The 144,179-nt window shown below is 39.6% G+C and overlaps 2 pseudogenes; one reads left to right on the top strand and one right to left on the bottom strand.

Moving 5' to 3' along the window:
* Positions 1-31,263: 31,263 nt before the first annotated feature.
* On the bottom strand, positions 31,264-39,151 carry LOC148028501 (protein ENHANCER OF LHP1 1-like; annotated as a pseudogene).
* A 204-nt stretch (positions 39,152-39,355) lies between these two features.
* Positions 39,356-124,820, top strand: LOC148028500 (uncharacterized; annotated as a pseudogene).
* Positions 124,821-144,179: the final 19,359 nt, after the last annotated feature.

Genomic DNA, 144,179 nt, shown 5'->3' with positions numbered 1-144,179 from the left:
CAATTCCTGAGGCCAATTGATAGGATGGGGATCCCCCCATAGTGGCACAGGCTCTTTAGGGAATTGTCTTGGCAGTGATCGTGCTCTGCGTTGGGCTTCCTCTGCTAGTTCTTGTCTTCTTCTTCTGGCTGCCACAATGCGCTCGGGCATATGGGCATCTTCGGGCTCTTCAGGCGGGAGGTCTGGTAGAGGCGGATTGGGCATTCTTTGTTGCTCTTCTTCAGCATCCTGCTCAAAGTCCAGACCCTCTTCGACATTTTTCTCGATAACTGATGGAACCGCTTGTGGTGGTGGTGGTGGGTGCTCATGCTCTTCAAATCCAAGTTCCTTAAGCTCAACAGTGGAGAGGCCAGCATGGCGTAGGTAGTGAAATTGCTGCTCTTTTGTGATTCATGTGCATGTTGGAAGCTCCCATTCTTGAAGGCCATACTTTAGTGCTCGGGTGGTTAGTTCTAGCTTCCTTCTTAGCTTCTCCATTGAATCATTGCCCTCCACCTAGGGGACATGTAGTATTGTGCTGAGGAAGGCTTGCCTTTGTGTGTTGGCACATACATCAACAGCTTCTACCTTGGACTCCGCAAGCACTCTCTTGCACTCAGCCACCATCAAGCATTATGTTAAATCCCTCTCTTTCAAAATTGTTTCTTTCCCACTCACCGGCTCTCTCATCCATCTTCTTTCTTCCCTCTTCCATCTCACTTGCCAAGGTTGTCACAACCTACTGCTGCTCATTCGTTAACAACCAAAGTTGGTTTCTTTCCCTAGATTTTCGAGCCAGCTGTTTTTCAGCAATTTCTTTTACCTGATTTGCAATGCTTAGTCTTTTTTTGCCCTAGAAAATAGCTCTGACTTTTCTTGCACAAGCTGCTCGTGACTTTGGATCTCTACGAAGTGCAATCTTCTTTGGGTGAAGGCCATGGCTATAAGGGCCTCCATGTCTCCCTTGGTAATCTCCAATGCATCTTGCAGTTGTTGTGCCTCTTTTTGTAGCCTTTGTACTTCTACTGTAGGAACCCCCGGCCTTTCTTGTTCTAGGAACTCTATTTTCCTCTCCAATCTATCTTGTTCTTCAAGTTCACACCATAGCCTCAAAGCTATGGCATCTTCTTGTTGCTCACTTGGCTCGCCCTCCTGAGCTTCTATTTGTCTATACCTTTCTAGTTCGGTAGTTCTCTATTGCAAGTTAGCATACTGCTGTACTAGTAGCTTCAAGCTTCGCTGTTCTGCCACCAGGTTTTGCTCTTCATCTTCCAGCCTTTGTCTTGGTAGCTCTCATTGTCCTGGGCTTCCTTGGTCTTTGCTTCCAACTGATCTTGTAGAGTTTTCACTTCCCTTCTTCGATCGACTCCTTGCTTTGAAACTTCTAGCCTTAAGGCTGCCGAAGTTTCCTTTTCTTTCTCTAACTCCACCAGGGCTATCTTCTTTTGCCTTGTCCAATTGTGCTATAATCTCAGCTATATAAGCGTCATAGTCAACACCAAATGGCATGGGAGTAGGGACTGTAGTGGTTGATGCCTCTAGCTTATGTCATTTTGGATCTTGCCTAGATGGCATCTGTGACAGCAGGCCTTTTTGCTCTGGCTTTTGGTACAATTTCAGCCACTTTACTGACAAGTAGCTACATCATGTTCATCAATTGGGCCGTGTCTAGAGAGGGCATGGGTTGCAGGGCGGTTGTGGTTGTGGTGTCGGTTGTGTGCCCGTCATCTTTTTTGGCTCCCATCATGGTATATGCATCTCTTCTTGGGCACCTCTCCTTCTTGGACACAAGCCCCAGGGCTTTCTCGACGATAGCTACATTAAGGGGCACTTGCACCCTTCTTTCCTGGTCACCAGTCCTTACTGTGACCGTGCCACAGCTCCTACCTTCATCAAAGCTCTTTAAAAAGTCAGTGCACATGGTATAATCTACAGCTTGTCTGACCTTTTCCACATACTTTCGGAGGTTGCATTTATCCACCAACTCTTTCACTGTTGGCTCTTCTAGGATGCATTGTCTAAATTCAGGTTATGTTTGAACATGAACTGACTAAATCCACGTGTCTCAACACTGATCCCATACTTTGTCAGCTCCTCTTCAGTGAATGGAAGTTTACCCCCCTTTTCTTGTCCTACCATGGTAGGTGTCTGTCATTACACCATGCCAATATTAGCGTTATGAATGGACTCATCATTAACAAAAACCCAAGAAAGAATGCGTGTGATAATTTGCCGTGCTGCTTCAGAGGTATGAAACTTGGAAATAATTCAAAAGCAATATCTATTTCCTCCTTTCATTCTTTCCTATTTAAATTGAGTTGATCATTTTCATCCATCACTACACCTTGCTACATCACTTGGCTCTCACTTTGCGCCCCCCCCCCCCCTTCCTTAAGTTTTAAAGAAATCCTTCCTAGGATTAGCAAAGGAAGAAGGAGGAGTCAGATGAACTTTGTGGGGCGAGTTACTTGGCCAACAACCAAGTATAGAGGTTAGGGTTATATTCAAGCTGGGCATGACGATCAAGTTCATATGGTCGTATGGAAGCTTGGGTGATATAGGTAAAGACATCATGAAAGATGTCCCCGGAGTTGAGGTGTCTAGCAATGTGTAGTTCCTCTTTCGTAAGGAATTGGTCAATGCAAGGGTGGGCTAACACATGGTCATCTAAGTGTATGTTGCGTGCAATGGCCAAAACCCTAAATGAAAGAGGTGCCACATAAGTAGGGTCGTATTCAATTGTTTTGATTGCCCTTCTTTGTTGGGCATTGGTCATGATGCGACAACCTCTTTTCTTCCATTGGAGTCGCAAGGCATACCGCAATTGTAAGAATGAAGAATCTGAGCTGGCAAGCTGCATGAGCTCCTCTAGTTCTTGTTCAGGTGCAGAGTAAGCAGGCTTGCGGTACGAGGTAATTAGTCTTTTGAGAATGGCTTGCTCCTTTGAGATTTCTCCATTAGCGATTAATTCGGTGGAAAATTTGGAAAATTTGATGGTCATAAATTCGTAGTCTTCCCAACTGCATGGCAACACACAAACATCAGAAGCAGGGGTTCATTGAGAAGTCATAGGTCAAGCCTCTCATAACTCCTAGTGAATGTGGTGAAGGTGTTATCTAACACCTTGATGCATGTCACTACGTCATCTCCCAAGGTCTCAGCAAGATCCTTAGCCACTGAAAGGAAAGATCGTCTTTCGTACGAAGGCCTAATACCTATTGGTGGTGATGGTGCAATTGTGCTGGACAATGATGACTTCATTGCTAGCGTCATAGATGGGACTTTGCACTCTGGAGCACTTTGAGATGCTACAGAGGGCTTTAGGGGCATAGGAGGTGTGTTGCATTCTATCTGAGTCGGCCATGGGGGTGCTCAACTCCTGTGACTTGGATAATTTTGGGGTTCTAGCTTTGGACGATAAATGTGTTGGGATTCAATAATCACAACCAGTGCTGGTCTAGCTTGCTTTACAGCTTGGGCTTTGTATGTGCAAGCCTCTCTAGCTGGAGTGAGGTTGCTTAGAGTTGAGCCTCTTGAATGTCCACTCTTAGGCACCCATATCCAAGGGTTTCCCTCATAGTATCCTTGTGCTCACAAGAGATCTTTGGGGATCCATCGCCGCATGGTCGTACGCCTATGTCGATAGCGTCTGAGCTTCCTCTTAGGCTATGATTGATAGTTTGTGCGTTTAGAAGCACATTTCTGCGGTCTACAAGGAGGTGGCCCTTGTTGTTTTGGCACCCATATGAGCGTGGACTCCTTGGCCTTGTGAATGGCCTTAGTGGGCTTGGTTCTAGCAGTTTGAGCATGGGGTGAGATATGACAGCCCTTCTCCCCAGGCTTGGTCATAGGCATGGTCGTAGGGGTCTCTATCGGTGGCTTTGCAATTGTAGAAAGATCAAGATACCCCTTGCTGAAAGTAGTCACTATGCACACATTGCCTATAGCAAGATGGATGCGATCTAGGTTATAGTCCACATTGCAGTTCGTTTACTTTTTTAAAAGTGCGACCTAGTAGTGACTTATTACCGGCCCCCAAATGGACTGAGTTTAGCGTTTTTGGGTTGTAATTTAGGTTGACCAATCCGTGTCCAATGGTCATGCGTTAAGATATTATAGTCGGCACCTTTGTCGATCAAGGCATCAAAAGAATACATCTATTCTATAGTGACCATGATTCGTAGGTAGGCGGGTGCCACAGCTTCTTCATCTTGATCTGTCAGTTTGGTAATAGTGGCCATGCAGACATTGACAGGGGCTTCAAGCATAGGTGGCTCGTGCAACGGATGGGAAGGAGGATTGTACTTTTTCATGCAACTGCCATTAAAAAAGCCTATTCCTTCACCTTCAAGCGTCTCCTATTCAACATTTCCCATTCTACTAATTGTACGTACTCGGAAAGGTCCTAGCCCTCGAAATTTCATTTTCTTTTTGTGACCCTTCACAGAGTATAGTAGAATAAGGTCCCCCTGATCAAAGTTGTGCTGTTTGACATGCTTGTCAAACCACATCTTTATTCGTGCCTTCTCACAAATTAGAGCGTGGGTGGCTAAGAGTCGAGTCTCCGTGAAATGATCTAACTCTAAAAAGTAATTGGTCCAAGCCTCTCCTCCCTCCCAACGCTCTTGGGCTGCTATCCTTAAGCTAGGGACAAAGAACTCTAAGGGTAGAATGGCCTCCGTTCCATAAGTCAGCCTAAAGGGCATCTGTCCTACAGCCGTCTTATAAGCTGTATGACAACAGGCCCACAAGGCTGCCATTAATTTGTTATCCCAATCTCCCATCTTCTCTTACACTCTCCTATCTCGAATCTATTCCACCTTCTTAATCTCTTGAGTCTACTTATGGATGATGGCCCCCAAGCGAAGAATGTCACGTGCAGATGGCAATCCCATAACCAACAACAAAGCTTTAGACGAAGGCATCACTGTCAATCCAATTGCGGTTCCGGTCGTAAGTAATGTATTTCCAAATTGATAGATACTTGTTTTGATTCTTGTATGAGATACGTTAGGCCCATACTATGATGCACGAGTATAGATGATTTCATCTCACATATTCATAAGATGGAGCTTGCAAAGTGCATATATTAAGGAAAGTTAATTGCACCTAGTTGCATATGGCTTATTCGTTGATAAAGCAATTACAAGGAAGAATTAGTCAAGGGTTATGAAGGATATAGTCATTAAAAGAACGATATTAAAAGATTGTGCATACAAGTGCTAGGTGAAAGCATAGTCAAGGGTTATAAATAGCATAACTGCTAAAAGAATATGACATTAAGAATCATGAATAGAAAGTATTAGTTTAGATACTTCAAAAATAATTAGCCTAAGAGCCCAAATATTAAGAAGAACTAGATTCTAGCTCAAGGCAAGGCCTGTTGGAGTCTAATTACTTGAGATAATCTCGCACTTATCTTATCAAGTATTTACACGTTATGCCTATAACATATTTTGATATATGAGGATAATTTCCTATTTGCTTCATGACTTAACTAAGAGCTAGTACAAGAAATTAGTCATAAGGGTTAAAACTAAGATGTCTTGAGATCCGTCGGATAACGGTGACTTTTGCCAATCCAATTTCAGGATTGGGTTATCAATCAAGGTAAGTGACCTATAGAACTTACATCATGAAAAGTGTTTGAACCCTTAACATATGCCCTAGCCAAAGGAAGGAAGTGTTAAGAAACATTTTTGCATAATATTGCTCTTAGATTCGAAGGGGGAGAGCAAATATACGATGGAAATGTTATATCATCTATTCTCGCATTGTTTGGAAAGAATGTAGTTGGTTTTGTTGGTTGATTGAACAAAATCCTAAATGCTTTTACATTCAACTGGTTGTTAGTTGTTATTTAGTAGATTATTCCAAGTGCTTGTGATTTAAGGTAAATGCATAGCAAGGGTCTGTGATGAGAAGCCGCCATGGAAATAAAGGAATATTTTCTTGGAAAATGATATTAGGGATGAATGCCTTTTTTGTGCTTGATTCTTAAAGGATTTAATTAAGGAAGGATCTTTTGCACAGGTGGATCACCTCCATGATCGCACTGCGGATTTAGATTTGTATTGCATTGACCTTTTGCAAGTGTACTATTATTTCACAAATTGACAAATAATGATAGTAAAAGATTATTATAAACTTGATCATAGCTAACCAAAGCGAGGTATGTTTGTATTTTCTCAATAAAATAAAATTCATTTACTCTAAGAATTAGCAGAGTTCATACTTTGGTGGTCACATAATGGGCAATGTTGGAAAAGTTCTTCTCTTTCCAAATAATAGATGTAAGTTCTCTTCTGTAAGCATGGGTTGGTGTATAAACAAGCCTACATTTCCATCCATTATGAATACTCACTAGAATTTTTTCTTTATACATGGCTCTAGTAGCCTCATTAAACATTGGTTTTTTAAAAAAATCATTATTAAAGCGTACAAAATTTGTGAATTATTTGTTGTGGTGGCAAGAACGGATATTGATTGGTGAAAAAAAGTATAAATTCCATGTTCAATCAGTATGGTTGACGAGAGAGAGAGAGAGAGAGAGAGAGAGAGAGAGAGAGAGAGAGAGAGAGAGAGAGAGAGAGAGAGAGAGAGAGAGAGAGAGAGAGCGAGAGAGAGAGAGCATGATCTCGATCTCTCATTGTGCATGTCTTTGCTAACTTGACATCGTGTTGTTGTAATAGTAATATTCATAGGCTATACTTTGAACTAATCATATGTGTGTACATGTGTGTATGAGCATATTAAGACTTCCAATATACACACATAAATACATGCACACATACATATGTATATCTATTAATGAGAGAGAGGCATAGAGATATATATTTTTAGTGACAATAATTTTTTGAATAAGAGAGAGGGAGGGTTATGATTATGTAGAAGTTTTGATTCATGATTTTGCTATGTTTTTGCTATGTAGATTGATGCTCAAGAGAGAGATGCATTGTCAAATGTAATGCTAGAGGAAACTATTACAAATGTTATGGTTGACAATTCTAACATTATTAATGGGGATGTGATGATGGATCATATTGATGCTAATGTGCAAGAGATGGATGATGCTATCAGAGTTGAAGGTATGAAATAAATATATCCTTTGGATGAATACACCAATGCATAGATGGATGCTCCAACCATGCATAGACTCGAAGATATAGGATATTGCACTAATATTTTGGTTTACCCTTTGATCTTAGAGGATCTAATGAGTTCATGGGTATTAGTCATGGAAGGCTATATGAATGAGGGATGTCATGCACTATCTATGCCTTATGATCTAGGTGGAATCAGAGATTGGAATTGTTATGCATTCTAGAATATACCGATGACTTGGCTATTTGATCCTAGTGGTTGGTTGCTTATTCAAAAAAATAAGCCCATGATCATATTAGTGTTTGATCTAGGTGGCTACATAATGTGGCACATCAGAGGGATATGTAGGTTCAAAGAGGGTGGATGTCGTGATGTTGTGCATCCACTTATGAAAACCCTAGGAAAAAGGACATGAGTTTAATGTTTTGAGTAGTTGAACTTAGTAAAACTATCCATATATTTTGGTTTGGCTAGTGAGATTGATTGTATAGATGATCTAAGTTAGATGAATAAGGGCTCATGCATGAAGGGCCCAAATTTTTTGATCGTGAAACGGGTGGCATTGTACGACTAATGAGTACATGCTTCTAGCATTGTTTTTGAGTACCTTTATATCTTTGGAAGGATAGAAGGAATGGTTAATGATCAGTATATACAAGAAAGGTGGCTCATGGCTTTCTTGAGAACACCTCCATACATGATCTAGTGGATGTAAGTTGTGTGGCCATAAGCATGGTGAATGATAACATGGACAAGGATGGGAAAAAGCTCTCAATCTTCATTCAAATATGCTTGATTGGTGAATGATAGTTGACTTGGAGAAAAAGAAAGAGAAGGAGAAAAGTAAGTATTTAATATATATTATCATGCATTGTAGGAAAAAAAGGGATTTTCCTTGTATGCTTTTAGGAATGCAAAGAAGGGTGGGGGTGCAACATGCATTCTAGTAAAGGAGGATGTTCATGTAGGGGGATGGGGGAATACTATTATGCATAAGAGCAGCCAGTGTGTCTTCCCTCCTATTTTTCTTTTTGTGTATTCCCTAGACTACATTGGAACACACCTTTCTAAGGAGGCCAACGCTATATAAAGAAAGGAGAGGAGCATCAGTTCAATGGACTCTTGGCTTTCTACAAGAAGAGTCTGAAGTTTAATGGCCTTCCTAAGTTTTACTAGGGTTTCAATAGTTCTTGTGTTGAAATAATTGTGTATACCATGACCAATACTTTGGACTATATGACTCTCTAAAGATAGATGTGCTTGTTGAAAATCTTCATATTTTTGAGTCTCGTATAACTCTGAATCTATTGATGGATATCGACCACCTACATGAAGAGGATGGTGTTCTCTTGTGTGGATCTATTGGGACCACCAATGTGTTGACAATTCAAGGGGTACAAGGCCTTCATGACAATTCAAGAGATGACTATAATAAGGTAAAACCATGAAGTGTAGTCTAATATCTAGTGTGAATTGAAGTACTGATGATGCAATGATTGATGCAATGCTTGATGTTGTTGATTTGGTTTTATGTACTTTGGATGGCCTTAATAGCCAGAAGGCTTAGAAATAATTTTCTATTTTTGTATATATATGAAAGACATTTTGAGATTTTGATGAGTTGGTCTCTCTCATGATTACCAAAGGGATCAATATGTGGGGTGAATTATCTAAGAGAAGTGGTAAACACGTTCAAGCATTTTACTCAAGTTTAGAAAGGGAATGTGGTAGATCCTTTTCGAGAGATTGTGGTATAGTAGTATTGGTGATAACCAAAAAAACAAGTTAAATGAGCAATTTGGTGAAATGAAGATTTCAAGAGGCCATAAAAACTTTAGAGACACGAGGATCTCTAGAGGAAGAGGTGGATGATAAAATAGAGGTTTTGGCAATTTTGGTATTGTTTGCCATTATTATGGTAAAACATGTCATTTTGTAGCCCATTGTTATACTAAGAAGGATGATAACTATAGGAGTGGTAAATTACAACAAGAAAACTATGCATTGTTCTTTCATGACAAAATGATGACCAACATGAGCATTTGTTTATTTTGTAGCATATGATGAATACAGTTCCAAGAAATGGGACACGTGATGATATATGATTTGTCAGTTTAGGTGACTTTAATCATATGAGGAGTCATGCTCAATGGTTTGGAAAGAAAAATGATTTACAAAATCTAGGTTATGTGTGGACGGTGACATCCAATTTTACAAATTTAAAACAATCATTGATCCTTGCATGATGGCCAAAAAAAGATTCTTTCAAATTTATTAAATGTGCCATCAATCACAAAGAATTTAGTGGTTAGACAAATGATAAAGGAAGACTTGCAAGTTTGATGTAATGTAAAAGGTTGTTTTGTAGAAGACATTAATGATAAGTGCAAGTTGATCACAAAAGGAACTAGAGTTCATCAATGTTCACTTTGGAATCTAGAATTCCTAGTATGAATGTTGCTATGTATACTAAAAGCAAAGAAGTGGTTGCATACATTAAAATATAACACAAATATATTGGACATACAAATGTGTCAAGGTTGAAATTAATGTAGTTTAAAGGGCTGATTGCAGGATTGCTTGTTTTTAGAGTTATAAAATTTCCTAAAGTGTATAAAGCATATCAGTTTGGTAAGCATGCAAGACAACCTTTTTCTCATGACAAAGATATAAGTAGAAATATACTTGATGTTGTAAATACACATATTTCATGGCCTACACAAAATATATCTCTTGGTGACAGCAAATACTTTATCATGTTTATTGATTATTGTTCAAGAAAGCTATGGATATATTTCATGAAGAAAAAAGAGTGATGTATTTGAGAACTCCAAAACATTCAAGGCTACTATTGAAATAGAAATATACTTGAAAGTTAAGTACTTGAGGTCAAATGGAAGAGAAGATTACCTCTCTAATGAGTTTACTGGCTTCTTGAGGTCTCACAGGATAAAGAGACCGTTTACTCACAAATATATCCCACAACAAAATGGGATTGTAGAAAGAAAAAATGAACAAATTGTAAAATTTGCACGAGCATTGATGGTTGAAAAGAATATGCCAAAACATTTTTGATATGAGGCTATTCATATTGATGTCTATATTATGAATAGCTTTCACAAGTATAATTCATGGGATAAGCCCTAAAGAATGCTTTATAAGCAAAATGACCAATGTGTCACACCTGAAAGTGTTTGGTTGTGTTGCATATGTTCATGTACCAAATGAGCTACATAAGAAAATTGATCAAAAGGCTAAAAAATGTATTTTAATTAGATACTCTTTAGAGCAGAAAGGGTATTGACATTATAACCTAGTCATCATAGGTGAGTTTAGAGTGAGGAGGGATACTTTTTTAATGAGATAAGCTGTTGATATGAATCTAGTGGTGATACATCAGATGATTATGATAATCATGATAGTTATATGCAAAAGAAGAAGCAAAAATCACAGTCTTAGTAGACCAGAAACATCATCTAGTACTACATCTACAATTAGCCCTTCGTTTGGGAGACTAAGGAGTAGCCCCAGATCTTTAGGTGCATCTACACGTATTACAAGTAAAGACAAAGGGAATAAAAATGTGTCGGATGGTAATGATACATCTACCAGTCATTTGGGATCTGATCGGGATTCCAATATGGTTCAAAGAACTTGGATGATGAGCTTGGTATTCCTTCACTCAAGACACTAGGTGTACAAAGAGCACATGGTAAGGTAAAGGCTCTACCGAGTTATCCTATGGTACATAGGTCTAGCATGGTAAGATACCCTATTAAATGATTTAGTTTTGAAGGTTATGAAAATCACCATTATGCTTATATAATAAAGTTGGTTGAGAATGTTGAACCCACTTGCTTTAAGGATTCTATTGGTCATGCTTATTAGGATGTAGCAATGAATGAGATAGTTGCATTAGAAGCCAATAAGACTTGGAAATTGGTACCATTGCTTGAGGGAAAGAAAGTTATTTGCTATATGTAGATTTACAAAATCAAGCATAACATAGAAAGTTATGTTAGCAGGTGTAATGTTAGATTGATTGCAAAAGGTTATGCTCAAACATATATCATATATTATGAAGAGACATTCACTCCAGTTGCTAGCATGTCAACATGTGTGATTGCCTTGATAGCACCCAAAGATTGGATTTTGTAGCAACTGGATGTCAAGAATGTATACTTGCATAGTGACTTGTAGGAAGAGATGTATATGGAGCAGCTGACATGTTGTGAAGATTTAGAGCATCCCATATGTGAGGGCTCTATAGCATCAGAGGGAGGTGACATGCAGAACAAGTTGAAGGCCCATCCAAGTATTATCATTATGATAAAAACGGGCATTTTGCACAAGGATTGCAAAGAGGTAGAGGCTTCAAGGAAGGCAGAGATGAAGATGAAGCAAGATCCTAACTCCTCTACTCAATCATCATCTTTCTTAGACACTCCGACTTAGATCCTAGAAAAGGCCAAGGCCAAGAAATAGACATGATCATCTTCTTTAGACCACAGAAAGGACTTGGTGTCTCCTCTTTCTTTCCAATACCAGTGATACAATCATCCCTTATGACTCTCCAATGCAAGAGAGGATGAGTAAGTGGGTGGTGAGATGGGGTAGGTATGCCTCATCTATACAGATATATAGGTACACAAGTTCTAGAAGGGAGCATCCTGAACACACCAATTGAAGTCTGAAAACTTTTGAAATCTTAGAGTTAAGATTGACATCTAAGTCCATGATAGGCTATTATTTGACACAGCGGTATTAGCTCCTAGTTTGAGCTCATATGAGGCGACACTTTGGCGATCTTGACCAAAGGAAAGGAATCTATGGTCACATATGTTTAGAAGCATTTTTTATGGGATAATCTTGTACTAGATGCTCAACATTGACACTTAGATTCTCTTTGAAACACATTAGTGGTGGATTCATCATCCACTACTTGGATATCCATGGTCCTATTTTGGTGGTCTTTGTTGTATAGACTATGATGAGTCATTATCATTATATCATTCTATTATATCAAATCACCCATGATCTAAGATAGGATGTTAGCAATTTGATTAGCTTGTGTGAGTTTAATTCATACTTGACATTTCTAGGTATTTTAGACATTTTATTGTGAGCATTATGATGTTTATTTGAGCATTTTATGTAGATCGATATGTTGGCATTTATGGTATATATTTTTCCTTTATATTCAAGCTCCTTCTCAGCCAATCATTATCACACACAAGTTCTATTGGAGCGAGGAATTTTTCATCTTAGATATAAATCAAATTCCATGGCTAAAATATTCCAACATCATGCCTTAATTTGATTTATATAAAAAGAGCCATTAGATTACACTCTTTGAATTTTAAATTTATAGAAAAGATATAACTATTGCCTCTAAAATTCACAAAAGGGGTATATAAAATGATACAAAATTCAAAAAGAATAAAATTAAACTATCCTATAAGGTGATCCCCCCAAGGCAATCTCTATATAATTTCCTAGTTGAAAATTTGGCATATAATTTTCTACTTAAAAATTCACATAAGTTAGAGAAATTAGGGATTCCCTAGTTTTTGTAACTAGGAAATGTTTCATCTTCCCTATGAATTACTTTCCCTACCTATGTGTATCCTTTAGCAGAGAATTGATAGGGAATTTCTTGTTTTTTTTCCCCTATGTAGGAAATGATTAAAAATTCTTTGTGATAGTCATTCAATTGGTGAAAATAATTAGGATTGGCATGTTATCATGTAATCATGTAATCATCCTTCTGTTGGCACTCCAAAATCTCTTCAAAGCCCTCTTCACTTTCCTCCCATGATTGTCACCATAATAGATCATTCTTCATGCAGGCATGATTACACAATTGACAACTAATAGTTCCACCCCTTTCTATACTTGCTTCAACATGTTATATGGCCCTTATTATGTTGTAGTCCCAAAGCACAACTTCTTCCATGGAGACCCAGAACAATGCACCGTGATTGTGATATCCCTACAGTCTTCTAATCAGCCTTGTGCTAGTTGGTACATTACTATTGCCTTAGCGTCGTGTCAAACGTTAGTGGTGACTTAGCCTTGTGTCAAATGCTCATGTCATGTTTCAACTATCTCTTTTTGCATTATTGTAGCTTTCTCTTCCTCATCAACGTGAGGTGGGGTGAAATTCCATCACTGGCATGAGCAGACGTCATCTTCCCATCTTCTAATTCCATTCTAGGTTCTGGTGCCTCTAGAATGGCACTCGATTTCTTCCACTTTAAACAATATTGAGTCACTCTCAAGTGATTATGTCCAAGATAAGTATCATGACCTGCATCCAATTTCCAAATGCTTTCTTTATGAGCAACAGTGAGTCCAAAAGCTAGCATTGGTCCCTCTCAACCTTCTGACTTTCTTCAATCCTACATGGCTCCAATCGAGCATGGTATATTAGGCACCCTCCTATTTGCATGGCTCTTCCACAATCATGTCAAACATCATGTTGCAGTCCATGTTGCACCATTACATTATCATGAATTTCTTGAATATGCTATCAATAAGCTTTGATTATGCTTGCTAAATTAGAGTTGATAAAAGAAAAAGAACTTCAAGAATCCAATAATACTTCTAAAGTCAAACCATTACTTTTCACACTAATTGTGCTTACAATTCACTTTTGAGAACTTCATGTTGAGGCTTGAATGGTTTGCTTCTTGCATCCATTAACCTAGGAGTTGTTTGATAATGAAAGATGTTCAAGTTGAACATCTTGTATGTACTTTCTTTATTACATTTCATGGTCTTTGTGGCTTCCAACAATTCTTGGATATGTGACCACACACATTACAATTGAAACACTTTGGCTATCCTTGGGTATCTTTAGTAAGTAATCGTCTTTGAACATTTTGGAAATTAATGACTATCAAGGTTGGCTCTATCTTTTTTTCTTCTTGTTGAAAATATCTTATTTGTCATTGAGAAGGTTTCCTTCAATTCCTTTAGCAATCTAAATATCATATGCAAAAGTCTCAAGGCCTTGAACTTAGCCTTGTACGAAGATCGTGTCTTAGTCTAGGCCATTAAAACAATAACTTCATGTGCTCTATCATTTTTATATCAAATCTCATCACAATTTTCTTCAAATGCACAATAAATTGAGAAATTGTTTCATGCTCCTTTTGTTCACACTCATTAAATCTTTTGGATATCACTTTTTGCTACATTGTCATGAGCAAAATTTGGTATTGTAGCTATCTTGAAAGAATTCCAATTATGTTTTAACTCATCAAGTTGTTGAATATACCATGTGGATACAATTCCTTCCAAAACCATTTGTCCCTCATTGAACGTTTCTCCTTGCCACCATTGATGATCATCTGCAACATTTTTTAAGGGATCTAACCAAGATAATATGTCTACATCTTGTAGAATAGAAAAAGATTTTGGGTGAACCTTCTTATATTGGGTTGAAGAAGAAGAAGAAGAAGAAGAAGAAGAAATCTAGGCTAGAAGGTTGAACAATAGACGATTCATAAGAAATCATAATTTCATCTATTGGATTACCAAATGTGATGAGTGATGCTTTCTCTCTCCACCAATAACTATGTATAAAATTCCTATCCAACAAGATCTACAACACACATTATATTGGCTAGAAAGGGAAAAGATCAATTACTAGAAACATAAAGATAAATCAAATAGAGCTTCAACTATCATGTTTTCCTTCCTTCATTCTCTAGACAATCTATGATTAAATGCATGAGTTAGTTACTAACAACAAAGAAATGGTTAGTTTGTTGGGGTGCTTAGTTTGTTGAATCACTAAACCAACCCTCATAACAGACTTTTAAACTTTCCTATGGTATGCTAAAGTTAGGGCCTGCCACAAAGCCCTTTCCATGAATTTTAATAAAAAGAGAAAAATAAGGCTCCTTTTGATATTTCAACATATGAAGGACTACATAAAGTGTGGACTCTGTTTTGTAATTCTCACAAATCATAATTATAAGCACCTTGTAACTTTATATATATAGGCCTTGGCTAAAATTGTCTCATCTAAAAGTGCAAGTCTACTAAACCATTTACATCTCTGAGACACACATGTCCCTTGCAAGTAATGTGGTAACCGAGCTATTGCAAAAGATGGTCATGCATAATGTTGTCTACATCATGAGTTAAATGGGGGGGGGGGGGTAATCCAAACACGTGATATGTATAGAGGGGATTGTAGATGGGCCATAGATATTAGGAACAATTATGTTCTATTCTATACTTTTCATGCACGAATCAAGGGAGAATCTCTCTATAACAAGTGTAGATAGGAACTCACTTTTCACCTACTCCATTTAACTAGGAAAAACTACTTAAGTGTGATTGGAGATACTAAAAGCACCTTCCAAAACCACTAGTTGTAATGCCTTTATAAAGGTACCTCATCTTCATAAATAGAGTGCTCAATACTATTTTGTAATTGGACTCTTGCTACTCTTGTGTTGTCACTTATCTCCATCCCTCTTTCAATATTTTAAGACATAACTCATTCATATAAAATAGTAGCATAATGGGAAAAGGGTACCAATACCACACTTACAACCATTAACTTTGCCTAATCACCCACCCAACCAATCAAGATGCAAGAATGGCATTACGCTTGAATACGAGTAGCAAGGGATGAGATATCACGAGATTCAATGTCTAAAACGGCTCAGACCAGGCAAGACAAAGGAACACAATCAATCTTTCTTATATTTAAGGGTATCATTTTCATCATTCTTCAAGGGTTATTGTGTAGGACACAAGCATATGATATATATCCTTACTAGAATGATAAGATAACTCCTGGTATACAATAGGTGCATCTTAAATAGGGGAGACACCCTTAGGGATTAGAAAGCTCCAAAAGATAATACACAGATCACAAGAAATATGGCGAGCTTCATCAGAACTTCTTACAATAGCTAATCACAATTATCCATGACCCCATAGGCCAATTGTCTTACCTCCATAAGTAAGAGTTTTGACCTCACCAAAAGCCATTCACATTTATATCATTGAACTAAACACAAAAGTTGATTATAAAACTAAATAATAAGCACACAAGCCAACAAAATGACTTCTATTGAGTTGAGATAGAAAACTTGAAATTGAGCTCCACAAGACCACCCAAAGAAACATGAAATAATAAAAATTTCTTTTAGGCCAAGAGCCCACAAGCCCTCACAAAAGCCCTAGCAAGACTTTAAAGATACCAAAAAAGCGGTAACCCCTACAGGGCCATACATAAGATAAGTAGTGTTGAGATGGCAAGTGTTTACTGTAGCACAGAGGATTGGAAAATGGAGCAGAGGAGAGGAAAAAATGGAAGAAGGAGATAATGAAAAGGGCATAGGACAAAAAGGCACCCTGGATGGAGGTTAGACCCTGAAAATCCGAATGACGACCTCTCCACAAGGCCTTAGTGTCACTTCGAGAAAAGAAAAGAGTAAAAATGTGCCATTAAATGTGAAGGTGCACCCGAATCCTTGTACAAGAGTGCTGGGCTCACTCCTATGCAAATTGTATGCATTAGTTGGGAATGTGATAAGTTAGAACGGTGGGAAATAGGAAAAGAGGGCCTAGGCTAATGGCCAGGCATGTAAAAAGTGGGGATGACCGCCCAAAAAGTAGGGCATGTATATAAAGTTCAAAAGTGAATGAGAAGCTCATTCTTGTGTGTGGCCAAAGCTTCTTCTTCTTCTTCTCTTGTTTATTTCCTTCTTTCTTGTGCTTGAGTGAGGGATTTAGGGAGTGTGAGGGAGTGAGGGAGTGAGTGTGTGAGAGTGAGGGATCGTGGAGATGAAGCTCCCCATCTTCTCTCTTCATCTTCTCTTCTCTTCTCTTCTCTTCTCTTGCGCAGCTATGGAGGATGGAGCTTGATGAAGGGGGCTTGAGGTTTCTTGAGCTTGCCACAAGGATCGTGGAGCTACCCAAGTGCAAGAGAGAGGAGGGAACTCAATCGAGCATCAAGGTAAGCTCACTACACCCGTAAGGTAGGCATTGCACATTGGCTATGTGAGAGGTAACCATGGTCGCTCCGCTTGAAACACTTGATCAATAAGCAGTTCGTAGGTCTCGAGGTAGAGCTCCATAGCTCCCCTCCATTTTGGTTCCATTTCCGGGACCAAGGGAATCGAGCCTTGAGCGCCACATGCATCAAATCGAGCATAGAAGTAGGGTTTGCAGCCCAAAGCGATGCTTGAGATAGTTAGGAGATTTAGGAGGTTTTGATCTTGGAGCAAGTAAGTATTTTTATTTGTTTTTGAGTATTAGAGTAGGACTATCCATCCCCATCTCTGGTTTTGATTTTTGTTGCATTAGGTTAAGATTAGAATAGGAAAACAAAGGAAAATATAAGGGTTCTACTGCTGTTGGAAACAATAAAATAGGGGCACAGATTCAGATTTCTGGCTAGAAGAGAGTGAGGGATTAACTTTTGAGGTTGCAGCAGACTGGGATGGGGCAATAAAAGGTCCAAGGAATTAGGAAAGACCACATTTGACATTCTGCCTTGTGGGAAGAGAGTGAGCTAGAGAGCGAGGGAGAGAGAGAGAGAGAGAGAGAGCTACAGGGAGATCATTGAAGCACTGATCAATTCGAGCACCACATTGTTTCGAGGTGGGCCTGGCAGTTCCTTGCATTGTTTTGCACCTATGTGGAAGGCACGAGATGATTCTAGGGAGTAGGCGTTGACCTTGAAGCCTCGCACGCAACCCGCGGACCGTCGTCTATGCCGTCCGACCAACATGTCACCCCAGAATAGGACCACCCGATTTCTAGAGTCAGACCGCCGTCTGACTCCGAAAATCGGACCACTTTTCTGATCCGACTCCCAGAATCGGATCACTCCGAAAATCGGACCACTTCAAAAATCAGACCACCCCCGTTTGACTACTATAATCGGACCTAGTGCCAAAATCGGACCACGTGTCCTAGTCCCGGATTTGGACCACTCGACCCATCGCAGTAGTTGGACCTCCCCTGTCCGACTAGGAAAATCAGACCAAAGTAAAATTTGACCACCCTGTCCAAGTCTCAAATCGGACCACTATTCCTAGCGTGAAACTCGAACCAGCCCTGTTCGATTCCCAGAAGACCAACCCATCCGACTCCCAGAATTGGACCACTTCACCAGAACTTTAAATAGAGGGTTTTTAAACCTGCCCTACAGTCGTGGCCACCCTGTTCACATCTCTGACAGGATTCACCCCGAACAGCTAGACACTGAGCAGACCAAATTCAGAATTTGACTTGACTTTTAATGACCAACTAGTGCACAGATCGGATGCTGTATGCTTGCGTAGTGAGCATCGGAAGGTCCCCAAGAATAAAAGAACTCTACTTTTTGCACAAAAATCAAGGTAGAAAGCATGCATGACATGAACAAGAGACCAATTGGGTGCAATCTTCCCCCATGCCTTGTGTGAGCGCTCCACAAAGCATGTATTTTATGTATTAATCATCTTCAAGCTCAAATAATAGCCCAAATTACAAAATAGCATGCTTTTGGCTTTTGAGCTTGCTTTAGTGCCAAATAGAAATAAAGCTAATGGACGGGTGCCCAAAGAGTCAGGCATACCCAATACAATGTCCAAATACAAATATCATAATCGTGTGCCCATGCACATACAAAATAATAAATAAATATCCAACGCCTTAATAAATAGGCGCGACAAAATATAGGTGCCATGCCTAAGGTATGTGCCCATTAAAATATAAGTGATAACTTGAATACATGCTATCCTCCAATGCTTTCCTCCGCCACTACTGCTATCTCTGCACATCAACTGAAGCATTCAAAATCGTTAGTAAAATAATACAATTAAACCGACAAAAGTGAATACCTAGCAGTCTTCAGCTACATAAATAAATCAATTGGTTAGAAATCAATCCTAACCTTAATTTATCACGAGTGCGCACTCTAAACTCATAAACGTTTATTAATTTAATATGTATTTTACGAAATCACCCGCTATGGAATCACCCATGTACGCACTAAATTAACGAAATGCCCGAAAAGGATAGGCGTTCCCATTGACTTTTCGCACAAAGAATCCACTTTGTGTATGAGCCTCGGTCAACAAAGTTTATGGGTTCCACCGTAAAACCTCACGGAATCCACCGTGGCACGGAATCCACCGTGAAATATGCCTCATGGCATCATACCCTCAGGGTGGGATAGCAATTGTCCTCAATTGTTATTAGCTCAACGTGGTGCTAACAGAGTGGGGAAAGCATTTAAGTCTCTAGCATACATCCATTGGGTCTCTTCAACAGGATGGTTTTTAAACTTGACCAAATATCTAGAATATCTACGGCCAGTTCTAGTGGTCATAAAGTCAGTATCTATGATAGCTTCAGGCTCAAGGATTTCAGTCTCTTCATCTAACAAAGGTGGATTTTCATAAACAGGGTGTACAGGTAATTGGCCTCTAAGGGCTCGTAATAAACTAATGTGAAAGGTGTTGTGAATTTTCCAATGTGGTGGTAGTTCTAACTTAAATGCATTGTCATTGATTTTGTGAATGATTTTAAATGGTCCATAGAATCTAGGTGCTAATTTCACAATTGGGTGTTTATCTACACTTTGTAATCTATTGTGGGAGCTCTTCAAGCTCTACCCCGAGACCTACGGACCACTTATTGCTCAAGTATTTCGAACCGAGCAGCCATGGCTACCTCTCACATAGCCGACACGCAATGCCTACCTTACAGGTGTAGTGAGCTTACCTTGATGCTCGATCGAGTACCCTCCTCTCTCTTGCACACCGGCAGCTCCACGATCCTTGAGGCAAGCTCAAGCAACCTCAATCCCTCTCCCATGAGCTTCATCCTCCATAGCCATGCACGAGACAAGAGAAGAGAAGAGAGGAGGAGAAGATGAAGAGAAAAGATGGAGAGCTCCTTCTCCAAGATCCCTCACCCTCACACAATCACTCCCTCACTCCCTCTCACACTCTCTCAATCCCTTTCTCAAGCATAAGCAGGAAGGCAAGAAACAAGAGGAGAAGAAGAAGAAGCTTTCTGCCACACACGAGAATCAGCTTCTCATTCACTTTTTAACTTTATATACATGCCCTAATTTCCATGGGCGGTCATCCCCCTTTTTTTACATGGCCGACCATTAGCCTAGGCCCCTTTTCTCATTGTCCGTCTATCCTCCTACCTTCCTTTCCACTGCTTGTCTACATTTACAAATTGCACCGGCGCTCTTTTACAAGATTTCAGGGTGCGCCTTTTCTATTTTAAAATGCACCTTTCCCCTTCGGCATTTGCCTTGGACTTTTAAGGTTGCCCTTGCACTTTTGGTCTTTTTTCCTCTTCTTTCTTTAGTTGGGCTACCTTTTTTCTGCCTTTGCCCTGTGTCTTTTCTGCTTTCTTTTGCTTTCTTCATGTTGGGGTTAACATTACCCCCCTCCTAGAGGAGTGCCAGTCCCATGGCACTGTGGTGGGAAGTAGTGGGATAGATGATGCTATTGCTAGGTGTAACTGGTGGGTAGAGGACATTGAGGCTTGTGAATGAGAGGTGATGGGGTTTGATGACAATGACCAGGAGAGATTCCAGCGTGCTTTAGTCTTCCTGACAATTCTCGGCATCTTTCTCATTGTTCTGGCACCCCTGTGGAGCCGGTCATCGTTTGAGTATCCGAAACGCTTGAAACAAGAAGTAGTCCCTTAGGAGGATGGTATTGGAGGGATTTATTCTGGAGAAACCCCCCGAACGTTGTTTGCCTTGAGAAGCCATGGCCTAGACTGAAAACCCTTGTCTGGGAGTAGAGGACCTTCAGTTTTGAGTTGAAAGTCTTTAGGCTTGTGATGCTAATAAGCGATCTGTAGATCTTGAGGTAGTGGACATGGATCATCGGACGGTGAGGTTCCAAGATCTATGCCAATGGCAACCCATCAATAGGCGGATAGTTGTCAACATGAAATCTGTTGAGCCATTGAAGCCTTCGCAGCAAAGCTCCTAAAGTTGCAGTAATGGGGTCATGTCCGACTTTTGGAAAAATTCATTGTCATTGGAGGATGTAGTAGATGATCGCCTTCAGCCAAGCAGCCCGTTCTTGAAACATGAACATAACCTGCAAGAAAAGTGGTGTATTTCCTAGGGGGTGTGTGTCAAGATTGTGGGAGAGAAGGAAGGAGTCTCACTTGTAGCTTTCTTGCTTGCACAATGGGGGAATACACACAAGGGTGGAGGCTGAAAACAGTTTTCCTCTTCTTAGTTGTGGAAGCCAAAAGAACTCACATACAAAAGAAATAGAAGAACCCTATATATGGGTCTTAAACCAAACTCAACTAACTAAGGTGGCATACTAACTGAGCCACGAACTAGAGTAGATAAGGATAGCTGTCATGTAGCTATTATTCATGGGCAGTGTACCAACCGCGTCTGCAACTGACAAGTCAGTGACATAAATACACAACGGTCACCATGGCGTATCATGAGTGGAGCTCGATATCTCAACACTCCCCCTCGAGCTCAATCCCAATTCCTACACACCAAGGAGGTCTCTGAACTTGCGCAGCTTCTCTGCGCCCAATGCCTTCGTGAATATATCAGCTACCTGATCCTCTGTGCTGACATAAACTAGATCAATAAGACCTAGTAAAACCCTCTCTCGCATATAGTGATAATGCACCTCAATGTGCTTTGTTCTAGCATGATAGACTGGGTTATTTGCCAAGTGTATACTACTCATGTTGTCACAATAAATGACAACTGGCCCATTTGTAGACTAATGCATATCATAAAGTAGCTTATGCAACCAAGCTACCTCACATGCAGCCATTGCTGCACCCCTGTACTCAGTCTCTGTGCTCGACAAGGCAACTGTAGGCTGTTTCTTGCTGCTCCAAGTGACTGCAGCACTCCCAAAAGAGATTACATATCCACTGGTAGATCGTCTATCAGAAATACTACTAGCCCAATCAGCATTAGTGTATCCATGCAATTGTATCTGAACCCCAGTCTCATAAAATAGTCCATACTGCAATGTGGACTTCACATACCTGAGTATGCGTCTAGTCGCATCCAAATGCGGTTTCCTTGGAGCCTGCATAAACTGACTTACCAGTCCAACAACATAGCTCAAATCTGGCCTGGTAATAGTCATATAAATCAAGCTTCCTACTATGCGTCTGTACATAGTAGGGTCTTCTAGAAGCTCACCTGTATCTGTGCTCAGCTTCACATTCTGCTCCAAAGGAACTAAAATAGGCTTACAGCCTGTCATCCCATATTTGGACAGCATGTCCAATCCATACTGCCTCTGCAAGAGCTGTATCCCACTTGGTGATCTAATCACCTCAATGCCCAAGGAATAATGCAGCCCTCCCAAATCCTTCATCTCAAACTTCTGCTTCAATAGCATTTTCACATGAAGGATATCCTCATCACTGTCACCTGTCATAATCAAGTCATCAACATAAATGACAAGTAGCATAATACCTTTCTCTGTTTTTCTCACATAAAGTGAGAAATCTGCCTTGGAAATCTGAAAGCCAATAGTGACAAGATACTGTCCTATCTTATCAGACCATGCTCTAGGTACTTGCTTCAAGCCATACAAGGCTTTCTTCAACCTGCAAACAAACTCAGGATGAACAGCATGCACATAACCTGGTGGCTGCTCCATATAGACCTCTTCTTGCAAATCACCATGCAAGAAGGCATTCTTTACATCCATCTGATGTAAAGACCATCCCTTTGATGCAGCCATAGCAATGACTGCTCTTACGGTTTCCATCCTTGCAACCGGACTGAATGTTTCTTCATAGTCAATGCCATATGTTTGTGCATACCCCTTGACTACTAATCTTGCCTTGTATCTATTCACAGAACCATCTGCATTGTGCTTCACCTTATAAACCCACTTACAGCCGATTGCATTTTTACCTTTAGGCAAAGGTACCAATTCCCATGTAGCATTTGCTTCCAAGGCATCCATCTCTTCATCCATGGCTTTCTCCCATTTTTCTTTTCCCATGGCTTGCTCAAAAGAAGTGGGTTCTGGTTCCTGTATCACTTTGACCATATATGCATAGTGAATGGCTGTAAATCCATCATATTTTAGCCTATCCACAGGATACCTAGCTCTCGTAGACCTGCGCAAAGTAGGTTCACTCCCGGGTGCTCTCAAAACATCCCTGGTCTTCCTTACTCTAGGTGTAACAATAGAAGGAATACCCAACTCATCATCAATGCTCTGTTCTGAGCCACTGGATTCACCATCCACATAAGAGTGACCTGCATTCACATCAAACATGGGCTGATCAACCTTCTCTTTTCCTTTTTGTGATACCTGCATACCACTATCTGCATTACTTTGAGAAGATTCTCCTGATCTCAATCTGCCTGTCCATGGCAAAGAATGTGAACCACTACTAAAGGACGCTCCAGGTCCACTAATATTTTGTGACTGTTGCTGTGAATTCTGTGCATCATTACCATTTTGTGCATCTACATCATCAATCACATTTACTGGTTTATACAGCTACTCATCTCATCAAAAACAACATCTCTGCTCACTGTAAACTTACGAGTAGAAGGGTTATAGCATCTATACCCTTTTTGCTGCAGAGAGTAACCAATAAAGATGTATTTCTCAGCTTTTGGATCCAACTTGGATCTCAACTCATCTGGCACATGTACATAGGCAATGCAACCAAAAATTTTCAAATGAGAAATATCTGGTTTCCTACCAGTATACCTCTCCTCTGGAGTCATTCCATGTATTGTTGCAGTGGGAGTCCTGTTCATTATGTAGACTACTGTAGCAACTGCTTCAGCCCAATAAAAATCTGGCAAGTCTTTTTCATTGAGCATGGCACGAGATACCTCTCCAATATGCCCGTTTTTCCTTTCTGCAATTTCATTTTGTTGTGGGGTATGACTGCATGAATATTGCTGCTTTATGCCATGCTCCTACAGGAACCTTGCAAACTCATTTGAGAGGTACTCTCCCCCTCCATCTGACCTTAGGCATTTTATCTGCAGGCCTGTTTCTTTTTCAACCATAGCTTTAAGGGTTTTGAAATGCCCAAAAACTTCACTTTTCTTTTTAATAAAATACACCCAAACTTTTCTGCTATAGTCATCAATAAAAGTGACAAAATAATGACAGCCTCCAAGAGATGCAGCTTTAGTAGTCCACACATCATAGTGGATTAATTCCAATAGCTTCTCACTCTCTTGAACATGTCTAGGAAATGGTTTCCTTGCCTGTTTTCCAAATTGACAGGCTTCACATACCTTATGCATTTCTGCAACCTTGAATTTAGGCAAACCTGCAACAATATTTTGGGCCTGCATTGATTTAAGTCACTGTACATTAACATGACCAATGCGTTTATACCAGATATCAATATCTGCAACTACACCGGTCCCATGTGCAAACATTGCTGCACTCAATTCAGACATGTCTGCATCCAATGTAAACATTCTACCCTTCTTCTTTCCTTTTGCTATCAAGCGACCTTTATTTTTCATATCCTCAACAAAGCATCCATGAGGATTAAATCTGACCTGCAAGCCCTGCTCAACCATTTGACCAACAGAAACCAGATTCTTGGTGATATTCGGGACATGAAATACATCGGACAGGTATTTCTTTTTCCCATCCTGCATAGACAAAGGAATTTTTCCAATTTGCACAATAGGATGTGCAGTATCATCACCAGTCTCCACAAATCCTGGTTTTTCCATTTTTCTTGCATCCTCCATCCATTTTGCATGACCTGTCATGTGGTTTGATGCACCTGAGTCAACATACCATACATCATTGCTTTCTTCTGCACTTGTCACAGAATTGTTCATGTGCTGCACCATAAACAATTGCTCATTTCTGTCATCACCCTGTCTACTAGAAGATGCATAATTCCCTTGTTGCAGTTTTCCATTCATGATGTCATTCTGCTTTTTATAGCAGTCTTTAGCCATATGACCCATTTTACCACAGTAGTAGCATTCAACATTACTGTTTGCATTTTGGCCTCTTTGCCATCCACCACGACCTTTTTGGCTCCCCCTGCCTCTAGAGTTACCACATCCTCCTGCATAGGACTCGTTTTCTTGAGTTTGTTGCATATTCTGATTTCTACCATGGCCTCCATATCAGCCTCCTCTACCTCTGCCTCTACCTCTTCCAGCATTTGAGTAGAAGACAACTTCTTTTGAAGTTCCTCTTGAAAAAGATGCACCACCATTTCTCTGCTCCTCAGAAATTAGAAGAGCAATCAACTCCTCAAAATCAGGAAATCTTTCACGGACGGAAATGGATGTTCGGAACTGTGCATAATCCTTTCCTAGACCATTCAAGGTCACAGAAACTAAATCATCATCTTCCACTGGCAACCCAATGGAAGCAAGTGCATCTGCAATCTTCTTCACCTTCATGTGGTAGTCATTGATGCTCATATTTTCTCTTTGCACATTATGCAACTCTTGCTTGAGCTGCATTTTTCTGGCTTGTGTATTTGTGCTATATATTTTTGACAAAGTATCCCATGCCTCCTTTGGCGTACTTGCATCTTGAATATGCACAATCATAGAGTCTGAAATGCTGATAGACAGCCAGTACATAACTTTCTTGGCTCTCTCATGCCATGCTTTAAATGCCTGCATTTACTGTTGATTGGGAACATCAGGAAGAACTGGTTCTTCTTCATTTCCTGCAACAAATTCCCAATATCCTTTTCCCATAAGGAAATTCGTCATTCTAAACTTCCATGCTTGGAAGTTGTTCTTGTCAAGCTTTTCAGTGACAATCTGTGAGAGAGAATCAGACGCCATTACAGAACACTGCAAAAAATTCTGTCATTGCAAAGAACACAGCTTCAGCCTCACAAAGGCAAATCTACAAAACTGACGAAAGTGGTATTTGACCACACAATCACTTCCTAGTGATGATTTTACATCAACAGGCAACAGGGATGATTCTGTAACTCCCAATGTCTCTGCGCACAAGCATATGATGCAATTTCTACAGTAACTTTTCACCGACCTGTAGAACAGTGGTTGCACAGCATAAAACTGGGCCTTTTCTTGAGTGCGTGCAGAAAACTTCCGCCTCCAAAACAGGCCCCGAAATGGCCTCAAATAAAAAAAACAAGGTCTCTAAGGGCTAAAGCCATTTCCCGCAGCATATACTGCCCTCTTGCTTCACCGCGAAGGGCATCTCAACCTGAGACAATGCACTCCTGCACTTTCCGGCTGTGCTACCTGTAGAGATCTACTCCCAAAACAGAAAATGAAAGCAACACTGCTCCTCTTATAGAACACCGCAAGCTTGGCTTGCTTTCTTGAGCTCCTTACCACGAACAAGGCTCTGATACCATGTCAAGATTGTGGGAGAGAAGGAAGGAGTCTCACTTGTAGCTTTCTTGCTTGCACAATGGGGGAATACACACAAGGGTGGAGGCTGAAAACAGTTTTCCTCTTCTTAGTTGTGGAAGCCAAAAGAACTCACATACAAAAGAAATAGAAGAACCCTATATATGGGTCTTAAACCGAACTCAACTAACTAAGGTGGCATACTAACTGAGCCACGAACTAGAGTAGATAAGGATAGCTGTCATGTAGCTATTATTCATGGGCGGTGTACCAACCGCGTCTGCAACTGACAAGTCGGTGACATAAATACACAACGGTCACCTTGGCGTATCACAAGTGGTGGTTTACCCGGACGTGGTTTTTGGCGTTTCGGTACCCATAGAAACATGGACTCTTTGGCCTTGTGAGCGCTCCTGGTGGGCATGGATCTGGGGTTGAGAACTCAGCATGAGGCCATAGTTTCCATCTGTTTAGACTCGGGCTGAAGCGTGGTCGTAGGGGTTTCTATCGGCAGCTTCGTAAAAGTATGGGAGTTAGGGCAGCCCTTGCTGAAAGTCGTCACTATGCGCACATTGCCGATAGCAAGATGTATGTGATTCAGGTTGTAATCCACATTACAGTTGGTTTGTTTCTTGAAAGTGCGACCTAATAGTGATACATTACCAGTGTCCTTAGTGTCAGGCAACACATGGAAGAAGGCCGGTAAACTTTCAGACTTGATGGAAATGACCACCTTGCATTTCCCTAGGAGTGGGTAAGTGGTACCCCCAAACGGGGTGAGTTGAGCGTTAGTGGGCTGTAGTTGCAGTTGACCAATGCATGTCCAATGGTCATGTGTTAGGATGTTGTAGCCAGCACCTTCATCAATCAAGGCGTCGAAACAATACACTGCTCCTGCTGCAACTGTGATCTGCAGGTACGCCGATGCCACTACTTCCTCGTCTTGATCTGTCGGGTCAGTTACAGTAGCCATGCAGACTTTCAGTGGGGGGTTCCAGCATGGGTGGCTCATGTAATGGATGTGAAAGAGGATAGTACTTTTTAATGCGGCTGCCATTAAAGAAGCCTATTCCCTCACCGTTAAGTGTTTCCAACTCGACATTTCCGGTCCTACCGATTACGCATACCCTGAAAGGCCCTAGCCCCCGAAACTTCATCTTCTTTTTATGTCCTTTTACCGAGTACAGCAGAACAAGGTCCCCTTGTTCGAAGTCTCGCTGCGTGACATGCTTGTCAAACCACATCTTTCGTCAAGCCTTTTCACAAATGAAAGAGTGAGTGGCGAGGAATCGGGTCTCCGTTAAATGCTCAAGTTCTACTAAGCGGTTGGTCCACGCCTCTCTTCCCTCCCAACGTTCCTGGACTACTAGCCTCAAACTAGGGATGAAGAATTCTACGGGAAAAATGGCTTCAGTTCCGTAAGTCAACCTAAAGGGCATCTGTCCCATAGCCGTTTTATAAGCTGTGCGATAGGCTCACAAGGTCGCCATTAGCTTGTTATCCCAGTCACTTCTCGAAGTAAACACGACTTTTGTAAGCACATTGACTAGAATTTTGTTTGTGGATTCGGCTTGGCCATTAGCCTGAGGGTAATAGGGAGAGGACTTCCGATGAATTATTAGGAAGGTAGAGAGCAAGTGGGCAATCACTTCATTAATGAAGTATGTGCCTTGGTCGCTTACAAGTTCGATTGGACAACCGAACCGTGAAATGACCTGCTCCCACAAGAATTTTGCGGTGGTCCTAGCATCGTTCTTCCTCGTGGCTCGTGCCTCTGCCCATTTTGTTAAATAGTCGATTGCCACTATGATGTATTGAGCTTGGGAATATTGTGCTGTAGGACTGACAAGACCAATAAAATCGATGCCCCATTTTTCAAAGGGTTGTCGGGCCATGACAGGGGTCATCTCCATCTTGTCCTTTTGCATAGGCACTTTGGTCCTTTGGCACTCATCGCAGTGCTGTACAAATTTATCTGCATTGCGGAATAGGGTGGGCCACCATAGCTGGGATTGTAACACTTTTCGGGCTGTTGTGTTCCCACTAAAATGCCTGCTAGCGATTATGCCATGTGCTTTGTTTAATACATCGTGCATCTCGTGCTTACACATGTATCTGCGTAATAAACCATCTTGTCCCAGCCTATAGAGTTGGCCAGCTATCAGTTGGTAGGGCTGAATTTTCAGGATAAGTCTCTTCAGCCTGGCCTTCTCAATGGGTCGCTCTGGTAGTCCATTTTCTAGCACTTGCACTATGTCATCGGCCCAATATGGCGTCAGACCCGCTCTAAACAATTCTCGTTCACTAGACAAGTTAAAAAGATGGGCATCCAGTAAATCATCAGGCACGCCTTGTCCAGCAGCTTCTCCTGTGGGCATGCGGGACATGTGGTCAGCCATGTAGTGCTACTTTCCTTTGCGTACAACCACAGAGAAGTCAAACTCCAGTAAAAGGAGTAACCATCTAGCTATGTGCCCCGTATCGCAAGGCTTGTTCACAAGATACAGTAGGAATTGATGGTCAATGAAGAAGACAAAGGGAGTGGCCAACAGGTAATGCCTAAATTTCTTTACCGCAAATACCATGGCCAACCCCTCCCTTTCTGTTGTGGAATAGTTCATCTAGGTTCCTGTGAGCTGCCTGCTAGCAAAACTCACCGGTTAATCCAAGTTATGCTCACCAGGCTAGCATAGCACGGCTCCAATAGCGAACTTAGAGGCGTCTACGTACACATGGAATGTTACATTCCAGTCTGGGGCTCGCAAGTTTGGTGCAGTCGTAAGAGCCTTTTTCAATTCTTCATATGCACGCTAATATGTTTATTTTCTCTTTCAGTAATCCCATTTTTATATGAGATATATTTGTGAGTAAAGAGTCTCTTTATCCCATGAGACTCAAGAAGTCATTGAACTCATTAAAGAGATAATTTCCTTTTCCATCTGACCTCAAGTACTAACTTTCAAGTATGTTTTTATTTCAATAGCAGCCTTGAAAGTTTTAAAGCGCTCAAATGCATTGCTCTTTTTCTTCATGAAATATATCTATAGCTTTCTTGAACAATAATCAATAAACATGATAAAGTATTTTCTACCACCAAGAGATATATTCTATGTAGGCCCCGAAATATGTGTGTTCACAATATCAAGTATACTTCTACCCATATCTCTATCATGCAAAAAATATTATCTTGCTTGCTTACCAAACTGACATGCTTTATACACTTTATGAAATTTTCTAACTCTGAAAACAAGAAACCTTGTAATCAGCCCTTTAAAATACATTAATTTTAATATTTACACATTTGTATATCTAATATATTTGTGCTATATTTTAATGTTTGCAATCACTCATTTGCCTTTAGTTTACATAACATCATTCATAGTAGGAATTCTAGCATCTAAAGTGAACATGTGATGAACTCTAGTTTCTTTTGTAATCAATCTACACTTATCATTAAAGTCTTCTACAAAATAACCTTTTGCATTAAATCGAACCTGCAACCATTGCTCTCAGGGGGATCACCGTATAGAAGCCCTCTATATCATGTGCATTCAAAGGATAGTTTAAAAGCCCCTTTTAAAAAATTTAAACCATTTATATACACCCCTTGTGTGAATTTTGGAGGCAATAGTTATATCCCTTCTATAAATCTAAAATTCAAAGAGAGTGCATTTTCATGGCCCCTTCTATATAATTCAAATTAAAGCATGATGATGCAATACTTTAGCCATGGAATTTTCACTATGATCTAAGATGGATATTCCCTTCCTCCAATAGAACCTGTATGTGATAATGACTGACTAAGAGCAAAAACCTTTGGGATGGGATGGATTGTAAGAAGCTGGGAAGAATAGGGATTTAGTGTGTAAATAATATTGATGCCATGTCACATTGACATTGTTATAAAAGGAGAGGACAAGTAAAATTTTTCTCATCTCTAACACGTTAATACAATAATGTCCTTCTCCTCTTCACCTTGCTCTCAGCTTCAATGGCTTCTTTCTCTTTCATGTCTTTCTCTCTCCTATTCTAGTATTTCTCTCTCCTCGTCACTCTTTCTCTCACTTTTCCACTTCACTCTCTTCTGTAGTCTTATCTCTCCTCTTTTTCTCTCTGCAGTTCACTTCCAAGCTTGCTATACTAATCATCAACTTCATTCTTAGCATCCAAAGCTATATGTACTCCAAGACAGAAGCCTCACAAAACCCATGTGTCTGCAACCCTTATGTAAACTATGGCTTACAATAAAATGTTAGAAATTTGTACCTTCTAGCATGTCATGATGCTCTTCACCTTTAAGCTATACTATAGTATCCTGCAGAGCATCTTCATGTGTTTTCTTTACAGTTAAAAATCTTTCCAAGTTGTGCATCTCCTTGTGTATTCTTGCTGACTCTTTCCCAACCTATCACACATATACCAACCAGAGTGTTTGAGAAAGCACAATGAAATCATGTGTAGTCATATGTATATAGTGAAACTTGCAAGGTGCATGTCTCACCTTGAACATAAAACATTAACATACACTGTGTAGCTCACTACGAACTTATTCAAGTTCTGCATCCAATTTCTCCTCTTTTGATACACTGTCTAGATTATATGTCTCCTTCTTAAGCAAAGAAGAATTCTATTGAGAAAAGAAAAGCTTGTAAATTCTAGCAAAGTGCCTGACCAAACACTGTACCAGTACATATTGGCATAAGAAAGCATAACCATGCACAAAGTTTAATTATAGCTTTAAAAACGGGAAAGCAGAGTGATAACAAGCTTGCAATTCAGTTGCACACCTTTTTAATACTGGAAGATTCAACTAGAGATGTGAAGCAATTAGTTCAATAATATTCCTCCCACTGATTCAGGTACTTTTCCAGCTTTTCTTGAAGAATATTGAACATTGCATCAAAGCCCTTTAAGATAGCACAAATAAGTATCAAGAAAGACATGCACAAGGAATAGAAAGAGGCTCAATAGTGTCTCTATGCACATATATATGCTTTCTCATTATCCAATCTACTAGACAACTTTCTCATTGCCTAAAAGAGCTTAGGTTTAAAATCTAGAAACGATCAGTTTTGGAATGGATCCAATAATCAGCACCTTGGAATCATATGAGCTAAGAAAACCAGTGTCGCTAAAACCCAGCCAAGTAAGGTGAGAGCAAAGACTCAAGGAAAATGGCCCTTCCAACACTTTTCTTCATTGTTCTGCCACATTGAATATCGTGAATTGCATCACGTGAAATGAATACACAATCAAAGAAAAAGAATCATGCAATTTCATCACAAACCAAGACAACAATTATTTGCAGTATTACGACTATGCTTGACATAAGGTGCATCTACCTGCTGGTCACAAGACAAGGGAGAGCTTGCATGTAGAATAATAGGGAGAAGCTCCTTCTCACCTGCCATGGTGACCACTGGTCCTACCAAAGATAGCAAGGAAGTCTACAACATACAAATGACAATAGTGAATAACAATCAAGCCAAGTCACAAGTAGCTTTATTCAAGATCATATTCATACTTCAGACTTTGAAAATGAGGTAGCACCTACAAACCACCTTCAAAAAATAGTCGGAGGTGGTTGAGACTAGTTGAGACAGCTACCCATCCACATCCAAGAGCTAATGCCTTGCCTCCTCCTCTGTTGCAAGCCGCATTGATCACTGAATCATTACCAAGAAAACTTATCATTCCATCATTCATTTATGAGAAGCACAGTAGAAATACTGCACAAAAAGTTAATTGAAATGGAATGGGTGGACCTCACTATTGTTTGCCCAGCTACTTAAAGGCAGATAAAGGATGGTACTTGGATTCTTTTTCCCATTCCTATGAGATGCAAAAATGCAGCCACTATCATTCATAGCAGCCATTTTGAAGCCAAAATAGTCTATCATTGAGGACATAGGAACCCCTTTCCATGCATCATGAAACTCCACCTACAAATCCCCAAGAAAAATCAATGGTGCAATAGAGCCTGGTTTGACTATTGTAATCAATGATCATCACGCATCTGATTATGAGAACATTGCAAGGGAGAAAACACCTCTATGTGTGACAGCTCTTCATTCTAACAGCTGGTGATGCTGCCTATGAGATTGAAAAAAATAAAATGGGGCTTGCCTGAACTAGGCATAGTAGAGCAAGGCTGAAAAGGAGTTTGTAATGCATGCACTAGGTGTCCACCTATAGTGACTCCAAATGAGAAGCTTATGTTTTTATTCTAGAGCAGAGCCTCAACTTTAATAGAATGACGGTTGGAGCCTGTCATGACCTTTGTTCATTTCCTTCTTTCTTAAATCAGGATGTGAAGGAGAATTGGGTCTTCTATCAGGTGAAGATCCACCTTCTTCCTCACTATGAAGCTACTCTCCATCCTCCCCATCATCACTGAAGTGTAGCATCACTTCTCTATCAATAACTAAAGGAAAACTAGCATCACTACCAGGTAGGGTCATGTGAGATGGAACAACAAGTTCCCAAATACCAAATTTTCCATTCAAGTCACCAATGGCTAAAGCATTTCCTTTCGGTCTCCACACTAAGCTGCAGATTTGAGATTCAAACTTCTGGTAGTATATGTCTTGCATGTTATCCACATCCCATATGATGACTTGATTGTCACCTCATGCAGTTGCAAGGTATTTGCCATTTGGTGACCAGGCTAATCAGCCAACTGAAGCTGAATGCCCACCTTTGAGGCTAAAGACCTTTTCACCTGTATCCCAATCATACATAATCACATCCATGCCATTTTTTGTGCCAAGAACTACCAAGACATCTCCCTTTCGATGCCAAGAAATTTCATTCCTCCTAGGGTGCAGCATGGTACAGTGTGTGGATTTTCTTGATAGATGAGAGGCACCAGCACATGATAGAGCCATCACTACTAGTAGAGCTAATGCCAAAAACTCATTGTTGGGGTCAAGTGTAAGGCTAATGATAGGTGCATTGTGGCCTTTAAGGACTCTCATAATAGAGCTGTCAATGGTACTGATAATCTTGATGCCATCATCCTCTTCTCTTGCTACAAGCAAAGAGCTTATGGAATTGAAGAAAATGGCATGGATGGGAAAAGTAAAGTGAGTAAGTGCTTTGGAACTCTCCATATGAGAAAAACAAAGAGGAAGGCTATGAGAAACACTCACTGTGCAACTCGATCTCTGCAATGGACAAGGGCTATCCTGAGTTAAACAAATTGATTCGCATAATAAAAATTAATGTGATCCTATATCTAAGGCTCTGAGCCATGAACTCATGCCATGGTAAAATTCATGCAATCATGTATTAGTTTAAAGGTGTGAAGAGACACAAGGATAAAATTGTGACTGCTAGAGAAGATCTCATGCCATGTAGTGTCTCTGAATAAATCTATATGTTGTAAATAGAAATCTTCACAGAGAAGCATTTAGCTCCACAAAACAAGAACTTGAATGAAATGTTGCAATGTTTGATTGCATTTAGAGAGTAAAGAGTGAGACTACGAGTGTTGGGAAACATCTGGTGCAACATTGTGTCCACAAAAGAACTTTGCATAGATTTCCAGAAAATAAACATTTTGTGCACATGATAGAGCCATCACTACTAGCAGAGCTAATGCCAAAAACTCATTGTTGGGGTCAAGTGCAAGGCTAATGATAGGTGCATTGCGGCCTTTAAGGACTCTCACAATAGAGCTGTCACTGGTACTGATAATCTTGATGCCATCATCCTCTTCTCCTACTACAAGCAAAGAGCCTATGGAACTGAAGGAAATGGCATGGATGGGCAAAGTAAAGTGAGTAAGTTCTTTGGAACTCTCCATATGAGAAAAACAAAGAGGAAGGCTATGAGAAACATTCACTCTGCAGCTCCATTTTTGCAATGGACAAGGGCTATCCTGAGTTAAACAAATTGGTTAACATAATAAAAATTAATGTGATCCTGTGTCTAAGGCTCTGAGCCATGAACTCATGCCATGGTAAAATTCATGCAATCCTATATTAGTTTGAAGGTGTGAAGAGACAAAAGCATAAAATTGTGACTGCTAGAGAAGATCTCATGCCATGTAGTGTCTCTGAATAAATCTATATGTTGTAAATAGAAATCTTGACAGAGAAGCATTTAGTTCCAAAAAACAAGACAAGACACTTTAGATGTTTTGCATCTTGTGCAGAAGTGTTTCTGGAAGACAAATATGTAGGAGAATGGCTGAGAATTGATCAATATCTCAGTACATTAACAAAGAGAGATGAATGGTCAGATGAGGAGTTTAAGAAGATCAAGAGGAAAGCCTATGGATTTTTCTTAAAAGATGGATACTTATGGAAACATGCTAAAAAGAAACAGGGTATGCCATTGTGAGTTTTGGGTGACAGAGCTTCACAAGTAAAAGTAATGCAAGAATTTCATGAAAGTTTGTGGGCTAGTCATTGAGGTGTTTGGGGTACTTTTATAATGATCAAAGAAAGATATTGGTGGCAGGGTATGTATAAGGATGTTGCTCACTTTGTGGAAACATGTACGACATGTCAAATGTATTCAATTGTGAGACATCAAGATGGATTGCAACCCACATATCCATTGTCTCTTCATTTTAAGTGGGTGGTGGATTTGGTCACAATGCCTACAAGTCTTTGACAAATGAGGTATCTTGTGCTTGCTCGTGAAGACTTGACTAATCAAGTGGAAGGGAGAGCTCTACGTACTAAGATGGCAAATGCCATATGTACTTTTCTCTTAGAAGAGATCTTTTGTCGATAAGGCTGTGTGGGAAAAATTACAGCAGATAAGGGTGAGTTGGATGCAGATGAAGCTCATGATTTCTTTGCACGGTTGGGGATAAAGATTGCTTTAACTTCAACCTATAACCGTGAAGGAAATGGCAAAAGTGAAAGAGGTCATCCACCTATTGTGAAGGCATTGGCAAAAGCATGTGGAGAGAAGATAAAAGAGTGGCCATGATTGCTCCCTTATACTTTGTGGGTTGACAGAACAACTCATAGTACTGTTACAAGATATATGCCTGTAGAATTGATGTATGGTCAAAAACCTATCATGTCGATAGAAGAGATGACTGTCACATGGAGTCTGTTAGCTTGGGAGGAGGAGTTGAATTGAGAGGAGTTGTTGGCCTTACGCATTAGACAGTTGGAAAGAAAGTCAGAAAACATAGAGGTAGCAACTACAAAGTTAAGGGTAGCAAGGATACAGAACAAGAAATGGTTTGACAAAAGACATAGACTCAGACCAAGAACCATACAAGATGGGGATTGAGTATTGATTTATGATAGCAGGTTAGATAACCAGCATAGTGCCATGAGTAAAGTTTCCAAGAGATGGTTTGGACCCTATGTGGTAAGACAAGTGTTTGATAATGCTACTTATGCATTAAATGAGCTCGATGGGACAACCATAAAACTTTTGGTAGCAGGGAAAAGAATCAAGTTATTCAAAAGGCGGAAATCTACTGCTTATGAGTTGCCAAAATTGGAAGAAAATAGTGGCCATGATACAGGGGCTAGCTAGGAAGATATGGAAGATGAAGAAGTAAAGGATATGGTTGTAGAGGATGAGGAGCTGGACTCAGAATCCAGTGACAACTAGGATTTTAGCACATACCAAAGGATATGCAGGTTCAGAGGGGGTGGATGTCGTGATGTTATGAGGACATAGTGTGAAAATGTATGGAATGCATCATCATCCGACTTCTCTATTGATCTAGAGAGTCAATGTGATCTGAGCCATTAGTACTAGTGCGAGTTGCATGGATTATCTAAAAATACTAGATTTTTGGATAATTTAAGTCTATTTTTGATATTATTTATTGTAAAAATCTGAAAAAGTTAGAAAAAGTTTCTAGATTAGGATGGCATGCAAAAAGCTAGTTGCTTTTTCAGTCAGTTAGAGAATTTTCACAAGAAGGACAGATTGACGAAATCGCGCGTGTCACGATCGCTGTAAACAGGCTGAAATTTGCAGATTGAACTGAAAGAAAGAGTGATCTGGGAGATCCATGATCAAGTGTCCTCGGGTTTTACCCCCCTTTCAGAGCCAACGGAGCCATCAGATTTGGGTTCTGTGTAGTAGAGAAAGAGCTGATTTTTCTGATCCACGTTTTAGGTCTACGAAGGAGCTCCAAGAGAACTAATGCTTGGAGATTGGTTCTGAGTAGAGCAAAGATTCGAGGTTCTTTCAATACATATTGTTTCAATTCATTGTGATTTTTTTTTTCGTGTTTACCACTTGGGTATTCTCTATATTCTCTTCCATCTCCTATCTCTACTTACTTCTACTTCTGATCCTCGGTGGATTTGACCTTTTGAAAAAAACCCCTCCGACACCGTTCTAACTTATCCCATTCCCAAATAATGCATACAATTTGCACAGGAGTGAGCCCGACACTCTTTTACAAGGATTCGGGAGTGCCTTCACATTTAATAGCGCACTTTTACTCTTTTCTTTTCTCGAGGCAACACTGAGGCCTTCTAGAGAGGTCCTCATTCAAATTTTCAAGGTTTGACCTCCATCAGGGGTTCCTTTTCCTTCCTTTTTCATGTGCCCTTTCGATTATCTCCTTCTTCCATTTTTTCTGCTCCTCTGCTCCATTTTTTGATCCTATGTGCTATGATAAACATTACCCCCTCCTAGCTCAGTGCTAGTCCCATGGCAATGGGGTGGGGAGCAGTAGGGTAGTTTGTGTTGTTGCTAAGTGGAACTGGTGGGTAGATGACCACAATCAAAAGGTGCTGTTGTGAATGAGAGGTGATGAAGTTTGATTAATAATGACTAGAGAGATTCTGGCGTGCTTTGATCTTCATGAAGATGCTCAGCATTTGTCACACAGTTGTAGCTCCCCTTCTGCGACAGCTATCAAAATCGGGGCTCTGTAATCATTTGGAGAATATGAGGTTCCAAGATCTATGCCAATGGTGGGTCCATCACTGAGTTTTTCATCTGCTTGATTTGGTTGAGTCATGGTAGCCATCAGCAGGCACATGGTCGGCCACATCAAGCATGTTGGTCCATTTAACTGTCGGAGTATGCAAAAGCTCCTGAAGCTACTATCATGGTGTCTTGTTCGACTTATAGAAAAATTCCTATTCATTAGTAGATGTCGTGGATGATCTTCCTTAGCTCGGTCGCTAGCCATTGAGTCATGATCATAGCCTGTAAGAGAAAGTTGTGCACTCCCTAAGGGGTGTGTCTGTCTCACGGTATGGTGTAAGTGCATGTGTAGTGGAACTGGGAGATGGGTCTAACCTTGGGTAGGCCCTTGGTAATGTCACACACTTAAGGACCCAGTTCGTGTGTTGTTGGAGGTGCAGTGCAGAACTTAGGGTGACAGGTCTGGAAGTCCTGCCCTTGATGTGCCCTAAGCGTGAAGTGGGGGGAGAGGGTAGGGGTGAACCCTAGGTGTAGTGAGCAAAGTGAGCCCTCGTGCTTTTTTTTTTGGGAGAATTGCATACAAAGAAGGCATTCTGGCTAGTGCCTATCACCTTCAACTGGAGTACGGGGTGGTCGCAAGCATTGGGATAGGAATGCACGACTTTGTAGATATTCTTTAATAGCAGCCCGGGCCTTCAGAGGTGTGGATGACAAGAAGGGATGATTGCACATCATGAAGCGGATAACATTCATATTCTCTAAGATTTCTAGGCAAAAGAAGGGAAGCAAGGTTGCCCTCATCATTAATCTAGTCATGGCCCTACTATCTATCCTTAGATTGATGTCAAAAAAGAGGGGAGGGAGGTGGGCTTCCTCGACTATACGTCTCTGCATCAATAGGAATTTGATAAGCCTAAGATTTAACACACCATGTGCATGATGGGTAAGTTTGATTGGAAAACTCTGCATAGTACCGCACTAAGAGAGATGGAAGGGACGCATGCATCTAGACTGTATCCTGAAGGCCTAGATGAAAAGTCTTGCATTTCCAAATGTGTCAACTAAACTTGGTTAGAGGGAGATGAGTAAAGAACTGGAAGAATAAAAGAACCCTGGTTGGGTTGCAAATAAGGCATGTCAGTTGCCTTGGTTGACTCGTTCATTACATGTGGTTAGGAAGGCTAGATCCGGACAAGAAGAAAAATCCACAAGGAAGCGGTTGATAGATGGGAGGAGATCCTCTATTCTAAAAACTAGGCATTCCTTGGGATTCCGAGCATTTGCGTTATATATTATAGGAAAGTCAAAATCCCCATGAATGGTTCTGTCATAATCAATTCCATGCCTACGGGGGTAGGGCATGTAGATGGGGTCGTTGTGTTCTTTAGGAAGTGAGCTACAGAAGGTAGCTCAGCTGTCAAAATTGGCATCCCAAATCCTCCTCCGCCACTTCAGCTGTGCCTCGTAGCCTTGGATAGTTCTGGGAACCCTGTTTACCTTGTCCTTCCAGTAATCTGCAAGCTCTTGCCTCCACCTGGTTATTATGGGACTCCTTTCCTCTATCCACCTATTTGCAAAATCATTGCCCAGGTCCTTGATCTTGACTTGAATGCCTAGAGGGAACACACGGTTGAGAGAGTGTGGATAAGCAAATGAAAGCTCAAATGGTCTCGTCTAGAACTCCCAGTCATGCCATATGACCAATTCCTTAGGCCGATCGATAGGGTTGGGATCTCCTCGTAATGGCACCTGCTCTTCAGGGAATTGTTTGGGCAATGACCGTGCTCTGCGTTGGGCTTCCTCTGCCAGTTCCTGCCTTCTTCTTCTAGCTGCCACAATGCGCTCGGACATGTGGGTATCTTCGGGCTCTTCAGGCAAGAGGTCTAGTAGAGGCAAACTGGGCATTCTTTGTTGTTCTTCTTCAGCATCTTGCTCCAAGTTCGGACCCTCTTCGACATTTTGCTCGGCCACTGCTGGGGCCACTTGTGGTGGTGGTGTTGATTGCTCCTGTTCTTTGAACCCAAGTTCCTTAAGCTCAACAGTGGAGAGGTGAGCATGGCGCAGGTAGTGAAATTGCTGCTCTTTCGTGATTCATGTGCCTATTGGAAGCTCCCGTTCTTGAAGGCCATACCTTAGCGCTCGGGTAGTCAGTTCTAGCTTCCTTCATACCTTCTCCATTGAATCATTGCCCTCTGTTTGGGTGACATGTAGTACTGTGCTGAGAAAGGCTTGCCTTTGTGCGTTGGTGCATACATCGGCAACTTCTACCCTGGATTTGGCAAGCACTCTCTTGCACTCAACCACCACCAAGCGTTTTGTTAATTGCCTAACCCTTTCAAAATTGTTATTTTCCCACTCATTGGCTCTCTCTTCCATCTTCTTTCTTTCCTCTTCCAAGTCACTTGCCAAGGTGGTTACCACCTGTTGCTGTTCATTTGTTAAGACCCAGAGTTGGTTCCACTCCCTGGATTTCCGAGCCATCTGTTCTTCAATGATTTCTTTTGCTTGATTTGCAATGCTGAATCTCTGTTCTACCTCAGCAATTAGTTCTAACTTTTCTTGCGCTAGTTGCTCGTGGCTTTGGATCTCTACAAGGTGCAATCTTCTTTGTGTGAAGGCCATGGCCATGAGGGCCTCTGTGTCTCCCTTGGCAATCTCCAATGCACCTTGCAGTCGTTGTGCCTCATGTTGCAACCTTTGTGCTTCTGTTGTGAGGATTGTCGGCCTTTCCTGTGCTAGGAACTCTATCTCTCTCTCCAGTCTGTCTTGTTCCTCGAGTTCATACCATAGCTGAAAAGCTATGGGGGTTTGATAAGATTTGGGTTTTTGAGATGATTTAGTTGAAGAAGAAAACCTCAAGCTTTTTCTTTTACTTAGCATACATGAATGGAATGAAAGACTTTGTCTTGATTACATCAAATGCATATGTGGATAATAAGCTAATACATTTAGGGATTATCTCAGATTTAATCCAAATGCATACTCCAAATGCAAGCTCAAACAGTTTCTATTTCATGAACATTAATGGACAACAACTCCAAGATACAAGTATTTTGATGGTAGACTCTAGTACATCCAAGACATAGATAAAAAACTCATGACATGCATTGACAAAGCATAAAATTTACTTCAGCCCTGCTTTAAAACAGTAATTCTAGCCCATAATCAAGCTCCAAAAGTGCACATAATCCCAAGAATAAGCTTCTCTAATCATTCACATATGAAGCCTTGATGTTAAGAGGTCAATTCCTTCTCTTACAACCGCATAGATCACTTGTTTTCTCATCAAAATGGACAAGAACAGTGGGATGCCCTGTTTATGACTAGTTTTTTCAATCCAAAATAGCCCATACACCTTCAAAATGCTCCCCTTTGCTTGCCCCCAAAGTCACTCAAGTACTTGGGTAGAAGACGGGCTTCATTGGACCATGAATATGGTAAAAGAATGAAAGAAGATGTACATAAGAGTAGGGTGAATACTTTGCCTCAGGTTTTTCCCTTTTATGGAATGTCATACCATTCATTTTCGTCATACCAAATGGACGGGCAAGAAGAACTCTCACCTTCTTTGTTTGTATCTCCTTCTTTAGCTTCAGTTTGCCCTGAGTTTGCATGCTTTGGAGCATGCACCATAGCCCACAGTTCATCCTCCATCAGCCACATGTATGCATGCCTGATTTTTGTGTCGAAAAATGTGGGTTGCATTCCCTTCAGCTCCCACACTTCAGTTTGACCATTTAGGTCACTTATAAGTCATATAAGTCCATTATTCCAGGTCCCATACAAACCTAGTGGACTTTTGGCACTTCTCTTGATTTCCAGGAAAATTTTCCTCTTGAACCAATGTGACTTAGCCTGTAGACTGTCAATTACCTCCACTTGATCAAGTTGTGGGTTCCCATAGACTTAATTTTTGTCAATATATATTGTATAACTGAAAATTGTATGATAGCTACAAAAGAACTTATGAAATTAAGTGATATCTAAGTCGGATGTTGGGTAACAATGACTAAATTATGTATGAAAGTTCCTCATGTGAATCCTAATGAAGTTCTTCTGAAAACATAAGAACTCTATGATTTATATCATAAACAGAAAACTCTTTGACAGCATGACTACGTCCTGCCCTTGCAAGTCAGCGGTCGGCAGTATGCTCCCCTTTTCCCTCCACCCAATGCTTTAATTCTTGCCATAAGGGAGGGTGTTGCCGAAGCAAATCTCTTAGGCTCACGGTTACTGGAGTGGTTACTAAAGTGGTGAGGAGGTTGCTAGGCGATTGCTTCCTCCTTGGTTTGCACTCTTTGGCCATATGTCATGATTAGCTTGCTGATATGCTTCCTCCTGGTCTTGCCTTCTATGGCATCTCACGTGGTGTGGGTACGTTCCCCGATTGAGGTCGCGATGGTGAAATGAGTATACTCACACTAGAGAGGTCTTCCATTTGGTCTTCTAGTATGGGATCCACATCTTTAAGGTGTTCCCGGGCATCCTTGACCCACTCCTTGACTTTGGCTGTAGCCTCGAGTTGTTATCTGGGGTGGGGTATTCCCCTACCTTGGCACTTCCCAGTTTTGTTGTCTTAGGGACTGAAGTGTTTGCCTTTGCATCAGTAACCCTCTTTCTTGTCACTAGAGTTGTGGCTTCCTCAGTCTTAAGGGTAATCTTTGCGTCTATTATCTTTCTCCTTCTCCTCTGCCTTTTCTTTTCCAACGAGGCTACATCCAGGTTACTTAGCCCAAGCAATGAGAAGCATGTTTGTTTTGTCTATGCTTGCGTCATGACATGCAGTGGGATGGGCGTATCCTCACTGCCAAAGGTCTCCACACCGAGTAGCCCCAAGGGTACGGAGGGCACGTTGGCAAAACTAGTTGATGGCTTCCGTCTAGGACAGTCAGGAAATAGGTGTGTGATTCCACACTCGGTGCATCGGAGGTCAACTTTATCCTTGTTTTCCTGTTCCCTTTTCGGGCAGCATGATGAAATATGGCCTGGATGACCGCATGTCCATCATGAGATTGGATCTTGACTTGGTCCTCCAAAGCCTCTGCCTCTTCTTCTACCTAGCGCCATTACCGGTATTGGTCAATAGTCTATCAGGACTGGATTTCCTTCCTCATCATAGGAGATGTATGGGTTCACATAGGTTTCCTCTTCACTAGATTCTTCCACATAGTGAACAAGAGAGTCAATCGATGGTTGGGTTACATAGGGCCCTAGTGGTATGGGTATGCTTGTTGGGTTCATCTCTAGCCTAGGAATGGCCAGTCTTTTGTCATTTGGTGTTGGAAGTGCCAGTTGGGCTTCCCTGCCAAAGAGGTTAGGTGGCTTGTTGCCTAAGTATGGAGGGTTGTATTGCTACGCATATGGAAATCTCCTTGGCAATCTACAATGCAATGGGTCATGAGTGAACCTACCATAGTTTGAGCACAGCCTAGATCTAGGATCTTGGCACTCGGCTGGGAGGTGGTTTCCACCACAGTGTATACACTGCACATGCGACCGCACAAGCTTCCTCATCTGTTCTTGCAATCATGCAAGCTCCATTCTTACCTCAACCAGCTCCTGGCCTTGGTCAACACCTTTTCCCTCATCCCATATGCTAGAGTTCTCTCTCTCTCCTAAAGCTGTTGTCCACTCTGGAGCTCTCTGACTTGTACTGTCCCTATTGGTGTTCCTCATGCTTCACTCCCTAAGCTGATCTTCCACCCTTATTTCCTCTTCAAAGACTCTAGCTAACACGTCTTGGTGTAGAGTGGAGTTACTAGCCAAAGCCTTGTAGAGATCCTCGCTTCAAATTCCATTTATAAACACAATAGACACAGCCTTCTCATTAGGTTGCTCATTGGCAGGGATCCTCTTGAAGAGGCCATGCACATGAGTGATGTAGTCTCTTACATCTTCCTTTTCCCTCTGGCAGACATTCATCAACCGGAGGATGAGATTGTCAGAGTACCCTGCCTTAAAGAATCTCTTAATAAATTAGTCTTTAAGACGGGCAAAGTTCGTGCGCTCAGCTGCATCTAGACTAGTGTACCAAATTCTCCCCTTATCACCTAAACACATCCCGAAAGCTTGAGAGCGTTGTGCAAGGTTCCTGAGACCGTTTGCTTTGCAAACTTGTTCAAATTGCTCCACAAAGCTATATGGGTCATTGCTAGGTTCATACTTGTCTAGCTGCTTTGCTACAATAGGGATACTAGATTGCCCCTTTGCCCCTTGCGTACCCCCAATCCCGAGAGTAATGTTGTGGCTAAGGCTATTGTGCTTTGCTCAGTAGATGTATTGTCTATGAGTCGCATGGCTACAAGTTCACTCAATGATAAGTCAGCCTCTGCTGCTCGCTCTCTCTTTGCATTTGGTCCTGCTTTGGTTGCACCAGCTAGGGCTAGCACATGGGCCTCGTACATGTCTACATCTTGTTGGCGTTTCCTAGCCTTTTGCTCCTATTTTGGTTGCACCAGGGCTAGGCCTCATACATGTCTACATCTTGTTGGTGTTTCCTAGCCTTTTGCTTGTGGTTATAGGCAATTATACTCTCTCTAGAACCTTTCTAATCGCCTTTCTCTCCTCTTCTAGATTTGCTACCACTTCTTCTATTGGCTTGCCCTGAACTACTGTCCTAGTCACTCAAGTCATACTCATTGACTAACTCCTGCACTAGGACTAGGAATTCCCCCAAGTCCAGTCGGTCCTTTCCTTGTCTGCCTCGTGATCCTGACATTGCTCCCACTTCTAGCTCCACAAGGTCATTGATCAATTTGAGTAGCTCTGGTATCGCGCCTATTTATTAAGGCGTTGGATAATTATTTATTATTTTGTATGTGCATGGGCGCACGATTATGATATTTGTATTTGGACATTGTATTGGGTATGCCTGGCTCTTTGGGCGCCCGCCCATTAGATTTATTTCTATTTGGCACTAAAGCAAACTCAAAAGCCAAAAGCGTGCTATTTTGTAATTTGGGCTATTATTTGAGCTTGAAGATGATTAATACATAAAATATATGCTTTATGGAGTGCTCACACAAGGCATGGGGGGAGATTGCACCCAATTGGTCTCTTATTCATGTCGTGCATGCTTTCTACCTTGAGTTTTGTGCAAAAAGTAGAGTTATTTTGTTCTTGGAGGCCTTCCAACGCTCACTACACAAGCATACAGCATCTGATCTGTGCACCAGTGGTATCAGAGCGAGTTGAGATCAAGAGCTTCCAATCGCTACCCATCTTGTGCGAAGGCGGAGCTCCTGGAACGATTGAGCTCTACAGTTAGTTTCATCGCAAACGGTCGATACGGGTGGATTCCTGGCGGTCAAGAACCTCTGTCTCTATAGCCTCTGATCGCGAAGGACCAGCCTCAGGAAGCGGAGGACCACGTCAATATCTTCCTATTCAAGTCATTTTTTCTCAAACAAAACAGAGATAAGCTTCATCTTTAATCTTCAAAGTTTAAGCTAAAGCTTAAAACTAAGCTTTTAAAAAGCCTAGTGATTCAAATTGTTTAATCGGCGTCAGCGGCATCATCCCGTGATTTTTGGCAGAAAAATCGCCCCCCCTAAAATTTGTCGTTAAGTTGCAGACTAGTAAAAGCTTGAGTCCCATAAGCTTTACAAAGGCTCAATCACTTAAATCCTGCAAGTTTTATCACTCTGCAAGTCAGGAAGGTCAATCAAGTTTTCAGAAGTCAAAACTGACTTATTCCAAAAACTCCCATAAGGACTGTTCCTGTGCAGAAGCACAAAACTGCAAAGTTGTTCCCTAGAAGACTCTGTTCGTATACGCAGACTTGCTGAACCAGTTTCAGCACATGTAGAAGGTCATACACAAATTATACAAAGACTTCAAATCCCACAACCCCAAAATTCAAATACCATGAAAGCCAAACAAAAATCTATAAGCCTTGTATACCCGACTTTGAGCTACGCTCATCCCGCTAATTGGATTTTGAGAGTGTGAGGTCTTTTGGATTTTTACAGGATAACGAAACAAAATATGGACGATTTAATGGCTGAAGGCGATCTTCCTAAACCTATGATGGAACAAAAATTGGATTTAATTATGATGCAGCTTGATGAAGAACAAAGAGCCCAACAAGCTTTGCAAGTTCATTTGGCCAATTTGCAATAATCGACTACTGACAAAGATGGACCACAACCCAAAGATCTTATCTGATGAACCATCGATGTGACTCTCGAAGCTCAATCCATCTGCAAGGAAACAAAGATAAGTAAAAGAAATTTCAAATTCCGTACTTTCAATGGAACTCGAGATGGAAAGACTGTTCTTGCATTCATCAGTCAGTTTGATGATTATTTTCATGAAGAGACATATGCTGAAAAAGACAAAATTAAATGTGTCACTAATCATTTAGTGGATCGAGCATCTCTTTGGTGGACCGTGGTTTGTAAGAGCATAGATTGTCCCACTACCTAGGAGAGTTTCAAAAAGAAGTTTATGTAGAATTACCTTCCTCCACAATTCCATGAAAAAGCCATAAAGCAATGTGATCTTCTTTAGCAAAGAGATCGTGAGCCTATTTCCCAGTACACCGAACGTTTTTGGAATGCCCTACTGCAACTTAGAATGCTTGAAGACGTACTTGAAGCGACTCACAAGCGCAAGTTTATGTCTAGATTACTTGGGCATTTCTATGCTGAAGTCAATATGTTCAAGCCTGCAACCCTTGAAGATGCAATTTCTTTAGCTCATGACACTGAAGACAAGATTCGAGGAAGAGACAAATGTCCACAACAATTTCAAGCAAATGGTAACTATGGTTCTAAGCAAATCAATTCAAATTTTAGATGATTCAATCAAAGTCGATTTCCTTCATCATCTTTCTGTAAGTCTTGGACAAAACCACTTGCTTTGCCATCAAATATCAATCAAAACCCTAAGCCATCTTCACAGCCAAATCCTAATATTCCTAGACTTCCTGCCATTGCCAACAATGTATCTAAAGCCAAACCTATAGTGTGTTACAAATACCATCAACCTAGACATCTAGTAGCCAATTGCCAATCGAAGAAGCCTCCTGTCCATATCAATTATCTTGGAGCAATGAAAGATGAAGAACATGAGGAAATGCCTGACTTTACGGAAGATGAGGATGACATTGCTACTCCTTCAGATACTTTACCAGGTATGCCAACTCCACATTCTTTGTTGACAATGAAATGTTTAGTGCATGGAAAAGAAAAGATTATTTTGCATGATGATGGTAGTACACATGATTTTATTTCTGCAAAATTAGTGAAAGAATTGAAATTACAAACTGTTCCTACGCATTATCACATTAAAGCATCATTCTTAGGCACAAGGTATAATGGAACACAAGAGGTGCATGACTTAGAAATTAAAATTGGAGAATACACTAAACGAAGGAATTTCCTAGTTGTACCTTTACAGTCTAGTGATATTATCCTAGGTATGCCTTGGCGTCATCAGCATAATCCTGACATAGATTATTCCACGCATTCAATTAAAATTCATTTTCAAGGAAAACACATTACATTGTATGGTATGCATGCATCTAATAATTTTCCACTTGCTTACTCATACTCAAGCTAAACGTGCATTACGTAAAAGTAGTAAATCTTATCTAATTTGGGTGAATGAACTTCAAGCTAAAGAAAAACATATGCACCCTAGGCATAAAGAATTCCTTGCACAATTTAAAGATTGTTTTGTTGAATATTTACCACCTGGACTACCTCCTTCACGTCCTGAAGACCACAAAATAGACACAACCACCATGTAAAGCACCATATAGGCATAACCAGACTGAATAGAAAGAAATTCAAAATCAAGTTGAGGATATTATTAAATAGAGGATTAATTAGACCTAGTAGTTCTCCATTTGGCGCACTTGTTTTGTTGGTAAAAAAGAAGAATAATACTTATCGCATGTGCATAGATTATCGTGCCCTAAATAAGGTTACTGTAAATAATAGATATCCAATTCCTAGGGTAGATGATCTTATGGATAAACTACAAGGTTCTGCCATATTTAGTAAGATAGATCTTAAATCTGGCTATCATAAAGTGAGATTGGATAAATCTGATATATTCAAAACTGCATTTAGAACACAATTTGGACATTATGAATTTCTAGTGATGCCTTTTGGATTGACTAATGCACCTGCTACATTTAGCCGAATGATGAATCACATATTTTTGAAATATCAGCATTGTGTTATAGTATTCTTTGATGATATCTTGGTATTCAGTAAAAATGAGAAAGAGCATTATGAACATCTGTCTTTGGTTTTCAAGTTGTTGAAAGATAATCAGTTGTATGCTAATCCAGAAAAGAGTGAGTTCTTTCAAAGAGAAATTGAATATCTAGGTCATATTGTATCATCAGAAGGTATTAAGGTTGTCCCTAAGAAGATAGAAGCAATATTAAACTGGCCTATACCCAAAAATGTGCATTTTCTAGGTCTTGCTAGTTTTTATAGGAAGTTTGTGCGAAATTTTTCATTACTTGCTTTGCTTTTGACTAAATTTTTAAAGAAAGGTATTGTTTATCATTGGTCTGATAATCAACAAAAATCTTTTGATTTATTGAAACATGCATTAACCCATGCTCCTGTATTACAACTACCTGATTTCAACAGACCATTCTTTTTAGTAGTTACTGATGCTAGCGGATCTGGAATAGGAGCCGTACTTATGCAAGATAATCATCCCATAGCCTATTCTAGCTATAAACTAAAACCATCCGAACTTAAATATTCTACTTATGATAAAGAATTATTAGTTGTTGTACAAGATTTAAGGCAATGGAAACATTACTTAATGGGTTCTGAGTTTATGATTAAAACTGACCAACAAAGTATTAGACATCTTCTTAGTCAACCCCAAATATTTGACCGACATATCAAATGGGCAGCTTTCATTCAGAGTTTTCATCCCCTTATATAGTATCAACCAGGTAAAGAAAATGTAGTAGCTGATGCTTTAAGTAGAAGATTGACCATTCATAATATCTGTGTCATACCATTTGATTCTCTAACCCCTATGAAAGATACTTATCATCAGGACATTGCTTTTCAATCTGATTGGAATAAATTAGTTGGAAATAACTGGATTCCTATTGATTCAGTGTCTTACAATGATGGATTCATGTTTTATGAAAAGATATTATGTATTACAGTTCCATTTAGATCTTTTGTTTTGAATGAAATTCATTGTCCTCCATATCAAGGTCATAGAGTTATCATATCTGCTTTGCGTACATTGACTGAAAATTTTTATTGGCCACATATGGACACTGATGTATCTAACTTTGTTTCTAAATGTTTGGTTTGTCAAAGAGTTAAGAGACATCATGGTAAACAGTATGGTTTACTTATGCCTTTATCTATTCCATCACGACCATGGAAACAGATTTCTATGGATTTTATTACTGGTTTACCTAATACTAAAGCTAACCATGATATGATTTGGACTGTTGTAGATAGGTTTAGTAAATAAGGATATTTCATTCCATGCAAGAAAACTTTAACAGCATCTCAGGCAGCACAATTGTTTTTGAAAACTGTTTTCACTAATCATGGATTACCAAAAGTTATTATTTCTGATCGTGATTCTAGATTCTGTAATAATTTTTGGATTACTTTGTTTGCTAACCTAGGACACACAGCTACAAAGAAAGCACCATTTGAAGTGATTTATGGTTATAGATTGTCTACACCTGTTGCATCTTTATCAAATAGAATTCAGAATGCTGATGATATTGCTAACATGCAGGCTACTATTTTTTATGAAGTTAAAGACATGATTGCCAAAGCCCAGCAATCATATACAAAATAAGCCAATAAGAAAAGACAGGCCATGAATTTCAAAGTTGATGACTATGTTTGGTTAAGAATAGAAAAACATAGATTACAATGTGTAGATAAATGCCCAGTTGTGAAATTAGCACCTAGATTCTATGGACCATTTAAAATCATTCACAAAATCAATGACAATGCATTTAAGTTAGAACTACCACCACATTGAAAAATTCACAACACCTTTCACATTAGTTTATTATGGCCCTTTAGAGGCCAATTACCTGTATACCCTGTTTATGAAAACCCACCTTTATTAGATGAAGAGACTGAAATCCTTGAGCCTAAAGCTATCATAGATATTGACTTTATGAACACTAGAACTGGCCGTAGATATTCTAGATATTTGGTCAAGTTTAAAAACCATCCTGTTGAAGAGGCCCAATGGATGCATGCTAGAGACTTAGATGCTTTCCCCACTCTGTTAGCTCCACATTGAGCTAATAGCAATTGAGGATAATTGCTATCCCACCCCCGGGGTATGATGCCATGAGACATATTTCACGGTGGATTTTGTGTCATGGTGGATTCCGTGAGGTTTAACAGTGGATTCCATAAACTTTGTTGACCGCCAAGGCTCATACACAAAGTGGATTCTTTGTGCGAGAAGTCGATGGGAACGCCTATCCTTTTCGGGCGTTTTATTAATTTAGTGTGTACATGGGTGATTCCATAACGGGTGATTCCAAAAAATACCTATTAAATTAATAAACGTTTATGAGTTTAGAGTGCAAACTCGTGATAAATTAAGGTTAGGATTGATTTCTAACCAATTGATTTATTTATGTAGCTGAAGACTGCTAGGTATTCACTTTTGTCGGTTTAATTGTATTATTTTACTAACGATTGTGAATGCTTCAGTTGTGATGTGTAGAGATAGCAATAGTGGTAGAGGAAAGCATTGGAGGATAGCGTGTATTCGAGTTATCACTTATATTTTGATGGGCGCATACCTTAGGCATGGCACCTATATTTTGTCACGCCTATTTATTAAGGCATTGGATATTTATTTATTATTTTGTATGCGCATGGGCGCACGATTATGATATTTGTATTTGGACATTGTATTGGGTATGCCTGACTCTTTGGGCGCCCGCCCATTAGCTTTATTTCTATTTGGCACTAAAGCAAACTCAAAAGCCAAAAGCGTCTTATTTTGTAATTTGGGCTATTATTTGAGCTTGAAGATGATTAATACATAAAATATATGCTTTGTGGAGTGCTCACACAAGGCATGGGGGGAGATTGCACCCAATTGGTCTCTTATTCATGTTGTGTATGCTTTCTACCTTGAGTTTTGTGCAAAAAGTAGAGTTCTTTTGTTCTTGGGGACCTTCCGATGCTCACTACACAAGCATACAGCATCCGATCTATGCACAAATTGGTCACTGAAAGTCAAGTCAAATTCTAAATTTGTTCTACTTAGTGTCTAGCTATTCGGGGTGAATCCTCGGTTATCATGTCTAGCCTCTAGCTTCTAAGGGCTAAACTAGGTTTCCTTGGGGATCAGAGATATGAACAGGGTGGCCATGACTGTAGGGCAGGTTTGAAAACCCTCTATTTAAAGTTCTGGTGAAGTGGTCCAATTCTGGGAGTCGGACGAGTTGGTATTCTGGGAATCGGACAAGCTAGTCCGAGCTTCACGCTAGGAATAGTGGTCTGATTTGAATTTTGGACAGGGTGGTCAAATTTTACTTTGGTCCGATTTCCCTAGTCGGACATGGGAGGTCCAACTATTGTGATGGGTCGAGTGGTCCAAATCCAGGACTACAACATGTAGTCCGATTTTGGCACTGGGTCCGATTATAGCAGTCAAACGAGGGTGGTCTGATTTTTGAAGTGGTCCGATTTTCGGAGTCAGATGGTCCGACTCTAGAAATCGGGTGGTCCTATTCTGGGGGTCGGACAGGTTGGTTTGATGGCGTAGACGACGGTCCGCAGATTGCGCGTGAGGCTTCAAGGTCAATGCCTACTCTCTAGAATCATCTTGTGCCTTCCACATAGGTGCAAAACAATGCATGGAACTGCCAGGCCCACCTCGAATCAATGTGGTGCTCGAATCGATCAGTGCTTCAACGATCTCCCCGCAATTCTCTCTCTCTCTCTCTCTCTCTCTCTCTCCCTTGCTCTCCAGCTCACTCTCTTCCCACAAGGTAGAATGTCAAATGTGGTCTTTCCTAGTTCCTTGGGCCTCTTATTTCCCCATCCTAGTCTGCTACAACCTCAGAAGTTAATCCCTCACAATCTTTTAGCCAAAAATCTGAATCTGTGCCCCTATTTTCCTGTTTTCCTATCCTAATCTTAGCCTAATGCAACAAAAATCAAAACTAGAGATGGGAATGGATGGTCCTACTCTAATACTCAACAACAAATTAAAATACTTACTTGCTCCAAGGATCAAAACCTCCTAAATCTCCTAACTATCTCAAGCACCGGTTCGGGCTGTAAACCCTACTTCTATGCTCGATTCGATGCATGCGGCACTCAAGGGTCGATTCCGTTGGTCCCGGCAATGGAACCAAAATAGAGGGGAGCTACGGAGCTCTACCCTGAGACCTACAGACTGCTTATTATTGATCAAGCGTTTCAAGCGGAGCGGCCATGGTTACCTCTCACATAGCCAACGCACAATGCCTACCTTACAAGTGTAGTGAGCTTACCTTGATGCTCGCTTGCGTTTCCTCCTCTCTCTTGCACTTGGGTAGCTCCACGATCCTTGTGGCAAGCTCAAGAAACCTCAAGCCCCCTCCGTCAAGCTCCATCCTCCATAGCCGCGTAAGAGAAGAGAAGAGAATATAAGAGAAGAGAAGATGAAGAGAGAAGATGGGGAGCTTCTTCTCCACGATCCCTCACTCGCACAAACTCACTCCCTCACTCACTCCCTCACACTCCCTCAATCCCTCACTCAAGCACAAGAAAGAAGGAAATAAACAAGAGAAGAAGAATAAGAAGCTTTGGACACACACAAGAATGAGCTTCTCATTCACTTTTGAACTTTATATACATGCCCTACTTTTTGGGCGGTCATCCCCACTTTTTACATGGCCGGCCATTAGCCTAGGCCCTCTTTTCCTATTTCCCACCGTTCTAACTTATCACATTCCCAATTAATGTATACAATTTGCATAGGAGTGAGCCCAACACTCTTGTACAAGGATTCGGGAGTACCTTCACATTTAATGGCATGCTTTTACTATTTTCTTCTCTCGAGGTGACACTGAGGCCTTCTGGAGAGGTCGTCATTCAGATTTTCACGGTCTAACCTCCATCCAGGGTGCCTTTTCCTTCCTTTGTCCTGTGCCCTTTTGGTTATCTCCTTCTTCCATTTTTTCCGCTCCTCTGCTCCATTTTCCAATCCTCTGTGCTGCGGTAAACACTTGCCATCTCAACACTACTTATCTTGTGTATGGCCCTATAGGGGTTACCTCTTTTTTGGTATCTTTAAAGTCTTGCTAGGGCTTTTGTGAGGGCTTGTGGGCTCTTGGCCTAAAAGAAAATTTTATTATTTTATGTTTCTTTGGGTGGTCTTGTGGAGCTCAATTTCAAGTTTTCTATCTCAACTCAATAGAAGTCATTTTGTTGGCTTATTTGCTTATTATTTAGTTTTATAATCAACTTTTGTGTTTAGTTCAATGATATAAATGTGAATGGTTTTTGGTGAGGTCAAAACTCTTACTTATGGAAGTAAGACAATTGGCCTATGGGCTCATGGATAATTGTGATTAGCTATTGCAAGAAGTTCTGATGAAGCTTGCCATATTTCTTGTGATCTGTGTATTATCTTTTGGAGCTTTCTAATCCCTAAGGGTGTCTCCCCTATCTGAGATGCACCAATTGTATACCAGGATTTTTCTTATCATTCTAGTAAGGATATATATCATATGCTTGTGTCCTATACAATAACCCTTGAAGAATGATGAAAATGATACCCTTAAAGATAAGAAAGATTGATTGTGTTCCTTTGTCTTGCCTGGTCTGAGCCGTTTTAGACATTGAATCTCGTGATATCTCATCCCTTGCTACTCGTATTCAAGCGTAATGCCATTCTTGCATCTTGATTGGTTGGGTGGGTTATTAGGCAAAGTTAATGGTTGTAAGTGTGGTATTGGCACCCTTCTCCCATTATGCTACTATTTTATATGAATGAGTTATGTCTTAAAATATTGAAAGAGGGATGGAGATAAGTGACAACACAAGAGTAGCAAGAGTCCAATTACAAAATAGTATTGAGCACTCTATTTATGAAGATGAGGTACCTTTATAAAGGCATTACAACTAGTGGTTTTGGAAGGTGCTTTTAGTATCTCCAATCACACTTAAGTAGTTTTTCCTAGTTAAGTGGAGTAGGTGAAAAGTGAGTTCCTATCTACACTTGTTATAGAGAGATTCTCCCTTGATTCGTGCATGAAAAGTGTAGAATAGAACATAATTGTTCCTAATATCTATGGCCCATCTCCAATCCCCTCTATACATATCACGTGTTTGGATTACCCCCCCCCCCCCCCCATTTAACTCATGATGTAGACAACATTATGCATGACCATCTTTTGCAATAGCTCAGTTACCACATTACTTGCAAGGGGCATGTGTGTCTCAGAGATGTAAATGGTTTAGTAGACTTGCACTTTTAGATGAGACAATTTTAGCCAAGGCCTATATATATAAAGTTACAAGGTGCTTATAATTATGATTCGTGACAATTACAAAACAGAGTCCACACTTTATGTAGTCCTTCATATGTTGAAATATCAAAAGGAGACTTATTTCTCTCTTTTTATTAAAATTCATGGAAAGGGCTTTGTGGCAGGCCCTAACTTTAGCATACCATAGGAAAGTTCAAAAGTCTGTTATGGGGGTTGGTTTAGTGAGTCAACAAACTAAGCACCCCAACAAACTAACCACTTCTTTGTTGTTAGTAACTAACTCATGCATTTAATCATAGATTGTCTAGAGAAGGAAGGAAGGAAAACATGAGAGTTGAAGCTCTATTTGATTTATCTTTATTTTTCTAGTAATTGATCTTTTCCCTTTCTAGCCAATATAATGTGTGTTGTAGATCTTGTTGGATATGAATTTTATACATAGTTATTGGTGGAGAGAGGAAGCATCACTCATCACGTTTGGTATTCCAATAGATGAAATTATGATTTCTTATGAATCATCTGTTGTTCAACCTTCTAGCCTAGATTTCTTCTTATTCTTCTTCTTCAACCCAATATAGGAAGGTTCACCCAAAATCTTTTTCTATTCTACAAGATGTAGACATATTATCTTGGTTAGATCCCTTAAAAAATGTTGCAGATGATCATCAATGGTAGCAAGGAGAAATATTCAATGAGGGACAAATGGTTTTGGAAGGAATTGTATCCACATGGTATATTCAACAACTTGAAGAGTTAAAACATAATTGGAATTCTTTCAAGATAGCTATAGTACCAAATTTTGCTCATGACAATGTAGCAAAAAGTGATATCCAAAAGATTTAATGAGTGTGAACAAAAGGAGCATGAAACAATTTCTCAATTTATTGTGCATTTGAAGAAAATTGTGATGAGATTTGATATAAAAATGATAGAGCACATGAAGTTATTGTTTTAATGGCCTAGACTAAGACACGATCTTCGTACAAGGTTAAGTTCAAGGTCTTGAGACTTTTGCATATGATTATTAGATTGCTAAAGGAATTGAAGGAAACCTTCTCAATGATGAATAAGATATTTTCAACAAGAAGAAAAAAAGATAGAGCCAACCTTGATAGTCATTAATTTCCAAAATGCTCAAAGACGATTACTTACTAAAGATACCCAAGGATAGCCAAAGTGTTTCAATTGTAATGTGTGTGGTCACATATCCAAGAATCGTTGGAAGCCACAAAGACCATGAAATGTAATAAAGAAAGTAAATACAAGATGTTCAACTTGAAGATCTTTCATTATCAAACAACTCCTAGGTGAATGGATGCAAGAAGCAAACCATTCAAGGCTCAACATGAAGTTCTCAAAAGTGAATTGTAGGCACAATTAGTGTGAAAAGTAATGGTTTAAATTTAGAAGTATTATTGGATTCTTGAAGTCATTTTTCTTTTATCAACTCTAATTTAGCAAGCATAATCAAAGTTTATTGATAGCATATTCAAGAAATTCATGATAATGTAATGGTGCAACATGGACTGCAACATGATGTTTGACATGACTGTGGAAGAGCCATGCAAATAGGAGGGTGTCTAATATACCATGCTAGATTGGAGCCATGGAGGATTGAAGAAAGTCGAAAGGTTGAGAGGGACCAATGCTCGCTTTTGGACTCACTGTTACTCACAAAGAAAGCATTTGGAAATTGGATGCAGGTCATGATACTTATCTTGGACATAATCACTTGAGAGTGACTCAATATTGTTTAGAGTGGAAGAAATCGAGTGCCATTCTAGAGGCACCAGAACCTAGAATGGAATTAGAAGATGGGAAGATGACGTCTGCGCATGCCAGTGATGGAATTTCACCCCACCTCACGTTGATGAGGAAGAGAAAGCTACAATAATGCAAAAAGAGATAGTTGAAACATGACATGAGCATTTGACACAAGGCTAAGTCAACACTAACTTTTGACACGAAGCTAAGGCAATAGTAACGTCCCAACTAGCGCAAGGTCGATTAGAAGACTGTAGGGATATCACAATCACGGTGCATTGTTCTGGGTCTCCATGGAAGAAGTTGTGCTTTGGGACTACAGCATAATAAGGGCCATATAACATGTTGAAGCAAGTATAGAAAGGGGTGGAACTATTAGTTGTCAATTGTGTAATCATGCCTGCATGAAGAATGATCTATTATGGCGACAATCATGGGAGGAAAGTGAAGAGGGTTTTGAAGAGCTTTTGGAGTGCCAGCACAAGGATGATTACATGATTACATGATTACATGCCAATCATAATTATTTTCACCAATTGAATGACTATCACAAAGAATTTTTAATCATTTCCTACATAGGGGAAAAAAAACAAGAAATTCCCTATCAATTCTCTGCTAAAGGATACACATAGGTAGGGAAAGTAATTCATAGGGAAGATAAAACATTTCCTAGTTACAAAAACTAGGGAATCCCTAATTTCTCTAACTTATGTGAATTTTTAAGTAGAAAATTATATGCCAAATTTTCAACTAGGAAATTATATAGAGATTTCCTTGGGGGGATCACCTTATAGGATAGTTTAAAAACTTTTTTTTTACATTTTGTATCATTTTATATACCCCTTTTGTGAATTTTAGAGGCAATAGTTATATCTTTTCTATAAATTTAAAATTCAAAGAGTGTAATTTCATGGCTCTTTTTATATAAATCAAATTAAAGCATGATGTTGGAATACTTTAGCCATGGAATTTTATTTATATCTAAGATAAAAAATTCCTCGCTCCAATAGAACTTGTGTGTGATAATGATTGGCTGAGAAGGAGCTTGAATATAAAGGAAAAAAATATGCCATAAATGCCAACATATCGATCTACATAAAATGCTCAAATAAACATCATAATGGTCACAATAAAATGTCTAAAATACCTAGAAATGTCAAGTATGAATTAAACTCACACAAGCTAATCAAATTGATAACATCCTCTCTTAGATCATGGGTGATTTGATATAATAGAATGATATAATGATAATGACTCATCATAGTCTATACAACAAAGACCACCAAAATAGGACCATGGATATCCAAGTAGTGGATGATGAAGCCACCACTAATGTGTTTCAAAGAGAATCTAAGTGTCAATGTTGAGCATCTAGTACAAGATTATTCCATCAAAAATGCTTCTAAACATATGTGACCATAGATTCCTTTCCTTTGGTCAAGATTGCCAAAGTGTCGCCTCATATGAGCTCAAACTAGGAGCTAATACTTCTGTGTCAAATAATAGCCTATCATGGACTTAGATGTCAATCTTAACTCTAAGATTTCAAAACTTTTCAAACTTCAGTTGGTGTGTTCAGGATGCTCCCTTCTAGAACTTGTGTACCTATATATCTTTATAGATGAGGCATACTTACCCCATCTCACCACCCGCTTACTCGTCCTCTCTTGTGTTGGAGAGTCATAAGGGATGATTGTATCACTGGTATTGGAAAGCAAGAGGAGACACCAAGTCCTTTCTGCGGTCTAAAGAAGATGATCATGTCTATTTCTTGGCCTTGGCCTTTTCTAGGATCTAAGTCGGAGTGTCTAAGAAAGATGATGATTGAGTAGAGGAGTTAGGATCTTGCTTCATCTTCATCTCTGCCTTCCTTGAAGCCTCTACCTCTTTGCAATCCTTGTGAAAAATGTCCCTTTTTATCATAATGATAATACTTGGATGGGCCTTCAACTTGTTCTGCATGATGCCACCTCCCTCTGATGCTATAGAGCCCTCACATATGGGATGCTCTAAATCTTCACAACATGTCAGCTGCTCCATATACACCTCTTCCTACAAGTCACTATGCAAGTATAAATTCTTGACACCGATTGCTACAAAATCCAATCTTTGGGTGCTATCAAGGCAATCACACATGTTGCCATGCTAGCAACTGGAGTGAATGTCTCTTCATAATATATGATATATGTTTGAGCATAACCTTTTGCAATCAGTCTAACATTACACCTGCTAACATAACTTTCTATGTTATGCTTGATTTTGTAAATCTACATATAGCAAATAACTTTCTTGCCCTCAAGCAATGGTACAAATTTCCAAGTCTTATTGGCTTCTAATGCAACTATCTCATTCATTGCTACATCCTAATAAGCATGACCAATAGAATCCTTAAAGAAAGTGGGTTCAACATTCTCAACCAACTTTATTATATAAGCATAATGGTGATTTTCATAATGTTCAAAACTAAATCATTTAATAGGGTATCTTACCATGCTAGACCTATGTACCATAGGATAACTCGGTAGAGCCTTTACCTTACCATGTGCTCTTTTTACACCTGGTGTCTTGACTGAAGGAATACCAAGCTCATCATCCAAGTTCTTTGAACCATATTGGAATCTCGATCAGATCCCAAATGACTTGTAGATGCATCATTACCATCCGACACGTTTTTATTCCCTTTGTCTTTACTTGTAATACGTGTAGATGCACCTGAAGATGTGGGGCTACTCATTAGCCTCCCAAACCAAGGGCTAATTGTAGATGTAGTATTGGATGATGTTTTTGGTCTACTAAGACTATGATTTTTGCTTCTTGTTTTGCACATAACTATCATGATTATCATAATCATCTAATGTATCACCACTAGATTCATATCAACAGCTTATCTCATTAAAAAGGTATCCCTCCTCACTCTAAACTCACCTATGATGATTAGGTTATAATGACAATACCCTTTCTACTCTAAAGAGTATCTAATTAAAATACATTTTTTAGCCTTTTGATCAATTTTCTTATGTAGCTCATTTGGTACATGAACATATGCAACACAACCAAACACTTTCAGGTGTGACACATTGGTCAATTTGCTTATAAAGCATTCTTTAGGGCTTATCCCATGAATTATACCTGTGGAAGCTATTCATAATATAGACATCAATATGAATAGCCTCATATCAAAAATATTTTGGCATATTCTTTTCAACCATCAATGCTCGTGTAAATTTTGCAATATGTTTATTTTTTCTTTCTACAATCCCATTTTTTTGTGGGATATATTTGCGAGTAGATGGTCTCTTTATCCCGTGAGACCTCAAGAAGCCAGTAAACTCATTAGAGAGGTAATCTTCTCTTCCATTTGACCTCAAGTACTTAACTTTCAAGTATATTTCTATTTCAATAGCATCCTTGAATGTTTTGGAGTTCTCAAATACATCACTCTTTTTTCTTCATGAAATATATCTGTAGCTTTCTTGAACAATAATCAATAAACATGATAAAGTATTTGCTACCACCAAGAGATATATTTTGTGTAGGCCATGAAATATGTCTACTTACAACATCAAGTATATTTCTACTTATATATTTGTCATGAGAAAAAGGTTGTCTTGCATGCTTACCAAACTGATATGCTTTATACACCTTATGAAATTTTATAACTCTAAAAACAAGCAATCCTGCAATCAGCCCTTTAAACTACATTAATTTCAACCTTTACACATTTGTATGTCTAATATATTTGTGCTATATTTTAATGTATGCAACCACTTCTTTGCTTTTAGTATACATAGCAACATTCATACTAGGAATTCTAGTTTTCAAAGTGAACATTGATGAACTCTAGTTCCTTTTGTGATCGACTTGCACTTATCATTAATGTCTTCTACAAAACAACCTTTTACATTACATCAAACTTGCAACTCTTCCTTTATCATTTGTCCAACCACTAAATTCTTTGTGATTGATGGCATATTTAATAAATTTGATAGACTCTTTTGTTTGCCATCATGCAAGGATCAATGATTGTTTTAAATTTGTAAAATTGGATGGCACCATCCACACATAACCTAGATTTTGTAAATCCTTTTTCTTTCCAAACCATTGAGCATGACTCGTCATATGATTAAAGTCACCTAAACTAACCAATCATATATCATCATGTGTCCCATTTCTTGGAACAGTATTCATCATATGCTACAAAACAAACAAATGCTCATGTTGGTCATCATTTTGTCATGAAAGAACGATGCATAGTTTTCTTGTTGTAATTTACCACTCCTATAGTTATCATCCTTCTTAGTATAACAGTGGGCTACAAAATGACATGTTTTACCATAATAATAGCAAACAATACCAAAATTGCCAAAACCTCTATTTTATCATCCACCTCTTCCTCTAGAGCTCCTCGTGTCTCTAAAGTTTTCATGGCCTCTTGAAATCTTCATTTCACCAAATTGCTCATTTAACTTGTTTTTTTGGTTATCACCAATACTACTATACCACAATCTCTCGAAGAGGATCTACCACATTCCCTTTCTAAACTTGAGTAAAATGCTTGAACCTATTTACCACTTCTCTTAGATAATTCACCCTATATATTGATCCCTTTGGTAATCATGAGAGAGACCAACTCATCAAAATCTCAAAATGTCTTTCATATATATACAAAAATAGCAAATGATTTCTAAGCCTTCTCACTATTAAGGCCATCCAAAGTACATAAAACCAAATCAACAACATCAAGCATTGTATCAATCATTGCATCATCAGTACTTCAATTCACAATAGATATTAGACTACACTTCATGAGTTTTTACCTTATTATAGTCATCTCTTGAATTGTCATGAAGGCCTTGTACCCCTTGAATTGTCAACACATTGGTGGTCCCAATAGATCCACACAAGAGAACACCATCCTCTTCATGTAGGTGGTCGATATCCATCAACAGAGTCAGAGTTATACGAGACTCCAAAATATGAAGATTTTCAACAAGCACATCTAGCTTTAGAAAGTCATATAGTCCAAAGTATTGGTCATGGTATACACAATTATTTCAACACAAGAACTATTGAAACCCTAGTAAAACTTAGGAAGGCCATTAAACTTCAGACTCTTCTTGTAGAAAGCCAAGAGTCCATTGAACTGATGCTCCTCTCCTTTCTTTATATAGTGTTGGCCTCCTTAGAAAGGTGTGTTATAATGTAGTCTAGGGAATACACAAAAAGAAAAATAGGAGGGAAGACACACTGGCTGCTCTTATGCATAATAGTATTCCCCCATCCCCCTACATGAACATCCTCCTTTACCAGAATGCATGTTGCACCCCCACCCTCCTTTGCATTCCTAAAAGCATGCAAGGAAAATCCGTTTTTTTCCCACAATGCATGATAATATATATTAAATAATTACTTTTCTCCTTCTCTTTCTTTTTCTCAAAGTCAACTATCATTCACCAATCAAGCATATTTGAATGAAGTTTGAGAGCTTTTTCCCATCCTTGTCCATGTTATCATTCACCATGCTTATGGCCACACAACTTACATCCACTAGATCATGTATGGAGGTGTTATCAAGAAAGCCATGAGCCACCTTTCTTGTATATACTGATCATTAACCATTCCTCCTATCCTTCCAAAGATATAAAGGTACTCAAAAACAATGCTAAAAGCATGTACTCATTAGTCGTACAATGCCACCCGTTTCACCATCAAAAAATTTGGGCCCTTCATGCATGAGCCCTTATTCATCTAACTTAGATAATCTATACAATCAATCTCACTAGCCAAACCAAAATATATGGATAGTTTCACTAAGTTCAACTACTCAAAACATCAAACTCATGTCCTTTTTCCTAGGGTTTTCATGAGTGGATGCACAACATCACGACATCCACCCTCTTTGAACCTACATATCCCTCTCATGTGCCACATTATGTAGCCACCTAGATCAAACACTAATATGATCATGACCTTCTTTTTTTGAATAAGCAACCTCCCACTAGGATCAAATAGCCAAGTCATCGGTATATTCTAGAATGCATAACAATTCCATCTAGATCATAAGGCATTGATAGTGCATGACATCCCTCATTCATATAGCCTTCCATGACTAATACCCATGAACTCATTAGATCCTCTGAGATCAAAGGGTAAACCAAAATATTAGTGCAATATCCTATATCTTTGAGTCTATGCATGGTTGGAGCATCCATCTATGCATTGGTGTATTCATCCAAAGGATATATTTATTTCATACCTTCAACTCTGATAGCATCATCCATCTCTTGCACATTAGCATCAATATAATCCATCATCACATCCCCATTAATAATGTTAGACTTGTCAACCATAACATTTGTAATAGTCTCCTCTAGCATTACATTTGTCAATGCATCTCTCTCTTGAGCATCAATCTACATAGCAAAATCATAGCAAAATCATGAATCAAAACCTCTACATAATCATAACCCTCCCTCTCTCTTATTCAAAAATTATTGTCACTAAAAATATATATTTCTATGCCTCTCTCTCATTAATAAATATACATATGTATGTGTGCATGTATTTATGTGTGTATATTGGAAGTCTTAATATGCTCATACACACATGTACACACATATGATTAGTTCAAAGTATAGCCTATGAATATTAATATTACAACAACACGATGTCAAGTTAGCAAAGACGTGCACAATGAGAGATCGAGATCATGCTCTCTCTCTCTCTCTCTCTCTCTCTCTCTCTCTCTCTCTCTCTCTCTCTCTCTCTCTCTCTCATCAACCATATTGATTGAACATGGAATTTATACTTGTTTTCACCAATCAATATCCGTTCTTGCCACCACAACAAATACTTCACAAATTTTTACGCTTTAATAATGAGTTTTTCAAAAAAGAAAAGTTTAATGAGGCTACTAGAGCCATGTATAAAGAAAAAATTCTTGTGAGTATTCATAATGGATGGAAATGTAGGCTTGTTTATACACCAACCCATGCTTACCGAAGAGAACTTACATCTATTATTTGGAAAGAGAAGAACTTTTCCAACATTTCCCATTATGTGACTAGCAAAGTATGAAATCTGCTAATTCTTAGAGCAAATGAATTTTATTTTATTGAGAAAATACAAACATACCTCGCTTTGGTTAGCTATGATCAAGTTTATAATAATCTTTTACTATCATTATTTGTCAATTTGTGAAATAATAGTACACTTGCGAAAGGTCAATGTAATACAAATCTTAATCCGCAGTGCGATCATGGAGGTGATCCACCCATGCAAAATATCCTTCCTTAATTAAATCCTTTAAGAATCAAGCACAAACAAGTCATTCATCCCTAATATCATTTTCCAAGAAAACATTCCTTTATTTCCATGGCGGCTTCTCATCACAGACCCTTGCTATGCATTTAGCTTAAATCACAAGCACTTTGAATAATCATCTAAATAACAACTAACAACCAGTTGAATGTAAAAGCATTTAGGATGTTGTTCAATCAACCAACAAAACCAATTGCATTCTTTCCAAACAATGTGAGAATAGATGATATAACATTTCCATCGTATATTTGCTCTCCCCCTTCGGATCTAAGAGCAATACTATGCAAAAATGTTTCTTAACACTTCCTTCCTTCGGCCAGGGCATATGTTAAGGGTTCAAACACTATTCATGATGTAAGTTCTATAGGTCACTTACCTTGATTGATAACCCAACCCTGAAATTGGATTGGCAAAAGTCATCATTATCCAACGGATCTCAAGACATCTTAGTTTTAACCCTTATGATTAATTTCTTGTACTAGCTCTTAATTAATTCATGAAGCAAATAGGAAATTATCCTCATATATCAAAATATGTTAAAGGCATAACGTGTAAATACTTGATAAGATAAGTGCGAGATTATCTTAAGTAATTAGACTCCAACAGGCCTTGCCTTGAGCTAGAATCTAGTTCTTCTTAATATTTAAGCTCTTAGGCTAAGTATTTTTGAAGTATCTAAACTAGTACTTTCTATTCATGATTCTTAATGTCATATTCTTTTAGCAATAATGCTATTTATAGCCCTTGACTATGCTTTCACCTAGGACTTGTATGCATAGTCTTTTAATATCATTCTTTTAATGACAATATCCTTCATAACCCTTGACTAATTCTTCCTTGTAATTGCTTTATCAACGAATAAGCCATATGCAACTAGGTGCAATTAACTTTCCTTAATATATGCACTTTGCAAGCTCCATCTTATGAATATGTGAGATGAAATGATCTATACTGGTGCATGATAGTATGGGCCTAACGTATCTCATACAAGAATCAAAACAAGTATCTATCAATTTGGAAATACATTACTTACGACCGGAACCGCAATTGGATTGACGGTGATGCCTTTGTTGGAAGCTTTGTTGTAGGTTATGGGATTGCCATCCACACGTGACATTCTTCGCTTGGGGGCCATTGTCTGTAAGTAGACTCAAGAGATTAAGAAGGCAGAATAGATTTGAGATGGGAGAGTGTAAGAGAAGATGGGAGACTGGGATAACAAATTAATGGCGGCCTTGTGGGCCTATCATACAGCTTATAAGACGGTTGTAGGACAAATGCCCTTTAGGCTGACTTATGAAACGGAGGCCATTCTACCCTTAGAGTTCTTTGTCCCTAGCTTAAGGATAGCAGCCAGGAGCATTGGAGGGAGGAGAGGCTTGGACCAACTACTTTTTAGAGTTAGAGCATTTCACGGAGACTCAACTCTTATCCACCCACGCTCTAATTTGTGAGAAGGCACGAAGAAAGATGTGGTTTGACAAGCATGTCAAACAGCACAACTTTGATGAGTGGGACCTTGTTCTACTATACTCTGTGAAGGGTCACAAAAAGAAAATGAAATTTAAAGGGCTAGGACCTTTTCGAGTACGTACAATTAGTAGAACGGGAAATGTTGAATAGGAGACGCTCGAAGGTGAAGAAATAGGCTTTTTCAATGGCAGTCGCATGAAAAAGTACAATCCTCCTTCCCATCCATTGCACGAGCCACCTATGCTTGAAGCCCCTGTCAATGTCTGCGTGGCCACTATTACAGAACTGACAGATCAAGATGAATAAGCAGTGGCACCCGCCTACCTACGAATCACGGTCACTATAGAACGGATGTAATCTTTTGATGCCTTGATCGACAAAGGTGCCGACTATAATATCTTGACGCATGACCATTGGACACGGATTGGTCAACCTAAATTATAGCCCAAAAACGCTAAACTCGATCCATTTGGGAGCCGGTAATAAGTCACTACTTGGTCGCACTTTTAAAAGGTAGATGAACTGCAATGTGTACTATAACCTAGATCGCATCCATCTTGCTATAGGCAATGTGTGCATAGTGACTACTTTCAGCAAGGGTTATCTTGATCCTTCTACAATTGCAAAGCCACTGATAGAGACTCCTACGACCACGCCTATGACCAAGCCTAGGGAGAAGGGCTGTGATATCTCACCCCATGCTCAAACTACTAGAACCAAGCCCACCAAGGCCATTCACAAGGCCAAGGAGTCCACACTCATATGGGTGCCAAAACGACAAGGGCCACCTCCTTGTAGACCATAGAAACGTGCTTCTAAACACAAAAACTATCAGTCATAGCCTAAGAGGAAGCTTAGATGCTATCGACGTAGGCGTATGACCATGCCGCGATGGATCCCCAAAGATCTCTTGTGAGCACAAGGATACTATGAGGGAGACCCTTGGATATGGGTGCCTAAGAGTGGACATTCAAGAGGCTAAACTCTAAGCAACCTCACTCTAGCTAGAGAGGCTTACACATACGGAGCCCAGGCTGCAAAGCAAGCTGGACCAACACCGGTTGTGATTAATGAATCCCAACACATTTATCGTCCAAATCTAGAACCCATAATTATCCAAGTCAGAGGAGTTGAGCACCCCCATGGCCGACTCAGATAGAATGAAGCACACCTCCTAAGCCACTGAAGCCCACTGCAGCATCTCAAAGTGCTCCAGAATGCAAAGTCCCATCTGTGACGCTAGCAATGAAGTCATCATTGTCCAGCACAATTGCACCATCACCACCAGCAGGTCTTAGGCCTTTGTACGAAAGACGATCTTTCTTTTCAATGGCCAGGGATCTTGCTGAGACCTCGAGAGATGACGTAGTGACATGCATCAAGGTGTTAGATAACACCTTCACCACATTCACTAGGAGCTATGAGAGGCTTGACCTAGGTCTTCTCGATGAACCCCTGCTTCTGATGTTCATGCATTGCCATGCAGTTGGGAAGACTATGAATTTATGACCGTCAAATTTCCCAAAATTGCCGCTGCATTAATCGCTAATGGAGAAATCTCAAAGGAGCAAGCCATTCTCAAAAGACTAATTACCTCGTACCGCAAGCCTGCTCGCTCTGCACCTGAACAAGAACTAGAGGAGCTCATGCAGCTTGCTAGCTCTGATTCTTCGTTCTTACAATTGTGGTATGCCTTGCGACTCCAATGGGAGAAAAGAGGTTGCCACATCATGACCAATGCCGAACAAAGAAGGACAATCAAAACAATTGAATATGACCCTACTTATGTGGCACCTCTTTCATTTAGGGTTTCGGCCATTACACATAACATACACTTAGATGACCATGTGTTAGCCCACCCTTGCATTGACCAATTCCTTATGAAAGAGGAACTGCACGTTGCTAGACACCTCAACTCTGGGGACATCTTTCATGATGTCTTAACCTATATCACCCAAGCTTCCATACGGCCATGTGAACTTGATCGTCATGCCCAGCTTGAATATAACCCTAACCTCTATACTTGGCTGTTGGCCAAGTAACTCGCCCCACAAAGTTCATGTGACTCCTCCTTCTTCCTTTGCTAATCCTAGGAAGGATGTCTTTAAAACTTAAGGGGGGGGGGGGGGGGGGGGGGGGGGGGGGCGGCGAGGGGGAACAAAGTGAGAGCCAAGTGATGTAGCAAGGTGTAGTGATGGATGAAAATGATCAACTGAATTTAAATAGGAAAGAATGCAAGGAGGAAATAGATATTTCTTTTGAATTATTTCCAAGTTTCATACCTCTGGAGCAGCACGGAAAATTATCACACACATTCTTTCTTGGGTTTTTGTTAATGATGAGTCAATTCATAACGCTAATATTGGCATGGTGTAATGACAAGCACCTACCATGGCAGGACAAGAAAAGGGAGGTAAACTTCCATTCACTGAAGAGGAGCTGACAAAGTATGGGATTAGTGTTGAGACACGTGGATTTAGTCAGTTCACGTTCAAACATACCCTGAATTTAGACAATGCCATCCTAGAAGAGCCAACAGTGAAAGAGTTGGTGGATAAATGCAACCTCCGAAAGTATGTGGAAAAGGTCGAACAAGCTGTAGATTATAGCATATACACTGACTTTTTAAAGAGCTTTGATGAAGGTAGGAGCTCTGGCACGGTCACAGTAAGGACTGGTGAACAGGAAACAAGGGTGCAAGTGCCCCTTAATGTAGCTATCGTTGAGAAAGCCCTGGGGCTTGTGTCCAAGAAGGAGAGGTGCCCAAGAAGAGATGTATATACCATGATGGGAGCCAAAAAAGATGACGTGCACACAGTGGGATGGAATCAGTTTGGCTGATATTCCAAACCCCGCAACAAAGATGCAAGCTAAAATGGTCCATGCCATTTTCTCAAGACAGAGATACAACGCTTTAATGAATAGAATTGAGGTGCCATTACAAGAGAGCATCGTTGTAGGAGTTCCAGAGGAGGTGGATTGGAATGGTTTTATGTAGAAAACTATCAAGAGTTCAGTCGTGCTCCTGGCTCCAGCTGTAGCACACCAACTAGTGGGGATTCTCCTACTTCTACTACATGATCCACAAGGAAAAAACGTGCTTTGAAAGCCTCCACAATCAGATATGGTGGTGTCCTAATGACGGCAATCATCCATGAGGCTATCAAGGATGCTAGTGTAGATGAAGAGCAAGCTGTGCATCAAAGCTCACCTCACTGTGAGGAAGAAGGCTCGAGTGAAAGGACAATAAGCGACAAAGGAGAGTCAGAGGTACCACCTACTCAAGCGGCTAAACCATGGGAGCAAAAGAAGAGTGACAAGAGCCAGAAGGAGAAGAAAGAAAGACTGAGAAAAGAAGAGTGAGCCAAGATGAAGAGGGCTCAAAGAGAGTCAAGAAGGGTGGAGGAGGAACAAAGGAAAAAAGAAGAGGAAGAACTCAAAAAAATTAGAGAAGAAATAAAGAGGGTAGAAGAAAAGAGGCAAAGAAGGGCAGAGGAGAAAGCCGAAGAACCAAGAATGAAAGAACTTGTTGAGTTGGCAGAGGCCACTCATAGATCTATCGAAGAAACCCATGGGGGAGGAGAGATTGATCCTTTGAGTCCCCGCCATGAAGCTAAAGCAAGTGGCAGTGTGAAAACAGCCCTAGTAGTTGTAAGCAAGGACAAGTCCCTGCTGCACCCTCTACCTTCCTCCTTTGTGCCAGTATCAACCGACACCACAACCACAACCGCCCTGCAACCCATGCCCTCTCTAGACACGGCCCAATTGATGAACATGATGTAGCTACTTGTCAGTAAAGTGGCTGAAATTGTACCAAAAGCCGGAGCAAAAAGGCCCGATGCCGCAGATGCCGAGTCTAGGCAAGATCAAAAATGACATAAGCTAGAGGCATCAACCACTACAACCCCTACTCCCATGCCATCTGGTGCCGACTATGACGCTTATATAGCTGAGCTTATAGCACAATTGGACAAGGCAAAAGAAGATAGCCCTGGTGGAGTTAGAGAAAGAAAAGGAAACTTCGGCAGCCTTAAGGCTAGAAGTTTCAAAGCAAGGAGTCGATCGAAGAAGGGAAGTGAAAACATATGTAGAATGAAGAGAGACCAAGGAAGCCATGCAAGGAGGTGGTGGTGAAAGGAGTGGGCCAATCCTTAACACATTGCACCTTTTTGGAGTCAGCCTGTGTACCATTTTTGCTCACAATGTGTCCCAAGTACTCCACAGATGTCTCCGTGAATATACATTTGCTCTCCTTAGCAAAGAGTCAATGCTCTCTCAATATGTCAAACACTCTCCGAATGTGTGTGAAGTGCTCTATAGATGACTTGCTGTAAATGAGGATGTCATCAAAGAAGACAAGCACGAACTTGAACAAAAAAGGGCTGCAGGATTTTGTTCATGAGGCTTTGAAAGGTGGCAGGGGCGTTAGTCAATCCAAAAGGCATCACAAGAAAGTGGTAAAGGCCACGATCAGCAATCCTGAAGGCCGTTTTGACCTCATCTCCTGCTCGCATACGAATCTCATGGTAGCCAGAGCGCAAGTCAATCTTAGTGAAAAAGCATGCCCCTTTTAACTCGTCCATCAAATCATCAATTCGGGGGATGGGGTAGCAGTTCTTCACTGTAATTTTGTTCAAATCTCTGTAGTCAATACACATGTGAAAGGAGCCATCTTTCTTTTTGACTAAGAGGAAAGGGGATGCATAGGGGAAAGAACTCGGTTCAATGAAACCCATCTCCAACAACTCCTTGATTTTCTCTGCAACCTCTTCACGCTCACACTTGGAGAGTCTATAGGGGGTTTGTTCAATGGCTTGGAATGGGGCTCTAGATCAAGTGGGTGGTCCACTTGTCACTTGGAAGGGAGGGACGTAGGCATCGAAAATAAGTCATTGTATTCCTCAAGTAAGGCATGCAAGGCAGAGTCATATGATACTGTGGAGGGCTGATGAGAAGTGTCCTTATTTAATTGCAAAAAAAAGATTTGTGAGCATTTCTTAAACTCCTGTTTGAGTTGCTTTGCTGTAATGAGCTGAAAATCAGCATGATCTCGAACTCCCTCTAGGTAGATAGGCTATCCATGCATCATAAACTCCATGTAAAGCTTAGAGAAGTCCATAGCAAATTTTCCCAATTGTTTCAGCCAATCACAGCCCAAGACAACATCAATGGGGCCCATATCTAGGGCAATCAAATCAACCAGTGCCACATAATTTTCAGCCAAGCATAAGGGAACTGCAAGACATACATGTGTGCTGATTTCTTCTTCTCCGTTTGCTACTTGGACCTTCAAGGGGTGGTGTAATGCCATAGGAATACATTTCAATCGGTCAATGATTGATTTCAGGACAAAAATGTGAGTGCTTCCACTATCCACAATGATAAAAACATGCTTCCCATTGATACTGCCTTGAATGAGAAGGGTACTGGGCATACGGGAACCCGTCCAAGCATCCAAGGAGATCGAGAAAAGGGAAGTGGGAGGTGGGTGGGATGTTAAATCAAGTATCTGTGAGGGTGCACCGCCCGGGTCAAAGGGAAACCCATCCTCTAGGTCATAGAACTGATCATGATCAACATCCTCCATGGGCTCAGTGTGGTCAATGGCCAGGTCATCCTCCTGATTGTGTCAATCTTCCATGACATACATGCTATGAACTTTGACCCTAGCTGTCTTGTACAGGCATTTGGAGGCATGATCAGCAGTGTACTTATCTCCACATTTAAAACATAGGCCCTTTTCTTTCCGTTCCTTGACAACATCTGGGGAGATGAACCGTTGATTACTGGATCCATGGGAAGGTGATGCAATGGACTATTTATTTTCAGCATATCGATTTTCAGCAATAGAGCCAGATGCTCCCAAAAGTGCCCATTTTTCTTTCAGCATGGAAGGTGGGGTAAGTGGGTACTTTGGGGCTGTTATTAGGCATAGAAGAGCCTTGAAAACCACCTCCATATGGGGCTGATCATGAAGGGATGCGAGGAGGTCAAACACCTTGTTGAAAATGCTCATTCTTATGGTACTTTCTTGCATATCTCTCAGCCAGTTTGATTGCATCAAATAGTGTAGTGGGTTTTTGGGCCATGACATCAGCCAATAGACTTGGTTCCAAACCATAGATGTACTTGTGCAATTTAGCATCGTCACTGATGCTTTCCACATACATGATCAAGTTCATGAACTGATTGGTGTAGCCACGTATAGTGAGTTACGTTGGTCAAGAGTGTACCATCATCTTGCCAACCGTTATTTTTCCACAGGGGACACAAAAACTTGGACCATATGCATTTTAAAATCTTCCCAATCAATGAACTGTTGATTCTCCTGATTGATATAGTGCCATCAAGTGTGGACAAAACCTTCCAAGTGGAGAGAAGCAAAAAGTATTTTCTAATCATCAGTGCGGGGGTAGATGTTGAAGTAGGACTCCAACTTGGACGTCCATTCTTCTAGGTCAGATGGTGAGGGGGATTGCCCATTGTACTTTGTGAGAATGACCTTCTCACGCAAATCATAGGGGCCATGCTACCATGAAATCCTTGCTGTCCATGCATCCCATGGTGGCCATACATGCCCTGCTATCCACACAGCTCTTGTGGTGCATTTAGCCCATGTTGTCCATTATAGCCATGATGTCTATGATTTCCAGGCTGGTCATTTGTACCATATAGTCCCAGATGGGGCTGATTCATATATGGTGCATGGGGGCTCCGAGGTAGAGCAGGTGAAATTCGACCCAAGGTGGGAGAAGGCCTCAAGTGAATGTTACTGGCATGATGGACATGGGAATTCAATAGGGGCTCATCATACATATGAGAGGGTTCCCCGATCTCATAAGTGGAAGGGGAAATTCCCTTAGCGCCAAGTATACCCTGTGGGCCATGTGACGGTTCTTGATGTGGAGGGCGTCTAGATTCATGTCTAGAGTCATTGGTCTTCTCTTGGGATGAAGCGATCGCTAATTGAGCAACAAGATCAGTGAGCTGTTCCAAGGTCTGTTGGGTCTTTGATTTTGAGATAGCCATGTGCTCGATCGCTTCATCAAACTTGGACATCATCTGGCGGTGATTGGTGACCATATCATTGTAGCGTTCCATATGACGGAGCTCGTGTTGACAAAGGGTGTGATTAAGAAGGGCATATGGGTCCGTTTCAAGCATTTCCTCCTGTATATCACCATGGTAATCTTGTGCTAAGATTGGCTCCTCATTCATGGAGTCCTGGGAGTCTTTAATCTCCCTCTGGAGTTCCTCTTGGGCCTTGCTTTTGCCTTTTTGGGCAGCCATCTAGATGCAATCCACAGGACCTACTGAGTAAAAAGGGTGTAAATCTTATTAGAAAACTCCAATTGATGAGATTTTGGGCTCAAGTTGGAGGGGAAAATGGCCTTTTCAAGATGAGCTATTAAGCTTTATGATAGAAAACGATCAGAATTTTTTATAGGGGTTTTATAGTGCCTCTGCAACCTGTCCAGAGTGACACTAGTGCACAAAAATGGGCATAACTTTCATGCTGTAACTCCAATTGGGGAGATTTTTTATTCAAACCGGAGGGTACAAAGCCCTCTTCAATATGAGTTATAGGGTTCACCCCTAGATTTAGGAAAAAAAATTCTGCAATGAGATCTTTGTGACAATCCTGCAGGACTATGACCAAAAACACTGCATGTCCCTTAGTGCCAATGTCTTACATGGGAAGAGCATAGATCAAGGGGCCTGATCTGCCATATCAATAGCATCTTGAGCATACTGAACATAATCTCGAGCATCATTGCATACCCATCAACTCTGCCATGCATGCATAAGTACATTCACTACCATACATCTCCATTGACTGCATGTACCTCAAGTGGCGGGGTATCCAAGAGAGATCATTGGGGCAGGGAAGTGGGGCTTATGGAAGTACCTGGAACTGCAAACAAGTATTGGGCTCTGGATCATTAGGAGGTGGGCAAAGTTTCCCTCGGGCCGGGTTGTGCTCCCCTTTAGGGTCTTAAGTGTTAAGGGAGGGTTAGCTCTCTTTTGTCTTACCACCTCGCTTGGCATCGGCCTTTTTCCTCAGTCAGAGTATACATGGCATAAATTTTTTATTAGCAATCAACATGATATGCATTGGAAAGAAGACATTGGGCCTTTTGGACATCTGTGGAAGAGTGCTTCAGCATTTGAGTGCTCTTGCTGATGAAGAAGGCTCCCAAGCTTATCCCCGAGCTTGAGCATCAAGAATGGGAAGCTTCAAGTGAAGCTTTCATGGCTGCCCTGCAAAGCTCCCATGCATGCAGAGCTCAATGGCTTCATCCGGGCAAGAGGAATCCTTCACGAGCTGAAGGGGTTATGGGGTGGAGCTTTCCCGATTAGAGAAAGCTTCAGTTAGGAGAATCCATGGCTGCCCAAAGCTGTTTCAAACAGTCCCAACTGCTATCCACCATGGGAGTTGATTCCCGGGAGTAAAGGTGCCAAAGGGGAAAGGCCAAAGTACTGGAACAGTGCCCTGGAGTGGCAGGGAGGGGAGGGCAACAAGAGGAGAAATGGTAGGAGGGCTAGGGAGGAGCAGGACAGCCAGTGCAAAATGCACCAAAAATTACAGGGATGTCTTGTAGGCCTCCTGGACAGCAAATCCCCCCAGTCCACCCCTTGATCAGGAGCTTGAGAGGTCAGGGAAGAAGTCTCAGGGCTGGATGATGTCAGGAGCACCCTCAGGTCAGATTTCTTGGGGTTTCTTTGGGCTGGTAGCCATGGCAGCTTACAGGAGAAGAGAGAGAAAGAGGTATGAGGCAAAAAGTAATTGAGGTTTTGCTTTCTTCCAACTCCTGGGACTCTAAACTTGGCCTGGAACCCTTAAAATTTTCATGAAAAGAACTGATGACCTACTATTTTAACCATTTTACCTCCAGATATGTCTGAGTCTCCAGCCATAGCTCCTACTTGATCCAAAAAGCTGAAGTTAAGTGCAGTTCTTCTTGCTATGCCTGTACTTGTAAGTTGAGTAATTAGGGTTTTTGGGATTTGAAAAGGGTGAAAGGGGAAAGAGGAAAAGGACCAAAGCCTAAAGCTCTGATACCACTTGTAATGAAAGAGGCTGAGGGAAGAGAGAAGGAGAGCTGAGGAGAGAGAAAGAGAGAAAAGAGGAGAGAAGGAAGAAGGAAGCCATGGAAGATGGAGATAAAGGTGAAGAGTATGATCTTGATAGTAACTGGTTGCCCTAATCTAGGAATCTTACACCTTAAATACCCCGGTCAGTGTGACGGGGTGTCTAAACCCTAGTTGGTGTGTATCCCGCTTGTTAGTCGGTGTGTATCTCGCTTGTTACACTTTTCAATAGGGGAGGGTAGGACTTGAAATAGTGTTGTCTTTACTCAATTGTCTTCTTGAGCATAGAAGCATGGAGAGAGACTCGGCTTGTTGCCACCTTGAAGTCAAGTTTATAAATCTAGTGGAGTATAGCTTGAAGGTAGTGTTGTAGTTGTAGTGTTGTATACACAATGATTTCAACACAAGAACTGTTGAAACCCTAGTAAAACTTCAGTATGTTGTTAAACTTTAGACTCTTCTTATAGACAACCAAGAGTCCATTGAACTGATGCTCCCCTCCTTTCTTTATAGCATTGGCCTTCTTATAGCAAGGTGAGTTCTAATGTAGTCTAGGGAATACACAAAAGGAAAAATAAGAGGGAAGACACATTGGCTACTCTTCTGCATAATAGTATTCCCTCATTCCCCCACATGAAGATCCTTCTTTATGAGAATGCATGGCAATATATATTAAATACTTATTTTTCTCCTTCTCTTTCTTTTTCTCCTTGAATTCAAGTATTATTCACCAATCAAGCATATTTGAATGAAGGTTGAGCTTTTTCCCATCCTTGTCCATGTTATCATTTACCACCCTTATGGCCACACAACTTACATCCACTGGATCATGTATGGAGGTGTTCTCAAGAAAGCCATAAGCCACCTTCCTCATATATAGTGATCATGAACCATTCCTTCTATTCTTCCAAAGATGTAAAGGTACTAAAAAACAATGCTAAAAGCATGTACTCATTAGTCGTACAATGCCATCCATTTCACCATTTAAAAAAATGGGCCATCAATGCATGAGGTCTTATTCATCTAACTTAGATAATCTATACAATCAATCTCACTAGCCAAAACAAAATATATGGATAGTGTCCTTGACTTTGGCTACACAAAATATCTAGCTCATGTCCTTTTTCCTAGGGTTTTCATAAGTGGATGCACAACATCACGACATCCACCCTCTTCGAACCTATATATCCCTCTGATGTGCCACACTATGTAGCCACCTAGATCAAACACTAATATGATCATGACCTTCTTTTTTTGAATAAGCAACCTCCCACTAGGATCAAATAGCCAAGTCATTGGTATATTCTAGAATACATAACAATTCCAATCTCTAATTCCACCTAGATCATAAGGCATTGATAGTGCATGACATCCCTCATTCATATAGCCTTCCATGATTAATACCCATGAACTCATTAGATTCTCTGAGATCAAAGGGTAACCCAAAATATTAGTGTAACATCCTATATCCTTAAGTTTGTGCATGGTTGGAGCATCCATGTGCGCATTGGTGTATTCATCTAAAGCATATATTTCTTTCATACCTTCAACTCTCATAGCATCATCCATCTCTTGCATATTAGCATCGATATGATCCATCATCACATCCCCATTAGAAATTTTACCAATCACATCAATAGACCATGGATCCACATTATCAACCATAGCATTTGTAATAGTCTCCTATAGCATTACATCTATCAATGCATCTATATCCTGCGCATCAATCTGTATAACAAAAACATAGCAGTATCATGAATCAAAACCTCTACATAATCACAACCCTCCAACACTATGTCTAATTCTATAATTATAGGCAATATGTCCATAAGTATAGCATCCACCTTCGTGTTAGATAGTAAAAAATCGTCCTTAGAAAGAATCTCTCCATCATCAGTTATCTCTGGCTTTGTATCGGTATTTGCATTATCCTATGTCACTTCAACAACTAGCAGTGGAAGCTCAAATAGTTCAATAGATAAATCACGATTTTCCATACAAATCTTAGCTTTTTGGGCATATTTACATTCTTTTCAATATTTTTGAGCATGCTTGTAGTCATCCCAAGTTATACCATACATCCATCATATCGGCTTAGCTTTTTGGGCAGATTTACATTCTTTTCAATATTTTTGAGCATGCTTGTAGTCATCCCAAGTTATACCATACATACGTCATAACTCCTAAACTTGTTCCTCTAACCCGTTCTCGCACGGAATTTGTGTGAGGATTCGTGAAAGTCACTCACCGCAGGGATGCTTTGCGATGGGAGAACTCAATGTAAAATAATTATCCATAAGAATTTTAGTTTGAGAAAAAAAATTCTTTGATTAAAGATATAGACAAGATACAAAATCAAAATACTCTCGGATATGATCAACAGACATAAGCTCGATATGGAACTTGTCTCTTTTAAGCAAGCAAAGGTTCATTGGCCAATTAAAAGACAAGGTTGTTCTTGGGTTACAACAATATTTGGTAGCAAGAAATATTCGGGAGTACCATGAAATGGCTCAATGTAATGTACTAAATCTATAGTGAGGCTTCTGAGCCTTGATTGTGTAGTGAATTGATGTGACCTCGTCAAGTTTGTAGTACCCTTTCACATCATTTGTGGCTTTTTGGGCATCGTTTACGAATATCTACACTACCTTCACACCACTACCTTAATCGTCTACAACTCGGCCACCAATAGAGATCCCAGTTACTCGAAATGGCTCAATGATAACAACATTATCATGACCAATAGCTACTTCAATGGAAGCATGTGAAACATCAAAGACTGTAATTTCTCCCTTGTAATAAGGCACAAGCTTGTACTGTCCACAAGGCACTGAACTGAAAATAAACTTCCCATTTGCATCTGATACAGCACAGCATAAGGCTTTCTCATCAAATGGTGCATCCTCATGGCCTTCACGGCATACATGCTTTAATGTTGTACAATGTGTCCTAGCAAGAAAATATGCTTTGAAATAGAACTTCGTGCTCAATCATTTATGATTTGAAGAGGACATGCAAAATCGAATCCATGCTATGCAACCAATCAAGTGATGATCCACACAACATTTATGAATGCACTGAAGAAAATGTGCCTAGCCTATCTACATGTGCTCATGCCTCATGCAAAAATGCAAATAAAAAAACACACACAACAAAAAATAAATTCCTAATGACGTTGACTAATGATTTCAAATTCCTGGTGAAAAACTCCACCCTTAGGTTCGCAATGGTGGATGCGCAGCGTCGCGACACCACTTTCATCAGTGCATTCTAAACATTCAATCCTATAATCCTCTAGGACATCAAACTATTGCATCCTTTCTTCAAGAGCTTCGAGGTGGTTACATACGTCCTATCCATTAAATAGACTCACATTCTCTCTTCCATTGCCAAATTCTCCATCTACTTAGGTTTTTGTTCAGTAATTTCCTATTCTCGCATATCTATGACTAGATACGGTAACTATATTTTTACTACCTCAATAAATTTCTGAACTACTCATACCCTACAATCCATATCCAAATCTTTATGCATAACTACATGTACACACTTTTCTAGTGACTTCATCCACTCCCTACTACATTCCTCTTAAAGTCCTTGTCAGCTTCATGATTCATACAGTCCCCATTCTACAACCTTGTCATGGCATCTCATATTGGATTCAACATTGATATTGAAAGGACATGCACTGGTGGCCAATAAGATGTGGAGTATCTACTAAGAGATTCAAGGAAGAGTGGTAGAATTAGTTAAACAAGAAGAGATGTTTTGAATATTATGCACTATATTATGAAAAACCCAGATTACAATCCTTGACAAGAGATTAGAATCCAAATCACAAATTAATATGAGAATATCCTAGATGTTAGCCCTTTGATTCACCCAAGGACTTCCATGGATTAGGAGTAGTCGATGATGCTAACCCCAAACTATGCTTAGCCCTTCACTTCATTTGAGAATAAAATTATTCAAGAGTGATCAAAACTAAGCCCTTGTCATTAACCTTTATCAAGTCACTTCAAAACTTCAAGCATTTTTTCTGACATGACTCATAGAACTCGCCCACTTCCTTCATTGTTTTTTTTACTGTTGTAAAGCACTGAACTACACATAAACAAAATTAAGATGAAAAGTGATGGCTACATCAATATCATTTCTCTACTTCTCCAATGCATGCAAATTAAGTGTAGCTTCCTTTTCCTCTTAGGGTAGATATACACTTCTCTTGTTTTCACATATTTATTTCTAAGGTTCCTTGATCATCATAAAATGCCATTGTTGAATGATAGCTATGATAACAAGGAGCTTTCAACCCCTTATGGTTGTAGGGAGGAGCATAGACTACACTAAAGGAGTTCAATGATGGCGGTGCTAGCTCTCATGATAAGGATTTTGTACTTTTCATGAGGAGAGAGTAGGACTTGCAACGATGTTGTCTTTACTCGATTGTCTTTATAAATCCAGTGGAGTATAGCTAAAAGGCAACCTTGTAGTCGAAGAGGATCACCATTGAGGTAGGCCACAAGCTATCATGAGGTTCAGATGATTGAGTGTAGAAAGAGCCACTTGATAGGACTTCTTAAGGCTTGTTTGTCTTAAGTTGATCACTATGCCAAGCATAATTGCAATTCCATATGTTTTTTCTTACAAACATGCCTTACAAGCCAAAATGCCAACCTGTAACAGGTTGTGTTGTTGTAACCCAACAATTTGCATGCCACCCTTCTTTAGATTTAGCTCTGATCATGTTGATTGATCAGGATAATTAGCACACATATCATCAACACTTGAATTCGCACTAGATAGATTAGACCAGACAGCTTTATTAATTGTCACATCACTACAGTCGCCTTCGGAATTGTCATGAAGGTGATGTCCTTTCTGAATTACCACCACAGTTGTAGTCCCAATAGATCCACACTAAAGAATACTATCATCCGGTGATCATGTTCAACACAATCAAAGTTAGAAGCGACTCCAGAAGATGAAGATTGTCACCAAGCACCTCTAGCTCCAGAGAATGGTACATTCCAAAGTATTTGCCATGGTATACACATTGATTTCAACACAAGAACTATTGAAACCTCGATAAAGGCCTGGTAAACCATCAAACTTCAGAGTGATCTTGCAGAATAGCAAGAGTCCAATGAGCTGGCATGCCCCTCCTTTCATTGCACCCCTGGCCTCCCTCCTTAGCAAGGTGAGTTCTAACATAGTCTAGGGAATACACAAAAATGAAAGTAGAAGGAGAGATGCACTGGCCACCCTTGCCCATAATAACATTTCTCGAGTCCTCTACATGAAGAACCTCCTTTATCCAAGAGGCATGTTGCACTGCCACCCTCCTAAATTAGGTTCTTGAAAGCATGCAAGGAAAATCCCTCTTTTTCCCACAAAGCATACAAGTAGACGTAAAATACATGTTTTACTCTTTCCCTTTATTCTTCTGCAAGTCATGCATCATTTGCCAATGAACCATATTTCAATGAGGGTTAAGTTATTTCCCATCCTTTTCTATGTTATCATTCACCATGCTTATGGCCATTGAGCTTATGCCCACTGGATTATGCATGGAGGTGTTCTCAAGAAATCCATTCCGTCTTTCCCTCCAAAGATGCAAAGATTCCCTAAAACAATGCTAAAAGCATGTACTCAGTAGTTGTACACAATGCCACATGTTTCAGCATAAAAAACCTTGGGCCCTTCATGCACGAGCCCTTGCTCACCTAGCTTAGAATATCTATACGATCAATCTCACTAGGCAAACCAAAATATATGAATAGTGCCGCTGACTTCGGCCACTCAAAATATCTAACATATCAGTATGTCTGTGGCAAAATACTCATCCTCATCGGTATAATCTTCAAAGTATGTGTCAACATAGCCCTCCAGAAATATGATATGGACGAACATATCGGAATAATTTTTTAAAAATACACAAACAAGCATTCGAATGCATGGTTGCTTGTTTATTATAATATCAAAATGTAATATAATAATGCAGCTAGCTAAGGTTAAGGCTCTCTCTTTTTAAGCTTGAATGAAGCAGCTGTACGGGGTTTTGGTAATGGTAGCTTTTTCGCTGCATTCTAAAGTGCAAAAAGCGGGGGGGGGCAAAAGACGGTGGGTGGATCGATGGCCGTGCCGGGCGGGTAGGGTCATTTTATTTTTTCTTCTTTTCTGTTTTTATTATTTATTTATTTTTATTTTCTTTCTTTTCTTGTAGCGGTTTGTTGCTTGTTCCGGTCGTTGTTTGTTAAGTTAGGGTGGTGGAGGTGGTAGCAGGGGGCCGTCCCAAGCCCCCCGCGGCAAGGCTGTCCCCGCGCCTTACCCCCCGCCGAGAGACAGCGCCTCCTCGGACGACAGGTGGCATGGAGAGCTCACTCGGCCCGGCCATCGTCTCCGTTGCATCATATCCCCACCGACGCGAGGTCTGCAACAAGGAGAGCCCACCGGGGACAGATGAGATGGGAGGCGCCGCTCTCCGCACACTTTATAAGCAAAGCCCGGATTACGCGCCGTTGCATGTGGGATACGCGGGATGCAACAATGTTAAAGGATAAGACATCATATACGTACCGAACGCAATAAGCCTACGTACCGAACGCAATAAGCCTACGTACCGAAGGTTTTCTTGAACATGGAGGGCTTGCTCTCAGAGGATTAGTGTGCTCAATTATAGAAAACTTGAATAGAGCATGGTCCTCGAATAGTACTTGCAAGGTAGGATTCAAAGGGTCTCCTGCATGCTTATGCTTTTGCCACCCCACTCGCTCCATCTCATTTTCTCTTGATGCATCCCCACACGAATATTCCTCAAAATCAAAATGTTCAAGAACCAATCGAGTGTTGTAGCCATCGGTTTCCTTCAAGGCTGTATACATCATGCAAGGGGGTGCATTCTTATGAAGCATAGGGCTTGTTTTTCATGTCATGGTCCATCGTTTCGTTTCTTTAGGATCTGTAGCATATGCTAGGAGTATCTATAGAAAACTTAGAGATGCTTTCTCATTTTGTAGCATACTAGGGCTACAGCATGTGAGGACTAACACATTGTACAAATTGAGGGGCACATTGCATGATGCTCTAGCTCATGCTTCGTTGACTTGAATTTAAAAACATGTGCATAGCTCTAGCTTCTATTTTTTGAGAGCCAAATTTTGATACTAATCTTACCTTAACTCAAAGTGGTGTGAATTCTTATACTCAATAGCTTCCAATGCATTTCTACGAGCTCAATTTGCATGTGCATGCTTCAAGTCTTTCTTTACTTTTGGGAAATGGTTTATTGCGTTCCTTCAAAACAATGTAAGTTTTCTTATCCCGCCTTCTTCGATACACTGTATGCTATGTGCAATATGGCCAATGATAAGGCAACCATGATGTGGCTGAGCATGCATATCGGAAAATCAACAAAAGTTCCTCAATTCAATGCCATGCACATGTTTAGTATTGAAAACGCATTTTGGGGCTAACGTGCAGAGGGGGAAAAAAAGAGACAATAAGCTTCTACCGGCTCTATGATGCACACATGCATGATTATTGAAAAGGTAACTAAGTTGTGAAGGGGCATATGATAGGAGGGGAAACTAGAAGTTTCCAATATCTCCATTGCATGTATATACCCTTCCATAGCACAACTACATGATAATAAAGGGTTTTGTGTATGTGGGTAATTATAATGATATCTCAAAACTTGATAGGATTAAATGGGATGCAAAGGTAAGTGAAGGAAAGATACATATGAGAGAGAGATACACACGCATGCAAAGCATATGGAAGGCCTATCTATTCTAGTTGTTGCTGTTTATAAGCCCGGGGAGTCTACCTTATAGAACATGTAAGATACCACACACAAGCTCAAAGGATAAGATATTTTGTTTGATTTTATTTATAGGATTATATCTATAAAATGGGGTTCTTCAAATAATAATTTTAAAAAAAAAACAGGGAAAGATTAGTTTCTGACCTTAGATCATGTAAACAAAGAGTATTTCTTAATAGCCTTTGAGTGCACATTATATAGATGAGTTTTTATAGGTGCACCCCTAGGTTTATAAGTCACTGACTTTATCTTCATGTTCAGATTTGTCTAGTAAGTTCCCATCCCAATTGTTATTTTGATTCATGTCACTGGCCTTCAATGTTGCTTTTGCCTAGTTACTCTTCCTATTGTGTTCCTATCATTGTCACTCAAAAACGTTTCTATAAACATTTAATATGTAGGCACAACAAGCAAGATTCTTAGAGAATTTCTAGTTGTAACAACTCTTATATATACAGCCACATGCAAAACATGTTGGAAATACAACAAAAGCGGGTGCATGTAGTGTACCCATTATGCTAGCCTTGTACTTCTAAATCTTTTGTATCGTGAATGGTTAATTTAAATCTTGAGACTTGGTGAATTCAATGTTTCATTTAAGAAAAGTGATAAACAAAGCTCCTCTTGAATTTTGACGAAGTTAAAGAGAGTCGTCTAAGACTACCCCTACCCCTTTTGGACATCTTGATTCGCTAAAGTAATATCGAATTTTTTGTTCAACTACCACCACTTCGACATGAGAATATTCACCTTATGTTATTTCTTCCATGTAAATGGCTCCACCCAAAAGGTAAGACCCATCAAAGACACGGCGAACTATGACAAAATCTTCTTTACTTTGAAGCCACAATAGGCCTACAACCTCCAACTTGTGCTATGGAACATGGGGAATTAGAAACTTTTCTTGTTGAACAGATAGGCAAGGCCATAACAGGCAATGATATAGCCAAATTGCTGATTAAGTCAGTGTAGACTCATTGGAAGACATCAAGGTCATGAGTGGACTTGCACAAATGCTTGACTCCATGGCTTTCATTTGGGAGTTCATGCTAGATATTAAGGCCTCTACAATGTGTGCATCATAGAAAAAAGGGGAGATCATGCTTGCCAAAGTTACACAACAAGAATTGATGGAGCTCGTCCTAGGCATGGACATTGGTTGCTCTTTAGTGCTATCTAGGACAATGATTTTAGAGTCACCACCCAAATCTTCCATGCTACGTTCACTTATGTTAAGCTGATTAGCTATATCCCCAAGGGCTTAATGGAGGACATCATGGTAGGAAGATTAGCCAAGTCAAATCTGAATGAATTTTGGCTTAAGGCTATCACAAAATCCACCATAAGTATTAGTAAAGTTTGATTATTCTATTGTATTAGAGAATTTTTCACACCAATGAGGACTCCAAAATGACAAATATACACGTATTCCAAAATGCAATTTTATTTCGAGAATGTGAGATAAGCCTTTAATATACAAAAATGATAGATTACTCTAACACATATTTCCTTCTTTAACAAACACAATGAACAAATCACTTGAATGCAAGAAGATTCTTACACTTTTATTGTAACTGGAAATACTAGTTTCTTACGAACACAAGTACAAGCATCACAGTTTAAATCCTTTTCCAGAGAGTGGCTGAAGTGTTAACACTCTTAACAATAATATTTTTATTACCTAGATGCGCTATTGGAGTGTGAGTGCACATGTCAAATAGCAAAGACTAGGTAGTTTCTATGCTTGTATTGTGAGTTAGTGTGAGCACCTCCAACGCAACACAAGTATATAATACCACAAAGTTTAAATCCATTCGAAGAATGTGATACAAACCTTTAATAGACATAAAAATGGATGTTTTATAGCTTACACTTACTATTGGAATGCAAATGCAAGTCTTGAGGACTAGCAATAGAAAATCCAAGAAAATTGTATGCTTGTATTATGAAGGAAAGTGCAAGCCTCTAATACAACATAACACAAATGAATAATCCTAATATCCTATTTCTAGAGTGCGAGGCATGTCTCTAATCCACACATATACAAAGGGAGACTAAAATTATAAAAATACTTTTAAAGTATGAGGGAGACCTCTTGCACAACAAAAGTATTTAAAATAGAAAATGATTTATAAATTATATTTTAAAATTAAAATAAAATTATCCCTAAAAATGTACCTATGGACTACCATTAGTTGAGTCAGAGGCGAAGCAGAAAGGGAAGAAACTAGTCAAAGGCTTTCAAAATGAATAAAATGTTTTGAAACCTTCATTTATGTACTTAAATTTTTATTTGTAAGTTTTACAATCAAAAGCTTTTGATCACTACTCCAATAATAGATGATAATGATAATTGTAGGCTTTGTTGAGATGTAGAGAGAGAAGATATGTAGAGACTCGAGAGGGAGAGAAGAAACACACCATGTAGACTCCCGAGGACTATTTCATATTAATCACAATCTACATATATATATGTGAGACCTAGTCTAGATAGGGTGAGCTATATATAGCTCCAATATCCCTACTCAAACAAAGGTATCCAGTTGTTGCAAATGAAAAAACCCTTGGGGAGCACAAGGGAAAAACCCCAGCTCCTAGATACAAATTTACAACCATGATCAAGAAGGATTATTGTGTGTATGTAAAGTGAATTCGTGCATGTGAAGTGAAATTGAATATGTATTTACAAAGATGACCAAGAGTTCTAAGATGTATACGCATGTGTGAAGTATATGGTGCCTACAAAGAGTATGTACAATGGCACTACAATGTCATAGTAGATTAATTCCCAAAGATTGAAGTTGAGACAACTCCAAGTTCCAAGTCTAGCAGAGTAAAGCGTACTTCATTGAGTCCTTTAGTGAATATATATGCAATCATCTGATCACTTGGACAATGTTCAATCATGATCATGCCTTTCTTTACTTCATACCAAACGTAATGATAATGCATTGCAATATACTTAGACTTGTTATGTTGAACATAGTCTTTAGCAAGACTAATGGCACTTTGGTTATCACATCGAAGTGGTATGCTGGAGAGAGGACGATGGCCAATATCTGATAGAACTTGTTGAAGCCATACTAACTCTTAAGCCATACATATTCAGCCTTTGTAGTGGAAACAACAACACAATGTTCTTTCTTGCTAGTCTAAGAAACATGACAACCATTGATAAAGAAACAAATTCTACTTATAAAATGCATAGATAAGTGAGAGCTTGCCCAATCTACATCTGTATAACCCAAAAGGTGAAGTGAACACATACAATTAGAGTTTTGTTGGCACCAATAAACCAACCCAAAATCTTTAGTGCCTTTCAAATACTTCAAAAATCATTTGGCTACAATCCAATGTTTAAGGCATTGAGAACTAAGATGTTGTCTGGTGCAGAAAGTGAGAGTTTTTGGTAGAGCTCATAAGACAAGGAGTACTAGTAGGATGTTCAGAATCCAAACCAAACTTCTAAATAATATCGTCAATGAACTTTGTTTAACATAGTATTAAAACACCCTTTTTTTGATAGTGTCGAATTTGAATACCAAGACATGAGTGCATGTCTGCAAGATCCACCATATCAAATGCAAAAGATAAAACCTTCTTTACTTGTTAAAGGAAGTTGAGATTATCAATTGGAAGATCAACATAGAGATCAATGCCATGGACATCATTAGCAATAATAGGTACAAGTTATGAATCGTGATTTGAAGAGTCGATATTATCTTCTACAGGAGGTTCATCATCATATAGAAAAGGAAAAGCAATGAGTAATGACTTTTTTTCATCAACGTCCTCTAATGACCATATGACCATGTCCTCCCCGTTTCTTCATGAGACCATGTGTTGCCCATAAGTTTCTCATTGAAAATAGCATCACGACTTATGATAACCTTCTTGGAGGATGGATCATAAAACTTGTACCCCCCAGGAAAATTTGAATATCCAATGGAACCAAGTTTTCTATGAGTCTCTTTGGGTACATAAATATAAGAAATACATCCAAAGGTTCAAAAATATGAAATAGAAGGAGTTTCACCTGTCTAAGTAGTATTTGCTATTTTATAATGAGAAATAGAAAGATGATTTTGGACAAATACTATTGTTAAGACCGCTTCAATCTAGAAACATTTAGATAAGCCAGAATGAATGAGCATACATCACAGGACATTGAGGATAGTCCTATTTTTATGCTCAGTAACACCATTCTATTGAGGAGAGCAGGGAACCATATATTCATGATGAATACCTTGATTATTACAATAATAATCAAAATATATATTCTCCATCATTATCACTGTGAAGTTTCTTGATATGATGACCAATATGAAGGCATATTTTTTATATTTCTTAAAAGATAATAAAACTGAATCTGATTTGTGTCTCAAGAGAAAAACAATGGTGTATCTTGAAAACTAATCAATAAAAGTCATGAAATACTGATATTGAGATTTTGATGGAGAAAAAGGTCCACAAATATTAGTGTGAATAAGATCGATAAGATTTGAATTCCATACCTTGAGCAAGGTCACGTTGATAAAGATCGACAAGATTAGAAAAATCAAAATGAACAAAGTGATGATGCTATATTTTACTATTAAGATCACCAGGTGATGCCAAGAGGCATATTCCACGGTGGATTCCGTGCCACGGTGGATTCCGTGAGGATTTACGGTGGATTCCGTAAACTTAGATGACCGGGGCTCATATACAAAGTGGATTCTTTGTGCGAGAAGTTGATGGGGACGCCTGTCCTTTTCGGGCGTTTCATTAATTTAGTGTGTACATGGGTAATTCCATAGCGGGTGATTCCGCAAAATACATATTAAATTAATAAACGTTTATGAGTTTAGAGTGCGCACTCGTAATAAATTAAGGTTAGGATTTATTTCTAACCAGTTGATTTATTTATGTAGCTGAAGACTGCTAGGTATTCACTTTTGTCGGTTTAATTGTATTATTTTACTAACGATTGTGAATGCTTCAGTTGATGTGTAGAGATAGCAGCAGTGGCGGAGGAAAGCATTGGAGTCTAGCGAGTATTCGACTTATGGATTATATTTTGATAGGCGCCACGCCTATATTTTGTTATGTCTATTGAAGCATCGAGTATTTATTATTATTTTGTATGCGCCTATGCGCACGGATATGTTATCTCTATTTGGACATTGTGTTGGGCGTGCTAGATTCTATGGGCACTGTCCATTAGCTTTATTTCCTATTTTTGTAAAAGTAAACTCAAAAGCTAAAAGCTTGTCATATTTTTGTAAATTGGGCTATTATTGAGCATGAAGATGGAATGAAGATGGAAATATACATAAAATACATGCTTTGTGAAGCGCTCACACAAGGCATGGGGGGAGATTGAACCCAATTGGTCTCTTGCTCTTGTTGTTCATGCTTTTTACATTGTTTTTTGTGCAAAAAGGTAGAGTTCATTGTTCTTGGGGACCTTCCGGGATTCACTACGTGAGCATACTGTGACCGATCTGCGCATCAGTGGTATCAGAGCGGAGCTGAGATCAAGAGCTTCCAATCGCTACCCATCTCGGGCGAAGGCGGAGCTCCTGGAACGATCGGGCTCTACAGTCAATCTCGTCACGAACCATCGATACAGGCAGACTTCTAGCGATCAAGAACCCCTGTTTCTATTGTCAGATCGCGAAGGACCAGGCTGTATAGGTGAAGGACCACGCATTCATCTCCTTCACCAAAATCGTGGATAACCGACAAAAAGAGTAACTTAATTTATTACGAGTACGCACTCTAAACTCATAAACATTTATTAATTTAATATGTATTTTGCGGAATCACCCGCTATGGAATCACCCATGTACACACTAAATTAATGAAACGCCTGAAAAGGACAAGCGTCCCCATCAACTTCTCGCACAAAGAATCCACTTTGTGTATGAGCCCCGGTCATCTAAGTTTACGGAATCCACCGTAAATCCTCACGGAATCCACCGTGGCACGGAATCCACCGTGGCACGGAATCCACCATGGAATATGCCTCTTGGCATCACCAGGAGATGTAACAACATTTGTAATATCTTCATTTAAAGATAACTGGAAAATATTACCATTTTGAGGAGCGATAGCTATGGTTTTCCATCTTGCTCAATGTCATACTTGATATGGTCAAAACCAACAAAGAGACCAAGATCCACAAGTCTTGCAACTAAAATAAGATTCCTTTGTAGATCTAGGATGTGTAAAACTCCACATAGAATTCTTGCTGAAGAAGATAGAGTACCGAGATATAAATCACCTATAACTTTGACTTGACAGGTTGTGTCATCAACAATATAAACCAATTTCTTGACAAGAATAGAATGATAATTATGTAACCATTGGGACTAATATGTCATGTTTCTTGTAGTACTAGAATCAATAATAAAAAGAGATCCATTACACAAACATGAAGTATCCTTTCCAAAGAGATATAATAACTCACATAATTTGCTTCTTCAATAGTGTTGTCATGTGTAGCAACATATGCTCTATTATGAACTAAATCAAAATGACCCTTGAAATATAGATGGGTTTGATAATCACTCTTTTTGTAGTAGTCACAAGGAGAATAATCTGTGGATAAACATGGTTGTTTATTTGTAATACCATATTCTTCCTCATATTATTTTGCTCGAAAATCATCTGTAATGTGATTATTTCTATTGCAATAAGAATAATGTCTATTAGAAAACTTAAGATGAGAGAAGTTATCACCACGATGACTCCTATGTATAAAGCATGGAAAAAAATATCTTTGAGCAAGTAATTCTTGATTGATTTGTTTTGACTATGTCCTCTTGTAAGATCATAGTTGTTTCTTGATTTATGTATTGTCCTTCATGTCATTGTGAATATTCAATCAGAGATATCCAAGCTTGATCAAAATTGATCCCAACTTTGTTAGATAATATGGTAACAATATTATCATAAGTAATCCTTTACAGTGTCAAGAAGTTATGTTACCAATTGCTTGCATGGAATGGCATCACCAATAGGCAGCAAGTTGATTGATAATGTTCTTGAATAATTCGATATGTGTTGTCATAGAAGTTTCGATGTTGTATTGTAACTTAGTCAGCTCTCATCGTACACTGCTACAAATTATTATAGCAAGCATATATCTCCAGACTACTGTGATGTACTTTTCATGCTTAATCATCTTGGTTTGATGTACTTTGGATGGTACTTGGTGGGCATCATCATTAGATGCTCGTTTCTTGCCATTTTTCCTTGGTTTTGGTGGTTTCTTGTCATTTTCTACATTTTACAGCAAGCAATTTTGAACTATCTGCATTGTTTCACCTTGCAATATGGCATCTTCTTCCATTGGTAGTGCTATCTTCAATATCAATAAGCTTGATTGTATGAATTATGCCTATTGGAAGAGCCTAGTTTGGCAAGTATTGGTGTAGAAATCACAGATAAGGACACTAAGGTTGAGTGGAGAGCAGCCTGAAACTATGACTAATGACGAATGGATGGAGCTTGATGAGTTATGCAAGTCCACTCTCATCTTGTCTCTTACTAAACGAGTGCATTACAATGTGATTAAGGAAGCACAAAGTGCTTGGCAGCTTTGGGATAATATCAAGAACCTCTGTGACAAGCAAAGCTCTGCAAGTCAAATGTATTGGCTGAAATAGCTTATGGATCTCCGCATGAAAGAGAATGTGACCATGTCAGATCATCTACACCAATTTCATGCTATTCTTAAGAACTTGGGCTCATAGGGCATTTATTTCAAAGAGGATATCTCTTTGTTGTTCTTTCTTGGAACTCTTAATGAGTCTTGGGATGTATTCCGCACTGCTTTATATGCTTCTACCACTACTTTGAAGCTATCAAGTGTTGAGAGCTCTCTTCTCCAGAAAGAGATAAATCGTAAGAATTTGGATGCCTTATGTGTGTCTCATGCTTTGATCATTAGAGGTAGAAATGATGGAAATGAAAAGAATGGCCGCGATAGTGGCTGTGGATGGGATTTGCAAAAATCTCGGTTCAAGTCTTGTGGAAAGTCACGCAGGAAATCCTGTGGTAGGAATGCCAATTTGACATGTCATCATTGTGGGGAGAAAGGCCACATAAGGCCATAGTGTCATGAACTACGCAATGAAAGGCGCAAAGAGAAGGAAAAAGAGAAAGTGTAAGATAAGTCTTCTGATTGTAGCATAGTACCTACTAAGTCAAGTGTTAAGATTGAAGAGATCAATGTTATGCAACCCAAGGATTTTGATGGGGATTATATCCTTGTACAAGCTTCATCTAGTGCTTTGCAGATAACAAAGATACACTTTATGTATACACAGTGTTGGCTCTTGGACTTAGGTGCATCCTTTCAAGTGACACCTTGCCGAGAGTGGTTTCATTCATACCATTCTATCTCAGGTTCTCTACACTTGGGTGATGACAAGTCTCTTGAGATTGTCGACATTGGTGATGTTAGGTTGCAATATCCTTCTGATAGAAGCTTTGTTATGCACTATGTATGTCATGTACCTGCATTGACATGTAGTCTAATGTCCGTTGGACAACTTGATGGCACATGATATCATGTATCTTTTGGAGACTCTACATGGAAGATTACTCGTGGCAGGCTTGTGCTTGCAAGAGGTGCCAAGGCTGGCAGCCTCTACCCCTTAGCTGTTTCTAGATCTATAGTTGATCATGCTTTGTCTATGGGGTCTTTACCTCATGTATCTCTTTGGAATGCTCGTTTGGGGCACATGTCCGTTAAGGGAATGAGAATGCTTTCTGGTTTGCAATACTTACCACCCATTGACTATTCTCATTTGGATTCTTGTGATCATTGTGTTTATGGCACACAGACTAGGTCTACTCATAAGAAGTCTGGTATGTCATGCATGAGTGAGCCCTTAGCTTTGGTTCACTATGATGTCTGTGGGCCCATGCCCTATTAGTTTATGGGTGGTGCAAAATATTTTTTTACTTTCATATATGATTTTTCACGTAAGATATGGGCTTATCCCATAAAGCAGAAGCCCAATGTCTTTGCAGTTTTTCAGAGATGGCTTGCGTTGGTAGAAAATGAGTGTGGGAATAGATTGAAATGCCTTGGGATAGATAATGTGAATGAATATGTATCACGTGCTTTTGAGCAGTTACACCGATGAGAGGGGTATAAAGCGTCAGTTGACCACCCCCATACACCCCTCCTTGGAATGGTATGGTTGAGCGCATGAATAAGACCATCCAAGAAAGGGTTCGTAGAATGCTTAGCCATGCAGGCCTACCCTAGCACTTTATGGTTGAGGCAGTTACTCTTATGCTCATTCGCGTGTCTTTTGGATGTGAGGCATTTTGCCATCTACCCAAGGGCAAGCGTAACAAGCTAGATCCTAAGAGTTTTAAACACATATTCCTTGGTTATGGAGATGTAGGAGAGATGGGTTATTGTCTATGGGATCCACATACACGAAAAGTCATCCGCAGCCACCATAATGTAGTCTTCCATGAAGAAAAGATTCATAGACAGCTTGAGAGAGTTGTGGAGATATATAGGTTTATATTTCAAGAGGAGCCAAGCAGATGCTCATGGCCAAGGTTTTGGATAGAATGTTGGGCATGCAATAAAGCTTGCAATACAGTGTTCTATGAGAGATAGATGCCCACTTGATAGATTTGAGCCCTCCATGCACGATGTCTTAGTTACAGAAGCACGAGAGCCTCTCACCTATGATGAGGCTATGTGTAGGGGTAACAGTTACTCCTAGGAGAGGGCTATGTAGTTTGAGATAAACTCCTTGGATAATAATATGTCTTGGGATTTGGTTTCCTTGCCTGCTACTAGCAAGAAGGCTCTGCCATGCAAGTGGGTGTACAAGCTGAAAAGTACCCTTGGATACCCAAAGCCGGCATACAAGGTTAGATTGGTAGCAAAGGGTTTTAAGCAAGAGCATGGTATTGATTTGATTATGTTTTCTCTCTTGTGGTTAAGATGACCACCCTGCGCTTAGTCTTGGCTTTGGTTGCATAGCTTGACTTGGACTTGTACCAAATGGATGTCAAGACAGCTTTCTTAATGTTGAGATATCGAGATCCACTCGTGATACGCCAGGGTGACCGTTGTGTATTTATGTCACCAACTTGTCAGTTGCAGATGCGGTTGGTACACCATCCATGAATAATAGCTACATGATAGCTATCCTTATCTACTCTAGTTCGTGGCTCAGTTAGTATGCCACCTTAGTTAGTTGAGTTTGGTTTGAGACCCACATATAGGGTTCTTCTATTTCTTTGTATGAGAGTTATTTTGGCTTACACAACTAAGAAGAGGAAAACTGTTTTTCAGCCTCCACCCTTGTGTGTATTCCCCCATTGTGCAAGCAAGAAAGCTACAAGTGAGACTCCTTCCTTCTCTCCCACAATCTTGACATGGTATCAGAGCCTTGTTCGTGGTAAGGAGCTCAAGAAAGCAAGCCAAGCTCGCGGTGTTCTGGTAAGAGGAGCAGTGTTGCTTTCATTTTCTGTTTTGGGAGCAGATCTTTGCAGGTAGCACAGTCCAAAATTGCAAGAGTGCATTGTCTCAGGTTGAGACGCCCTTCGCGGTGAAGCAAGAGGGCAGTATATGGTGCGGGCGAGGGCTTTAGCCCACGACGACCCTGTTTTTTTTATTTGAGGCCATTTCGGGGCCTGTTTTGGAGGCAGAAGTTTTCTGCACGCACTCAGGAAAATACCCTATTTTATATTGTGCGACCACTATTCTACAGGACGGTGAAAAGTTACTGTAGAAATTGCATCATATGCTTGTGCGCAGAGAGATTGGGAGCTTCAGAATCATCCTTGGTTCCTATTTATGCAAAATCATCACTAGGAAGTGACTGTGTGGTCAAATACCACTTTCGCCAGTTTTGCAGATTTGCCCTTGTGAGGGTGAAGCTGAGTTTTTTGCAGTGAAAGAATTTTTTGCAGTATTCTGTAATGGCGTTTGATTTTCTTTCACAGATTGTAACTGAAAAGCTTGACAAGAACAACTTCCAAGCATGGAAGTTTAGAATGATGAATTTCCTTATGGGAAAAGGATATTGCAGGAAATGAAGAAGAACCAGTTCTTCCTGATGTTCCCAATCAACAGCAAATGCAAGAATTCAAAGCATGGCATGAGAGAGCCAGAAAAGTTATGTACTGGCTGTCTATCAGTATTTCAGACTCTATGATTGTGCATATTCAGGATGCAAGTACGCCAAAGGAGGCATGGGATACTTTGTCAAAAATGTATAGCACAAATACGCAAGCCAGGAAAATGCAGCTCAAGCAAGAGTTGCATAATGTGCAAAGAGAAAGTATGAGCATCAATGACTACCACATGAAGGTGAAGAAGATTGCAGATGCACTTGCTTCCATTGGGTCGCCAGTGGAAGATGATGATTTAGTTTCTGTGACCTTGAATGGTCTAGGAAAGGATTATGCACGGTTTCGGATATCCATTCCAGTTCGTGAAAGATTTCCTGATTTTGAGGAGTTGATTGCTCTTCTAATTTCTGAGGAGCAGAGAAATGGTGGTGCATCCTCTTTAGGAGGAACTTCAAAAGAAGCTGTCTTCTACTCAAATGTTGGAAGAGGTAGAGGCAGAGGTAGAGGAGGCCGATTTGCAGGCCGTGGTAGAAATCAGAATATGCAGCAAACTCAAGAAAACCAGTCCTATGGAGGAGGACGTGGTAACTCAAGAGGCAGGGGGAGCCAAAGAGGTCGTGGTGGATGGCAAAGAGGCCAAAATGCAAACAGTAATGTTGAATGATACTACTGTGGTAAAATGGGTCATATGGCTAAAGACTGCTATAAAAAGCAGAATGACATCATGAATGGAAAACTGCAACAAGGGAATTATGCATCTTCTAGTAGACAGGGTGATGAAAGAAATGAGGATTTGTTTATGGTGCAGCACATGAACAATTCTGTGACAAGTGCAGAAGAAAGCAATGATGTATGGTATGTTGACTCAGGTGCATCAAACCACATGATAGGTCATCCAGAATGGATGGAGGATGCAAGGAAAATGGAAAAACCAGGATTTGTGGAGACTGGTGATGATACTGCACATCCTATTGTGCAGATTGGAAAATTTCCTTTGTCTATGCAGGATGGAAAAAAGAAATACCTGTCTGATGTATTTCATGTCCCGAATATCACCAAGAATCTGGATTCTGTTGGTCAAATGGTTGAGCAGGGCTTGCAGGTCAGATTTAATCCTCATGGATGCTTTGTTGAGGATATGAAAAATAAAGGTCGCTTGATAGCAAAAGGAAAGAAGGGCAGAATGTTTACGTTGGATGCAGACATGTCTGAATTGAGTGCAGCAATGTTTGCACATGGGACCGGTGTAGTTGCAGATATTGATATCTCGCATAAACGCATTGGTCATGTTAATGTACAGCGACTTAAATCAATGCATGCCCAAAATATTGTTGCAGGATTGCCAAAATTCAAGGTTGCAGAAATGCATAAGGTATGTGAAGCCTGCCAATTTGGAAAACAGGCAAGGAAACCATTTCCTAGACATGTTCAAGAGAGTGAGAAGCCATTGGAATTAATCCATTCTGGTGTGTGGACTACTAAAGCTGCATCTCTTGGAGGCTGTCATTATTTTGTCACTTTTATTGATGACTATAGCAGAAAAGTTTGGTTATATTTTATGAAAAAGAAAAGTGAAGTTTTTGGGCATTTCAAAACTCTTAAAGCTATGGTTGAAAAAGAAACAGGCCTGCAAATAAAATGCCTAAGGTCAGATGGAGGGGGAGAGTACCTCTCAAATGAGTTTGCAAGGTTCCTGCAGGAGCATGGCATAAAGCAGCAATATTCATGTAGTCATACCTCACAACAAAATGGAATTGCAGAAAGGAAAAATAGGCATATTGGAGAGGTATCTTGTGCCATGCTCAATGAAAAAGACTTGCCAGATTGTTACTGGGCTGGAGCAGTTGCTACAACAGTCTATATAATGAACATGACTCCCACTGCAGCAATACATGGGATAACTCTAGAGGAGAGGTATACTAGTAGGAAACCAGATATTTCTCATTTGAAAATTTTTGGTTGCATTGCCTATGTACATGTGCCAGATGAGTTGAGATCCAAGTTGGATCCAAAAGCTGAGAAGTGCATCTTTATTGGTTACTCTCTGCAGCAAAAAGGGTATAGATGTTATAACCCTTCTACTCGTAAGTTTACAGTGAGCAGAGATGTTGTTTTTGATGAGATGAGTAGCTGGTATAAACCAGTAAATGTGATTGATGATGTAGATGCACAAAATGGTAATGCTGCACAGAATTCACAGCAGCAGTCACAAAATATTAGTGGACCTGGAGCATCCTCTAGTAGTGGTTCACATTCTTCTCCATGGACAGGCAGATTGAGATCAAGAGAATCTTCTCAAAGCAACGCAGATAGTGGTATGCAGGTATCACGAAAGGGAAAAGAAAAGGTAGATCAGCCCATGTTTGATGTGAATGCAGGTCACTCTTATGTGGATGGTGAATCCAGTGGCTCAGAACAGAGCATTGATGATGAGTTGAGTATTCCTTCTATTATTACACCCGAAGTAAGGAAGACCAGGGATGTTTTGAGAGAACCTGGGAGTGAACCTACTTTGCGCAGGTCTACCAGAGCTAGGTATCCTGTGGATAGGCTGAAATATGATGGATTTACAGCCATTCACTATGCATGTATGGTCAAAGTGATACAGGAACCAGAACCCACTTCTTTTGAGCAAGCCATGGGAAAAGAAAAATGGGATAAAGCCATGGATGAAGAAATGGATGCCTTGGAAGAAAATGCTACATGGGAATTGGTACCTTTGCCTAAAGGTAAGAATGAAATTGGCTGTAAGTGGGTTTATAAGGTGAAGCACAATGCAGATGGTTCTGTGAATAGATACAATGGAAGATTAGTAGTCAAGGGGTATGCACAAACATATGGCATTGACTATGAAGAAACATTCAGTCCGGTTGCAAGGATGGCAACCGTAAGAGCAGTCATTGCTATGGCTGCATCAAAGGGATGGTCTCTACATCAGATGGATGTAAAGAATGCCTTCTTGCATGGTGATTTGCAAGAAGAGGTCTATATGGAGCAGCCACCAGGTTATGTGCATGCTGTTCATCCTGAGTTTTGTTTGCAAGTTGAAGAAAGCCTTATATGGCTTGAAGCAAGCACCTAGAGCATGGTCTGACAAGATAGGACAGTATCTTGTCACTATTGGCTTTCAGATTTCCAAGGCAGATTTCTCACTTTATGTGAGAAAAACAGAGAAAGATATTATGCTACTTGTCATTTATGTTGATGATTTGATTATGACAGGTGACAATGATGAAGATATCCTTCATGTGAAAATGCTATTGAAGTAGAAGTTTGAGATGAAGGGTTTGGGAGAGCTGCGTTATTTCTTGGGCATTGAGGTGATTAGATCACCAAGTGGGATACAGCTCTTGCAGAGGCAGTATGGATTGGACATGCTATCCAAATATGGGATGACAGGCTGTAAGCCTATTTCAGTTCCTTTGGAGCAGAATGTGAAGCTGAGCGCAGATGCAGGTGAGCTTCTGGAAGACCCTACTATGTACAGACGCATAGTAGGAAGCTTGATTTATATGACTATTGCCAGGCAAGATTTGAGCTTTGCTGTTGGATTGGTAAGTCAGTTTATGCAAGCTCCAAGGAAACTGCATTTGGATGCGGCTAGATGCATACTCAGGTATGTGAAGTACACATTGCAGTATGGACTATTTTATGAGACTGGGGTTCAGATACAGTTGCATGGATACACTGATGCTGATTGGGCTGGTAGCATTTCTGATAGACGATCTACCAGTGGATATGTGTTCTCTTTTGGGAGTGCTGCAGTCACTTGGAGTAGCAAGAAACAGCCTACAGTTGCCTTATCAAGCATAGAGGCTGAATACAGGGGTGCAGCAATGGCTGCATGTGAGGTAGCTTGGTTGCATAAGCTACTTTATGATATGCATCAGCCTACAGATGGGCCAGTTGTCATTTATTGTGACAACATGAGTAGTATACACTTGGAAAATAACCCACTCTATCATGCTAGAACAAAGCACATTGAGGTGCATTATCACTATGTGCGGGAGAGGGTTTTACTAGGTCTTATTGATCTATTTTATGTCAGCACAGAGGATCAGGTAGCTGACATATTCACGAAGGCATTGGGCGCAGAGAAGGTGCACAAGTTTAGAGACCTGCTTGGTGTGCAGGAATTGGGATTGAGCTCGAGGGGGAGTGTTGAGATATCGAGCTCCACTCGTGATACACCAGGGTGACCGTTGTGTATTTTTGTCACTGACTTGTCAATTATTGCAGATGCGGTTGGTACACCGTCCATGAATAATAGCTACATGACAGCTATCCTTATCTACTCTAGTTAGTGGCTCAGTTAGTATGCCACCTTAGTTAGTTGAGTTTGGTTTGAGATCCACATATAGGGTTCTTCTATTTCTTTGTATGAGAGTTCTTTTGGCTTACACAACTAAGAAGAGGAAAACTGTTTTTCAGCCTCCACCCTTGTGTGTATTCCCCCATTGTGCAAGCAAGAAAGCTACAAGTGAGACTCCTTCCTTCTCTCCCACAATCTTGACACTTACATGGGGACTTGCATGATGAGATTTACATGGAGCAGTTTAAGGGCTTTGCAGAGCCCAGCATGGAGTACCTAGTGTACAAGTTGAAGAAAAGTCTTTATGGATTGAATTAGGCACCTAGAAAATGGTATCATAAGTCCGATGTCTTTATGCAGTCACAAGGCTACAACCATAGTGCTATGGATCGGTAATTGTATTTTAGTACTCTATGTGGATGACATGCTATTAGTAGGGAAAGAAAATGATAAGCTAGATGCTCTTAAGGCTCAACTCAAGAAGAGCTTTGAGATAAAGGATCTGGGACAGACCTCTCACATACTTGGTATGCGCATTAGACACGACATGCATCAAGGACTCATCTACTTGTCGTAGAGGGAGTACATTCATGAAGTCCTTGAGCGCTTCTGCATGCAAGACGTGAAGCCTATTGGCTATCCATTGCCTTCTTATGTGAAGGTATCACAGGTTGATTATATGAAGGTAGATGAGTAGAGGACCAAGGTGGCCAAGATTCCCTATCCATCTATATTGGGAAGTTGCCATGATAGCCACTCATCTAAATATTGCATTTGCAGTTGGTGTTGTGGCACACTATATGGCTACACCTGGCAAGAAGCATTGGGATGTTGTGAAGGGTATCATGAGGTACCTAAAGGGCACTTCAGATATGCACATATGCTATGGCAGCCAAGATACAGGAGTCATGGGGTACATTGACTTTGATTATGTAAGACATGTAGATAGTAGGGAGTCCACTTCTGGCTATGTGTTCACTTATGCTAGAGGTGTGGTTTCATGGATGTCCAAGGTGCAGAAATGCATGGCCCTTTCTACTATAAAGGCGGAGTATGTTGCAACCACTGAGGCTTGCAAGGAGGCCGTTTGATTGGGTCGTTTGGTTCATGACCTTGGTATGATGCTATCCCTACCCTGCATTCGGATTCTATGAGTGCTATCTAGTTAGCCAAGAATATGGTCTTCCATGCAAAGATAAAACACATTGAGGTGAGGTATCACTTCATACGTGGGGTCATTGAGGACAAGTCCATTGACCTTCTTAAGATCTTGACCGATCAGAATCTTGTAGACTTGCTCATGAAAAGCCTTTCTATAGAGCGCTTTTCCTTCCTCAGGAGGTTGATGGGCGTGGGATGAGATGACGTCTTTCCTCATTCTGTTATACATGTGTATATGCTGTATTGTCTTTTATTTTTCTTTTTACTCCTCACCAAGACATATTTGCCTTTAAGTGGGAGATTATTGGGGTTAAAGGCGCCTTCGCCTAGTCGCTTGTATATTATTACACTGACAGTACTCGCCACTACACACTACAGGTAGCAGACACCCATCACTGTCACACATTCTGTATTCTTTAAGTGACCGTTGAATGAAGGGAAGGTTGGTCACACATTGTGACTATTGGAGTTCCCACATTGTGACTCTCTCTCTCTCTCTCTCTCTCTCTCTCTCTCTCTCTCTCTCTCTCTCTCTCACTCTTTCTCTTACTCTCTTGCCATAGCTCTCACCATGCATATCCCTCGATTTTCTCCATGTGTATCTCTTTCTTTAATTTCTCATTAAGAAAAGCAGTTTTCACATCCATTTGATGAACCTCCAAATCAAACTCCACAAAAAAACTAACAAGACCTAAATACTAGTAAGAGGATCAATAGGTGAGAATGTTTCTCAACAATCAACTCCTTCAATTTGTAAAAAATGTTTGGCAACTAGCCTTGCTTCAAAATTTTCAAATGTTCCATGTGATTTTGTTTTAGTCTTATAAACCCACTTGCATTTAATAGCAGTACATCTAGGTGGTAACTCAGTTAGAATCCATGTACCTTTAGAGAGAAGAGATTAATGCTCAATTTCCATAGCCTCTTGCCATTTTTCCTTTTGTGGGGATGACATGGCATCATTGTAGGAGACAAGATCTTCACAAATATTGAGAGCATTCTCAAGAATATCAACATCATAAACATGATAGGTACCACATAAATTTTCAATTGGGAGATCAATATAAACCTTCATCATCATATAGAAAAGGAAAAGTAGTGAGTAATGACTTTTTGTCATCAATGTCCTCCAATGACCAAGTCCTCCTAGCATCCTCTTCAGACCATGTGCTGCCCATAAGTTGCTCATTGAAATAGAATTACGACTTATGATTACTTGCTTGGAGGATGGATCATAAAACTTGTATCCCTTAGAAAAATAAGAATATCTAATGAAAATAACTTTCAAACTAGAATGGTCAAGTTTTCTAGGAGTCTCTTTGGGTACTTGAATATTAGCAATACACCTAAAGGTTCAAAAATATGAAACAAAAGGAGTTTTCCCTATCCAAGTAGCAATCTTTATTTTACAAGGAGCAGTCATAGAAAGATAATTTTGCAAAAATACTGCTGTTAAGATTGCTTCAGCCTAGAAATATCAAGATAAGCCAGAATGAATGAGCATACATCATATGGCATTGAGGATAGTCTTGTTTTTACATTCAATAATACCATTCTATTGAGGAGTGTAGGGAACCGTATATTCATGATGAATACCCTTATTATTATAATAATCATCAAAACATTTTGAAATGTATTCTCCACCATTATCACTACAAAGTTTATTATTGTGTCAACCCATATGAAGTTCGACAACTTTTTGATATTGCTTAAAAGACAATAAGGCTTCTAATTTGTTTCACAAGAGAAAAACAATGGTGTATCTTGAAAAGTCATCAATAAAAGTCATGAAATATTGATCTTGAAATTTTGATGGAGAAAAATATCCACACATATTATTGTAAATCATATCAAGAAAATCTTTGGAATGAGTTGTGGTGGAAATGGAAAAGGGTTTGTGAAAATGCTTTCTAAGTGTACAATATTCACAAATAGCCATCTGAGGACGAGCTTTGAATTCCATATCTTGAACAAGGTCACACCAATAAAGATCGACAAGCTAAGAAAAATCAGAATGATCAAAGCGATGATGCTATATTTTACTATTAAGATCACCAGGATGCTCTATTACGATTTGAATCAAAATGCCTCTTTAAACATAGATGGGTTGATGATAAGGAGAATAATCTCTGGATAAACATGGTTGTTTATTTATAATACCATATTCTTCATCATATTGTTTTGCCTACTAGCAATCATTTGTAGTGTGATCATTTCTATCGCAATAAGAACAACATCTGTTAGGAATCTTGAGATGAGAGAAGTCACCACTATATGTAAAGCATGGAAAGGAATGCCTTTGAGAAAATAAAGCTTGATTGATTTGTTTTGACTATGTCCTATTGTGAAATCATTGCAATTTCTTGATTTCTGTGTTGTCGTTGTGAATATTCAATCAAAGATATACAACCTTGATCAAAATTGATCCCATCTTTGTCAACTAATATGGTAACAATATTATCATAAGCAAGATCCTTTACAGTGTCAAGAAGCTGTGTCACCAATTGTTTTTGTGGAATGGCATCACCAACAAAGGCAACAAGCTAATTGATAATATTCTTAAATGATTTGATATGTGTTGTCATAGAAGTTCCGATGTTGTATTGTAACTCAATGAGATGACTACAAAGATAAAGTATCTCTGTGATAGTTTTGTTCTCAAAATTTGTTATCAAATATTCCCATATAGCTTGTGAGTTAGAAGATTACATACATCAAGCATAAGAGATTCTTGAAGAACAAAAAGAATATACTAATGAGATACTTTATCGCCTCTGTCGTACTCGTTATAAAAAGTTTTTCATTATTCAAAGATAGGTCCTTCAATTACAAGGGTATTATCACGAGCCCGATCAATTGGTTGGGGCAGACATTCATAATTACCAAGAACAATATCATGCAAGTCATTGCATTCAAGGATTAGCAGCATCTTTACTTTCCATCCAAGGAATCCTTGTCCTTGAAAGTGAGGGATAGGACACTGTCCAGAAGGAAATCCGTTGACCATTATAGAATTTGACATATCTGGCTGAGAGAATAAGTACAATATGAGATCATAGAATTTGTACACCATGCATGAAACAATGACAAAAGTACAACACAACAAGTCATACAATATGAGATCATAGAATAAGTACAATATGAGAGCATAGAATTCACACACCATAGACAAAACAATGATGAAAGTACTACAGAACAAGTCGTACACAGAAGCTATGCTGTAAAGAAGGATGTTTAGTTCAAAAGCATACTCCAAAAGAAAGAGACCCAATATAGATGAAATGTGGGCAAGAATAAAGTGACCCAAAATAGACAAAACGTGTGCAAGAATAAACCGGACCAACATAGATGAGAAAACATTATCACTTTACTTTTTGGCTAAGAATAGATGATGATGTGAAAAATTTTGGTAGAAACTCAACAATGAGTAATCCTGATGAGACATGTGTCATAGAAGTCTACATGGAAAGCTATTGTTTTGTTTGTTTTCTTGTTTCGAGTCCAGTTTACCTGCATTGATATAACTTTTGACATAGAACTCCAAATTGAGTAGAGATTTGCTAGAAGAAAGCTTGTGAGTCCTACATATCACAAAATCTATTTCTCTTGAGAAAGGCATTCCTTTAAGAGTTTCCCAAATAGAAAATTTTGGGTTGTCCAAGTAAGGCATATCTACAATTCAATGTATATGCAATCTAAATGATGATCGAGTGAACTTCTTCTATGCTTAAATTTCATAACATAAGATGCTCATAACAAACATAACACATCAAATTTAAGCATGAAAAGAACATGAATCAAGAATCAAAGAGATATTACCACATAGATATACTTCTTGATTGTCTTCTTCAAGGAATTGGTTGTCGTCAAACATGATAGCTTTGATACCATGGTAAGATGTAGAGAGAGAAGATATATAGAGATGCAAGAGGGAGAGAAGAGACACACCATGTACACTTTCAAAGACTATTTCATATTGATCACGATCTACATATATATAGTTGAGACCTAGTCTAGATAGGGTGAGCTATATATAGCTCCAACGGTTGATTGTTCGAGTTTTCATGGTACTATGTGTATGTCATGAGTTACAAAACTTTTATGCTCTTTAATAAAATTTGAGCCTTGAAATGATGTAATGGAAATTAGTAGCGGAATAACCCTTAAAATACACAAGTTAGTGGAGCCACGGAAACATTGGTTTGTCATTTTTAATGAGCCCCTGTGGATATGTGAATGGGAGTCATTATTAGAGACTTAAATAAAATGCTTAATGATAAAGTTTTAATTGACCTAATCCACATGAATGATGATAATTTTCTTGCTCTCACGATAACCTAAAATGGAAATTTTGATGGGACCTAAAATGGGCCGACACTGGCCATAGTGCTATAGCCCTCATGCATACGACAAACAACCCCACCACATGGTCTTGCGGGCTAGGAGTGTCTAAAACTCACCTTACACTAAATGCTTATGACGATTTTGTGTTTGTATCCAATATGTAGTCCAACATTCATCTTCCCTTCTCCTTAGAGGGAGATCCCATAACATATAGGCATAATGCCTCGTAATACACACATAGGGAAGCACCTCTTGGTTGATTACCGCAGCTACACTGTGACTCTCCTACACCTCGAAGATTGGCCCCAAGATGCGTCGCTAACACATATAACGTTCGCACAAACTCCACTCTTTCATAATTCAGCGTTCCAGGAGATTTTGATTTGCCTCACAAAACTTTCCCCAATGGAAGCACTCGTCTAACCTACAGCTTGGGTTTCCTATCCTCTCAACGTTGGTCAAAGTTTATCAATCAAGTGCAATGTATTCCAGGAGATACCACATGGCATGCTTGATGCAAGGTGTACGAAAATTGTGCTCAACCATTTTATGATTTAAAAAAACTAGCCACGTGAGGTGCGAAAAACAGCCCTTTCATGAATTTTAACTAAGCGTTACGTACTGCGCTGCTCTAGGGACTAGCACCAGAACTTCCGTGCTACTAGTCACCTATATTCAATTATGGAACAATCCCTAAATTCTATGCACAAAGAGGAAAATCATAATTTGTATCTTTTCAGTAATTAGATCGTCGCACAAACTTTATCCCCCTCCCCTCACCGTTTAGGTGTTGCTGCTGTGCATAGGTGTAAATGGTTATTTTGTATCTTTTTTGTATGTAAAAAACAATAAACACGTACTATAACACAAAGGACGAGGAAAAATTGAGGCTTAACCTCATGCTTTAACCTTGCCAAACATTCATGCACATAAATCTTAATTTTCCATATTTTTTGAGTGCGAAAACCCCAATTTTCTTTATTTTTGCTTTTTTTTCTATTTATTATTCATGGAAAATAGGTATTTTCTAATTTATTTGTATTGGCTTATTATTTTTATTGAAACTTAACATTATCTCTAATGTTATCCCATTTTCATTCCTTTTCTCCAACTCAAAATTGAAAAAACCACTAATTTCCATTAAAAATGACATTTTGCGGGTTTTAAAGAATTAATAATGGCTCTAAATAAATAGGGGTTCTGTATTTCTATAGTTACAACCCTCAATCAAGATGTAAAAAAGGTTCAAACAAAATTTCATTGTATATGAACAACATTTGGACCATGAAACAACAAAAATAATCAAATTTCTTTGTAAAATTGAAGCATACCGCGTGTCTTGCATGTTACAGGTTTTTTAATGATTATTCTGAGCAACCCGCAGACCGACTAGCAACCATTCTTCAGTGTTGAGCCTCTTTCCTCAGCCTCCTCTTCATCTTGAAGCAATCCGATCGACAAGCATTCTTCAGCCCCTCTTCTTCTTGATTTCTTACACATGAATTCCCTCTATGCAGGAGAGAGAGGGAGGAGAGAGAAAGACTAGATTCTAATCTCTTTGCTCAGTGCATCATTTGATGGGACAAGGCCAGCAATAGGAAGTGTGGAAGGCCTTCAGTCTGCTGTTGTCTTCAGTTGGTATGGGTATATGGAGGCTCTCATATGGCTATGGAGTCCCCCCCTTCCCCATTTCCTTGATCTGCACCTTCTTCATCCTCCCTTCTTCTTCACACGAAAAAATCGCCCCCTCTTCCCCTCATTTCGTTGATTTTTTGGGGCCAAAGGCCCCCCTAAGGGTCACACCCTTTGGCTTCTCCCCACTTTGGCCCTTTGGCCTTTCGGGCACTTCCTTTTCCATGTCCAGTACCCAAACTGTGAACCGAAAATTCCTGCACGTCGGTCTTGAGGTCCCACAATACCGAGCAGGTCCTAGGGTCTCATCTGTCATGCAAAAAAATTATGAGAATTCTCTGATCGCGGTCCAGTGGCTCTTTTACGCGTTTCTAGGCATTGTCGCTTAAAATCGTACTAATTGCCACCGCTGCCTTCGACGAAGTCTATTTTTCCCTTGATATTCATAATTTTTGGCTATTTTAAAGCACTTCTCGGCATAAAAAATTATCTATCATTGGCGACCATAGGATCGGACGACTCAGCCCGTCGAATCCCACGAATAGATTTGCATAGAAACAACAACAAGGAGCATCAAGCTGATACAAAAAATGCACAACACAACACATCACAACTCATACCCTACCCCCTGACAAAACCAAGGCATGAAATCCATAAGGAGTAGGCCCGGCATAATCTGAAAGAAGGCCCGAAACCAGTCGGTAACCAACTGCTACAACAGAGCCAAGCTGAAAAGAGTTATCAAAGAGGTCATAGTAAGTGGTGGTTTGAACTACCTACCTAACTAAGGACAACTCAACCACGATCTCCCCCTAGGCGAGGACTCCTATAGCGTGAGAAAAATGTATTATCTTTTTTTTAAGCACAATACTCTTCTCTTTTAGCCTTTTATTTTTCCATAGTTAAGCGTGTAAAAAGGAGGGAGCTGAGCGTAGTGACTCAAGGAGAACAGGGCATCGGCCTCAGGTCGTCTTGTCTCGGTACCCAAGAACCTACCAAGCCCTCGCAAGGCGACACTTAATCGCTTACTTTTATTTTGGCTCCAACCTTCTTTTATTTTCTTCTTTTATGGCATGATGTCACCCCAAGGAAGAGCAAGGTATCGGCCCCGGATCTTGTCTCATCCCTAGGAACCTACTAGGCCTGCAAGGTGACGAAAAACAACTTAAGGATTTTTTCTTTCTTTCCTTTTTTATTTTTATAGGGATTAAAACCCCTTTTTACACACCTCTGTATATTCATATATTGTCTTTCAGATCTTTATGGTTTTGTCTCTTTCCATCATTATTTTAGTAGGCTTCTCTAATGGCCTCACAACTAACAGAAACTCCTAGAATGGCTGCCTAACAGGTCAGCAGAACAAGGTCACTAGAACTCCCATCTAAAACAAGTCTTTCAATGCCTAGCAATGCCTTGTAGGAGTCAATGACTACTCAGATCTCCCCCAGATAAACAGAACCTAAACCTGGGACTTCATGCCATGATTTCCCTTCCCTAACAAACAAAAGAAAGTAACCCTCACCCGCACATATATCATTAATTGCTTAAGGGAAAAGACTTGGAAAAGGGACCAAAGCACCTGGAATGGCCACAAGAAGCTCCTTTGCAGCAAAGGCTCCCTCCAGCAACTTTGTCAACCTGTATGGTGCAATCACTAAAACAACAAAGCATTAAACGTACCTACACCAAATAGAGATAGGGCCCTCTTGGCCTAAAGAAATAGCACATTTCACTGCAAACTAACTCGGCCTCTTGGCCTAAAGAAATAGATTATTAAAACCCGAAAACAACTGGCCCTCTTGGTCTAATGAAACTAGACATTAACTACTTAAAGCAATTGCCCTCTTGGCCTAACGGAATCAAACAAAACAGCTCATAGAGATCTGTCCTTGGAAAAATGTAAATATACGCAAATACACTCTATTCCAAGGGTAAAAATAGGCTCTCAGCCCTAAACTAAATGCATCAAATTATGGCCCATACCTCCTGTATATATAGCAAGAGGCGTATGCATAACATGTCTTCTGATCAACCTATGGGTCTAGGATAATAATGGTAGATGGGTCTTGGCCACTCTTTGCATCACCCATATCAACCATCGCCTGCCATATAAGATGTGGTCTGATAACATTCCCCACAAAGCAACCAGGTCTTGTCTCATTATCAACAACAATATCCGGACTAGGACCACACTTGAAAAAGAGGTCCTCTTCATAAGAAAAATTAGCTAAGGAGTCCGCAAACTAATTCCAATAACGTAGAATCAGCTGAAGAGATATGCTCTCAAATTCATCAAGTAGGATTATAGCAATTCGATGATACATACGAAGGAGAGGATTTCGGATTGTATATGTCCCATTGAGTTGATTTAAGATCAGTTGGGACTCCCCTTTTATTAACAACCACCTCATGCCACCTTTCTTGGTAATATTCAATCCCATAATCAGGGCTTTATACTCGGCCATGTTGTTAGTGAATCCTACCCCGAGGTAAGCAGCTAATTTCATTGTAACTCTACGTCGGGGATCTTGGATAACTACTCCAGCACTTCCTTTTCTATTAGGGCCCCTACTTGCTCCATCAAAGTATAATGTATACATCCATAATGGGTTTACACAGCCAGCCATCAAGAACTCCCCTATTCGTAATTGTGATAGTCAAAGTTCAACATATTTAGAGGATGAATTGACGGCTCCATCACACCTTCTTCATTAAACTCAACATGGATGCTTTCAAGATTTGTAAGCAGTGATAGCAGAAAACTTTAATCTCCAACACAAAGGTACCATCTTCTTACTCAATCACTTTATATCCCTTGCTCCACCAAATAAGCCTCTCCTAATGATATCTTTTCTCGAGATATGGGTGCTCCAAATAAGGGATTAACCGCCCCATCAACCAATTTAAGCTCTCCTGCGCAGGTCTCCAATCAGCCCCAACATGGACCTACAATGCATTTTTCCGCATTAGCATACTTAGAAATAATAAGGTTTAATCTTATTAAGATTAACCTTATTCTTAAATTCCACTCCTTGTAGATCAGCTAATAGAACTGTGGACTTATTTTTACCTATCTGAACTATCTTGTAAGGGCCATCCCATCGAGGTTCCAGCTTTCTGAGAAATAGCTCCCTATGTGCATCGTAATATAAAACTAACTGCCCCTTTTTAAAAGTATATTTCTTCACTTTCAGATCATGCAACTGTTTCATCTGACGTTTAGCTACCTCCTGGTGCAACAAACTCTGCAATTTGAGCTCATCCAAGTGGGCTATAGTTATAAACCGCTCAAATAGGGCATCTTCATCACCCAGAGAATGATTGATTGCGAATCTAATGGTTGACAACTCAATTTATAAGGGCAAGTCACACTCCTCCCCATAGACTAATTTGAATGGGGTGTGGCCGCTGGCTCATTTAAACATCATATTATACGCCCAAACCATCACATATAATTTTGTATCCCAGTTCCGCTTCTTTTTGGAGACTATCTTGGATAGGATACCCACAAGTTGCTTATTGGTACTTTCGACTTGTCCATTTGCTTGCGGATTATAGGGAGTCATCTTGTTATGCTTGATTTTCCAAGCTTCAGTCAGACTTTTAATCACTTCGTTTAAAAAGTGAGTTCCATGGTCCGATACTATTTCTTTTGGTGGACCAAATTGGCAGATGATTTGCTTAAGTAGGAAATTGGTAGTCTCTTTTACATTGTCCTACCTCATCGCCCGTGCTTCTGACCATTTTGTAAAATAATCAGTTGCTACTATAATGTACCTCTTCTGAGTAGTAGACGACGGGGTGATAGGATCCACAAAGTCAATGCCCCACTTCTTAAATGGAAGGATAGCCATGATAGGTGTAAGTGGGCATTTCCTATTCTCTTTGCTGTCATGGCTTTGAAAGGTATCACATCTCTTAACGTACTCAAAGGGATCTTGGAAGATGGATGGCCACCAATATCCAGCTCTTAAAGCTTTCTGTTTCGTTAACCGCCCAACAAAGTGCCCTCCACAAGCAGAGTCATGGCACTCTTCCAAAATAAAGGGAACCTCGTCAAGCATCACACATCGGCGATAAATATCATCAACACCCTGCCAATATAATGTTCCTACGATCAAGGAGAATTTTAATGCCTGCTGTTTAATCTTCCTCTTCTCCGATTTTGATAAAGTATCTCTAGTCTCTCCCGTAGAAAGATGGAGCATTATAGCAGCATACCAAGAGGGAATAGCCGCTGTATCAATCTTGAACAAAGTCTCCATGCCACTTCCTTTAGCCAAGACCTCTTTTGGCTCTCCAAAATCCACAAGACACTCTATAATGCCCTGAAGCTTTAGCCGCTTGCTCTTAATCTCATAATCAAATTCCTGCAAAGTGATTAACCACTTTGCTAAATGGTCAAGTGACTGTAACTTATTCAACAACAATCAAAGCCCTTCCGTCTTCGTACAAAAAACCACCCTCTCGTAAAGAATGTAGTACCTAAACTTTTTGGTCACAGATACCATCGCAAGGCACAACTTCTCCATATAGGTGTAGTTAATTTCTGATACACCCAACTTCCGACTAGCAAAAGCTATCGGATGGTACCACTTTTTCTCCCAAATTTGGGCCAAACAGTAGCTGATACTATACATGGTTGCTGCTGAAAATATATAGAACATTTCGCCCCTTTTTGGTGCTTTTAAAATAGGTGCTTTGGCAAGCTCCTACTTCACATAATCAAAAGACACTTTGCAAGCATCACTCCATGAAAATTGTCAATTAAAGGACAATAGGTTAGTCAATGGTAATGTTATTTCTGCCAAGGCATTGATAAACCTCCGATAATACCCTACTGATGACAGAAAGCTATGCACTTCCTTTGGAGTATGTGGTGGACTCATATCGACTATGACCTTGATCTTTTTAGGATCAGTCGCAATCCCTACAAAACTAACCACATGGCCTAACAAGAGCCCATAAGGGACTCTGAACACACACTTCCATAGGTTAAGAGCTATGCAAAATTGTCTGCAACGCTCAAAAAACTTCTGCAAAATGATCAACTGTCTATCCCTTATGATGGCTGCCCCTAGATCATCAATGAATACTTTCAACTCCTCTCGGGAGATGTCACCAAAGGTCTTGTCGGTTGTTCTTTGCCACAAACCAGGTGCATTACACAACCCAAATGCCATCACATGGTATGCAAACGTACCAAAGACTATAATAAACGTCGTTTTTAGCTTGTCTTGCTCAGCGATCGCTATTTGGTTATACCCTGCAAAGCAGTCCATAAACGAATATATTTCCCTACTCGCTAGTTGATCCAAAATTTGGTCAATAAACGGCAACATGTAGTAATCTTTAACAGTCTGCTTATTCAACTCTCTAAAATCTACACAAATATGGATTTGATTATTATTCTTCTTCCTGATCACAACTGGTGAGTACCATTCAGTATGCTGAACAGAGAAGATCAAACCCGCTTTACACAACTTTTGTAGTTCCTTGTACAACCCATCCCTTAATTCAAAAGGCATACGCCTTACTTTCTAACGTACAGGGCAAGTACCTTCGTTTACAGAAATAGTATGCACAACTAGACTGGGACGAATACCTTGAAGTTCATCATAGCTCCAAGCAAAAATGTCACGAAACTCTCAAATTAAGGACACATAATCCTTTCTTTCTTCCGAACTGAGCATGGACCCTAATTTAATTGTTCATGAATCATTTAGCGTACCAAGATCCAGCTCAATAATGTCCGCGTCTCTTATGCAATCGTGAGGCTCTATCGGCTCATTCAAGGTTATCTGATAAATATCCTCTGTAGTGGACCCTTCCTTAGATCCATCCCTCGATGACGTCTCACTACCAAATGGATCATCTACTGTTTCTAGTTCAGTGGAGGATAGTGGAGCTTTCTCACTCTGAGGAGACTCAGGGTAAGCATCCACTATTGCACAATGGGTACCTCGACCTAGAATCACTTGGCCAGTGGGTATATCGACTTAACAATCTGTCCGTGGAATCCATGGCCTGCCTAGCAAAACCCGATAGCTAAGACATCTTACAAACCTTATCACCCTAAAGTCCAGATAGCATTCCATGCTCGCAACTGTATTGTGAACCTTAGTAATGCAACCTTTTGGTAGTCTTAGACTATCATCAGCCATCCTAAGAAGAGTGGAGCCGTCTTTTTGGATCTCTAGACCTAACCTCTTCATTAAGTCTAAACTTATGATATTGACGGAGGATCCAGTGTCCATGATAGCATGTTCCACTAATATTCCATCCACATATGCTGGAGCCCTAGGGCAATGCTTTTCAGTATGATCAAACCAATCTTCCCCCACTCTGGTTATGCCCAAAGATTCTACTATATACCCTATACGTAGGATTTCCTTGAATTCCTTGCTTACTCCTAGAGAAAGTTTAATCAATTGCAGGAGATTCACGTCTGGTTTGACTTCGCAAAGGGAACTTGCTAGATCAAAGTCGTGGTAATTAGCTAAATTTCTCTTCTCGCGCCACACCATTCTCTCCTTTGGTCTTTCCATCGGCTTTGGTGCTTCTTTTTTAGCCTTTACCTTCTTTCTTGGCAATCCTTTATCCTCCTCGGGATCGACTTTACTGCCAACAGGTCTTAACGGTCCACCTTCCTTATCAGGATTTAGGACTCACTTTTCCCTAGCATCTTGCTTAGGGCTTCCCTCGACAGGTTTTACCATTCCTTTGTCACCCTCTTTAATCTTTTGACCCCTTGTTATGGCTCATAGATTAGAAGCCTTTCCTTTTTGCAGTATTTGCCTTGGTCCATCGTCTTGTTGGAGATTATTCCCTTGCGCGCGATGGTTAACTAGACGTGGTTGTTTACTCCCTTGTTGGAGAGAACAGATCTTACTCCAACAGGTAGCAGCTAAGTGGCCAGACTTCCGGCAAATATCACATTTGACATTTGGGCAATTTCTAGGGAAATGTTGGCCCCCACACCACTTACAGCTGAATCTTGAGGGGCCACCCTCTTCAGGGCGTCAGCTCCCAATCAAATTCTGTTGCTTCTTAAGGAAATTGATATCCACAGCTATTTGTCGATACTATTCAGAGATCATATCGGTGTAGTGCTTCATCATGTCCTTAACTTCACCAAGGACATTAGAAGCACTTGACTCATAGTCGTGATCGTCAGTCTGTCATCCCATGGGCCTAACCACTTGATTAGGAATTGGCCGCTGACCAACTGGGACAACATTAGGATTCATTGTTTGGTTTCCACCACTATTTAGTGAGGCCGCCTGACTAGCCATAGGCATAGTCATGCTAGGAGGAACTGCTAACATAGGCAAATTCGACATGATACTCCCTCTGCTACTCATTTTTAACATGGGGTCCCCTTGACTCCCATTGGTCAAGGCCAAATTATTACCATTCCAATTTATCCTTGCTGCATAAGCAGCTTGCAAGTGCAACTCTACTCCTTCTACTTGGGTAATGGCAGTGTCAATATCGGCCAAAGCAACACTACTCAGCAGCACCTGGATATTAAAATCCAATCCATGTAGGAAATATTATAATTGTGCAGCCGCTGGAATGGGAATATAAGCATTAAGTTTGCGAAGAACTTGCTTTAGTTTCTTGGAATATGCTTGGACATTCTCATTTGGCTCTTGGCGTGTTACATTTAAAACACGTAGCCAATATTGCCCACCCTTATTAGGGGAAAACTCTCTATGGAAAGCCGTAAAGAATTGGGCACTGCTAGTTATGGTTCCAGCTTCCAGACTGTGATACCACACTGCCGCTCTTCTTTTTAACGTCATATTGAAGAACATCATTTGGTGTCCTTCATCTTTGATTCGATAGTTGAATATGAGCATTTGAAACTCCTTAATGTGGAGTTCTTCATCTTCTTCTGCTAACCCATGGAAAATGGGCAACGGTGCTCCTAATGCTGGTAAATTGAGTGTACCTGCTAGAATTGTGATAGGTTGTGCCATGGCCACAACCGCATTGACAACAGGAGTTTTTGTAGGCAACATACATCCCCATTTGTTGTGGTTTGATTAATTGGAAATAGGGAAGTACCAAGACTTTCACTTACACTCAAAGAGCTACTCGTAACACCTAGGTTACTAGAACCACTACCACTTATGCATAACGAGCTGCTCCTTTGAGGAAAATAGCATCTTACAATCTCCAATTGCCGTCTAGCCCTCTCAGTACATTCTGGTTTTTGTATTTTGGCTTGACGGTCCTTGTCAGAGGAGATAAACCAACTATTTGGTCCCTAAAAACCCTAGATTCAAGAGCCCCCACTTGTTGGCAACTCTCTGCAAATGCACCACTAATGGGACCTAAAATGGGCCAGCACTAGCTATAGCATTAGCCGGACCTCATGCATATGACAGACAACCCCACCACACGGCCTTGCGGGCCAGGAGCATCTAAAACTCACTTTACACTAAATGCTTATGACGATTTTGTGTTTGTATCCAATATGTAGTCCAACATTCATCTTCCCTTCTCCTTAGAGGGAGATCCCATAACATATAAGCATAATGCCTCGTAATACACACATAGGGAAGCACCTCCAGCTAATTGCCGTGGTTCCACTGCGACTCTCCTACACCTCGGAGATTGGCCCCAAGATGCGTAGCTAACACATATAACATTCACAAAAACTGCACTCTTTCATAATTCAGCATTCTAGGATATTTTTATTTACCTCACAAAACTTTCCCCAATGGAAGCACCCGTCTAACCTACAGCTTGGGTTTCCTGTCCTCTTAGCATTGGTCAAAGTTTATCAATCAAGTGCAATGCATGCTAGGAGATACCACATGGCATGCTTGATGCAAGGTATATGACAATTGTGCACAACCATTTTATGATTTTAAAAAACCAACCATGTGAGGTGCGAAAAACAACCCTTTCATGAATTTTAACTAAGCATTACGTGCTGCACTGCTTTAGGGACTAGCACCAGAACTTCCGTGCTACTAGTCACCTATATTTAATTATGGAACGATCCCTAAATGCTATGCACAAAGAGGGAAATCAAAATTTGTATATTTTCAGCAATTAGATCGTCGCACAAACTTTATCCCCTCCCCCACCGTTTAGGTTTGCTGTGGTGCATAGGTGTAAATGATTGTTTTGTATCATTTTTGTATGTAAAAAAACTAAACACATACTATAACACAAAGGAAGCGCCAAACTCAAGATTAACCTCATGCTTTGACCTTGCCAAACATTCACGTACATAAATATTATTTTTTCATATTTTTTGCGCGCGAAAACTCCAGTTTTCTTTATTTTTTGCTATTTTTTCTATTTATTATTCATAGAAAATAGGTATTTTCTGATTTATTTGTATTGTGTTATTATTTTGACTAAAAATTAACATTTTCTCCAATTTTATCCCATTTCCATTCCTTTTTCCCAACTCAAAATTAAAAAAAACCACTAATTTCCATAAAAATGACTATAATGATTAGGACCACAGTGACATAGATTGTAGCACAAGGCAACTAAGGTGGGAACTCCAAGAGCTTTATAGAAAGAGCCATTAGGCTTGGTAACAATGGAGGATGGAAAGGACACAACTATGTTAAACATGACCATACTATTGTATATCTTGGTATGTGGTTTCTTATTTTTCTTCTCCTTCAACAATGAAAGGAAGGATGTCCCTTGCCACTATTCTTCTTTTCCTTCCCATTTGAAGTAAATATAATAGTCATATTCTCTCCATTCAAGAACTACATGAGTAGATGGGTTGCCTTCTTCTCCTTCTTTTCTTCTAAACCATGGATAAAGTTCTCATACTATAGGGTTTGGTTAAGAAGAATCACACACACACACACACACACACACACACACATGTATGTATATTGTGTATGTATGCACACACACACACACGTATATATACATTTATGTGTGTGTGTGCATAAATTATTATAACGGAAAAGGAATAAAGCTACTTTAGAAGACCAGCTCATGAAGGTCTTTGAAGACCATACCATGCTCAAAATGAGCCTATCAACCCCTTCAGAATTGGAGATCATTGATTTTTTCCCTTACTTTAAAGAAGATATGAGCTTGAGTGTGTTGTTATAGAGTGTTTTTCCAACCTTTTATCCTCTCTTATGGGTAGTTAAATAAATATTTTACTAACTTGTTCTCAAAACACAAAGAAGATGAGCAAGAGATTGATGTTGCAACCTCAAGAAGAACACTATTGAGCTATTTTGTATGACAGAATGAGGTTGTTTTTCATCTTAAAATTGTATAATAAAGGGATAAGCCATTGAGGAACTTTGTGAGACTTCCATGATGATCATGTGATGCAAATTTTCCATGGTACCATGAGACTCATATAAGGTGAGAATTTATGTATTAATCTTTCATTGTGTAAAATGGGTTTCTTTGTGAGTTCATGTGTTGTTGGCATTTGGCTTTGTGGAAGAGGTGTTTAGAGTGGTGCTACTTATCTTGTATATGGCCATGTAGCAATTAGCTCTTTTTTGGTATCTTTAAAGTCTTGCTAAGGCTTTTGTGAGGGCTTGTGGGCTCTTGGCCTAAAAGAAATTGTTATTATTTTATAGTTCTTTGCGTGGTCTTGTGGAGCTCAATTTCAAGTTTTCTATCTCAACTCAATAGAAGTCATCTTTTTGGCTTGTGTGCCTATTATTTAGTTTTATAATCAACTTTTGTGTTTAGTTCAATGATATAAATGTGATTGGTTTTTGGTGAGGTTAAAACTCTTACTTATGGAGGTAAGACAATTGGCCTATGGGCTCATGGATAATTGTGATTAGCTATTGCAAGAAGTTCTGATGAAGCTTGCCATATTTCTTGTGATCTATTTATTATCTTTTGGAGCTTTCTAATCCTTGAGGGTGTCTCCCCTATATGAGATGCACCTATTGTATACCAGGAATTTTCTTATAATTCTAATAAGGACATATATCATATGCTTGTGTCCTACACAATAACCCTTGAAGAATGATGCAAATGATACCCTTAAAGATAAGAAAGATTGATTGTGATCCTTTGTCTTGCCTGGTGTGAGTCGTTTTAGACATTGAATCTCGTGATATCTCATCCCTTGCTACTCGTATTCAAGGGTAATGCCATTCTTGCATCTTGATTGGTTGGGTGGGTGATTAGGCAAAGTTAGTGGTTGTAAGTGTGGTATTGGTACCCTTTTCCCATTATGCTACTATCTTATATGAATGAGTTGTGTCTTAAAATATTGAGAGAGGGATGGAGATAAGTGACAACACAAGAGTAGCAAGAGTCCAATTACAAAATAGTATTGAGCACTCTATTTATGAAGATGAGGTACCTTTATAAAGGCATTACAACTAGTGGTTTTGGAAGGTGCTTTTAGTATCTCCAATCACACCTAAGTAGTTTTTCCTAGTTAAATGGAGTAGGTGAAAAGTGAGTTCCTATCTACACTTGTTATAGAGAGTTTCTCCCTTGATTCGTGCATGAAAAGTATAGAATAGAATATAATTGTTCCTAATATATATGGTCCATCTACAATACCCTCTATACATATCACGTGTTTGGATTACCCCCCCCCCCCCCCCCAATTTAACTCATGATGTAGACAACATTATGCATGACCATCTTTTGCAATAGCTCGATTACCACATTACTTGCAAGGGACATGTGTGTCTCAGAGATGTAAATGGTTTAGTATACTTGCACTTTTAGATAAGACAATTTTAGCCAAGGCCTATATATATAAAGTTACATGTGCTTATAATTATGATTTGCGACAATTACAAAAGCGAGTCCACACTTTGTGTAGTCCTTCATATGTTGAAATATCAAAAGGAGCCTTATTTCTCTCTTTTTATTAAAATTCATGGAAATGGCTTTGTGGCGGGCCCCAACTTTAGCATACCATAGGAAAGTTCAAAAGTTTGTTAGGGGTGTTGGTTTAGTGAGTCAACAAACTAAGCACCCCAACAAACCAATCACTTCTTTGTTGTTAGTAACTAACTCATGTATTTAAGTAGGGATTGTCTAGAGAAGGAAGGAAGGAAAACATGAGAGTTGAAGCTCTATTTTATTTATCTTTCTTTTTCCAGTAATTGATCTTTCCCCTTTCTAGCCAATATAATGTGTCTTGTAGATCTTGTTGGATAGGAATTTTATACATAGTTATTGGTGGAGAGAGGAAGCATCACTCATCAGATTTGGTAATCCAAGAGATGAAATTATGATTTCTTATGAATCGTCTATTGTTCAACCTTCTAGCCTAGATTATTCGTTGTAATCTTTTAGTGTAGCATTGCAACAACTATCTACAACCAACCAACAAATTTCTACTAATCAAGCCATTCTATATTTGTTAGCTAATCAAGCTACCTCTTCTTCTTCTTCTTCTTCAACCCAACATAGGAAGGTTCACCCAAAATCTTTTTCTATTCTACAGGATGTAGACATATTATCTTGGTTAGATCCCTTAAAAAATGTTGCAGATGATCATCAATGGTGGCAAGAAGGAGAAACATTCAATGAGGAACAAATGGTTTTGAAAGGAATTACATCCACATGGTATATTCAACAACTTGTCGAGTTAAAACATAATTGGAATTCTTTCAGGATAGCTATAGTACCAGATTTTGCTCATGACAATGTAGCAAAAAGTGCTCTCCAAAAGATTTAATGAGTGTGAACAAAAGGAGCATGAAACAATTTCTCAATTTATTGTGCATTTGAAGAAAATTGTGATGAGATTTGATATAAAAATGATAGAGCACGTGAAGTTATTTTTTTAATGGCCTAGACTAAGACACGATCTTCGTACAGGGTTAAGTTCAAGGTCTTGAGACTTTTGCATATGATATTTAGATTGCTCAAGGAATTGAAGGAAACCTTCTCAATGACGAAGAAGATATTTTCAACAAGAAGAAAAAAAGATATAGCCAACCTTGATAGTCATTATCCAAAATGCTCAAAGACGATTACTTGGTAAAGATACCCAAGGATAGCCAAAGTGTTTCAATTGTAATGTGTGTGGTCACATATGCAAGAATTGTTGGAAGCCACAAAGACCATGAAATGTAATAAAGAAAGTACGTACAAGATGTTCAACTTGAAGAGCTTTCATTATCAAACAAGTCCTAGATGAACGGATGCAAGAATCGAACCATTCATACATGCAAGCCTCAACATGAAGTTCCCAAAAGTGAATTGTAAGCACAATTAGTGTGCAAACTAATGTTTTGAATGTAGAAGTATTGTTGGATTCTTGAAGTTCTTTTTCTTTTATCAACTCTAATTTAGCAAGCATGATCAAAGCTTATTGATAGCATATTGAAGAAATTCATGATAATGTAATAGTGCAACGTGGACTACAACATGATGTTTGACATGACTATGGAAGAGCCATGCAAATAGGAGGGTGCCTAATATACCATGCTAGATTGGATCCATGGAGGATTGAGGGAAGTCGGTAGGTTGAGAGGGACCAATGCTGGCTTTTGGACTCACTATTGCTCACAAAGAAAGCATTTGGAAATTGGATGCAAGTCATGATACTTATCTTGGACATAATCACTTGAAAGTGACTGAATATTGTTTAGAGTGGAAGATACCAAGTGCCATTCTAGAAGGCACCAAAACCTAGAATTGAATTAGAAGATGGGAAGACGGCGTCTGCACATGCCAGTGATGGAACTTCACCCCACCTCACGTTGACGAGGAAGAGAAAGCTACAATAATGCAAAAAGAGATAGTTGAAACATGACATGAGCATTTGACACAAGGCTAAGTCAACACTAATGTTTGACACGAAGCTAAGGCAATAGTAATGTCCCAACTAGTGCAAGGCTGATTAGAAAACTATAGGGATGTCACAATTAGGGTGCATTGTTTTAGGTCTCCATGGAAGAAGTTGTGCTTTGGGACTATAGCATAATAAGGGCCATATAACATGTTGAAGTGAGCATAGAAAGGGGTGGAACTATTAGTTGTCAATTGTGTAATCATGCCTACATGAAGAATGATCTATTATGGCGACAATCATGGGAGGAAAGTGAAGATGGTTTTGAAGAGCTTTTGGAGTGCCAACAGAAGGATGATTACATGAATACATGATTACATGCCAATCCTAATTATTTTCACCAATTGAATGACTATCACAAAGAACTTTTAATCATTTCCTACATAGGGGAAAAAAAAAAGAAATTCCCTATCAATTCTCTGCTAAAGGATACACATAGGTAGGGAAAGTAATTCATAGGGAAGATGAAACATTTCCTAGTTACAAAAACTAGGGAATCCCTAATTTCTCTAACTTATGTGAATTTTCAAGTAGAAAATTATATACCAAATTTTCAACTAGGAAATTATATAGAGATTGCCTTGGGGGGATCACCTTATAGGATAGTTTAAAAACTTATTTTTTGAATTTTTGTATCATTTATATACCCCATTTGTGAATTTTAGAGGCAATAGTTATATCTTTTCTATAAATTTAAAATTAAAAGAGTGTAACTTCATGGATTTTTTTATATAAATCAAATTAAAGCATGATGTTGGAATACTTTAGCCATGGAATTTTATTTATATCTAAGATGAAAAATTTCTCGCTCCAATAGAACTTGTGTGTGATAATGATTGACTGAGAAGGAGCTTGAATATAAAGGAAAAAAATATGCCATAAATGACAACATATCGATCTACATAAAATGCTCAGATAAACATCATAATGGTCACAATAAAATGTCTAAAGGACCTAGAAATGTCAAATATGAATTAGACTCACACAAGCTAATCAAATTGCTAACATCCTCTCTTAGATCATGGGTGATTTGATATAATAGAATGATATAAAGAAAATGACTCATCATAGTCTATACAACAAAGGGCACCAAAATAGGACCATGGATATCCAAGTAGTGGATGATGAAGCCACCACTAATGTGTTTCAAATAGAATCTAAGTGTCAATGTTGAGCATCTAGTACAAGATTATCCCATCAAAAATGCCTCTAAACATACGTGACCATAGATTCCTTGCCTTTTGTCAAGATGGCCAAAGTGTTGCCTCATATGAGTTCAAACTAGGAGCTAATACCGCTGTGTCAAATAATATCCTATCATGGACTTAGATGTCAATCTTAACTCTAAGATTTCAAAACTTGTCAGACTTCAGTTGGTGTGTTCAGGATGCTCCCTTATAGAACTTGTGTACCTATATATTGATACAGATGAGGCGTACCTACCCCATCTCACCACCCGCTTACGCATCCTCTCTTGCATTGGAGAGTCATAAGGGATGATTGTATCACTGGTATTGGAAATCAAGAGGAGACACCAAGTCCTTTTTGCGATCTAAAGAAGATGATCATGTCTATTTCTTGGCCTTGGCCTTTTCTAGGATCAAAGTCTGAGTGTCTAAGAAAGATGATGATTGAGTAGAGGAGTTAGGATCTTGCTTCATCTTCATCTCTGCCTTGAAGCCTCTACCTCTTTTGCAATCCTTGTGAAAATGCCCCTTTTTATCACAATGATAATACTTGGATGGGCCTTCAACTTGTTCTACATGTCACCTCCCTCTGATGCTATAGAGCCCTCACATATGGGATGCTCTAAATCTTCACAACATGTCAACTGCTCCATATACACCTCTTCCGGCAAGTCACAATGCAAGTATACATTCTTGACATCCAATTGCTACAAAATCCAATCTTTGGGTGCTATCAAGACAATCACACATGTTGCCATGCTAGAGACTGGAGTGAATGTCTCTTCATAATATATGCTATATGTTTGAGCATAACCTTTTGCAATTAGTCTAGCATTACAACTACTAACATAACTTTCTATGTTTTGCTTGATTTTTTAAATCTACATATAGCAAATAACTTTCTTGCCCTCAAGCAATGGTACCAAATTCCAAGTCTTATTGGCTTCTAATGCAGCCATCTCATTCATTGCTACATCCTAATAAGCATGACCAATAGCATCCTCAAAGCAAGTGGGTTCAACATTCTCAACTAACATTATCATGTAAGCATAATGGTGAGTTGCATAACCTTCAAAACTAAATCATTTAATAGGGTATCTTACCATGCTAGACCTATGTACCATAGGATCACTCAGTAGAGCCTTTACCTTACTATGTGCTCTTTTTACACCTAGTGTCCTAACTGAAGGAATACCAAGCTCAACATCCAATTTCTCTGAACCATATTGGAATCTCAATCAGATCCCAAATAACTGGTAGATGCATCATTACCATCCGACACTTTCTTATTCCCTTTGTCTTTACTTTCAATACTTGTAGATGCACTTGAAGATGTGGGGCTACTCCTTAGTCGCCCAAACCAAGGGCTAATTGTAGATGTAGTACTAGATGATGTTTATGGTCTACTAAGACTATGATTTTTGCTTTTTCTTTTGCACATAACGATCATGATTATCATAATCATCTAATGTATCACCACTAGATTCATATCAATAGCTTATCTCATTAAAAAAGTATCCCTCCTCACTCTAAACTCACCTATGATGATTGGGTTATAATGACAATACCCTTTCTGCTCTAAAGAGTATCTAATTAAAATATATTTTTTAGCCTTTTGATCAATTTTGTTATGTAGCTCATTTGGTACATGAACATATGCAATACAACTAAACACTTTCAGGTGTGATACATTGGTCATTTTGCTTATAAAGCATTCTTTAGGGCTTATCCCATGAATTATACATGTGGAAGCTATTCATAATATAAACATCAATATGAATAGCCTCATATAAAAAATATTTTGGCATATTCTTTTCAACCATCAATGCTCGTGCAAAATTTGCAATATGTTTATTTTTTTCTTTCTACAATCCCGTTTTGTTGTGGGGTATATTTGTGAGTAAACAGTCTCTTTATCCCGTGAGATGTCAAGAAGCCAGTAAACTCATTAGAGAGGTAATATTCTCTTCCATCTGACCTCAATTACTTAACTGTCAAGTATGTTTCTATTTCAATAGCAGCCTTGGATGTTTTGGAGTGCTCAAATACATCACTCTTTTTTGTTCAAGAAATATATCCATAGCTTTCTTGAACAATAATCAATAAACATGATAAAGTATTTGCTACCACCAAGAGATATATTTTGTGTAGGCCCTGAAATATGTGTATTTACAACATCAAGTATATTTCTACTTATATCTTTCTCATGAGAAAAAGGTTGTCTTGCATGCTTACCAAACTGATATGCTTTATACACTTTATGACATTTTATAACTCTAAAAACAAGCAAACTTGCAATCAGCCGTTTATACTACATTAATTTCAACCTTTACACATTTGTATGTCCAATATATTTGTGCTATATTTTAATGTATGCAACCACTTCTTTTCTTTTAGTATACATAGCAACATTCATAGTAGGAATTCTAGATTCTAAAGTGAACATTGATGAGCTCCACTTCCTTTTGTGGATCAACTTGCACTTATCATTAGTCTTCTACAAAACAACCTTTTACATTACATCAAAATTGCAACTCTTGCTTTATCATTTGTCCAACCACTAAATTATTTGTGATTGATGGCACATTTAATAAATTTGATAGACTCTTTGTTTGGCCATCATGCAAGAATATATTTTTTTTAAATTTCTAAAATTGGATGGCACCGTCTACACATAACCTAGATTTTGTAAATCCCTTTCTTTCCAAACCATTGAGCATGACTTGTCATATGATTAAAGTCACCTAAACTGACAAATCATATATCATCATGTGTCCCATTTCTTGGAACAGTATTCATCATATGCTACAAAACAAACAGATGCTCATGTTGGTCTTCATTTTGTCATGAAAGGACGATGCATAGTTTTGTTGTTGTAATTTACCACTCCTATAGTTATCATCCTTCTTCCTATAAGAATGGGCTGTAAAATGACATGTGTTACAATAATAATGGCAAACAATACCAAAATTGCCAAAACCTCTATTTTATCATCCACCTCTTCCTCTAGAGCTCGTCGTGTCTCTAAAGTTTTCATGGCCTCTTGAAACCTTCATTTCACCAAATGCTCATTTGACTTGTTTTGTTGGTTATCACCAATACTACTATACCACAATCTCTCGAAGAGGATCTACCACATTCCCTTTCTAAGCTTGAGTAAAATGCTTGAACCTGTTTACCACTTCTCTCAGATAATTCACCCCACATATTGATCCCTTTGGTAATCATGATAGAGGCCAACTCATCAAAATCTCAAAATGTCTTTCATATATATACAAAAATAGCAAATGATTTCTAAGCCTTCTCTACATAAAACCAAATCAGCAACGTCAAGCATTGTATCAACATTGCATCATCAGTACTTCAATTCACACTAGATATTAGGCCACACTTCATGAATATTTACCTTATTATAGTCATCTCTTGAATTGTCATGAAGGCCTTGTACCCCTTGAATTGTCAACACACTGGTGGTCCCAATAGATCCACACAAGAGAAACCATCCTCTTCATGTAGGTGGTTGATATCCATCAACAGAGTCAGAGTTATAAGAGACTCCAAAATACAAAGTTTCTCAACAAGCACATCTAGCTTTAGAGAGTCATATAGTCCAAATTATTGGTCATGGTATACACAATGATTTCAACACAAGAACTATTGAAACCCTAGTAAAACTTAAGAAGGCCATTAAACTTCAGACTCTTCTTGTAGAAAGCCAAGAGTCCATTGAACTGATGCTCCCCTCCATTCTTTATAGTGTTGGCCTCCTTAGCAAGGTGTGTTCTAACGTAGTCTAGGGAATACACAAAAATAAAAGTAGGAAGGAAGACACACTAGCTGCTCTTATGCATAATAGTATTCCCCCATCCCCCTACATGAACATCCTCCTTTACCAGAATTCATGTTGCACCCCCACCCTCCTTTGCGTTCCTAAAAGCATGCAAGGAAAATCCCTTTTTTTCCCACAATGCATGATAATATATATTAAATACTTATTTTTCTCCTTCTCTTTGTTTTTCTCCAAGTCAACTATCATTCACCAATCAAGCATATTTGAATGAAGGTTGAGAGCTTTTTCCCATCCTTGTCCATGTTATCATTCACCACACTTATGGCCACACAACTTACATCCATTGGATCATGTATCGAGGTGTTATCAAGAAAGCCATGAGCCACCTTTCTTGTATATACCGATCATTAACCATTCCTCGTATCCTTCCAAAGATGTAAAGGTACTCAAAAACAATGCTAAAAGCATGTACTCATTAGTCGTACAATGCCACCCATTTCACCATCAACAAATTAGGGCCCTTCATGCATGAGCCTTTATTCATATAACTTAGATCATCTATACAATCAATCTCACTAGCCAAACCAAAATATATAAATATTGTCGCTAACTTCAACTACTCAAAACATCTAACTCATGTCCTTTTTCCTAGGCTTTTCATAAGTGGATGCACAACATCACGATATCCACCCTCTTCGAACCTACATATCCCTTTGATGTGCCACACTATGTAGCCACCTAGATCAAACACTAATATGATCATGAACTTCTTCTTTTGAATAATCAACCTCCCACAAGGATCAAATAGCCAAGTCATCGGTATATTCTAGAATGCATAACAATTCCAATCTCTAATTCCACCTAGATCAGAAGGCATTGATAGTGCATGACATCCATCATCCATATAGCCTTCCATGACTAATACCCATGAACTCATTAAATCCTCTGAGATCAAAGGGTAGACCAAAATATTAGTGTAATATCCTATATCTTTGAGTCTATGGAGCATCCATCTACGCATTGGTGTATTCATCCAAAGGATATATTTATGTCATACCTTCAACTCTGATAGCATCATCCATCTCTTGCACATTAGCATCAATATGATCCATCATCACATCCCCATTAATAATGTTAGACTTGTCAACCATAGCATTTGTAATAGTATCCTCTAGCATTACATTTGTCAATGCATCTCTATCTTGAGCATCAATCTACATAGCAAAAACATAGAAAAATCATGAATCAAAACCTCTACATAATCATAACCCTCCCTCTCTCTTATTCAAAAACTATTGTCACTAAAAATCTATCTTTCTATGCCTCTCTCTCATTAATAGATATACATATGTATGTGTGCATGTATTTATGTGTGTATATTGGAAGTCTTAATATGCTCATACACACATGTACACACATATGATTAGTTCAAAGTATAGCCTATGAATATTAATATTACAACAACATGATGTCAAGTTAGCAAAGACGTGCACAATGAGAGATCGAGATCATGATCTCTCTCTCTCTCTCTCTCTCTCTCATTCTGCCCCACAACTAAGTTTGCCAAAAGAAGAGTTTGCGGGACAACTCCTCACATGGAGAAGGCGTCTCCACTTCAAATGAATCTGGTTCTGCCCCACAATTAAGTTTGCAAGAAGAAGAGGATACCAAAGCAAGCATTCTCAGGCGTCTGGACAAGGAACTCGAGGCTGGGAACGATAGCAAGGCCCTGGCCATCATCCTACTTCTAGAGGCGCTCGCAATGGCGTCAGGGCTTTTGGCTCTACAAGACAGGTCCCACAGAGGTTATACTCTCTTGCAGATTTGCGACTGAATAATATAGAGACAGACTGTCTTTTGTCTCCTGTGGACTCTACACTTGGAGAAGTTCGAAGGAATCTACAAATTGCTGTAGCCTTGGGTGGCTTGGTTATGTGGCAGACATTGCAGCTAAATCAAATTCAAGTGCTTGGCATCTTACTTGCCCTTACTCTTGCATCGGGCATAGATCTGCACGAGGCAGGACATTTCTTGATTGCTTATCTATTGGGAGTTCTTCCAAAGGGTTACACATTGTCAAGCTTAGAGGCATTGCAGAAGGAAGGCTCTTGGAATGTGCAAGCTGGGACAACATTTGTGGATGTGCAGTTTCAGGAGGAGGTGAAAAGTGGGAAACTTTCTTCATTGAAGGTGGTCTCTCTGACATTCAACGGGTCTATCGAGGGGGCTTTTTCCTTGTGAGGCGACATGCCACTCGAGCTCCATAACATGGAGCTTCTAATCAGCCAGGCTATCAAGGAGGTGAAGAAAGATTTCAAGAAGGATGCGGATAATGCCTTGAACCAAGAAACCCGTCGGCTCCATGAGAGGATCCGGTGACTAGAGGAGATGGTGAAGACACTCATGGAAGAGAAGAGGGATCTCAAAACCGACCTAGACAAGCTACAAACGAAAGTGTCACATCTACGGGAGGCAAGAGAGGATGCGGATTTCAAAGCGGACCTCCGAGAGGCTATCATGAAGGAATGACGAGAGGACCTCCAGGTATGCATTAAAACCGAAGTTGAGGCTTCGAGAGAGGGATGGGAGGAAAAAATCAAAGCAAACATGAAGGAAGAATTAGAAGGGAATAAGGAGGGGTGGATTGAGGTAGTGAAGAAGAACATTAAGAAGGAGGTCCAGGAAGAAAATAAAAAGGAGGAGGTAGTCCGCGTTCAGGAGACCTTAGAGGAGGAGAGGCTTAGGAACGCGCGTAGATTGAATGTGCATATTATCGGGCTCCCCGAAGGGGCCTCTCCGGAGGAGGACACACGCGGGCTATGCACCCGACTAGGGTACACGAGCATGCCCTTTACTCAGGCATGGTGTGCAGGACGAGATACTACCAGGGTCAGAGCTCTGATATTACATATGAGCACACAGGAGGACAGAGCCGCTTTCTTTCGGAAGCGGATTTCGCTCCGAGGGATAACTGGGGCTCCCATCTTCATGGATGAGGACCTGACTCAGATGCAGATTGCACACGGACGAGCATGCATGCCACAGATACTCCAAGCACATAGAGAAGGCCGTAAGGCCTTCTATCAAGATGGCCGGATTTTTATAGATGGACACCCCACCAAATAGGGGGCCTGGCCTATGAGACGGGGCAGAGGACTGTACAGGAGACCCCGATACGTGTGGCAGTTTGGAACTGCAACGGCTCCCTATGGTCACGACCGGACAGACTTGAGGAGATTTTACCCGACCATGATGTTATATGCCTCACAGAGACACATGAGAGCCTAGAGAGAGGGCTTCCACGCATTACAGGATTTGAGTGGGTATCTGCATACCGGGCTACTACTAGGCAAAGCACATCTAGGGGCTTAGGAGGGGTGGCAGTTCTATTCCGTCAGGGGATACAAAGACATATCCAGTTAGTGAGACGAGATGAGGAGGCCAGTTACATATGGATCAGAGTGCAGATAATAGATGAGAGATGGATCTATATGGCAGTATGCTACTTTTCACCACGAGGGTCCAGATATGCTACTACGCAGGGTGATATTCATGCCAGAGATTCCCCCTCCCCTTATTCACAGCTCTCAGAGAACATTATTCTATATTCTAGTTTGGGTGAGGTCTTCCTTATGGGGGACTTCAACGGGCGCACACAGAGTCGACAATGTGAGAGTTTTGATATGGAGCAGCCAGAGATCATGAGAGCATTAGACCCTGAGGAGTTGGGGATCAGTAGGGAGTCAGCAGATACTAGGCCAGACGCCATAGGGTATGGAGGGCATTTACTTGAGCTTGGTAGTATACATCATCTCGTTATTTATAACGGGATGGCACGATGGCCATATTCAGGAGGTCTTACATGCTTCCCACATGGGGGGGCAAGAGTACTGTAGATTATGTGCTCGGACCGATCGATGGGATGCATACTATCGAGTTCTTCGGCCTTGGGAGACTTCCACTCGGTGCCGATCACACCTTTCTTAGTTTCTCACTCCTCACCTCATTACCATCACCACCTGCAGATATCATACGCCACATGCATACTACCATACACTTCACTCATGAGCTCTCACATGTTTACTCACAACATCTGGAGGAGCACATCACGTCACTTGATCCATACGCACCCCTTGATACACTGACCACTGATATCACACGCATTCTACATGATTCTGCTACACTCAGTTTTCCACATCACACATACACGCACCCCTCTCGGACCGGTACCATGCCACAGAAGAGGTGGTATGATGATGAGTGCAGAGATCTACGTCGATAGCTACGTGATTTGGAGGCTAGAGGAGAGATCACACACAGACAGGCGCAGAGACGCATGCACCGCTTGACCCGCTGTAAAAAGCGGGAATGGGAGGAGGAGAGATATTGGGATATATACCACCTTCTTATGAGCAGAGATTGTGCAGAGGCATGGAGGTAGATCAAAGAACCACGCTCACCCACACCGATACATGACCTTGCAGTATGGCATGGATACGCACAGAGTTTATATCATGTACCCGCACAGCCGCTGATACCCACACCATGTACACCAAGACCGGGTATTTCATCCTTTTTCACCACTAGTATGGTGAAACATGCTATCTCACGGTTACAGCATGGCCGCGCTCGAGACCAGTTTGATCTTCAGATAGAGCATATTATATATGGCAGAGACACAATGGCTCCACTCATTGCTCACCTCTTCAACCGTACATTGTCTGAGGGGTTCCCTGACTCGTGGACAGAGCACACCATAGATCCTAACACATATAGGACCATCATGATTGGGCCAGTTTTGGCCAAAATTTATGGCACGGTGATGGAGGAGGAGCTCAGCACGCTAGCAGAGAGAGAGTGCATGCGCACACCCCGGATAGGCAGGGTTCAGACGGGCATTTTCTACCATAGACCACATCTTCACTCTCCGTTGTCTGATCGACCAGACACGAGTGAAGAAACAGATATTGTACTGTTGATTTGTGGATTTCCGCAAAGCCTTTGACATGGTTTTGAGAGAGAGGATTTTCAGACGCCTACTTGATCTGGGGGTGGATGATGACATGATGTGGGGTATTTATGCACTATATGAGCGGGTTACTGGTAGAGTCAGATGTCCGGGAGGTATATCAGATCCCCTTGTGAGCACCATTGGTGTGAAACAACGATGCCCACTCTCACCGACTTTGTTTGGGCTATACATTGATGAGATAGCAGAGTTTATTCAACAGCGAGCCAGTGGAGGTATAGATCTTAGTGGAGCCACAGTTCATGTCTTACTATATGTAGATGACATTGTGTTGGTCTCAAACTCAACTCAGGGATTACAGCAACATTTATTAGCATTGGATGATTTTTGCATATAGAGAGGCATGACAGTGAACCTTGGTAAAACCAAGGTTCTTATATTCCATACATCAGCTCAGATAAGCAGACAGAGTATTTTCATGGTAGCAGGAGGGAGTATTGAGGTCACTGGATCATATGTATATTTGGGAGTCACCTTTACAGCAACTTCAGGGACTTTCTCGATGACACAGGCAGCTCGTAATCGCCTTACTAGAGGATACTCAGCATTGGCTCTTATGGAGCGACAGTGTCATCAGGCACATTTCCAGGAGCCCCGCACCAAGGGGTGGCTCTTTGATACTCTAGTCACTCCAGCACTGATGTATGGAGCAGCTATATGGGGGCCAGGCCTTGCCGATTATGTATGGACATTGATGGAGAGACCTCAGGTGATCATGATATCTAGATTGATTCGCAGCAAGGCCTCAGTCCCACATGACATTGTGCGAGTAGAGCTTGCCACACCACCCATGCTAGTCGAGGCATTATTTCAGATAGTCTGCTTCCTACACAGATTTCAGGATATGGACAGAGATCGCATTGCATACAGAGCATATATGGCATCTCAGGAGATGGCTCGAGCGGGGGATACCACATCATGGTATGCACAGACTAGAGCTTGGTTTGACACAGACATGGGCTGGACATTGATAGACTCCCACCTCTTCTATATGATACTCAGGCTCCGACTTACACCCTCTCTCTCTCTGAGAGGAAAAGAGTCATCAGACAGGAGATATGGCATATTTATATACAGAGGACATGGGTCAGCCCTGCACAGCCACTGCCATCGAAGATGGCACATTATTATACACAATTCTTGAGCATATCAGAGCAGGGATTCATAGAGATTCCGAGATATATGCAGATCTATATGCCACATCGATTGAGAGTTCTTATTAGACAGCTCAGGGTATCATCACATCAGCTTATGATTGAGAGTGGCAGAGCCAGTGGCATCCCACAGGAGGAGAGGATATGCCCCCTTTGCAGATCAGAGGTGGAGAGTGAGGACCATTTTGTTCTCAGATGCTCGGCATACTCAGAGTTGAGATCTAGATACACATTGAGCAGCTCAATTCATGGATGTATGACTGATATGGATTAGAGATCATTTGGCCATTTTCTGGGAGAGGCATGGCACATCAGAGAGCAGAGCACATAGCGGGTCCCAGTCAGAGAGGGGCCCACCCAGACGACTATTACACAGTTCTTTCAGACAGACAGAGTGAGAACTACTGTACCAGCCTCCAGCCAGACCTCCGGGCTCACACTATAGCAGGCTGAGGACCATCGTACCCGACGCCGCACGAGGATCCCTGGGTTTCGGACCCCACAGCCACACCGACAGGAGATCCGGAGGATTCTTGATCTACATCGACAGCAGACTGAAATCAGATCTCCAGTTTGCTCTTTCTCCAGCGCCGATGTACCACATCCTGCATCTAGGAGGGATCACCTGCTATTAGTGACTTCGATGATTGCTACTACATCCCAAGATAGTATATCTCCCTGCATCTTCTACATATACACATCGCACCACTTTATCACAGCCAATAGTTGTTCTCCTATCACAGCCGACATTTGTTCCCCCTTTGTAGCCATTATCTAGAGTCCCAGAGCTACATACGCACATACACATACACGACACTTATCACACTCACAGCACCGTATTTTCAGTTTCCAGCTTTTAGCTTTTCATTCAACACTTTTATTTTGGATAGCTGGACCTCATCACTTGTATCACAGTTTGTCTCATAGGCTAGTTTTGGTCTTTAGAAGACGTTAATATAACTTTCTTTCTTTCTCTCTCTCTCTCTCTCTCTCTCTCTCTCTCTCTCTCTCTCTCTCTCTCTCACACACACACACACACATTAGCCATATTGATTGAACATGGAATTTATACTTGTTTTCACCAATCAATATCCACCCTTGCCACCACAACAAATAATTCACAAATGTGTAAGCTTTAATAATGATTTTAAAAAAAACCAATGTTTAATGAGGTTACTAGAGCCATGTATAAAGAAAATTGTCTAGTGAGTATTCATAATGGATACAAATGTAGGCTTGTTTATACAGCAACCCATGCTTACCGAAGAGAAATTACAACTATTATTTGGAAAGAGAAGAACTTTTCCAACATCGCCCATTGTGTGACTAGCAAAGCATGAACTCTGCTAATTCTTAGAGAAAATGAATTTTATTTTATTGAGAAAATACAAACATACCTTGCTTTGGTTAGCTATGATCAAGTTTATAATAATCTTTTACTATCATTATTTGTCAATTTGTGAAATAATAGTACACTTGCGAAAGGTCAATGTAATACAAATCTAAATCCGCGGTGTGATCATGGAGGTGATCCACCCGTGCAAAATATCCTTAATTAAATCCTTTAAGAATCAATCACAAAAAAGGCATCCATGCCTAATATCATTTTCCAAGAAAACATACCTTTATTCCCATGGCAACTTGTCATCATCGACCCTTGCCATGCATTTACCATAAATCACAAGCACTTGGAATAATCATCTAAACAACAACTAACAACCAGTTGAATGTAAAAAGCATTTAGGATGTTGTTCGATCAACCAACAAAACCAATTGCATTCTTTCCAAACAATGCAAGAATAGATGATATAACATTTCCATCGTATATTTCCTCTCCCCCTTGGGATCTAAGAGCAATACTATGCAAAAATGTTTCTTAACACTTCCTTCCTTTGGCTAGGGCATATGCTAAGGGTTCAAACACTATTCATGATGTAAGTTCTATAGGTCACTAACCTTGATTGATACCCCAACCCTGATTTTGGATTGGCAAAAGTCATCATTATCCGACGGATCTCAAGACATCTAGTTTTAACCCTTACGATTAATTTCTTGTACTAGCTCTTAGTCAAGTCATGAGGCAAATAGGAAATTATCCTCATATATCAAAATATGTTATAGGCATAATGTGTAAATACTTGATAAGATAAGTGAGAGATTATCTCAAGTAATTAGACTCGAATAGGCCTTGCCTTGAGCTAGAATCTAGTTTTTCTTAATATTTGGGCTCTTAGGCTAAGTACTTTTGAAGTATCTAAACTAGTACTTTCTATTCATGATTCTTAATGTCATATTATTTTAGCAATTATGCTATTTATAACCCTTGACTATGCTTTAACCTAGCACTTGTATGCACAATCTTTTAATATCGTTCTTTTAATGACTATATCATTCATAACCCTTGACTAATTCTTCCTTGTGATTGCTCTATCAACGAATAAGCCATATGCAGGTGCAATTAACTTTCCTTAATATATGCACTTCACAAGCTCCATCTTACGAATATGTGAGATGAAATGATCTATACTCGTGTATCATAGTATGGGCCTAATGTATCTCATACGAGAATCAAAACAAGCATCTATCAATTTGGAAATACATTACTTACGGCCGGAACGGCAATTGGATTGACGGTGATGCCTTCGTCTGAAGCTTCGTTGTTGGTTATGGGATTGCCATCCACATGTGACATTTTTCGCTTGGGGGGCCATCGTCCATAAGTAGACTCAAGAGATTAAGAAGGCAGAATAGATTCGAGATGGGAGAGTGTAAGAGAAGATGGATTGAGCTAACTCTCTTCCTTGCAGCCTCTCAGGGTGACTCCTCTCTCTCTCTCTCTCTCTCTCTCTCTCTCTCTCTCTCTCTCTCTCAAGCTCTCTCTCACAATGTCTTGGACATGTATCCTTCTCTCTACCTCTCTCTTATAGCCTCTTGGGGTCTCCTTATGCTCCTTGTGCCTCCCCATGCCTCATATTTATAGTGGATTAGAGAAGAGGGCTTGTGGTTGAGAAGTGGAGCTCTTTGTGGAGGGGGATATTCTTGGAAAGATCAGTGATCTAATGCTCAGATCATAAATATGATGGTTCCATTGGCTCCGAAAGGGCGGGGGGGTAAAACCCTAAGACACTTGGTTAGAAAGCTTTTAGTTCACTCCCTCTTTTCTGTGTTCGAAGTGTTGTTTTCTGTCTGTAGACTACGATCGCGGCACGTGCGATTTCGGAAATCCCTCTATTTATTTTTTACATGCTTGATTCAATGTATCGAACCTATGTTCTCCCAACATACTACCTCTTCTTCACACCCTTTTCTTTATGACTGTCACATGTCTTGATTTATGACCTTTGTCTCTCTTTGTGCTGTTTGCTCAAATCATAGTAATTAACAAGCCCTGTGCAATTATCATTGCCACACCACCTATACCAATTAATAGAGAAAAAAGGCCAAGCAAGACTTGCTACTCCCACTCCCTTATAAAGATTGAGGGTCCCACACAATCATAACACCTAGGGGGCTTTAACCCCTATCCCTACCCCACTTTACAAACTCAAGGCACCTCAAGGGTAGGACATCTCAAGAACATTGGTAGACATGTCATCCTAAGCTTTGCATTGCACCTCCTCAAGCATCAATTGGATCCTCGAGTGTGAGAAAATATTCCAAGCTTGCATGGGGTTCCTCAACTCATCTCCTAGTTGCATCGACACATGCACAAAAGTGAAAGAATGTAAATGATGTATGTAAGTGAGAGAAGGCCTCTCTAAGCAAATGTAGAAGGAGAGTGTCCAAAAAAGGCTATGTATAAAAATTGGAAAGTGAATGGATAAGCTCATTCTTGTGGTGTGCAATCTTGTGAACTTCTTACTTATTATTTGAGAGAGAGTTGAAGAGAGAGAGAGAGAGAGAGAGAGAGAGAGAGTGTGTGTGTGTGTGTGTGTGTTTGTGTGTGTGTGTGTGTGTGAGAGAGAGAGAGAGGGAGAGGTAGAGGTAGAATGAGGGACTATTTGGAGAAGCTCTTGATTCTCCCTCCTCCTCCTCCTCCTCTTCTCATTTTTATTATTTATGGAGCTTGCATGGCCATTGAGGGAGAGGAGGTGGACTTTTTTTGACTCTGTTACAAGGATCATGGAGTCATTGATGAGCCTTCCATGAATAGACTACAATGAGAAGGTAAATTCATGAGTTTGTTCCACTCCTTGGAATAGTTGCAATTGTTAGGTTGGAGGTAGCCATAGTTGCACTACTTGAAACACTTGAAATAATAAGAATTTTGTAAGCCTAATGGTCTATCATGTAAGAGCCATGGCATATCTTCAACAGTTTCCCTCTAAATGAAATTGGCAAAGAACTTGCAGCCTGGATAAAAGAAAGAAAAGGAAGAAGAGGAAGCTCCACTTGAAATTATAAAATTTGTCATCCATCAAGAACGGCATGTTTCGCTTAAACATTGTGAAGAATATTGGACATTAGTCTTCGAGCAAGAAGATGCAACCTCCCTCTTGTCATAGTCAAACAAGTCCCACTCCACCTAATACTAGCCATGTTGTAATAAATTAATGGAAGCTATGTTGGCTTTCTTGCATGCGTAGAAACCTATGAACTCCCAATCCTTCTACGTTGGATTCACCCTTTTGATGTAATTACCTTTTACTTTTAATACAACCAACACACATTTCATTTAAAGAAAACAAAAAGAAGAAAAATAAAAGGAAAAAGGGTAGCTTAGATTGGTGTTGTATGGGAAATTCCCGCCAAGTGAGAGTTCCATGCTAATAGCAACACTAGAGAGAGAGAGAGAGAGAGAGAGAGAGAGAGAGAAGAGAGAGAGAGATAAGGGGAATCAAACCAACTATGGCAAAGAACTCAAAAGGAAATGGCTTTAGCAGAGTGGGAGGAGTAGCAGCAAGGGTGGGCAATAAGGCCTTCGTAATGCTGGAGGTGGAAGGAATTGGGCGACAGGGGTGACGGCAACCCATGCATTGCATGGGACAAAGAAGGCTAGTAGCAGCTAATCATGGCGACCACCTCTCACGCCCTCATCTTCTTTCACAGATGGCCTCCTCCTCCTCACTTGCCCACTTGCCTCTCTCACCCCTTCTTGGTGCCTCTCCCACCATCTCTCTGCCATCACCTCCCTTGCCCTCTCTCCCTCTGGCCTCACCTTTGCTTCTAGTTCCCTCAATCACTTAGTCAAGCTCTTCTCCTATCTAGTTTTTTTTTTCCATCATCTCCCTGTAGTTTTTCTGATGAATCTCTAATGGCAATTCAGAAGAACTATGCTCATTCTATATCTTTCCTTCGCAAAGCTTCATTTTGTGGAAACACATGTAGATCTATATTCACAACATGCAACTTTTGGAATGACATTGTGTTGCATTAGATGTTTACCAACTATGACTATTTCGCTCTTTACTCTCTAAGTGCTTTTAGGCATAGCAACATTTGTTTCATAAAATTTCTATTTTCTAGAAGTATATGCAAAATTATTTATGGACATAATGCTACACGAGAGAAATTCTTTCATGCATTGCAACATTTCACTCACAAAATATTTTTTTTCTGGAAATCTATGCAAATTTCTTTTGTGGACACAATGTTGCACCAAATGTTTCCCAACACTCGTAGTCTCACTCTTTACTCTCTAAATTCTATCAGACATTGCAAAATTTCATTCAAGTTCTTGTTTTGTGGAACTAAATGCTTCTCTGTGAAGATTTCTATTTACAACATATAGATTTCTTCAGAGACACTACATGGCATGAGATCTTCTCTAGCAGTCACAATTTCATTCTTTTGTCTCTTCACACCTTCAAACTAACACAGGATTGCATGAATTCTACCATGGAATGAGTTCATGGCTTAGAGCCTCAGACACAAGATCACATTAATTTTTATTATGTTAACCAATTTGTTTGACTCAGGATGGCCCTTGTCCATTGTAGAGATTGAGTTGCAGAGTGAGTGTTTCTCATAGCCTTCCTCTTTTTTTTTCTCATATGGAGAGTTCCAAAGCACTTACTCACTTTACTTTTCCCATCCATGCCGTTTCCTTCAGTTCCATAGGCTCTTTGCTTGTAGCAGGAGGAGAGGATGATGGCATCAAGATTATCAGTACCATTGATAGCTCTATTGTGCTAGTCCTTAACGGCCACAATGCACCTATCATTAGCCTTGCACTTGACCCCAAAAATGAGTTTTTGGCATTAGCTCTACTAGTAGTGATGGCTCTATCATGTGCTGGTGCCTCTCATCTATCAAGAAAATCCACACATTGTACCATGCTACACCCTGGGAGGAATGAAATTGCTTAGCATCCAAAGGGAGATGTCTTGGTAGTTCTTGGCACAAAAAATGGTATGCATGTGATTATGTATGATCGGGATACAGGTGAAAAGGTCTTCAACCTCAAAGGTGGGCATTCAGCTTCAGTTGGCTCATTAGTCTGGTCACCAAATGGCAAATACCTTGCAACCGCATGAGGTGACAATCACGTCATCATATGGGATGTGGATAACATACAAGACATATACTGCCAGAAGTTTGAATCTCAAATTTGCAGCTTAGTGTGGAGACCGAAAGGAAATGCTTTAGCCATTGGTGACTTGGATGGAAAATTTGTATTTGGGAACTTATTGTTCCATCTCACATGACCCTACCTAGTAGTGATTCTAGTTTTCCTTTAGTTATTGATAGAGAAGTGATGCTGCACTTCAGTGATGATGGGGAGGATGGAGAGTAGCTTCACAGTGAGGAAGAAGGTGGATCTTCACCTGATAGAAGACCCAATCCTCCTTCACATCCTGATTTAAGAAAGAAGGAAAAGAGCAAAGGTCATGATAGGCTCCAATAGTCATTCTCTAGTAAGGCTGAGGCTCTGCTCCAGAGTAAAAACATAAGCTTCTCATCTGGAGTCACTATAGGTGGACATTGAGTGCCTACATTACAAAATCCTTTTCAGCCTCTGCTCTGATTGTGTATTCATTTCATGTGATGCAATTCACAATATTCAATGTGTTAGAACAATGGAGAAAAGTGTTGGAAGGGCCATTGCCCTTGAGTCCTTGCTCTCACCTTACTTGGCTGGGTTTTAGCGACACTGGTTTTCTTAGCTCATATGATTCCAAGGTGCTAATTATTGGATCCATTCCAAAACTGATCATTTCTAGATTTTAAACCTAAGCTCTTTTAGGCAATGAGAAAGTTGTCTAGTAGATTGGATAATGAGAAAGCATATATATGTGCATAGAGACACTATTGAGCCTCTTTCTATTCCTTGTGCAGGTCTTTCTTGATACTTATTTGTGCTGTCTTAAAGGGCTTTGATGCAATGTTCAATACTCTTGAAGAAAAGCTAGAAAAGTACCTGAATCGGTGGGAGGAATATTGTTGAACTAATTGCTTCACATCTCTAGTTGAATCTTCAGCTATTAAAAAGGTGTGCAACTGAACTGCAAGCTTGTTATCACTCTACTTTCCCATTTTCAAAGCTACAATTAAACTTTGTGCATGGTTATGATTTCTTATGCCAATATGTGCTGGTATAGTGTTTGTCAGGCAGTTTGCTGGAATTTACAAGCTTTTCTTTTCTCAATAGAATTCTTCTTTGCTTAAGAAGGAGACACATCATCTAGACATTGTATCAGAAGAGGAGCAATTGGATGCAAAACAACTTGAATAAGTTTGTAGTGAGCTACACAATGTATGCTAATGTTTTATGTTCAAGGCCAGACATGCACCTTGCAAGTTTCACTATATACATATGACTACACATGATTTCGTTGTGCTTTTCTCAAACACTCTGGTTGGTATATGTGTGATAGGCTGGGAAAGAGTCAATAAGAATACACAGGGAGTTGCGCAACTTGGAAAGATTTTTAGCTATAAAGAAAAAACATGAAGATGCTCTGTAGGATGCTGTAGTGTAGCTTAAAGGTGAGGAGCATCATGACATGCTAGAAGGTACAAATTTGTGACATTTTATCATAAGCCATAGTTTACATAAGGGTTGCAGACACATGGGTTTTGTGAGGCTTCTGTCTTGGAGTACATAGAGCTTTGGATGCTGAGAATGAAGTTGATGATTAGTATAGAAATCTTGGAAGTGAACTGGAGAGAGAGAAAGAGGAGAGAGAAGACGACAGAAGAGAGAGAATAAGTCCAAAAGTGAGAGAAAGAGGGTCATGAGGAGAGAGAAATACTAGAATAGGAGAGAGAAAGACATGAAAGAGAAAGAAGCCATTGAAGCTGAGAGCAAGGTGAAGAGGAGAAGGAAAATACTGTATTAATGTGTCAAAGATGAGAATAAATTTACATGTCCTCTCCTTTTATAACAATGTCAGTGTGACATGGCATCAATATTATTTACACACTAAATCCCTATTCTTCCTAGCTTCTTACAATCCATCCCATCCCAAAGTTTTTTGCTCTGAGTCAGTCATTATCACATATAGGTTCTATTGGAGGGAGGGAATATTCATCTTAGATCATAGTGAAAATTCAATGGCTAAAGTATTGCAGCATCATGCTTTAATTTGAATTGTATACAAGGGGCCATGAAAATGCACTCTCTTTGAAATTTTTAAAATGGGGTTTTAAACTATCCTTTGAACGCACATGATATAGAGGGCTTCTATACTGTGATCCCCCTGAGAGCAAGGGTAGATTGATTACAAAATAAAGTAGAGTTCATCACATGTTCACTTTAGATGCTAGAATTCCTACTATGAATGATGTTATGTAAACTAAAGGCAAATGAGTGATTGCAAACATTAAAATATAGCACAAATATATTAGACATACAAATGTGTGAAGGTTAAAATTAATGTATTTTAAAGGGCTGATTACAGGGTTTCTTGTTTTTAGAGTTACAAAATTTCATAAAGTGTATAAAGAATGTCACTTTGGTAAGCAAGCAAGGTAACATTTTTTGCATGATAGAGATATGGGTAGAAGTATACTTGATATTTTGAACACACATATTTTGAGGCCTACACAGAATATATCTCTTGGTGGTAGAAAATACTTTATCATGTTTATTGATTATTGTTCAAGAGAGCTATAGATATATTTCATGAAGAAAAAGAGCAATGTATTTGAGCGCTTTCAAACTTTCAAGGATGCTATTGAAATAAAAACATACTTGAAAGTTAGTGCTTGAGGTCAGATGGAAAATGAAATTATCTCTCTAATGAGTTCAATGACTTCTTGAGGTTTCATGGGATAAAGATATTGTTTACTCACAAATATATCCCATATAAAAATGGGATTATTGAAAGAAAAAATAAATATATTACAGAAGTTACACGACCATTGATGTTTGAAAAGAATATGCTAAAATATTCTTGATATGAATATATTTATATTGATGTCTATATTATCAATAACTTTCATAGCTATAGTTCACGGCATAACCCCTAAAGAATTCTTTATAAGCAAAAAGCTCAATGTGTCACACCTAAAAAAGTGTTTGGTTGTCTTGCATATGTTCATGTGAGTGATCCAATGGTACACATGTCTAGTACGGCAAGGTACCCTATTAAAATACTTGGTTTTAAAGGCTATACAACTCATCATTATGCTTATATGATAAAGGTGGTCGAGAATGTTGAGTCCACTCTTGCTCTAAGTATGCTATTCGTCATGCTCATTAGGATGCACCAATGAATGAGATGGATAATTAGAAGCCATATACGACTTGGAATTTGGTACCATTTCCTGAGGGCAAGAAAGTTATTGGCTATAAGTGTATTTATAAAATCAAGCGTAATGCAGATGGTTATGTTAGTAGGTATAAGGATAGATTGATTGCAAAAGGCTATGTTCAAACATATAGCATAGATTATGAAGAGACATTCACTCCAATTGCTAGGATGACAAGATGTGTGATTGCTTTGATAGTAGCCAAAGATTGGAGTTTGTATTAAATGGATGTAAATAATTCATGCTTGCATAGTGAGTTGTAGGAAGAGGTGTATATGGAGCGCCCAACAGGTTATGAAGATTTAGAGCATCCCAGACATGTGACGCCTTTATAATGTCAAAGAGGGGTGACATCCAAAAAAAGTTGAAGGCCCAGACAACTGTTATCATTGTGATAAAAAGGGACATTTGTACAAGGATTGCAAAGAGATAGCGGCTTCAAGGAAGGCAAAGATAAAGATGAAGCAAGATCCTAATGCCTCTACTCATCTCTTTCTTAGACTCTGACTTGAATCATGGCCAAAGCCAAGGCCAAGAAATGGGCATGCTCATCTTCTTGAGACCACAAAAAGGGCTTGGAATCTCCTCTTGGTTTCTAATATCGATTATGCAATCATCCCTTATGACTCTCCAATGCAAGAGAGGACGTGTAAGTGGGTGGTGAGATAGCACAAGTATGCCTCATCTATATAGATATATAGGCACACAAGTTCTAGAAAGGAGCATCCCTAACACATCAACCGAAGTCTGACAAGTTTTGGAATCCTAGAGTTAAGATTGACATCTAAGTTCATTCGCTATTATGTGATAGAGCAACATTAGCTCCTAGTTTATGCTCATATGAGGCAACACTTTGGTGATCTTAACCAATGGCAAGTAGTCTATGGTCATGTATGTTTAGAGGCATTTTTAATGGGATAATCTTGTACTAGACGCTTGACATCAATACTTAGATTCTCTTTGAGAAACCTTAATGGTGGCTTCATGACCCACTGCTTGGATATCCGTGGTCCTATTTTAGTGGTCTTTGTTGTATGGACTATGATGAGTCATTATCATTGTATCATTTTATTATATCAAATTTCCCATGATCTAAGAGAGGATGCTAGCAATCTGATTAGCTTGTAAGAGTCTAATCCATACTTGACATTTCCAAGTATTTTGGACATTTTATTGTGACCATTATGATGTTTATTTAAGCATTTTATGCAGAATCATCGATATGCTGCCATTTATGGCATATTTTTTTCATTTATATTCAAGCTCCTTCACAGTCAATCATTATCACACACAACTTCTATTGGAGAGAGAAAGGGTCGTGAGTTTAGAGTGAGCAGGGATGTTATTTTTAATTAGATAAGTAGTTGATATGCATCTAGTGGTAATACATTGGATGATGTTGGTGATCATAATAGTTATGTGCAAAAAGAAAAGCAAGAATCATAACCTTAATAGACTAGAAACATGTATTTCCAATGTATTTGTGCTATATTTTACTAATTACAATCACTCTACCTTTAGTATACGTAGCAATATTCATAGTAGGAATTCGAGCATCTAAAGTGAACATATGATGAGCTCTACTTTATTTTGTGATCAATCTGCACTTATAATTAAAGTCTTCTACAAAATAACCTTTTGTACTAAATCAAACCTGCAACTCTTGCTTTATCATTTGGCCAATAGACACTAAATTATTTTTGATTGATGGCACATGTAATACATTTGAAAAACACTTTTTTTGGCCGTCATGAAAGGACAAGGGAATCTTTTCAATGTGTGAAACTCGATGGCATGAATCATCACCAGTCTACACATAACCTAGATTTTGTAAATCATTTATCTTTCTAAACCATTTAGCACGACTCATCATATTATTAGGGTCACCAAAATTGACAAATCATACATCATCATGTATCCCCTTTCTGGTAATCGTATTCATCATATGCTACATAATAAACAAACACTCAATTTGGTCTTCATTTTTCATGAGAAGACAATGCATGGTTTTCTTGCTGTAACTTACCACTATTGATATCATCCTTCTTAGCATAACAATGGGCTGCAAGATGACGTGGTTTACCATAATAATGACACACAATACCATAATTTTGAGAACCTCTATTCTATCATCTACCTCTTCCTCTAGTGCTCCCCCTATCTCCACAATTTTTATGGCCTCTTGAAACTTTCATTTCACCAAATTTCTCATTAAACCCATTTTGCTAGTTATCGCCAATGCATCCATACCAATGCCTCTCAAAGAAAATCTGCCATGTTCCCTTTCTAAACTCGAGTAAAATTCTTGAACTTGTTTATCACTTCTTTCAAATAATTCATCCTACATATTGATCCCTTCAGTGATCATGAGAGAGACCAACTCATCAAAATCTTGAAATGTCTTTCATATATATATATATAGAAATAGTAAATGATTTCTAATCCTTCTGACTATTAAGGCCATCCAAAGTAGATAAAATGAAATCATAATCATTAACCATTGTATCAATTGTTGCCAAAGCATTTGCAATGCTCATCGCCTTCAAAATATACATATTAATTGACATTTTCCCTTTCCTCAAAGTATTCAACTCTTGCTTGAGTTAAATCTTCCATGCCTTCGTATTTATTAAAAACATGTTTTATTAAAATGGTCTAAGTTGCATGTGAAGTTTATCCATTTCTGATATATCTCAACATAGTATTATCAATCACTATAGATAGCCAATACATCACCTTTTTGCCTTTGCATTCATTCTTTCCATGCTTTTAATTCATTTGTGGTCGTAATGTTACTCAGTTGTGGCTCTTGTGTTTTACCTGAAACGAACTCATAAAGGCCCTTTCCAATAAGAAATTTTGTCACACGAAACTTCCATGATAGATAATTGTTCTTGTCTAGCTTCTCAATGATGGGATTTTCATTATTCTTTATCAGCATCACATAATTGATTCAAAATAGTATGCAAGTCTTCTGTAACCTTTCACAAGTGCACATCAATATACTAAGTAGTCTTTTTAATTGACTACTCAATAGTACATTGAGTATGTAACACTGATTATGTAACCTGTTTGCATTAAAAACTTGTGTTTGATTCCTGCAAAACACCTCAAAACTTACAAATTCGAAATCTGTAACCTATGCATTCATTTTTGGTCCATCAAACAAAAAATGCAATATATCCTAAAACTATTGTTCGCAACCTATGCATTCATTTTCGGTCCATGCAACAAAAAATGCAATATATCCTAAAACTATTGTTCGCAACCATACAGATTTGAAATGAGGCCCAAAACAACCTTGGATGGCCAAAAACATAACAAGACTATCTTATAGAATATAAAATGCTTTTTCTGCACACCAAATCTCATAACAATCTAAGATTTTTGCTATGTCTTGCTTCCATGCCTCCACATGCACTATCTAAGAGAAAGAGTGGAAGAATGGGAGAGCTTCTTACTCCTCATTTGCTTGCTCTAATTCTTGCTTCTTCTCCTTCACTTTAGCTTTCAAAACTAGCCTCTCTTAGTGGCACCGCTCTGATACCATGTCAATAATCATGTGGTGGGGGAGACTTGTTTGAGTTGTTGCATCGAACAAACACCATACACATAAGAAACCACTCACTCAAGAACACAAAAAGAGAGATGAAGGCAAAAACGTTTTCTTATTAGTTTTTTCTTATTCTTCCACCCAAAATACAATGCATACAAAGTATAAATAAGATACAATATAAAACAAAGTAACATACCAAGTTAAACAGTGCATAACAAACTATACTAATCGACTAGTGCTATAAGTATGTCGTAAAAGTAGGTGCAACAAACTAAATATAATAACTAATAAGTTAGTAACCATGTGAGGATCATAATAACCATCGAAGTGCTAAATATAGATGTGTAGATCCCTCTAACCAAGGGGTCCATTATCAATGCCTGCACATGTTGAGTTTCCTATCTTCACAAGCCCTCTGCATTTAAACCCTTGAACTCATTAGATCCTCCAAGATCAAATGGTAAACCAAAATCTTAGTGTATCCCTCAAGTTCAACTGTAAGAACCCTTTTCTTTGGTACATTAAAGTATTTTGTCTCATTCTCAAGAAACTGCAAGGAAGAAATCTCCCTGATATGTATCTTTTTATGTGTTACGAGAACATCATGTATAAATGCATCATATTTGCCTTGCATGGTTGAAGCATCCATCTACACATCTACATATTCACCCAAAGCATAGATTTCTTTCACGTCTTCAACTCTCATAGCATCATCCATTTCTTGCACACTAGCATGAAAAAACTCCATCATTACACCCTCATTAGGAATGCTACCAATCAAATCAATAGACAACACAATCGCATCATTAGCCACATCATTTTTAATAGTTCAATACATGTCAAGAAAAATATCTATGCATCATCAATAATCTTTGAATTTATGTCTACTTTTGCATTATACTTTGCAATTTGAGCATCTAGCATTGGAATCTCAAATAGTTCAATAGACAAATCATGATTTTGCATACAAATCTTAGCTCTTTGGGCACACTTATATTCTTCCCAGACTTTAAGAGCATACATGCAGTCATCCTAGGTTATGCCATACATCTGCAGAATCTCCTGAACTTGTTTCTTAAACACCACTTTCATGAACACATTCAAAGCATTCAATCCTATAATCCTCTTAGATATCAAATTATTGCATCATTTCATTAAAAAATTTAACATAGTTACATACATCCTATCCATTAAATATGCCTCCTTCCTCTATAATTAGTTGAAGTGGTTCAATTGCCAAATCCTCCATCCCCTTAGGTTCTTAATTAGTAATTTCCTATTCCTGCATATCTATGACTTGATATGGTAACTACATTTGTACTTCCCATATAAATATTTGAATTACATGTATCCTACAATCCATATCCAAATCTTTACACTTAACTACATGTATACAATTTTTCAATAATCACATCTACCCCTACTACATTCCTCATTAACTCCTTGTCAACTTCATGATTCCTATCTCCCGTCCTACAACCTTGTCATTGCATTTCACATTGGGTTTGAACACTCATATTTGAAGGATGAGGATATAGGCCAATAAGAGTTGGGGTCTCTACCAAGAGATTTAGGAAAGAGGAGGAAGAGTTGTGGTATTAGCTAGAGTCAAAAGCTTTAAACCCAAATCACAATTTCATATGAGAATATCCTCAATGTTAACTCTCCACTTCATCCAAGTACTTCCATGGATTAGAAGTGGTTGACATTAACCCCAATCTCTACTTAGCCCTTCACTTCATCTGAGCATAAAATTTCTCCAAAGTGATCAAAACTAAGCCCTGGTAGTTAACCCTTATTAAGTCACTCCAAAATTTCAAGTATGTTTTCTGACGTGAGATAAAGCCTAACTTCTTTCATCTCATTCTTTCCGTCGAGCATTGACTAACACATACATAAAAAAAGCTAAGAAGAACTATGGTAGCTACATCAATTGCTCCACTTCTCCAATATATGCAAATTAAGTGAAGCTTGATTTTCCTTTTAGGGTAGGTATATGCCTCTCTTGATGTCACTTGTTTCTTTCCAAGGGTTCCTCAGTCATGATAAGATGCCCTTGCTAGATGGTAGCTATGACAACAGGGAACTTTCAACTCCTAATGGTAGTAGCAAGGAGCATAGACGACACAAAAGGAGTTCCTAGTAGTGCTAGCTCTCATGATAAG

The sequence above is a fragment of the Lygodium microphyllum genome, chromosome 11 (genome assembly GCF_053477565.2).
Source record: "Lygodium microphyllum isolate KBCC chromosome 11, Lygodium_microphyllum_v1.1.10, whole genome shotgun sequence".
Classification (NCBI taxonomy): domain Eukaryota; kingdom Viridiplantae; phylum Streptophyta; class Polypodiopsida; order Schizaeales; family Lygodiaceae; genus Lygodium; species Lygodium microphyllum.
Note: the sequence above shows the minus strand (reverse complement) of the source record. Positions and strands in the feature narration are given on the sequence as shown.